The sequence below is a fragment of the Podarcis cretensis genome, assembly GCF_951804945.1.
Source record: "Podarcis cretensis genome assembly, chromosome: 10".
NCBI classification, from domain to species: domain Eukaryota; kingdom Metazoa; phylum Chordata; class Lepidosauria; order Squamata; family Lacertidae; genus Podarcis; species Podarcis cretensis.
The window spans coordinates 45,368,413-45,512,591 of record NC_137179.1 but is presented as its reverse complement, the minus strand read 5'-3'; the positions used below and the strand labels follow the sequence as shown (position 1 = coordinate 45,512,591).

At 41.1% G+C, this 144,179-nt stretch overlaps 2 protein-coding genes across 2 annotated transcripts in view; one reads left to right on the top strand and one right to left on the bottom strand.

Moving 5' to 3' along the window:
* The window catches only part of TSPAN8 (tetraspanin 8), an 18,437-nt gene extending 11,459 nt beyond the window's left edge, over window positions 1-6,978 (bottom strand). Inside the window, exons 1-3 of the mRNA XM_079993831.1 lie at window positions 6,768-6,978; window positions 2,885-2,947; window positions 216-344 (exon numbers count right to left, since the gene is read on the bottom strand). Coding sequence (XP_079849957.1) covers window positions 216-344; window positions 2,885-2,947; window positions 6,768-6,827 — 252 coding nt within the window. The 5' untranslated portion in view covers window positions 6,828-6,978. The remainder of the gene's footprint in view (window positions 1-215; window positions 345-2,884; window positions 2,948-6,767) is intronic.
* A 68,978-nt stretch (window positions 6,979-75,956) lies between these two features.
* Window positions 75,957-143,592, top strand: LGR5 (leucine rich repeat containing G protein-coupled receptor 5). Its single transcript, XM_079993794.1, has 18 exons — window positions 75,957-76,501; window positions 99,261-99,332; window positions 105,576-105,647; window positions 108,044-108,115; window positions 119,106-119,321; window positions 121,584-121,655; window positions 122,391-122,459; window positions 128,644-128,715; window positions 129,622-129,693; window positions 129,794-129,862; window positions 130,223-130,294; window positions 133,626-133,691; window positions 134,506-134,577; window positions 136,160-136,231; window positions 138,102-138,227; window positions 139,626-139,771; window positions 140,751-140,834; window positions 141,546-143,592. Exons 1-18 carry the CDS (start codon window positions 76,275-76,277, stop codon window positions 142,634-142,636), a joined length of 2,742 nt encoding a protein of 913 aa, XP_079849920.1. The 5' UTR covers window positions 75,957-76,274; the 3' UTR covers window positions 142,637-143,592.
* Window positions 143,593-144,179: the final 587 nt, after the last annotated feature.

The window sequence follows — 144,179 nt, the reverse complement described above, 5'->3', positions numbered from 1 at the left end:
TTTTTCTCAAATTTCTCTGTAAACTTGCAGGCCGCCCTTTGCACCTCAGTTTTTGAACATTTTGGAAGTCCAGGACAGATTACGTTCGAAAACCGAGGTTCCACTGTAGAATGCTCCAAATCACAGACAAAGAAAGGAGACAAGAAGTGAGCACATCAGTGTAAACATTGGTGTGGAGAGGCTAGTGTTGAAGTTCCCGTTATTGAATCTCTTACCAGGAGGAGCATGCATTGGCTTTCTTTCATGGCACCACAGCAGCCGAGGAAACCCATCACCATGATGATAGCACCCACAGCAATGAGGAGGTCAATCCCGGCAAACATGCCACTGCCTTTGTTGAATGACTGTGGAGACAGAAGCAAATATGGTAAACTGAGAAAGGACATTCTTCTTCAAAAGCAATGTGAAAGGTAATCAACAACTCTTTCCTCTAGTCTACTGTGGATGGGATCATTGGGAAAAGGCATTTGCACCAGTGCAATTTCATGAGTTGAGCCACAGCATATCTCTTACACCCAAATACCCAAAGGGCACTGCAGTATTGTTGCAATTTAGGGCAGAGCAACTGGTTTAAACCACAGAGCCTAGGACTTGCCGATCAGAAGGTCGGCGGTTTGAATCCCCGTGACGGGGTGAGCTCCCATTGTCCGGTCCCAGCTTCTGCCAACCTAGCAGTTCGAAAGCACATCAAAGTGCAAGTAGATAAATAGGTACCGCTCCAGCGGGAAGGTAAACGGCATTTCCGTGCGCTGCTTTGGTTTGCCAGAAGTGGCTTAGTCATGCTTGCCACGTGACCCAGAAGCTGCCTGTGGACAAACGCTGGCTCCCTTGGCCAATAAAGTGAGATAAGCGCCGCAACCCAGAGTCGGTCCCGACTGGACCTAATGGTCAGGGGTCCCTTTACCTTTTTTAACTGCTACAATGCACTGTTTTGCGTTGCTCAGGTATAAGTGGAGAAGGGGCACAAAGCAGCACAGGGGGCGTGGAAACATTTTGCACAGCCCTATCGGCTTCAAGGGTCTGTTCATATGGCATATCCCTCGATATGTACACATGGCTAATGGGGAATAGGAAGGTGCTTGCTCATTGCATGCCTGACTTCCATACATTCCGTGGCAGGTTGAACAGAACCTATGAATGTACATGTGTGTGTGTGTGTGTGGGATTGTAGACTCTGCCTTTTGCTGGGTCTCCCACTGCACGAAGTATGCCTGGATGCAAATGTGGGGCTTTTCTTGATCTGGAAGCTGAAGTTAGTGAAGATTCCTGCAGCCCAATTGCTGACAGGAGTGAGACCCTGTCAGCATACGACACCCCTGGTCAGAGGCCTGCACTGGTTGCCCATTTGCTACCAGGTCACATTCAAATTATTACTATCAGTTTATAAAATCCTTAACAACTTGGGACCAGTTTACCTGCGAGGTCACCTTGCTCTGTATATGCCCACTTGACAGCTTCAATTCGTGGAATGGGGACTGTTACAGAGACCACATAATACTCGTTCTGCTTTTGTAAGAAAATAATTTTTTAGTGCAGCAGAGCCCACACATTGGAACTCCCTGCCCATTGATATCACTGTATTTTTTCTGGCAGATGCTAAAAACATTTTTATTTAGACAACATATGCCTACCTAGATATCTCAATGTGTGTTTTAATCTATTTTTAGCTCATCGTTGATTTTAATTATTTGGGAATGCTTTTAAAAAAGCTGCTTTCAGTGACAATATTATTGTTTTATTATTCTTTTTGGAAACAGCTTTGAGATTATTATTATTATTTTTTACAATCCAGCAGCATAGAAATGTTCTGATGTAAATAAATATAGGGATAACTGTGCAGATTTGGGGCACCTCCAAATATCCTTTTTTTATTGCACACGGTGATTTGTGCTCATGATGGTGTCACTGTAGTTGCAACTCTACTTCCAGGATTGTCTCTCCAGTCACTTCAGTTAGTGGAGGCACCCAAAGAAAGGTTTCAGATTATGGTGTTGGAGGATGTGCAGGTTTTTAGAGGAGAAGATGACTGCATTGACTCCAGCAGCAGGCCAGTCATAGCCCTGTTTAGGGAAGTTTTTAATGTTTTATGTTTTATCGTGTTTTTTAATATTCTGTTGGGAGCTGCCCAGAGTGGCTGGGGAAACCCAGCCCGATGGGTGGGGTATAAATAATAAATTTATTATTATTATTATTATTATTATTATTATTATTATTATTATTATTATTGGATTTGGCTTAAAATGTATATGTATATTACTTAAAATGTAGCATGCATTCATATACTCATCTACATTCCTTATATTATGTTTAAAGTGGAAATCAGGTGTCTTGTCCTTGATCACATAAATAAAATGTCTTCAGCACACCTCTTTTTCTCTCTCTCTTCAAAAGAGCATTCAAATTAATACAACTCGAGTGCATCTCTGGATTATTCAAGATTTTAAACCTGCAATCCTATGCACAGTTGTTTGAGAGTAAATCCCAATGAACATAGTGGTACTACTTACATCCCTACCTCCCACCCCCAAAAAATCAATTGAATGATGTTTTTCATTATGTTTCTAAGAATGAAATATATTTTTGAAGCAGTGGGTAGCTGAGATAAGGCTCACACTTTAAATGAAGGAGGTTTCTCTTCACAGGAGCCCAACACATGGGACCAAGCTTTCTTCTTTCTCAAATGTGTCTTGAATCAAAAGGAGGTCAAGGCAAATTATGGATTTCTAAAATTATATTTCTAAAATTTAAAAAATGATAATTAAAAAAACCCCATTATTTCTTGGAAAGCACAAGACTGGATGCCCAGACCATTTTGGGATCAACAATGCACAGAGAAATAATATAGAAAAATAAGGATAAATAATATGGTGAAAAACAAACTTACTTCTTGAGCATCTTTGTTCACACGCATGTAAATAGAGGCTGCCAGAATAGCACATCCACACATCTGTTTATGGAAAGACATTGATCAGCAGTGTAAACAGAATTTAAAACAATCACTTTTCAGCAGATGCCTGCTTGCAAATTCAGTACATACAATCACATGGAGTAGATATAATAATATCATGTGTTCCAGCTCTCCAGTCTCTGTTTGCCAGGAACTGTCCCTGGCTGGTGTTTTGCTCCTAATTTTTCTTTAGAGAAGAGGAGGAGGAGGAGGAGGAGGAGTTTGGATTTGATATCCCACTTTATCACTACCCGAAGGAGTCTCAAAGCAGCTAACATTCTCCTTTCCCTTCCTCCCCCACAACAAACACTCTGTGAGGTGAGTAGGGCTGAGAGACTTCAGAGAAGTGTGACTAGCCCAAGGTCACCCAGCAGCTGCATGTGGAGGAGCAGGGAAGCGAACCCGATTCACCAGATTACGAGTCCACCGCTCTTAACCACTACACCACACTGGCTCCTTAGAGGGTGATTTGGTCAAAAATCTGACCACGAGGACCATGAACATACAGAGAGTCAAGTTTCCCAGGTTTCAGTCCTCTCCCAGGTGTCCAGGTAACACCTTCCTCTGGGCTTAGAGCACATGCATAGATGCAACCAGGGTGATGGGGTAGGACCTAATGGGCCCTCTCCCAACAGCAGTGTTACTGTCGCTTACCGTGATGGTCTGGTATGGGGCAGGACACCAGAGAGGTGCAGAACTAGTGCTCCCAAAGTTTGCCCACAGTCCCAAATTTGCACCATCCCAGTAAGTGGCAGCAACACTGCTGTTGGGAGGCCACTGCCACCCAACCACATGGCCACTCCACTGTGCCACCCATCAGCACACTGCTTCTCTTCCATCTCACAGTCACTCCCCACCATTAACTATTTATTTACATGCAGCAGGTGGAGAAAAACACTCAGCTATGTGTGGCATGGGTTCCAGCACTGATCCTTGACATCTCTGTTTAGCACTCAGGACTTCCCCTGAGTACACAGCCCTATCCAGCCCTGATCCATGTTGTCCTCAAGTACTTTCATCTGGCTAGAATAGGATTCTGAAGTGTCCAATGCCTCTTGCATTGTGTGTATATGTGTGGAAACCTCTGGCTTTTGTGTGGCTAGAATGCAGCCTAGAATACACAGGTACAAGTCATAGCTGTTGCTCCACCCACTTTTACAGAGGGGCTGCACAAAATCTTGGTGTGCAGATATGGCTTAAAGACTGCAGGTTGTGTGTGTGTGTGTGTGTGTGTGTGTGTGTGTGTGTGATTGAGTGAGTGAGAGAGTGAGTGAGAGATCATATGGTAGATAAATTCTGTACTTCTAGAGGTATCCTCATGCTTTGACAACTTACAATATGCAGGCAGCTCAAGGGCAGATTTCCACAAGCAGGACTGGATCATTAACTGTGCTTAAGTGCAGACTAACCAGATGCCTCAGTTTGTGCAGTTGTTTGAATGGCTGATCAACAGATACCTTTCATCAGGTTCTATTAAAATTATCTGCAGCTGAGAACACAGTGGCTGTTGCCTTATCACATAGTGGAAAGGATGTGGCTGTCTTTATTTAAAATATTGCTAACCTGCCCATCAGCATAACAGAGTTCAAGATGGATTAGAAGCATAAGGTGTGCATGGACCTCTTGCTGTCTGTCTGTCTGTCTGTCTGTCTGTCTCTCTCTCTCTCTCTCTCTCTCTCTGTGTGTGTGTGTGTGTGTCTATATTAGTCCCTCTGAATGATTCAAAGCTGGCTCCAGATTTTGGTGGGTCCTGGCCAAGTGATCTGTAGTAGGCCCCGTACCCACCACACATACAGGGGCCTAAACACACAACTTGCCTAAGCCTCTGGTTCTTGTGGGCAGCAGAAGCAAGAGGCTAGTGCTGCAGGATGATGGGATGGCATGTATCTAGAAAAAGTGGAACCAACAAAGCTGAACGGAAAATGCAAGCTACATTCTTTTGTCCCCCAGTCAAGCTTTTCTTTTATTTACTATTCATAGAGAAGCTAGGTGCTATGGCTTGAACTTGGGACCTTCTGCATGCAAAGCTACAGTTCTTCTCCACAACCGTAAGTGGGGAAACAATGAGTGTGAAGAAAATAGATATAAGTTTCTGCTGGAAGGCAAGAAGTACGATGAACAAACATTGCATATACTAGAAAGCAGGTCTGTATGACAATCACTAGGGGGGATGCATCCTGTTTCGCCTTGCCCTGCCGCCGCCACATCCCTTGCCTAGGTTGTGTGGTGGCAATATGAAGCAGTGGGGCACCCGTGGGGGTGTTGCCTGAGGCGGCTGGTTCACCCTGCCTCATGGGTGGGACGGCACTGAGAATCAGTAGAGTTCATAGATTTAAAAGGATGAATTTTGGAAATGTTATAGATGGAAAGCCAGTAGGCCATGACTAAAACAGAGATATAAGCAGGCAGAGAGAGAGAGAGAGTAGGAGAAGGATGAAGGATTCTGTGCGTTGAAAGCGAGGGCTTAGGCCAAAATAAAATAAAACATTATAGTTTCAATCTGAGGAGGAAGTTACATGATGAATGTTTTAGACATAGGAATATCTCTAAATGATTTTTGTGACTGGGTACATATTGCAATATGTCTTGCTAAGAATTTGGGAATGGGATTTACTCCCAAAAGTTCATACAAGTAACAGCTGTGACCTGAAGGGTTTCAGTTCACAAAGTCATCCAGGGATATCATGAATAAATGCATTTGCATTCTCTCACTGAAGTAACTTGAAAAGCATGAGGAAGTAATTGATTCTGAGGAAGACATTATGGGTTTTTCCAGTATGCACCAGTCATAGCTGTCAACTTTTCCCTTTTCTTGAGAGGAATTCTATTTGGAATAAGGGGATTTCTCTTAAAAAAGGGAAAATGTTGACAGCTATGGCACCAGTCAATAGACCATGGGCGTTGCCAAAGGGGCAATTGCCCCCTCAATCAATAAAAATACTTAACCACCTGAGGTTCTGCCCTCCCCTAACATAAAGCCTGCCCACCCCCCATATAAATCCTGGCTATGCCCATGCAATAGACATACAAAATACTGAAGTTTCAACTCTGTGCCTTTCCATTCCCAAGCCACTATTACAATTAGTCCTAATTTTGGTCAAGATCTTCAGAAATCTGAGCACTAATCATCTAGAAATATCAGGAGAGATAGAAGTTTCACGCTCCTTTGGGTTGGTGGCAGATGGCTGACTGCATGCAGGTACCCAGTTGGTGGTCAGTGTATTATTAGCAACATTAAAACAATGCCTTTCTTTCCCCAACACCCTTTTAATGTGCTGTCTAACCCATGTGCTTCAGCTATACCAAACTACTGAAATATAAGTCATTTTGACCACATGAATTTAGGGGACATTAGAAAGGCCAGGGTTCTGAGCGTGCCCTTGGAATTTCACCCTACTCCCCACCCAATTGTGGTTTTTTTAAAGTTATGAATTGCCTTTCACGTGTATCTCAAGGTGATTTACAAACATAATTTTTTAAAAACAACAACAACACTCAACTAATTAATGAATTGCCTTTCACATGGGTCTCAATGCAATCTACTAACATACAATAGAAACATACAATAATAGTTTTTAAAGCACTGCCAAAGGATAGATTTAAAAACAATACAAAATGAACATCTCGCTTTACATCTCACTAGAAAATCATGTTGAAATGAAAGAGTCTCCAACTATTTCCAGATAGCAAGCACCTGTTAAAAATCAGCAATAATGCTGTTCTACAAATACCGTACCTCGTTATTGTTTAACTGCTGTTTCAGTATCCCTTGAATTCACTTTGTTTCGCATCACAATCATTTTGAACAATTCAGACTTACCCAGAACAAAAAGTTGAAGATGAACATAGAGTACTTCATGCAGCTGCTGACACCAGCCATTTTTATTTTTTTAAGAAAAATTCAGCAAGCTCAAGGGTGGTTATATAAAAGTAGCACTTCTTAGAAGAGTTCTCCCCGTGAAACTATTTCTGATCCTCACTCTTTGAGTAATCGGCTAGACCACTTCCTTACTTTTTGAAAGCAGAAAAGGAAGTTCTGAGGAGAAAAGAAGTTCAATTAGTCCAGCCGTGCATATCTTGTAGCTAAATATTAACCAGGCAATTTTAAAAAGCACCAGTCAGAGCTATCTCTAACGCCTGTGTGTGTGTGTGTTTTCGGTTTACAGCAGCAACATACATCACAGCTACGTATAGTCTTACTAGTCCAACGCCTGAAAAGTAAATGTACTTATTGAAGCTTGGTGAAGGTGGTGGTGGGAAAATCAGAGTGCAGAACTTTAAAGGGCTAGTGTGTTAAGACCAGTTTTGAAACATAAAAACTTAAAAGAACATGTAACAGTTTTAAGATTTTCCCTTTTACCCTCCTTTTGGCATAGAAGCCATATTTACTATTAGCTCGGTCTTTTAGAAATGGGATACATGAAAGACATCTATATGTAACAAGGGGAGAACTTGGAGGTGTTTGCAGAATACAACCCCCATGCTTTTCATTCCCATTTTATGGTTTCAACTCTCTCAAAGACTTTCTTTTTTCACACAAAGGTAGGAGTTGTTTCTGAATGAACACCAGGTTTTTGCTACGGCTGTTTATTTCCTATACAGTACCTCCAAAATTAACGTCAAATTAAGATGGCCAGGGGTCCTGGAGAAAATCCTTCAACAATGACCCTTTCTTCCAAAAAGGAACACATGAAATAAGGAACCACAAAATAGGGTATCTTACGTATTAAGGCACAAGTTTTGTGGGCTACAAAAAATAATCTGAGCATGTGCAGTTTCACATTTTAAACTCATCACTGTTTTAATTCACATCCTGCCTTGGACCACTCACCAACTCTCAGTCCAACCTTTCTCATGTGGCTGTTGTGAAGATATATAATGAAATATAAAATGGCTACAAAGTTATACTTAGTGCTTGTATCATGGGGATCAAAATTTGGTTCCTTTAACGAGAGCGATACATCTTTGTACCATATAGGGCATGTTTTTCTACCCTCCCCCACCTAATTTAGTACACCTCCAATGCTTCAACCAATCTTAAACTGATCTAACTGTTGCATGTTTTAGATGCCTAAGTCCTGCTTGTGTTCAGCTGAGCTTACTCCCAGGTTAGTGTGCAGAGGGAACCACTTCCTTCAGCCTGTAGTTATTGGGAGTCTGAAGAAAGCAGAAGGAACTGCTTTCATTTTATTTAAATGATTTGTCTCTATTTTACAGGTAAAATAATACATCCCAGTCCAATTCATTAAATCAAGGGGCACAGAAAAGTAGTGTACAGGCTCCCCAACAGGAAATGACACTGCTGAACATGTTCAGGAGTGTCCAAGCCAGTTTTTACAGGTCTCTCCTGTTTTAAGTGATCCCTTCCTGCTCCCAGTTCCACTCCTGTCCATTCTTCACAAGGTCAAGCTTGCTTGAAATGGGAGGACTGGTAGGGAGGGCTGGGGAATGAGTCTGCTTTTGGAAGGAAGGGTGGAAGCAATCTTCCTAGTGCTTGGCTTTTCTCAGCTTTTATGGAGAATGTTGGAAAAGCCTGCTCTCTTTTCTCAATAATTATCTTGGGATAACCTGACAGCATTCCAAGGTGAGCCACAGAGGAACTCACCCATTTACAGGTAGGCTACAACTTTGACTCTTTCAGAGAAAACAAAGCCTCTCAGCTAAATGATTAACCTGAACCTGTTCAACTGTCATACAAAAGACACAGTAACCATTATTATAAGGGACAGAGGGTACCACGCCCTTCAACTCCAAAAAAAATTCCAATCCTCTGCTAGTTTCAGTTGAGTTATTTACTTTCACACCCTATTGTAAAGCCCCATTGTTTTTTTAAAAAAATTAAAGAAAAAACTCGGCATGCCTTTCTGTCCTCAGGAGCTATTCACAAGACGCTTGCTACATAAAAAGCAAAGGTGTTGGTTCGTAAGGGGGGAAAACATCAACATCCAGTTAGGCAATTAAAAAAAAAATAGGGCTAACCAAAATTTCACAAAATTGTGGCAAGCTTTCAAGTTCTCCAGAACTTTTCATCAGGTAAGATGCGTGCAAGGAGAAGAATGAGGAAGAAACAAAGAAAAACAAAAGCAGGCGGAATCTTGTAGCCGCGGGGTCAGCCTGTAGACTCGGTCCCAAAAGGGAGACTGCAGACTGAATAAACTCCTCCCTGGTTGGCGTGGGGGTGCCTTCATCTAATAGTAAGTGATGTGTCAAAGATAAAGGTTCATAGGGCACCTTTCTCGAATGCAGCTGAGAAAACAAAATGTGGTATACTGAATACTCCAAGTGGCTAAAACTAATCAAAGTCACGATCTTGTTTTGTAAGGAAGTTGTGTCTGAATAGAGGTAACGTTCATGTTCAAAGTCTAAGAACTTCCTTGTTCTGGGCTTCCCACCCATATGACTCATATTCCTTTGTCTCTTATAGGTACAGTCAGTCACTAGATAAAGGTGGGAGGCAGCCTGCTAACCTCATAAAGATTTGGTGAGGATTTTTTTTTTTTTTACTTTCCCAAGAAAGGGCTGAGGATGTACTGCCAACCGACTGAAGCTCAATCCAGATAAGACTGAGGCACTGTTAGCGGGTGGTTCCCTAGACCAGATGGGTGGGAGGTTGCCTGCTCTTGATGGGGTTACACTTCCCCTGAAGGAGCAGGTTCGTAGCTTGGGGGTACTCCTGGATCCTTTGCTGTCGCTCGAGGCTCAGGTGGCCTCCGTGGTCCGGAGTACCTTCCATCAGCTTCAGCTGGTGGCCCAGCTATGCTCCTATCTGGACAGGGATAGCCTAGCTACTGTTGTCTATGCTCTGGTAACCTCAAGGTTAGATTACTGCAATGTGTTATACGTAGGGCTGCCTCTGGAGACAGTTCAAAAACTTCGGCAAGTGCAGAATTCAGTGGCCAGGTTGCTCACCAGAGCAAGATGGTTTGAATATATATTACACTGGCTACCAATTAGTTTCCGGGCCCAATTCAAAGTGCTAGTTTTGACCTATAAAGCTTTAAATGGATCAGGACTGCAATACCTCAAGGACTGCCTCTTTCCATATGAACCTACCCGGATCCTGAGATCATCTTCTGAGGCCCTCTGTCATGTGCCCCCTCCTTGAGAGGTTTGGAGGGTGGCAAGACGAGAATGGGCCTTCTCAGCAGTGATCCCTCATGTGTGGAATGCTCTTCCCAGGGAGGTTCACCTGGCGCCTTCATTATACACCTTTAGGCCCCAGGCAAAAATGTTCCTTTTTAACCAGGCCTTTGCTTGATCTGATTTACATCTTATGCCCTTTTAAAATGTGTTTTTTTGGGGTGGGGGTTAATTGGGTTGTTGTTTTGTTTTTATTTTATATTTTGTGGTTTTATATCTTGATTTTATTCTGTGAACCGCCCTGAGACCCCCAGATATAGGGCAGTATATAAATAATAATAATAATAATAATAATAATAATAATAATAATACTGAATAGCCTAATTCTGTCCCATTTCAGTCTCCCTGGCACTCAATCATAGGCCTGTTCTGCCCTGTTTTGTGCTGTTCTTTTTAAAGAATACATGAAAAGTCTGTATTTAAATTGTACACATTTTCCATGCTTTTTTCTTTTTAAAACCATTTTAACTACAATTGCCAAAACAGTAGAGCAACTAGAATTAATTTTTATTGAACCTTTTATTGTAAACAAAACCATAAAGGGAACATTTCCTCCCAATTCCTCCCATGGACACACTCCACACACAAACAGTGCCATCAACTCAGCTATTTCTTTCCCCTCACAAACAGTAGCCAGCCAGGCAGATACCAAGAAAAAATTCAAGTTTTCATCACAAGTAGTAGAAGTAGGACAGCAATAGGAAATGAGCAAAGGAAATAAAATATGCATGTGCTCATCCCTGTTACCCAGAAATATTAAAGCAGCATTAGTCAGTGTGGTGCCCTGGATGTTGCCAGTCTACAGGTCTCATCATCTCTGGCCATTAGCCATTCTGGTTGGGGCTGAAGGAAGTTGTAACTCAACAACACTTAGAGGACACCATGCTGTCTACCCCTGCATTAAAATATAGTGTTGTTAGGGCAGTACGTTTTATGAGAAATGGTTGAAATATATGAGTTTGGCATGAAGAAGAGAAAAATAAGGCATACACGATATCTGTCTTGAAAAATTTGAAGGCCTGTAGCACAGAAGATGGAGCAGATTGTTCTATATTAGTCCTCTAATATTTCCACTGTTAATAGAGATATATAAATAGTCTAATATAGCACAGTGCATGTGAATCAGAAGAGAAGGGGTTTTGTTCAGAATTATGGTGCTGGAGGAGACTCTTGAGAGTCCCATCGACTGCAAGAAGATCAAACCTATCCATTCTTAAGGAAATCAGCCCTGAGTGCTGGAAGGACATATCCTGAAGCTGAGGCTCCAATACTTTGGCCACCTCATGAGAAGAGAAGACTCCCTGGAAAAGACCCTGATGTTGGGAAAGATTGAGGGCACTAGGAGAAGGGGATGACAGAGGATGAGATGGTTGGACAGTGTTCTTGAAGCTACCAGCATGAGTTTGACAGGAGTGCCTGGCGTGCTCTGGTCCATGGGGTCATGAAGAGTCAGACATGACTAAACAGCAACATTGTTTTACTAGTCTGGAGAGCTTGATGAAAGGAAATGCTAGAGGAGGCATAAGGGATATTTAACCACACACAGCCACATCTTAGGAATGTTTGAAAGGAGTGTTAATGAATTTCCTGGGCATAATGAGGACTGTTTCTGGTGCTGCATTTCTGTACATGGAGATTTTGATCAATTGTTGTTTTGCAGAGCCTTTACCAACACTGGTGTTGCATCTTATCTGCAAGCACACCTCAAGAAACTTAATAATGAATGGGTGACCTTCAGTACTTGGTACAGAACTGATAAGGAAATAAGGTTCACTACTGTGACTATCACAGATTCCCAGGAGAGATGAGAAATTAAGTTTTAGCACTTGGAAAGCCAACACCCTGGATACTTGGCTGGCAGCCATAGCAGTGTGCTAGCTACAGGAATACGTAAAGGCAGAGGCACCTTCTCCCTTTCATTGTTGTTTGTGGAAGGAAGTAGGCGAGAGGTTCGGTGGTTTATTGAGGGAGAGATCGGACAGTATTCAGTTGTCAGTTATAATGATCAGGTGTGTAACAACCACAGTTTAAACTATAGCTCAATTTTCAAAGCCCATTTATATGCCTGAAAATAATTCATCTCTTCCCTAATACCCATGGGTGCAGCTTCCTGGTCTGCGTAGAGTGACACTGAGATCCAGCACCGAGGGCCTTCTGGCGGTTCCCTCACTGCGAGAAGTGAGGTTACAGGGAACCAGACAGAGGGCCTTCTCGGTAGTGGCGCCCACCCTGTGGAACGCCCTCCCTTCAGATGTGAAGGAAATAAGCAGCTATCTAATCTTTAAAAGACATCTGAAGGCAGCCCTGTTTAGGGAAGTTTTTAATATTTAATGCTGTGTTGTTTTAAAGCACTTGATTGAAAGCCGCCCATTATTATTCATGGGTACAGAGAAGTCTGCAAAAACTACCGACTGACCCTTGGAGGCTCACACTGGAGGCTCTTTGTAGAAGGCATGCCCACCATGTTCCTTCAGCACTTTGTCCTCCCAAAGGTGCACAATGACATAGTGCTGCTGAGATAACAGCAAGAAACAATAACGAGAAAAATCAGCAGACCAGCCTGATTCAGGAAGCAATGAGTCACTGGATTTAAATCTGGAGCTGCTTAGAGTCCCGTCCCCCCCTAAAAATAGCAGTTACTAATAAATAATCTAGGATCTGGCTCACACCTTAGGGAAACTGGCAGTCTTCTATGTTACATGAAGAGCTGGTTCTTGCACTATGCACCATATATATGAAGTAGTATGTGATGCGAGGGCAGGCATCACAGTAATGGGACATGTGGGTGTACAAGCACACTGCCTGGGCCCCAACTCACAGAATCGTAGAGTTGGAAGGGACCCTGAGGATCATCTAGTCCAACTGCCTGCAATGCAGGCCGACTCTGGGGTTGCTGCGCTCATTCCGCTTTATTGGCCGAGGGAGCCAGCATACAGCTTCCGGGTCATGTGGCCAGCATGACTAAGCCGCTTCTGGCAAACCAGAGCTGTGCATGGAAACGCCGTTTACCTACCTGCCGGAGCGCTACCTATTTCTCTATTTGCACTTTGATGTGCTTTCGAACTGCTAGGTTGGCAGGAGCAGGGACTGAGCAATGGGAGCTCACCCCGTTGCGGGGATTTGAACCTAGGCTCTGTGGTTTAACCCGCAGTACCACCCGCATCCCTTTCGCAGCTGTCCTTTACGGGGATCAAAATGTCAACCTTGGCATTATCAGCATCATACTGAGCTATGTATGTACAGTGATGGCTACGTCCATACTTGACCATGCATGTAAAAATGAGTTTCCCAAAGGACTGAACTGGCCCTAAGTTACTACACAGTGAAATTACTCCATCTTAACTCACTTGTGAATTGCAAGCAGCACGGTCAGGCCTAGGAGCAAAATAGTGGCGAGCACCTTATAAACAGAGGTGGGTGGTGAGTGAAGGAAAAACCTCACAAGTTGCGAATGTTCGAGTAATGGGTAAAGAAATAATTGCCATTCAAAATAAACGTGCATAAATGCCATTCTGTCTAGCCACACACACTTTGTTTAGTCAATGATTGATTACAGGTATTTAGTTTGTCTGGTCTCCATATTTATGACAGGAAGAGCTTTGCCAACTGGAGCTGTTGATTAGGTATGTGCAACAACAAATAAAAATAATACGAAGTCAGCTGGAAAAATGTGTTTCTCACTTAGCTAAACTATTGTGGCCAGAGTAAAAAGCTGAGGCATTTGATGGAAAACTTTTATCGCTATAAAAAATCTCCCATAGATGCACTGCACACACTGTGCAGCCCACATTCCTTCCTCAAGCCTCCAAAAAGTAAACTAATTGGAATTGGAAAGTGCTAATCTTGGGGAATTAAACAAAGAGTTGGCTCTTGCAAGTGGTGAATAAACCTGTGAGAGAGCAAGAACACAGAAATAAAGAAGAATCATCAATCACCTCGGTGTGAGGCAGAGAGAAGCATTTCGAAAGGGGCAGGAGAATCTGGAAAATGTTGTGAGGAAAGTGAATGCAAGTAAAAAGAAAGTGCTCAAAACCAGCACTGGTAATGGCGGAAGGATACAAGCACCCCACGACAAAGTGGGCTCCCTCATGTCACAACCACACATAGTCATCTGTCTATTCACTTCCCCTGGCTTATCTGGAAGCAGCAGCTGTTACAGGGAAATAGGGATGTGCAAATATGTCCAATTTTGGTTTCTCTCAGTTCCATTTCCCCCCCCCAATCCCTTCACATTTCCCCATCAGTTTGCTTTTTCTAAAGTCCTCATGAAAATTAATCAACCTTGTGGTTCTAATATCTCCTCATATATATTTATATTTATGTGCCCTTTTGCCAAATACACAAATTTTCACAAGCAGTCTTCCCATATATAATACCTATTATATTATCCTATTATATTATTTTCAGTAATATATGCATTTATCAGCACACTTCACACACAAACATATGCATTTTTGTACATCTAACTTGGCTGGAAAACTGCATTGCAAAATTCAGAGATGGCAGAATTTCAAAGAATGACCCTGTTTCAGTTTGCGTTTTGTTTCAGAATTAGATAGGTTTGCCTTTAAATGTGAACTGAATTCCTTTCCCATCCCTGCTGGGAAGGTACCCACCATTTTTATTTCCCATAATTCAGTAGTACACAGGGAGATTTAAAATGGCTGGCAGTTTGGCACTGGTTCCATGCCTGACAAGAACAGACAAGAAGAGATGAAGAACTGAACTGTTAATTATTATCAAATATCCTCTCCTGGATGAGGGTGGAGCTCTGAAATTTGTTTTGAATATTTGGCATTAGGCCTGCCATGTAAAGTCACAATAATGAAGAAAATGCCTCTGATCATGTATAGATTTGTAATTTCCCTTTGTGTCAGGCTCCACACAGCTCATCTGAGCTTGGGGGGAAGTAATGTAAGCAAAGGAACCCATGAAGTCTAGAAGTTAACTAATATCAATATGGCACAATTGCAAACATGTGTCAATCATGGACATAGAAAGTTCACAAATGTCACATTTACAATGTATGCAGATGCATCAAGCCTTTCAGGCTTTCATAAGCACTTGTCACAATCGATTTTTAAAAGCATATGTTTTCATAATCATATTGTGAAAGAATGAGAGCTTTTGAGCTTATATGCCAAGGCAGAGCAGGCCTTTTGTCCCTCAGAGAGCTCTGAGGGATGGCAACATTCAGAAGGTGCCTTGCTCCCATTATCCCACACTATGACAGAAGCCCTTAAGCTTTTCCTCAGCTATCTTAAAGGGACAGAAGCCCTGCTGCTCTTAGCATTCAGGCTTCTAGGCTCTGCCAGCCACTCTGAAAGGTTTGAATGTAAGGGCTATAATCATGGGTGAAGTGACTGGATGGCAGTGGAAGTAAACTTTTTTTAAAGTGTTCCAGTCTTAAAAGCCAGATCACAGTACTACTAAGATGCAGTAGATGGCAGAATAAAACACAAAAAGGGTACTAATGGAACAGGTATTTGGTGACTGCGAAGAAGCACGGTAACGAAAAAAGAGAAGTGGAAGCCATTCCACATCTGGTCCTTCAAAGCGACATTCAACAACCTGGGGTCCTCCAATTTTAGCATGAATCCAGAAACTATAATCTCCTAAATTGTAAAGTGCATGTAAAAAAAAGGGGGGTGTAAGTCATATATAGTGTTTATATATATAAAGATTATATCTTATATGGAAGGATGTGTGGATCCAGAATTGGCCTCCACAGTCACTTATGGACTCACTATTAAGAAGTCAATCTTACTTGGCTATGAGTGATCGCCAGAGAGGAGGAAGAAGATATATACATATATGGCACTTTTTGTTATGATTTGTTACACATCCTTTCAGTGGCGTAGCGTGGGTTGTCAGCACCCGGGGCAAGGCAAGTAATTTGCACACCCTAACCCATGGATTTGCACCCCCTAACCCGTGGATTTGCGCCCCCTAACCCTAACCCCCAGATGTTGCGCCCCGTGCGGCCAGCCCCCCCTGCACCCCTCACGCTATGCCACTGCATCCTTTACCCCAAGGTCCCAGGCTGGGTTGCAACAATTAAAACACAATATTAATACTTCAACACTATTTGCTACGATGCCCTTTATATACTGTATATATATATACTATCACCTAGTAAAAAATCCCTTGATTATATCCTTCATTCTCTTTCCAGCCGTCCTCCCCTTGATCAAATCTCTATTCTGCTGGCTGGCAATAATGTATCTATTACTGCACTGGTTGCAAAAGTTGCCTTGGCTGCAGGTAAGTTGAGAGCCAGGCACCAAGACAAGTACCAAAATGGGGAGTATGAGTTGTGTAGTTCTTAACTTACGCAGGTGTGATTTTTGCATTTTTGTGTGTCTGTTCTTCTGTTGTTGCAGTGCAGTTTTAAACCAATTATTTGTATTCTATACATTGTGGCTTGTGTCGATTTGTGATGGCTTATAGCTTTTAGCAATAAATATACTGAAACGCAATATAACATAACATTAATAACAGATTTAAATAACTTAAAATTACAAAATTTAAGGTGGGTCCCTATCCTAAAAATATACACTTCAAGTACCAACAGCCATATACATCTCCAGCATCCAGCAAAAGTGTATAATAAAGGTGCTATGTGTACCTCTGTGTGAATGGGAGTTCTGCAGCTTACAGGCCACCACAGATAATACTCTATCCTGTGCTACCCCTCCCCCGATTTTCAGAGGGTGGCGTAACAACCAAGCAGGCCCCCTCGGCTGATCCTAGCACCCAAGAGGGCCTGTGGGGAAGGAGGCAGTCTTTCAGATATTTGGGGCCTGGTATATTTAAGGTAGGGACGCAGGTGGCGCTGTGGGTTAAACCACACAGCCTAGGACTTGCCAATCAGAAGGTCGGCGGTTCGAATCCTCATGATGGGGAGGGCTCCCGTTGCTCGGACCCTGCTCCTGCCAACCTAGCAGTTCGAAAGTACATCAAAGTGCAAGTAGATAAATAGGTACCGCTCCAGGAGGAAGGTAAACGGCATTTCCGTGCACTGCTCTGTTTCGCCAGAAGCGGCTTAGTCATGCTGGCCACATGACCCAGAGGCTGTACGCTGGCTCCCTCGGCCAATAAAGCAAGATGAGCACCGCAACCCCAGAGTCGGCCACGACTGGACCTAATGGTCAGGGGTCCCTTTACCTTTACTATATTTAAGGTATTTAAATAGTAACTTGAAATGGGCCCAGAAATGAACTGGCACCTGTTTTAAAACAGCTTACATGTTTACATGGGAACCCCAGCTAGCAATCTGGGTGCTGCATTTTGGACCAACTCAGGTTTTTGAGTCATCTTCAAGTGCATTACAATAATCCAATATACACTTCAAGAATCCAGAGCATGGAGTTCAGATGGCCAAGTCATCTTTCTCCAGTAGGAACTGTAGCTGGTGAACCAACCAGAATTGGGGAAAAAGCATTCCTAGCCACTTGAGCCTCCAGTGAAAGGACTGAATCCAGGAGACCTCCAAACTATGGACCTGATCCTTCAAAATGAGACCAATCCCATCCGGAGAAGGCCTTCTCCCTACCTCCTGGACATGAAGACTTGGGACACATAACACCTCTGTCTTTTCCACATCCAGCTTCAGTTTATTGCCCGACATTGTGAAGCTCATACATACCTTCTGGATTCATGCCTCAGTCTGTGGTTCAGGATTCAAGTCGGCTTGTTTTTCCTCATCTGTCTCACTGCAGCATCTTAGGACAGGTCCAGGAGCTGCATGACCTTTCCCAATTCATGTTTTATGGAAAAATAGAGCTGAGTGTCACCGGCAGATAAATGTCGCCTTGCCCCCAAATCCTAAAAACCTATCCCAGCGGCTTGTAAAGAAAACAGGGAAGATCTGTGGCTGAGTCCTGGATTCAGGGCATAAGGGGTGGCAGTATCTTTGCTTGGGGACACATTGTGCCCCACTCATCCCTGACTGAGCAAATAACTTCAGACAACTCTGGCTTCATACGGATATTAAATAGGATTGAAGACAAGATAGTGCCTCTTCATATAAAACTGGCACAATTTTATATGAATGTAAAATGAGAAACTCTATTTATAGTTGTGCAATGACGTATGAGTAGCTCATGTGCTGTCAGACAACTATGCTGGATGTTCATTTTACTTTCAGTTGAAGAGCTCTCAACAGCGGCGTTTTGAAAAGTTTGCTCCTTTAATCAGCTAAGGGGTTGTTCATTTTGCTTCCCTTTGAAAGCCTTTCAGGAGAAAGGGTTTGAAAGAATATGAAGGAAAATGAATAAGGGAAAGTATTTTTAACTTTCCAAAGGAGTATTAAATAGTAGAGATTAAAGAACAGAAGATCTGAAACAACTTGATGGTGTCTTTTCAAGTGAACGTGAGTAGGTTTTACACATTCACATATGCCCTACAGGTGCACTCGTCCACTGAACCCAAACCAAATTACAAAGTGTGTCATTTACTATAAAATGAATTGAACAAGTTCAGTCTCTTGCAATCATAGAGGTACCACAAGGGTCATTTAGTCCAACCCTCTTAATAACGTACAGTACTCATAATACTTGTTGCAATTGTTTTGCCACTGGAGCAAACTGAGATGCAAAATGCTTGATATTTACCACTGGCATTCCTGAAGCAACCATCACCATACATAGCCCAGAACCGTGAAAAATAACTTATAGTTCAATATAAATCCATCTTTTCTTGCTTCTGGGCAGATATTGGCTTGCAGCACTTGAGAGGATGTTGACCAACGAGGAGATAAATAGTAAGAACATAAAATCATAAGGGGGAAATAATTTTGCAGGGAAATGAATGAGGGAACTGTGTTTCTTATGAGTCAAAAGACCAGCACAACAGGTATCCTGGTGTAATTCCCATGCAACAAAAGGTTAAAACACAAATAAAGGATTTTTACCTCTCATTGTGGACTGTTTGTCTGGAATTCATTGTTGCCTCAAACTGCAATAGTCTGAATTGATTATTTATTGATGACTAGTGAAACTGGGCGATTTTTGAAGGTTGTGGGGTTCTTGAAATGTACCAGTAAATGTCCAAATTTCTTTGGGGTACTTGCCAATTTTAATATCATTGTTGACTTCATAGAAATGAGGATGAAGTTTGTACATTAGTTATGCCAAAAATATCTGCTTGGCCTTGACAAATGGAAGATTTTTTTAAAAATCTCTCTCTCTGGCCTAGTAATGACAAGAACTACCAGTAATATCAATATTTGAGTTTCTGACATTTATTGTAACTTATAGTCGAGCACAGTTTAAATCACAGCTGAGAACGTTCAAGAACTTATTATGACAAGACATTTAATTTACTGGCCAGTTTTTTTGAGGGAAAGGTGTGTGTGCCAGAGATCCACATTTAAACTTTGGATTGTTTTGCATTTTCAGTTCAGGTCACAAATACCTCCCACTTCTGTCTCCATTTTGTTCTTTTGTGAGGAACTTGTTAACTTTTATAAAGAGAAAGCTCGCCAGATCATCCTGACCTTTCCAAATCTACCTCTCCCTCCTATTCTTTCTCTCTTTTATTTTTCTTCCCCACTCCCACTACCTTTCTTAGACCTTTGCCTAGCTCGTAAATGCTATCAGAACCTTCTCAAGACTTTTTCAAAGGATGTAAATTACTTCCTTTTCTCACCATTCATCAGTGCTTTGAAATATATTGAAACCACTAACCACTAACCACAACCCCTCACATGTTATCTTCTTCTTCTTTATTTGTCAGTGTGTGCAAAACATGTATCTTGCCAATGACCCACAGGCCTTCCCCCAAACTGCAGGAGAATTAGAGCCCATGGAGTTAACAACAGCAGAGAAGGCAATAGCAGCTACTTTGTCCCCTCAGCAACTCAACTCAAAGTCAGGTCTGGAGAACCTGTGGCCCTCCAGATTTTGCTGGACTCCAGCTTCTATCAGTCCCAGCCAACTTGGTCAATGGTGTGGGATGATGGGAGCTGTGGTCCATCAACAAAGACCACAAGTTCCCCATCGCTGCTGTGGCATAAGTGAAAGCAACTGCAGTGTCCATGAGGTTAGCCTTGCCCTTTGTGGCTAGTCATAAATGAGATCACCATTGACTCATGCGCCAACCTTACTATTACAGAGAATGGGGTAAGAAAATAGTTCAGGATTTTTACATGGTTCAGTGGGTGTCTATTTATAGCAATAATGGTGCAGTGGGCTTTGCCATAAAACATAGCCATACCATATAGATGGATCAGCTGAATCCATGTGGTAGTAAAGTGGGGAAATACCTTTTAAAAGTTGGACTATTGTTTCGGAAAGATATCTAAATCTATGTCAACCTTTTGGCTCTTGAGATATCTGGAAAACTTGCAAAATTAAGTTCTCCCATGAGAAACATAATCCTTCTTTGATTCAGAGAGGCCAATAAAAATACCACAAAGCAGTCTGTTTTGCTTTCTTCTCCTAACTGAAAGTACAAAATGAATTAAAACTTCCAAAGTGTTTAGCTCTTTCTTTTTTTCAACTATCCCAAACTCTACCCATATTAACATTTAGAACTCCATGTTTGATCTAGGCAGCTGACATCATGAGAAGATGATTCCCATTAATGTCAAACACCAGATCATGATATATATCCTCACCAATCTCAATATTTACAATATCAAGCAGGGGGGAAATAGATCACCCTAATCAGAGAGAATATCACCCTAAGCCATTTGCTGGCACCCACAGTCCTTTTATCAATATATGAGTATCAGCACTTTGGTTTGGAAAATATGCATGCACACACACACACACATAGCCAGCCAGAACAAATTCTTGCCATTGGCGCTTTTGGCTGTGGAGTTTCCTCCGTTTCCCTGGGCACATTTGATCTTGGCTGTAATACTGGTCTGAGTTCAGAAAAGTCTGTTGTTCAGCTTTCCCTCGCAGCTCCTGCCATTGTGCCATCTGTTTAGTTTTAAAGCAGAGGTAAAAAATCACAAAGCGAGATCCTTTGTGCATCATTATAGCCAAGTGGCTTGATATCTTGGCAGCCTGGTTAGCCAGACTTTCATCCCACTGTACCCAGGGATCCAGCAACGTGATAGTCTTTTGAATATAGGATTTCCACTTTCCTGTCAGAGAGAAAAAGACAACAGATAAAGGTGGATTGAACCTGATTAAAACCAAAGCTAGGAAGTCAGCGTGTTTCTGTTGAAACGATAATGGATTTTTTTTTCAGAATCAAGAATTTTACTGAATTCTGGATCCCCTAAAATTGTAAAAATATATTATTATTCATACTGATTATTCAGAAGGGAAATTCCTGTCCTGCACAGTGCTGTGACCTGGAACCTTCTGTAAAAAAATGTAATTGTGGTTTGAGAAAACAGTTATAGGTACCAGAAAGCAGGTGTCAAGACCTGTGGAAAGTGAGCCATGCAGCAGAAATACAGGAACTGTACAGGCTGAGGGGAAGCTGTGGCAGCCTAGATGTGGCTAACAGAAGTTAGGTTTCTACCTCTGCTAAAGCCGAGTTTACTGGGACCTATACAGTGTTGATGATAAGAAAAACCCCGAGGTAAGAGACACAACCTTGCCCTACTGTCTCAGAGAAATCATTAGTGTTTCAGGGTCATTATAAAGACATATTAGCTGCAAAGCAACTGTGCTTTGTTGCTGAATTAGACCCAGTACATGTGATCTCAAGACATCCGAAGGGTGGCAACACGAGAACAGGCCTTCTCTGCAGTGGCCCCCCATCTGTGGAATGCTCTCCCCAGAGAGGTTCACCTGGCGCCTTCATGATACAACTTTAGGTGCCAGGCAAAATTTTTCCTTTTTAAACAGGCCTTGGGTTGATTTGATTGACATCCTATGCCCTTTTTAAAATGTAGTTTGGGGAGTCTTTTTGGGGAGGAAGGGGTTGTTGTTTTTATTTTGATTATATATTTTGTGGTTTTATATTTTGATTTTGTTCTGCGAACCACTCTGAGACCCCCAGGTATAGGGTGGTGTCAGGGAACTGCCATTGGAGCCAGAGGTGGAGGGAAGGCTCCAGAGGGATGCCGGAGAGGGTCCCAGTAGGGAGAGAGGCAGCCCATCCGCTGGGGAAGGAAATCAGCGTAGCACCAGTAGGGGAGGGGGGCAGATGGGGGAATCGGAGAGAAGGCTCCAGGACTCCTCGCAGGAGACCAGCAGGGAGAGCACGGGTCCTCCGCTGCCCACACCCTCCCTGCGCAGAAGACTTCCGCGCAGGGAGAGTAGGAGGAGACTGGGCGTCAAAGAACTTCTTTGCTGGAAGAAGTTCAAGAAATGCCCACTGACGGATTCTGCCAGCGATTGAGACAGCCACGGATGGGTGGCTGTCCGGACAGAAAGGGTTCACCCAGGTAACCCAGCCAGGTGTGGCGCCAACTTACGCACGAGCAACCCCCTAGAACCATTACAGGTGGTATATAAATTCAGTAAATAATAATAATAATAATAATAATCTCAAAGCGCTGCTTTGGCACAAAGTGCAGTCCTTGTCAGTGGTACTGAGCTGCAAGCTTTCTTTCTTCTTGACTATCCTGCATTAACAAGCATGCTAAGAAACAGGTGGTTTTTTATTTTCATATGTACAAAACAAAACAAAAGAATAAAACGAAGTCCAGGTGCAAGAAATGTATTTTTTTATAATAAACTGAATTTCTAATAGGCAAAATTTCTAAAACCTGGAGTTCTCCTCCTCATTTTTTTGGCTCTTAGTGGTGCTATCCCAGTTTGGTGGTGGCTTTTTTGTTATGTGGCCATGGATTGCTTGCTTACTGTTGGGGAAAACATTTCATTGTAATTATTAAATAGAACAAGAAAAGGGAATTTACTGGGAGCAGGACAACCTAGCATAGCTGTCTGGATACACCAGCAGAGCCAATCCAGCACCTGCACAATTTCAACCTTAGCCCTGCTCTGCTGTCACCCTGCCCAGGTTAGCGTTAGGGTTACCAATATCAGGAGAGAGGTTCCTGAGCTCTGCCCTGCTACCCAGGCTGCCTCTGCTTCTGCACAGACATGCCTAAGATGGATACGGGAGGATTAACATTCCGCAACATTCCTCTTGTGTTATTTTCTTTTAAAATTGCCACAGATCTCTGGCAATCTCTAGCATGGATCTCATTCAAACATCTCTTACATCTCTGTTCACAATTAGTATTTGTCCTTTTTTTTCTTTTTTCTTTTTTTCTTTTTCCTCATGAGTTTAGTAAGGATGCCAGATTTACAAAGTATCTTGTTTTAAAGAAAGTACCACCTGGACTTCAAGAGTGGAAATATTACCACAACATCACATCTTAAAGGAGGGGGCAACTTCTGAGGGTGCTCTCACCGCTGGTGTTTGAAGCTGAGTATGCACGACATTAGCCACAATCCGTATTTATCCTGTTGTTTCATAAAGAATAGTGCTAATCAGGTCTTTTTTCCACCTGGAACTCACCAGTTCTGGCACTTCTCATGTGGGCTCCACTGTGATTATAAGAGAACAAGGAAGGCATTCATGGTGTGTTCTGTCACCTTTATTTTTCTAGAATAACTGCACTGCTGCTAGTTGATGCATTTTGAAAAAACAAGACACATTCCCTTTGCAGTTAAGCTGAGGTGTGTATAGGGAAATCAAACAGGCAATGCACACCAGGTAAAACTATCCCTACCCCTCTCTGGCATGAACAGCAATATGCAAACCTTACTTGAAACACAGCAGGGGGAAATAACCTCACTGCAATTTAAGCTGATAATGGGTGCATAGCCTGAGTCAGAGATTTGTCACCAATATCTTTTACTTGTTCAGACAGTCTCATTTGTGTGCCAGGGATTATTGTTGCCCGGGGAAGAGGAAAAGATTGACAATTGTGGCAATTTCTTCTTAGCCCAACTCTCATCGCCATTCACCACTGGCCATGCTTGTCCAACCCCAGCTAGAGGACCATCCATGCTTCAGTCCAATAGTTATCTATCATGGATGTAGCACAGGCCTTGAAATCCATCATTTCATCGTCTGGCAAAAGGGTGTGATGTTCTTGACATCCCACACACAGAAAGAGGCTGTTGAAACTGTGCAGCTGCCAGCAAGAATTTTGGAAGGAATCCTGTCCCCACTCAATTGTTTCCACTGACTTCACTGAAGCATGATTTCTTTCATTGTGTTCGCTCCGTGCAACTCTCGCTGAGCCATCCATGGAAGTCTCTGCAAGTCAACCTGGGAAGGGGAGGTGGTCCTGAACATAAAGAGGCTAGTATGAAGTTATTTGTGCAAATCAGTGATTAGAAAGAAACTTCTCCAGTCTCTGAAGTCCCATATGATTCGTCTCTCGCAGCAGCTTTTCATCACCCTGCAATTTTTATATTATTTTTAGAGAGGTTTGGCTTTTAAATCGATGGTTCTGCTAACCGGGTGGAAAGGCAGGCCAGCATCCACAGCTTGCACACACGAGAGCTTTTTTCTGTGTTCAAATCCTAAAGGACGAAAAAATGCTCAAGATGCACATTTTTGCAGCATCTAAACATTCTGTACAACTCCAGCATGAATCAGAAGGATACATGTCTTCAGCCCCACATAGACTCTCTGGCTTTGACAGAGGTGTGTATAAGGTGGGTTTTTCCTTCAAGTTCCTTCCCCAAGTCTTTAGGAAGCAACAGTAGTGTAGTGGTACCAGGCAGAGGGCCTTCTCAGTAGTGGCACCTGCCCTATGGAATGACCGCTCCCCGCTTAAAATGGGGGGCGCCCTGAGCGTGGACGCGTGCAGCCCCTAGATCTGGAGCGGCTCCATCAGCATAGGCTTGGCTTTGCCTTCCCTCAGGTGGGATACTTGGAGGTCTCCGCCTACCTCAGTCAGTTGTCCAATCCCACCTGGGGGAAGCGTTGCCAAGGAGACCAGGCCAGGTAGGGGAGGGATTACCTGCCCACACAATAGAGGGAGGATCTTACCTGGGAATCCTCACTTGGCTCCAGAGCTTCTCCCACCCTACCCACCCTCAGTTAATGTCTTATTTTGCAGGCTAACTTTTCTTCACAGGTATGTGGGCGCTGCTACGTTAAGGTCACTGTTAAAGGGCCGGAACGGAATTTCCCTGCATTGGCAGGTTTCGCCTTTCCCGTAGCAAAACGTCACAACTTTGGCGGTATCAGGCCTTGGGCGGAATCCTTTAGTCCATCTTCCTCTTTGCGGCGGCGATACCAGGGTTCCCCATTAAAGGGGTTTCTGAAGGGAGGCTTTGACCATACGCTGAAAGGTCGTCATTGCTCTCCCCTGCGGTGGCGGCGGCGTAACGGGGGCGGCTATCTCTGCTTGAACATATGTTCTCCAGAGCCGGCCCATCCCCCCCCCACACACACTGGATAACCCTGATGCTCCCTAGGTCCCCGGCTGGGGACTGGGGAGGGAGAACGCCCAATGCCTGAGCCAAGGTCTACCCACATTTGAAATTTAATAAAGTTGTGGCCAATTTAATCCCATAGCACGTTGTCTTGAGTCGTTATTCCACATGACGGGGGGACCGCGCGGGATCTGGGGACTCCGCTTGTCCACGCAACACCCTCCCAACAGATGTCAAGGAAATAAACAACTACCTGACTTTTAGAAAACATCTGAAGGCAGCCTTATTTAAGGAAGTTTTTAATGTTTGATTTTTATCATGTTTTTAATATTCTGTTGGGAGTCGCCCAAATGGGTGGGGTCTAAATATTATTATTATCATCATCATCATCATCTGCAAGAGCTCATCATGACAGCTCCACAGCGCCATCTCCAAGAACAGTTCAAAAGTGCAAGCAGTTGTGTGTGTGTGTGTATGTGTGTGTGTGTGTGTATATATATATATATATATATATATATATCCAAAAATATTGTTGCCTGCAGTTAAAAGTTACCACTGTTGTTTCTTAAAAGATTTATATGTGCACACTTCCTCTGCGCTAAACTGCCACAAACAACAGTAAAACATGAAAGCCTCGTTATCATCTCACATCACTAACAAGGAGGGATCTTCAGGTACAGTGGTACCTTGGGTTACTGATGCTTCAGGTTACAGACGCTGCTAGCCCAGAAATAGTACCTTGGATTAAGAACTTTGCTTCAGGATGAGAGCAGAAATCGCACGGTGGCAGCACAGCGGCAGCGGGAGGCCCCATTAGCTAAAGTGGTACCTCAGGTTAAGAACAGTTTCAGGTTAAGAATGGACCTCCAGAACGAATTAAGTTCTTAACCCAAGGTAGCACTGTACTTTGGTGCTCTGACACAGGAAATCATCGCTTCTGCCCTGAGAAAAGTTCCCAGTGCTGCACTTTTCCACATTCCCCATCCACGACTCCACCAACAAACAACTAAAAACCGTAATATTGAGAGAAGCCCTCAGCAAACTAGGTTTTCTCACCTAGGCTGAAACTTCAATCAGCTGAGGGTGGTCCTAAACATGCCTGTCTCTACTACTTTGCTGTATAGGATGAAGGTGAGGTGAGGATTTGCTGCCCGCAGCCTTTGAATTAGATCAGTAAGGAAACCAGCATTCTGGGACATACCGGTACCTGAATTTCACTGCAAGCACACAGTGGACACTGGTGCAGTCCTATGAATGCAAATTTGCCACACAGTGGCCCTGTCTGGAATGCAGCAGCTTTTAACACCATAATTTAGGGCTAGCCCTTCGAACGTAACAACCAGACTTGTAAGCCCCCAGTGTATCAAGTGCACTCAGATTGTTCTACTTTCAGCCTTTATTGGTTTGGGATTTTCCAAAGCTCTAAGCTGCTTGATCAAGACCACATGAGACTGCCGAAGTGTCAAAGGATATCACTGGCAACATCCCAGTAACAAATTTTTCCTCCTTTCTTGCATGGTCCATTTAATTGAACACCCCTATCAGTGGCAGATGCATTGCAAAACACATTTTTCACTTTTATGTCTCTCTCTCTCATGTCCCTTTTATGAAAGTTGTAAAGTTATATGCTTAAGAGACTTTGGCTAAAATGTTTTATTGTGAAAATTGATAACATTTACTTTGCTGGAGCTGGGGCAAAATGTTCATATTGTGGACAGACTCTCACGTTATGACTTTTTTATTATTAATGTTCCTATTGTTTACAAGCTATAGCCAGATGCTGATTTGAAATTCACTCTTGGAAGATGAAAGGCTTTCTACTGACACATGCATATGCGTTCTGCTCACTTCAGCGCCACATAGCAGGTACCTGTTCAATACTTGGCAAGGCTATTCCATCTATGAAATCAGATGCTCCCCCTCCCCCATTTTACACCAAATATGCTGGATTCCAGCATTTTGATAGGCTTGGTCTGAACCTCCAAAGTTCATTTGGCTATCCTCACTTTCCACAATGTTGGCACCAGTTTGAGAGGACCTCACACTAGGAAAAACACAGGTCTGTGTGTGTACGACAGCAACATTCCCATTGACGTCAATAAGAGTTAGGCGAGGCTATGAAAATTTGGGACTTGGCCCTATGTGCTCCTTTTGAAGGAGCCTCTGCTTACAAAACGTGGGTGGATTTCATGAGATAGAGAAAGCAAACTAGGAATCCCCATCTTTGTTTGGGCTAAAATGTTCCTTTGCAACTTCTGAATCTTTGTGCAAGAATAAGAGTGAGGCTCAAGGTTGGAAGTAAGTCAAAGGCAGAAACACACAATTCCTTTCCATACAATCTACAGCAACATAATGTGTTCAGTCGCAGTTTGGATATTTCCTACCCTGCTGTCATTATTTATTCCGCGGCTCGGTAGTGGAAAGTGGGTGTTGTGGTTTGGGGGGCACTGAGGGTAGGAACTCAAACCCCATCATACTCCTAGTGATGGGAGCATGCATGGGCCAAACAGAGATCCCAAGTGCATTTGGAATAAACCAGGCTATTTTCTGCTTGTTTGAGGGAATTGCTTGATTTGTTCAGCCCAATTCTAAACCAAAATAAATCACTAATCTTATACTAGGAAGCTTGCCTGTTAGAATTACCCAGGCTTTTAAACCTGAGGGTTGAGTGTGGGGAATGGTGGAGTCTTCACAGAAACATGGGGAAATATATAAGCAATCTTTTCCATATGGGGGAATAAAGATAAGTCTGTGAGTAAAACAATCAGAACTCCAGCATCAATCTGCAGTCGCCCAACTGGACTGCATGGTTTTCAGGTTTATTCTCTCTCAATAAATTCCTGGTGTTCTTTTTTTTAAAAAAGATAAAAAGCGCATTCATTTCTATGACTTTTTGCAACACAGGAGAAATCTCTTCTTGCCTTCCACTCCAATAGTATTCAGTTATTCTGTGGATAGGGAATGAATGAATGAAACTTTATTTGCGTCAGCCATCGGCCATAGCAACAAAAGAACATTGCAATATACACAGAACAAAATAAAAAGTTGATTATATAAAGCACAGTTTAGGGTCCTGAATCAGCAGTCAAATAGTGGGCCTTATTCTGATTGCCCCAGCTAGAAACCTTGCAACTTTTGCAGTAATCTGCTCCTCTTGATCTGCCAGGAGAAAAGACACTGTGGCAGTGGTTGGGCAGCCTGGAATGGACAATAAAAGAGTGGTGATAATCTCGTTCCTCAGGTCTTTGTAAAGAGTGCACTTTAAAAGGACATGTACCACTGATTTGGTGCTTTCATCTCTGCAAGGACATAGGCGTTTTTTGTGTGGAATCTGTTGGAATCATCCCTCAAGTACAGCCGAGGGCAATACATTCAGTCTTGCAAGGGTAAAGACACATCTATATTTTGGAATTGCTAGATTGTACAGATAGGGTGCCAGAGAATCAAAGTGGGAGGTTGGGAAATGGTCATACCATGGGCAAAATTTCCTTGTTGTGACCAAGCTTGATATTGTTTAGGCATTGGCAGATTAAACTGTTTGCTTTACCCACGGTGAGTAGCTGTTGTGGAGATAAACCTCAAGAGTGAAGTTTTTGATAGACCATTTTAGACCAGGCACTCTTGTGACAGTCTTGTTGCACTAGGGATATTAGACCGGGAGGATTTGAGTTTAGGCGAAGCCAGAAGTTAAGTGTCCTGTGCCAGATCCGTAACTCTACCGAGGGGAGATTGACTTCTAGGCACAATGATGCGTTTGGGACACAGGGTGGTACAGAAAAAAAGTGCCTTAAGAACTTTGATTGGACAGCTTCCGTAAATCCGTGGTAAGTGCCAGTCCAAATCTGAGCCCCATATAATAGCTGCGCTAGGGGTTTAGGTGTGGATAGGGACTTACATGGCAAGGCCCTGGGCCCCACAGTTCCCTTAGATAATAAGCACACGGACATGAATGTTTAGGTTAATGGGATAAAATAGGCCACAACTTTATTGGCCACACACCCTGGCTATCCCGACTGGTCAGCTGTGGGGCGTGACGCAGCTGGGGGTCCCTATGATGCGGGCGGCATCCCTCCACCCACAGCTAGGTCACTGGGAGGTCCCGGATGCCCTCCTGCAATGCCGCCCCCTTGGGGAAGGGGAATGGACATATTTGTTAATGGGGTGGGACTTCCGGAGGCGGCGTGAACGGCAATGGCGGTCCTCCTTGCGTTGTGAGGAGGAAGCTCCGCGGAAACGGGTCGTTCGCTACGGCGAAGCAGAGACCCGCACCGAAAACCCACAGGCAGCAAGAGCCTGTGGTCGTGGGACTCGGCGGGCACCAGAAGCGTCCCCCGAAACGAAGAAGGGACCCTGTAAAGGGTCTCTGAACGTGGAGGGGGTATCGCGGCGCTGTGAGTCGATCGCTATTCCTGTGGAGTGAAGCCGCATGGCTGCTGCCGGTGAGCGCTGACCTTTTTTCCTGGAAACATCTGATTCGGAAAAGAACAACCCGTGAGTAAGAAAAGATAGTAAGAATTGGAAACTAAACTGCTATAAATTCGGCTAAAAGCGGGAGATGCAAACAGGAAGTCCGTCTTCCGCTTCTGCTTAAGATCTAAAGCAAAAGACTTTGATGTTTGGAGCCTTTGAAGAGGCGTTAAAAATACTATTCTGTGCATCCGTTGAAACTGCCTTTATACAAAATTGGGATTTAACTTCTTTTAAGTGACTTACTTTTCATATGGACTGTGTTTTACTTCTCCTTTTGGAATTACAATCTTACTGAGTAGCCCAGATAATTGGACTGCCTGAATCAACAGAACTGTCAGATTGCAGACTTTGACACTTTGTTACCTGGGCTTGTTACAATCTGAGTGTTTGTGGAACTGCTACATTGAAACATCATTTCTGGCACTTTGCTAGAGACATTGTAGTACTTTTTAAACCAACTCTGCTTATTACAAGAAAAATTGAAGGCTCTTTGGAAATTAATTGGACTCTAACAATTCGGCTTTTTCCCTCAAGACATATTCAAACTCCCTCTAGAGGATTTTGGATGTACATTTGTATGTGATTTTACTTTCTCTTTCCTTTCCTCCTATTGGACTGTTTACTCTCTGGGCTGCTGGATTCCCATGGGAACAATTTAGCTTGACCTTGATTAGTAGACAATACTGGAATGAGTGGCACTGGGAAAACAAGAGCGGCTAAAGCAAAAGCTAAACAAACAACACTGACTTTAACTTCACAGCCGCGTAGATCATCTGTTCCTACTGTTTTGCTGGCAGAGGAAGAAGAAGTTGAGCAACCATTGTTGGAAGATATGGCTGCAGGAGGATCTGGTTCAGTATTAGAGAAAATCTTTGAAAAATTGGAAGTTTTGGATAAAAAGGCGGATGAACAAACAGCTAAGATTGACCAAAACACAGCCAGTGTTAATAAATTAACTGAACAAGTTGCTCTGAATGCACAATCGATTGGAAAGTTATTTGAGGCCACTGCAGAAAACCGCAAATTGGCTGAGGAAGCCAGCCAAAAAGTTGAAGAATTACAACAAGAGGTAAAACCATTGCATAAACAGGTTGGTGAACAGCAGGCGTATTTGTCTATGATAGAATTGCGGAGTCGGGAAAATAATCTGAGATTGAGGTTTATACCAGAACTTGAACAAGGGAATTTAATTGAGTTCCTGACAAAAGAATTTTCCAAGTTTTGGCCTTTGGAGGAAGAAAAGGACTTTAAAATTGTGACTGCTTTTAGACTTGGAAAATCAACAAGGAAAGACAGGCCCAGAGATTGCTTGATCACTTTGAGATCTAAGGAGGAAAGAGACAAAATACTAGGCCTACATTATGGAAAATCACTGGATATTTCGGACAAAAGAGTAGAAATTTATAAAGATATCCCAAAACAACTTTTGGACCTTAGATCCACCTACACTGAGTTAGCAAAACTGCTGAGGAGCAACTCAATTGTTTTCAGGTGGGAATTTCCCCAAGGACTATCTTTTACATTTAGAGGGAAGAAGATTAAAATTAAAACAGCCGAGGATAAAGAAAATTTTTTGAGTGCCTACGGAGAGGATCTTCAGAAAGGGATTGAAAGACCTTTAGGGTCTGGGCCATCACCTGCACCCGCACCTTCGGGACCTGAAGACCCGGAGAAAAAGATACCACCACTAGAGGAATAACAGATTTGTCCAGGATGTCTCTGCAACTTCTGAGTTGGAACATTAATGGCTGCAATTCCCCGGAAAAGAGGAGTTGAGATACAAAATCAGGGAGAAAAGTTTTTGATACTAGGAATCTACGCACCAAATGAGGGGAAATCGGAATTTTATAAGAAGCTGCATGAGATAATGCTGGACTATCTGGACTATGACAACATCATTATGATGGGAGATATGAACGGGGTGGCATCAACCAACATGGACAAGTCTCAAAGCCAAAATGTGACAAAAGATGGCAGACTACCTAAAACCTTTTTTGAACTGACTGATAATATGGACTTGATTGACATTTGGAGGACAAAGAATCCCCTGGGAAGAGAGGGAACATTCTTTTCTGAAGCCCAACTGACATAGACAAGAATCGACCAAATATGGATAACTAGAGGTCTGGCACCTAAGACGAGAAAGGTGGAAATCTGCCCAAAGACCTGCTCCGACCATAACGCTGTAAAGATGGACATGAGACTAATCCCAACCGGTTCCTTTAGATGGAAGATGAATGACAATTTGTTTAGAGACCAGGAGATCATTAAAAAGGCCCAAAAAGTTTTGAAGGACTATTTTGAGATAAATTTGAACACCATGGTGGAAAAAAGAATCATCTGGGATGCAAGTAAGGCGGTTATGAGGGGGTTTCTGATACAACAGAACGCTGCAAAGAAAAGAGCACAAAATGAGAAAAAAGATAAGATTTTGGAGAAAATTAAAGAATATGAGAAGAAGTTAAGATTGAAACCGAAGTCAAAGGAGATTTTGAAAGAAATTAAATTTCACCAAGCACAATACTCCAAATTGATAAATCAGGAAGTGGAGTGGAAAGTCAAGTTAATGAAACAAAGATCATTCGACTCGGCAAATAAATGTGGAAAACTGCTAGCATGGCAGTTGAAAAAGAGACAAAAATTAAACACGATCACTAATCTAGAGATTGAAGGAAGAAATATTCAGAACCCTGTGGAGATTAGGAAGTGCTTCCAGAGATACTTCAAACAACTATATACTCAAGGGCCGCAAAATGAGGTTGAGATAGAACAATTTCTGATAAAGAAAGGATTACCAATGTTGTCTCAAGAAAACAGATCAATCCTGAATTGTAAAATAACTCGACAAGAGATTGAAGTTGCCATGCAGAACATGCAATTGGGCAAATCTCCAGGGCCTGATGGGCTTACCTCCAAATATTATAAGATATTGAAAGACTACTTGATACATCCACTAATGGAGGTTTGCAATGAGATTATGGAGGGGGGGAAAGCACCGGAAACGTGGAAAGAAGCCTTCATCACATTGATACCTAAATCTGAATTGGAAAAGACACAACTTAAGAACTACCGCCCCATTTCCCTTCTAAATGTGGATTACAAAATCTTTGCAGACATTTTAGCAAACAGATTTTAAAAGGTTTTAAGCGAAGTGATCCATAAAGATCAGGCAGGCTTTCTCCCAGGAAGACATTTGTTTGCTAACACAAGGAACATTATTGATATCTTGGAACTTTTGCAAACAAATATTAATACAAGAGCAGTGTTAATATTTATAGATGCGGAGAAGGCCTTTGACAACATTTCTTGGAAGTTTATGAAGAAAAACCTGGAAGGGATGGGAGTGGGACGGGGATTTGAAAATGGGATAGATGCAATCTATTCAGAACAAAAGGCTAAATTGATAGTTAACAATGTGGTGACAGAAGAGTTTAAAATTGAAAAAGGAACACGACAAGGTTGCCCTATTTCCCCTCTGTTATTTATTTCGGTCCTGGAAGTGCTTCTAAATATGATTAGAGAGGACCGGTTGGTGGAAGGAATTCAGGTCGGAGCGAAGCAGTACAAACTTAAGGCTTTTGCAGATGACCTAGTTTTGACCTTACAGGAGCCAGAATCTAGTACGAAAAGGGCTTTACAACTGATTCAAGAGTTTGGTCGGGTGGCGGGATTTAAACTAAATAAACAAAAAACTAAGCTATTGGAAAAAAATTTGACAGCTTCAGAGTCAGAAAGGTTTCAGAAAGAGACAGAGTTAAACGTGGTTAAAAAAGTAAAATATCTAGGGGTGAACATAACAGCAAAGAATCTGAATTTATTTAAGGACAATTATGAAAAGTGTTGGTCAGAAATTAAGAGGGATTTAGAAAGTTGGTCAAGACTGAAACTTTCCTTGTTGGGCCGAATTGCTGCTATAAAAATGAACGTATTGCCAAGGATGTTGTTTCTTTTTCAGACTTTACAGATTGTGGACAAAATGGAGTGTTTCGGGAGGTGGCAAAGAGATACCTCTAAATTTGTCTGGCAGGGCAAAAAGCCCAGAATTAAGTTTAAAATATTAACTGATGCTAAAGAAAGAGGGGGGTTTGCCCTGCCAGACTTAAGGTTGTATTATGAATCAGCAGCTTTTTGCTGGTTGAAAGATTGGCTGCTTCTTGAAAACACTGATGTTTTAGATTTGGAAGGATTTAACAATGCTTTTGGATGGCATGCGTATCTGTGGTATGACAAGGTTAAGATTCACAAGAATTTCAAGAACCATATTGTAAGGAAAGCAGTGTTTAATGTCTGGATAAAATATAAAGACTTATTAGAAAACAAGACCCCAAGGTGGTTATCAACTATGGAAGCTAAGGCTGTGAAAAGACCCAATATGGAGGTCAAATGGCCGAAATATTGGGAAATATTAGAAAGAGATGGAGACAATTGGAGATTGCAGAGTATGGAGAAACTTAAAGATAAAGTGCGAGACTGGTTACATTACGCTCAGATTAAAGAGGCTTTTATTTTATTTTTTTAAATATTTTATTAAATTTTCATAGTACACAATATACATACAAGATCCCTTCACCAAAAAAATAGTACACAAAAAAGCCAGAACAGATACACCAAAAAACCATATAGAAAAAAGGAAATAAAAAATAAAAAAGGAAAAGAAAAAAACCAACCATTCAATACAATTTTTTTATATATAACTAACTGGACTTCCTCACATCTCCTTTACCCTGCATTATTTATATTAAAAATATCAGCAAATTATTACCTTGTTTCATACCTTATTTTGTACTTTCCAAATATTATACTTCTAAATTTAAGATAATTTTTATCATTTACTCATACCTTAAATTTAAACATATTGTTGCCTTAAATTTCGACCTTTTCTTACTTATAACTTAATTTTCTATTTTACAAAATCTATTTGCTGGAACTGAGATTTTCTAAATCGTGCAGATACTTAACATTCATACAACTTATATTGTTTTTGTAAATAGTCCTTAAACTTCTTCCAGTCCTCTTCCGTTATTTCTTCTCCCAAGTCTCGGATTCTGCCAGTCATTTCAGCCATCAATTGCGTCTGCCACTCTTCCAGTGTGGGCAAGTCTTGTGTCTTCCAATACTTTGCAATAAGTATTCTTGCTGCTGTTGTCGCATACATAAAGAAACTTCTGTCCTTCTTTGACACTTTCTGGCCGACAATGCCCAAGAGGAAGGCCTCCGGTTTCTTAACAAAGGTATATTTAAATACCTTTTTTAGTTCATTATAGATCATTTCCCAGAAGACCCTCACTTTTGGGCATGTCCACCAGAGGTGAAAGAATGTCCCCTCAGCCTCTCTACATTTCCAACATTTATTATCAGACAGGTGATATATTTTTGCAAGCTTGACTGGGGTCATGTACCACCTATATATCATTTTCATAATATTCTCCTTCAAGGCATTACATGCCGTGAATTTTATTCCGGTGGTCCATAACCTTTCCCAGTCCTCAAACATAATGTTATACCCAATATCCTGAGCCCATTTTATCATGGCTGATTTAACAGTCTCATCCTGTGTGTTCCATTTAAGCAGCAAGTTATACATTCTCGAAAGTACCTTAGTCTTTGGTTCCAACAGTTCTGTCTCTAATTTTGACTTCTCCACCTGGAATCCTATCTTTTTATCCAATATAAAAACCTCTTGAATTTGAGCGTAGTGTAACCAATCTTGCACCTTATTCTTTAATTTCTCCATGCTCTGCAACCTCCATTTGTCTCCAATTTTTTCTATTATTTCCCAATATTTCGGCCAGCAGGCCTCCATATTGAGTCTTTTCCGGGCCTTAGCCTCCATTGGTGATAGCCATCTCGGGGTCTTACTTTCTAGTAAGTCTTTATATTTTGTCCAGACAATAAATATTGCTTTTCTGACAATATGGTTTTTGAACATTTTATGAATCTTTACCTTGTCGTACCACAAGTATGCATGCCAACCAAAAGCATTGTTAAACCCTTCCAGATCTAGGACATCAGTGTTCTCAAGAAGTAACCAATCTTTCATCCAGCAGAAAGCTGCAGCTTCATAATATAACTTTAAATCTGGCAGGGCAAACCCCCCTCTTTCTTTTGCATCAGTTAATATTTTAAATTTTATTCGGGGCTTTTTGCCCTGCCAGATAAACTTAGAAATATCTTTCTGCCATTTTCCAAAACATTCCACTCTGTCCACAATCTGTAGAGTTTGAAACAAAAACAACATCTTTGGCAATACATTCATCTTTATAGCTGCAATTCGACTCAGCAAGGAAAGTTTCAATCTTGACCAAATTTCTAAATCTTTTTTAATTTCTGACCAACATTTTTCATAATTATCTTTAAATAAATTCAAATTTTTAGCAGTCAAATTAACCCCTAGGTACTGCCAACCTAGCAGTTCGAAAGCACCTCCAGGTGCAAGTAGATAAATAGGGACCGCTTACCAGCGGGAAGGTAAACGGCGTTTCCGTGTGCGGCTCTGGCTCGCCAGAGCAGCGATGTCACGCTGGCCACGTGACCCGGAAGTGTCTCCGGACAGCGCTGGCCCCTGGCCTCTTAAGTGAGATGGGCGCACAACCCCAGAGTCTGTCAAGACTGGCCCGAAAGGGCAGGGGTACCTTTACCTTTACCTTTTACTTCACTTTTATAACCACATTTAACTCTGTCTCATTCTGAAACCTTTCTGCTTCCAAAGATGTCAGATTTTTTACCAAAACCTTAGTTTTTTGCTTATTCAGTTTGAATCCCGCCACCCGACCAAACTCATATATCAGTTCCAAAACTCTTTTCGTACTAGATTCTGGCTCCTGTAATGTTATTACCAAGTCATCTGCAAAAGCTTTCAATTTATACTGTTTCACTCCGACCTGTATTCCTTGCACCAACCGGTCCTCCCTAATCATGTTCAAAAGCACCTCTAGGACTGAAATAAATAACAGAGGGGATAAGGGGCAACCTTGTCGTGTTCCTTTTTCAATTTTAAACTCTTCTGTCACCACATTGTTAACTATCAATTTAGCTTTTTGCTCTGAGTAAATTGCCTCTATTCCATTTTCAAACCCCCGTCCCACTCCCATCCCTTCCAAGTTTTTCTTCATAAACCTCCAAGAAATGTTGTCAAAGGCCTTCTCCGCATCAATAAAAATTAACACTGCTTTTGTGTTAATATTAGTTTGCAAAAGTTCCAAAATGTCTATAATGTTCCTAGTATTATCGAACAAGTGTCTACCTGGAAGAAAGCCTGCCTGATCTTTATGAATTACTTCATTTAGCACTTTTTAAAATCTACTTGCCAAAATATCCGCAAAGATTTTATAATCCACATTTAGGAGTGAGATGGGACGGTAGTTCTTAAGTTGAGTCTTTTCAGATTCCACTTTAGGTATCAATGTGATGAAAGCTTCTTTCCACGATTCTGGTGCCTTCTTCCCCTCCATGATCTGGTTACAGACCTCCATTAGTGGTTGTGTCAAAAAATCTTTCAATGTCTTGTAATACTTGGAGGTAAGACCATCAGGTCCTGTAGATTTGCCTAGTTGCATATTCTGAATGGCACCCTCAATTTCTTGTTGCGTTATTTTATCATTTAGAATTGTTCTCTTTTCCTGGGATAATTTTGGTAGTCCATTAATTTTTAGGAAATGGTCTATCTCAGTCTCTTCCTGCGGCCCTTGCATATAAAGTTGTTTGAAATATCTCTGGAAGCACTTTCTAATTTCCTCTGGTTTCTGGATATTCCTCCCTTCAATCTCTAAATTGATAACCGTGTTCAATTTTTGTCTCTTTTTCAACTGCCATGCAAGCAGTTTCCCACACTTATTCGCTGATTCAAATGATCTTTGTTTCATCTGTTTAATTTTCCACTCAACTTCTTGATTTATCAATTTAGCGTATTGTGCTTGGTAAAATTTAATTTCTCTCAGAACCTCCTGTGATTTAGGTTTTGATCTCAATTTTTTCTCACCATCTCTTATCTTGTCTAAAATCTTATCCTTTTTTTCATTCCAAAGTCTTTACTTGTGTCCCAGATTATTCTTTTTTCCACCGTAGTATTCAAATTTATTTCAAAATAGTCTTTTAAAGTTTTTTGGGCCTTCTTGACAATCTCCTGATCTCTTAATAGGGTGTCATTCATTTTCCATCTGAAGGAACCGGTTGGAATAAGTCTCATTTCCACTTTCATAGCATTATGGTCGGAGCAGGTTTTTGGGCAGATTTCCACTTTTCTAGTCTTAGGTGCCAGTCCTCTAGTTACCCATATTTGGTCGATTCTTGTCCATGACAGGTGGGCTTCAGAAAAGAAAGTTCCTTCTCTGCCTAAGGGGTTCTTTGTCCTCCATATATCAATCAAATCCATATTGTCAGTTAGTTCAAAGAAAGTTTTAGGTAGTCTGCCGTCATTTGTTAAATTTTGATTTTGTGACTTATCCATATTTGTAGAGACCACTCCATTCATATCTCCCATCATAATGATGTTGGTATAGTCCAGATAGTCCAGAATTGTCTCATACAGTTTCCTGTAAAATTCTGATTTGCCCTCATTCGGCGCATAAATTCCTAATATTAAAAACTTTTCTCCTTGGACCTGTATTTCAATTGCCAAAATTCTTCCTTGCTCGTCTTTAAATAAGAGTTTTGGTGACAGGCTCTCCTTTGCATAAATCACCACTCCTCTTTTCTTAACTTTGTCCGATGAAATAAATTCTTGGCCTAGTCTTTTATTAATTAACACTTTTCTATGACGCCTAGTCACATGTGTTTCCTGCAAGCAAATAATGTCCAATTGTTCTTTTTTCAATATATGAAAAATTCTTCTTCTTTTTTCTGGGGAATTTCCGCCATTTATATTCCAACTAAGAAGCTGCAGAGACATCCTGGATCAGTCTGTTAGTCCTGTGGTGGCATCTCTTTCTTTTGGTCCTCTGGTCCCGAGGGTGTAGGTGCAGGTATAGGTATAGGTGGAGGTGGTGGCCAAGATCCTGTTGTTCCTTTCTGTAGGTCCTCTTCGTGGTCGTTCAAAAACTTTTGTTGATCCTCTGCTGTTTTGATTTTAACTTTCTTTCCTTTGAAGTTGAAGGATAGTCCTTGAGGGAACTCCCACCTAAAGGGAATTGAGTTGCTTCTCAGTAGTCTTGTTAATTCTATATAAGTATCTCTAAGGTCCAAAAGTTGTTTCGGGATGTCTTTGTAGATTTCTGCCTTGATGCCTTGAATAACAAGTGATTTTCCAAAATGAAGGCCTAGTATTTTATCTCTCTCTTGCTTAGATCTCAAGATGATCAGACAGTCTCTGGATCTGTCCTTCCTCACCACTCTTCCCAATCTAAAAGCAGTTACAATTTTAAAGTCCTTATCTTCTTCTATACCCCAGAACTTTGTAATTTCTGATGTCAAATAACCAATCAGATCTTCCTGTTCAAGTTCTGGGATAGCTCTCAACCTAAGATTATTTTCCCTATTCTTCAGTTCCGTCATAGCCAGGTAGGCCTGCTGTTCCTTGATCTGTTTGTGCAAGGGCTTTACCTCCACTTTTAATGCGTCAACTTTCTGATTGGCTGCCTCTGCTTTCTGATTGGCTTCCTCAGCCAATTTACGGTTTTCCACAATTGCTTCCTGAATATTCCCAATTGCTTGTGTGTGTTGAGCAACTTGATCAGTCAGTTTGCTAATAGTGGCTGTTGCTTGGTCAATTTTGGACGAATGCTCATCCGCCTTTTTATTTAAAATTGCCAGTTGTTCCAAAATTTGATTTAAAACTGTTTCAGATTCTCCAGATGCCATATCCTTTGGTGCAGTTTGCGCAACTACCTCTTCTTGTACTAGAACAGCTGGGACAGAAGATCTGCGTGGCTGAGAAGTCAAAGTTGTTTGTACTAGTTGTTTAGCTTTCGTTTTAGCCAATCTTGCTTTCCCTGTGCCACTCATTCCAATCCTGACTACGTGCCAAGGTTAAATTGTATACAGTCCCGTGGGAAAGACAGTTCCAAAGAGTAAACAACAAGGCAGCAAAGAGTCAAAACAAAATACAGTTCCCAGAAAATTATAAATCCAAAGTCCTCTAGGGGGAGTACATTTGTACTTCAGCAGAAAGAAAGGACTGTTCCGCCATTAAAATCCCAGCAGTTAAAAACAGATTTAAAGAGAGCCTTCAAATTCCTTTTGGTTTGCAGAGCTTCCTCAATGTTAAAACAAAGTCTTTGAAGATGTGCAAGATACAGTTCCCCAGTTTGTGACTAAACTGTAGCGCTCAAATGTAGCACTTTCAGAATTAAAAACATTTCAGCAATTTGACAGCTCTTTGTTGCCCCGGCAGTCCGTGACTTTGGGCTTCTCAGTTTATAAATCCACAAAGGAGAGGAAAGGTCCAATCAAAAGCCAGCAAAATTAAAGCAAAATTGTCTCTTTTCAATTAATTTATTCAATTATTTTTAAAAACAAAGTTCAATTATTGCGCGAAAATCCACACTTTTTAAAGCCCTTTATGAATGCTTCCAGCTTGTCAAAGTCTTTGCTTTGATCCTTTAAGCACAGTCAGGAGACGGACTTCCTGGTTACGTCTCCCGCTTTTAGCCGAATTTCAATCACTTTAGTCCCAAATTTTTAGGATCCCCTACTCACGGGTTTGTAGTTTGAAGTGTGATGTTCCAGGAAAAAAGGTCGGCGCTCATCGGCAGCAGCCGCACGGCTTCACTCCCGCAGAAAGAGCGATGAACTCACAGCACCGCTCCCCCTTCCACGCTCCGGAGCCCCTTACGGGGTTCCTTCCTCGTTTCTGGGGGGGCTTCTGGTGCCCGCCGAGTCCCACGGCCACAGGCTCACTCTGCCTGTGGTTTTTCTTAGTGGGTCTCTGCTTTGCCGTAGCGGACGACCCTTTTCTGCGGGGCCCCTCTTCACAGCGCGAAGAGGACCGCCATTGCCGTTTCGCGCCGCCTCCGGAAGTCAGATTAAAGAGGCTTTTAAATTGGATAAAAAGTTAGGATTCCAAGTGGAAAAATCGAAATTGGAAACAGAACTGCTAGAACCTAAGACTAAATTACTTTCAAGAATGTATAACTTGCTGCTGAGGTGGAATACACAGGATGAAACGGTTAAATCAGCTATGATAAAATGGGCACAGGACATTGGGTATAATATTATGTTTGCTGACTGGGAAAAGTTATGGACTACCGGTATGAAGTTTACGGCATGCAATGCCTTGAAAGAAAATATTATGAAAATGATATATAGGTGGTACATGACCCCAGTCAAGCCAGCTAAAATATATCACCTGCCAGATTATAAGTGTTGGAAATGTAAGGAAACTGAAGGAACATTCTTTCACCTCTGGTGGACTTGCCCTAGGGTTAAGGCCTTCTGGGAAATGATATATAATGAGCTGAAAAAGGTATTTAAGTATACCTTTCCTAAGAAACCAGAGGCCTTCCTTTTGGGCATTGTTGGCCAGAGGGTGTTAAAGAAGGACCAAACATTATTTATGTATGCAACAACAGCAGCAAGGATACTTGTCGCCAAATATTGGAAAACTCAAGATTTGCCCACGCTGGAAGAATGGCAGATGCAACTGATGGACTACATGGAGTTAGCAGAAATGACCGGCAGAATTCGAGACCTGGGAGAAGAAGCAGTGGAGGAGGATTGGAAGAAATTTAAGGACTATCTTCAAAAACACTGTAAATTATATGAGTGTTAAGAAGGATGAGAGATTTGAAAACAATAGGGCACCATAAAGTTAGCTGAAAAGAATATGAGAATGAGTGAATTTCATGAGAAAGATAAATTTTAAATGAATATCATGTTAAAACTAGGTATTTAGGATTTTGCCAAAAATATTCAAAGTTATGGATAAAATATTGGAATCCTGTACAACAAGAATGAAAATAAGGTGATAAGTTGCTGGCTAAAGTTTTATTAACTTGGAAAGTAGGAGCAAGAGACGCGAGGAAGTCCAAAAGGAAAAAAATGAAGAAAAGATGGTTATTACAAGATGTATAACTTTATGTTTGTTTTATTCTTTGTTTGTTCTTTGTTTATTCTGTCTTTCTTTTCTTTATTGTATTAACAAAATTCTTAATAAAAAATTTATAAAAAAATAATAATATTTGTTAATGGGGTGAACTTTTCAAGATGGATTCACTGCTGGACAGATAACTGGGGACCTATATCATCTTATTGTCTCACTCATTTGTAACATGCAGCACCCAGGACTAATATACGTATGTTGAGATAAGTATCTTGGAAGGAATTTCTTGTACTGTGTGTTAATCCCATCCCCACAGTACACGATGTATCCACAGCCTCCTGCCAAGGAAAATAAAATGCACGACATTCTTAGGCTAAGCTCCATTTCCAAAGCAATTAAACTGGCTGTTGCTAATTAATACAAATGTCCTTAATACATACAAGACCCCTGACATGCATCTTAGCTCAGGAAACAAAGGTGTGGGGGAGGAAAAACCTCATCTCGTGAATGAAGACTCCACAAATACAAAATATTTTCAGAGCATTCTGTCCATTTATCTCATCCTCTCTGGGAGGGGGGAGCTTTTAAAATAAACTCTCTTTGTTTCATCTCCTTCTTTTGGCTTTTAACCTTTAAAGCAGGGACATGGATTGTTGGCTCTCCCAAACCAGAAATGGTGTGGCATGGAAGATCTCCACATTGATGTTGTACCCACCATTTATAAAATATCTCCTTGATGGTTCTAAAAGCAAGCTTATCTCATGCTGTATTTCTGCCAGAATTATACTGGTCAGATGTGAGGGATTCTGGTGGGCAGGGAGACATGTAAGGTACAGATCACTGGAGCTCAGAAATGACTATTGTCACTGAACCTCGAATGTCTGGTAACTTAGTTCCTAATTCTTTGTTAAGGATCCTTGCTACCCACCCCACATAACTGATCACAAGATACTGCACATGCCCATCATTTGAATGGCAATGCCCATCAGCTTTGAGGGTCCCTGACCCCTCAAATATTATAGGGGAGTCGAAAGGACATCGGTCCCCAGGATTTGGCACTATAGTAGATGTGTACCTGAGGCTGAAGAGAAAGGGCATTTGTTTCTATTTTTAACAGACCGGCTGAACATATTCTCTGAATACCAATTCAGTATTGAAAAGGCTCAAAGGGCATTCGGTGTACCACCATAATTAGACTCTGAACTGACAACACTAATTGTCTGCTTTGTACATTGCTCTCTTAAGGAAGAGTAAGTTTAAGCTATGGCATTACTACTCTTGGAACTCACACAATACTGAATTCGTATTTTCCCTGATACAACCCAAGATGTTGTGGATAAAAGAAAGGTTGCTTGTTTTTCTAAAGCCAAAGGTTTTGAGCTGTAGAGAGAAAAGCAGACTTTCTATCAAAAACTAATAATCATGTTGCTTTATGCACTAAATAGATGGGCAGATAGAGCAATTCTCTCAGAAAGCAAACTCTGATTGCTTAAAACTTCTTGGTACTGAAACAGGGGCTCTGACTAGCTTTGGGACACATGTTATTGTTGAACTAACTCTGAGGTTATTCGTTTCCTAAATATTGTTTACATGATCTAGCAGCCTTCATTTTAGACCATGAAATATTTTTGACCATGAAATTGTGCTAGCAACAACAGAGACCACATCAGAAACAGATTTGGAACCTCTGCATCTCGGGCTATTCTTTTTGCTTTCAGTTCCGGTTCCATATATCTATATTCAGTGCAGCCAAGCTGTATTAGTTAACTTTTGCTGAATTCTATCAACTCATCACACAGGTGAATCTGGCACCTTCACTGTACAGCTTTTGTTGAATGCTGAAGACACACCTCTTCAGCCTGACCTTTGACACTTGAGATGTATATTCTTAGGACCCACCCTATTCTTGTGGTTGTAGTTTCCTTTAAAGTCTTCATTAATGTTGCATTTTAAATTGTTGTGACCTGCCTTGGGACCTTGGGGTGAAGGGCAGGTAATAATATAAAAGAATTAGTGTTCCTGTTATTTAAATCTTCAGTGGGATGTTGAAGCTACCTGCCTGCCATTAGCTCTGTCTGCCTTTTACCTTAAGGTTACCAGATGTCCCCATTTTCCGGGGACAGTCTCCGGATTTACAAGTCAGTCCCCTGACAAAATCCATCTATTTAGTAGGAAGTTGAAAAGTGTCCCTGGATTCATTGAAAAATATCTGGTAACCTTATTTTACCTTCAATCTACAGATTACTTGAAGACCATAAAAAATCTTATGTTTTTTTTTTTAAAAAAATAATTTTTATTCATTTTTCAAATAGATAACAAAAGCAATACAAAACAATATAATTTCAATCTCATCATTTCATACCCTTCTTTCTTTTGACTTCCCCGTACCTCCCCATCCCTGCATCCTTGTTTAATAGTTCTTTAGCAACCCTTAGGTCCATTATCTTAATTCCCTTTCATAAAGATTCCTTTAATTTTTTTTGATTACTGCTGCAATTCTTTACCTCTTACCCCCTGACATCTTAATATTCCTCAATTTTACAGTTATTTTTAAGATATATTTTAAATTTCTTCCAGTCCTCTTCCACTGTCTCTTTCCCCTGGTCACGGATTCTGCCCGTCATCTCGGCCAGTCCCATAAAGTCAATCACCTTTGTTTGCCATTCTTCCAGAGTAGGTAGTTCTTGCGTCTTCCAATACTTTGCCAGTAGAATTCTTGCTGCTGTAGTGGCATACATAAAAAAATTCCTGTCCTTCCTTAACACCACTTGGCCAACCATGCCCAAGAGGAAAGCCTCTGGTTTCTTAGGAAAAGTCCACTTAAGGACCTTCTTAATTTCATTATAGATCATTTCCCAGAAAGCTTTAACCTTTGGGCAGGTCCACCAAAGGTGGTAGAAAGTGCCTTCAGTCTCATTACATTTCCAACACTTATTATTAGGCAAGTGGTAAATTTTTGCAAGCTTGACTGGGGTCATGTACCACCGATAGATCATTTTCATAATATTTTCTTTTAAAGCATTACATGCAGTAAATTTGATACCGATGGTCCATAACTGTTCCCAGTCAGCAAACATAATATCATGACCAATATCTTGTGCCCATTTAATCATTGCTGATTTCACCGTTTCATCCTGTGTATTCCATTTCAACAGCAAGTTATACATTTTTGATAAGTTCTTAGTATTGGGTTCCAACAGTTCTGTTTCTAGTTTTGACTTCTCTTTCTGAAATCCTATTTTTCTGTCCTGTTTAAATGTCTCATTTATCTAATGATAATGCAACCAATCTCGAACCTTAGGCTTTAGTTTCTCATAACTCTGAAGTTTCACCCTTTCACCATCATATTCTAAAATTTCATGATATTTTGGCCATTTAGAGTCCATATTAAGCTTTTTTACTTCCCTAGCTTCCATTGGTGACACCCACCTAGGGGTTTTACTTTCCAGCAGATCTTTATATCTAATCCAAACATTATACAATGCTTTCCTCACAATATGGTTTTTAAAACTTTTGTACACCTTTACCTTGTCATACCATAAATATGCATGCCAACCAAAGCTATTGTCGTACCCTTCCAGGTCCAAAATGTCAGTGTTCTCAGGAAGTAGCCAGTGTTTCAACCAGCAGAAAGCTGCCGATTCATAATAAAGTCTTAAGTCCGGCAGGGCAAACCCCCCTCTATCCTTTGCATCAGTTAAAATCTTAAATTTAATTCTGGGCTTTTTGCCCTGCCAGACAAATTTTGATATGTCTTTCTGCCACTTCTTGAAACAATCCATCTTGTCCAAAATCTGCAGCGTCTGGAATAAAAACAGCATTCTAGGCAATACATTCATCTTAATAGTAGCAATTCGGCCTAACAAGGAAAGTTTCAACCTTGACCATATTTCCAGATCTTTCTTTACCTCTGCCCAAGTTTTTTCATAATTATCCTTAAATAAATTCACATTCTTGGATGTTAAGTTTAACCCCAGGTATTTTACCCTTTTTGTTATTTCCAGGCCTGTTTCATTCTGAAAACTCTCTCTTTCTTCCATTGTTAAGTTTTTTTCCAACACTTTCGTTTTCTTTCTTCCTTTAAAGTTAAAGGACAGTCCTTGTGGGAACTCCCATCTGAATGGTATGGTATTTTTCTTCAACAGGTCTGCTAGGCTTTTGTAGTAGGTCCTCACCTCTAAAATATATTTGGGAATGTCCTTAAAAATCTGTATTTGACAGTTTTGGATCACCAGTGCTTTTTGATAATGCAAGTTCAATATTTTATCTCTTTCTTCTTTTGATCTCAGTGTAATTAGACAATCCCTTGGTTTCTTGTCTTGCCTCCTGCCCAGCCGGAAGGCTGTTGTTATCTCAAATTCATCATCTTCCGCCCATTCCTCTTGCCAAAAAGCTATAAAGTTCTCTGTAAGGAATTCCACAAGGTTGTCCCCTTCCCCTTCAGGAACCAGTCTAAGTTTTAAATTCTTCTCTTTCCTCTGAAGTTCCAGTAAAGAGAGGGCTGCATCATGCTCATTCACTTTTTTAATAATAGGCCCAAACTTTTCCCTTGTCTCCTCGGCTGTAGTTTTTGCACTTTCTGCAATCTTTCGTGTTTCAGAGCTCTCCTGGATTAATCTATTTATAGAATCTGTATTAGACTTTACACTGGCTGTATTAACATCTAGTCTTGTTGTCAACTCTGTTAATTTTTTGGAGTTCTCTGTCGATAGCTTTGTCAGTGCTTCCAGGGATTGATTTATTTTAAGGAGTGCCTGTGTCATAGGATCCATAGAAGCTGCTGTTTTTTCCTGTGCAGCTGGTGCAGTTCCTGATATGGAGCCCCTTTTCTTGTGGGATTGTTTTGCTTTAAGCCTTGTTACTATCTCTTCTGTAGGGCCACTCATATCCTCAAGGTCGTTTTCACAGAGTTAGTTTCCAAGTGGAAAATCCCACTGTTACTTTTCCAAATGCAACACTTTCACTTAAAACCCTCTAGAGGGAGCATTCAATTGTATCCAAATGGCAAGGAGAAAAGACAAAGAAGCAAGAAAGTATAACAGTGGCCAGTAATTTCCAGAGTTCAAACCATAAAGTCTCTGTCTTCTATGTAACCAAAATGCAACAGGGTAAATCTAAGGTCCAGTAACTTTGTTACAAACAAGCCCCCACTTTAAAGAGTTTGACAGTTCATATCCCGGTGTCTTGTTTGGGCAGCCCGTCCTGGGGGGGGGTTGACAGTGAAAGGTCTTATTTTCCCAATCGTTTTCCGGCAGATTAACAATGTCCCAATCCCTTCCCCCCTTCTCCTGCCTTTCGGGGGGGGGAGATTTAGTCCGATGTCAGTTTGACAGCTTAAAAAAAAAAGAAAGGTTCCCTTCAAATGCAGCTTGATTTTTCGTTGCTTTGTTTCTCCTGCAGCTCCGGGGAGGCAGACTTCCTTAATTTATGCCTTTCCCGTTTTCAGCCAAATTTCTTATTTTAGAGTCCCGTCAATTTCCAGTCTTACTCACGGGTGTTGTAGTCAATTTCCAGTTACAGGAAGGAATCGGCGCTCTCCGTTCATGGCGACGCGGCTTCACTCCGCTAGCTGGGTGACGACTCTCAGCACCGCGCTTACCCCGATGCCGCTCAGAAGCCTTTAAAAAGGCTCCTTCACAGTGCCGGGGGGCGCAAAAGGTGCTCACCGAATCTCCTTTGTTCACAGGCTCCGCGCCTGTGATTTTAGGGGTCCCCCGCTCGCCGTAGCGGGTAAGACCCGAACTAGCGAAGCAGTCCTGCCTCGGAGCTCGAGGCTCGGACCGCCATTAAACGCTGGCGCCGACCGGAAGTCGAAGACCATAAAAAATCTTATGTTTAAGAATGTTTGACTAATACAACCATAAATTCACTTAAACAGGAATCTGGGACAGGGATAGTGTTATCATTATGTCAACTAGACAGGCATCTAGGGTGCAGACCTCAGAGGTGCACAGTTTTATATAGATTAGCTTTTGTTATATCTTATATATTTTGGATAATATTTTACTTTACTTTTCTTTTTTGAAGAATTTTATCATTTTTGAAGTACCGTAACTTTTCCATGTATAAGACTAGCGCTTTTTTTTTAACTTAAAAAATAATGTTAAAAGGGGGGTAGTCGTATACAAGGGGGCAATCTTCCCCCCATTTTCTTAATTTTGAGTCCCCCAAAATAGGGGACGTCTTATACAGGAGGGTGTGCTATGCATGGAAAAATACGGTAACTCATACATTAGACTTGGTTTTTTATGTGTACATAAAATAGACCAAGTTGACTGGAGGTTATGTAAAATACACTTAATTTTAAATCTTATAGTCACATCTTAATCTTATTTAGAAAATGTATTCATTTTTCTAGTGAGTGATGGCTGATAAAACAACAACAACAGCCCTCTGGAGCCCAGTACCACAAACGAAAGGCAGGAAAAGCTAAGGAGGAAGCAAAGCTAGAGGGGTTCTTCCTGAAAGACTTAGTACACCGAAAGTAACTGAAGACAAGAATATGACTGCACTCTTCTTGAAACTAGCACTGAGGAAGTTGAATGTGGTGCTCCTACTGCAAATGATATAAACTCTAAGATAAAAGATTACTGCAAAGTCAGCAAATAAGATAGTATTGTGTCTGACTTAAATTTCAGTGCCCCTACTAACTGGCCTAACTATGGCAGTGATAACTTGTGACAGATTACAGTGGTACCTCGGGTTAAGTACTTAATTCGTTCCAGAGGTCCGTACTTAACCTGAAACTGTTCTTAACCTGAAGCACCACTTTAGCTAATGGGGCCTCCCGCTGCCGCCGCGGGATTTCTGTTCTCATCCTGAAGCAAAGTTCTTAACCTGAAGCACTATTTCTGGGTTAGCGGAGCCTGTAACCTGAAGCATATGTAACCTGAAGCGTATGTAACCTGAGGTACCACTGTATAATACAACACTGACAACAGCAGATAGCATGATTTTCCCAAAGATTCAAAACCAGAAGATTTTTGTCCTATATGCTACCATAGGAAATTAGCAATCTGGTTGTTTATACATCTGGAGACATTTATCTTTCTCTTGTAGGGAGGTAGTATTATAGGGGTTGGGGTGGCAATTAGGCTGTATCCCTGAGTCCCTCCCAATTCCTGGATCCAACAAGGATTCAATTTCTGGACTAGCCAGACATGTTTCTTGATCATGCCTCCACTCCCCCAGTATGGGTCATTAATGTAACAAAGGAAGTGGCTCTGTACCAGCCAAAAGGATAGGCTTCCCTCCCTAAACCATGAGTTAGTTAGAAAGACAAAGGCCAGAGTCAATGTGTGCGTGAAGTTAAAGTGAGAAGCAAGGCTGCAGGTTGGGCAGCTTGGAGACAGAGCCATGCCTAACCTCTGCTTGAATCCAAGGTTGTGGCTATGGGAGAATGGAAATGTAATGAGACTGAAGGTACATTCTTTCACCTTTGGTGGACGTGCCCAAGGATTAAGACATTCTGGGAGATGATCTGTAATGAAATGAAAAAGGTATTTAAATATACCTTTCTGAAGAAACCAGAGGCCTTTCTCCTGGGCATGGTCGGCCAATTGGTGCCAAAGAAGGACAGAACTTTCTTTATGTATGCAACAACAGCAGCAAGAATACTCATCGCGAAGTATTGGAAGACACAAGATTTACCCACCTGGGAAGAATGGCAAATGAAGTTGATGGACTATATGGAATTGGTGGAAATGACTGGCAGAATCCGAGACCAGGGAGAAGAGTCGGTGGAAGAAGATTGGAAAAAATTTAAAGATTATTTACAGAAATATTGTAAAATTAATGAGCTTTAGAAAAATGGTGGAATGAAGTTATATGGCTTTGGCAGAAATGTTATAAGGAACTAGGTACAGATAGATTGTTAATGTATTAAAGGGGAAAAAACAAGGTTAGAATATGTTAAGATTAATTACAGGACAGAAAACAGAGGAAGATGGAAAGGAATTGCTGAAACAGTTAATTGAAGTGGAATACAAAAAGGGAGGCATGAGGAAGTCAATGAAACAAGTGAATGAAAGCTAAGATTGAAAATATTGGAAGTGTTTTTAATTGTTCTTGTTTTGTCTTGTTAATTCAATGTTTTATGTAGTGTTTTTGTTTTTGTATTATATTGATTTGTTTAATTCTTTTACTTTCTTTTTGTAATCTTTAAACTCTTAATAAATATTATTTTTTTTAAAAAAAGGAAGGGGGTTGCAGTGGGTGCGGGTTGCCCCGGGTGTCATCACTAAGGGGGTGACAAAGTGGCTATGGGCTGTGTGAGGGCATTTTTAACTGTCAGGTTAATTCATAGAAGCAATCAACCCAAAATGAATGCCTAGAAGAACAACAAACTATATTGCTGGGATCAGTCAGGAGCAAAGGCATAGCTAGGGGGTGGGTGACACTGGGTGCCACACCACGGGGGGGCAGCACTTACCGCGGGGCCTGCAGCATGCCCAAGTCACATGTCTCTCCTGGGAGTAATGCTGTGGCTCGGGTACCTGCAGGCCCCACGCTGCCCAAAATGGCAGCATGGGGCTTGCATCTGCCCACCACCTCTCCCTCAGCGACCCTATAGCTGGGGGGGGGGGCGGTGGTGAGGCTCGATGCAGCGCGCCCTGCCCTAGCTCACCCTGCCCAATGGGTGCCTTGCCCCACCCCTGGGCAGAGGGGGCACACAGCGCTCTGGGTGCCTGAACAGCTATCTGCGCCACTGCCTGGCACCTATTGCCATTTCTCTTTCCCCTTTCCGACTGTTCATTTTCCTGCCTGTTGATATACCAAAGACTTTATATAGTCTGTGTTACAGATGTGTGTTTCCCCCCCGGTTATTCATATGAAAAATTCTTCACAGATGCCTAACTACATTGCAACATATAAACAAACACATGGTTGTGAAAGAATATCACAGGATATTATATCGGCCCTTCTTACACTTCTTACACGTGATGGGTTATTTTATTATATAAATTGCACTTCATCAAATCTCAGTTTTTCATTTTCCTTCCTTTATGAAAATGAGTGTAATTTTAGTGCATGCATAAATTTACTGCGTTGTTTTTTTTAAATAATAATATTTACAACTTAGCGCTTGAGCTAGAGCTGGAGTTCATAAAGTTCATTTGGAAAACAAATTTGTCTAGCTCATAATGCCTGGTTGAATTATAAATTGCCATTTTCTCCAGAAATTCTTCCCTAGCTCAGCATATAAGGTTCTGCACATGTGCTGTCAAGCTGGCCGCATTGCTTTGTAGGCAGATGCACAGAACTTCTTTAATGTTAAGCCTTTGCTCTCAAACAGTTATCGGTTGCTGTGAATTACATGACCAGACTAATGTTGGATACGATGCGGTGTCTTCTGAGCGCTCAGCTAGGCTCCAGGAACTAATTTTCAATCTTCCCACCCCCATGCTTTCCCAGTTGACTTAGAAAACTCCCAAAGCCAAACCTCAGCGAGTTTGTACTACAAGAGGTCCTCCTTTGGGTTTTATACTTCAGGTTCCAAACATACGTCCTCTGCAATAATCACTCTTCTATTACTAGGGACAGAATATCATTATGATTTGTTTCATTTATGAATTGCTTACCATGAAGCATCCCAAAGCGACTTACAATATAATAGCATATATGTGTGTGCTATATATGCTGTTACATATATCAAATCCATTTGAACAATTGCATATATAAAACAGAGAGAGAGAGAGAAAGTTTAAAGCAACGACAGCACATACATAAAATTTATTGAAGTCCAATACAGACACTAACTGGGATAAAGAGCTTCGTATAGAAGGCTTGTTGAAAGAGGAATGTCAGTAGCAGATACAAAATGACAATAGGGAAAGAGCCTCTCTGATATATATAATTGGAGGGAGTTCCAAAAGGTAGGTGCTTAAGATTTCATTCTGACCATACAGAATGGACCTCTGGTAGGATGGTATCTGCAGGATGCTGTCTCCTGCAGAATGTGTTGCTCAGTTGGGTACGTAGGGGATAAGATAATATTTTGGGTGTTTTGGTTCCAAGCTCTCCGCTTTTGTATACCAGTATACCTTCTTACATGGGACGCAGGTGGCGCTGTGGGTTAAACCATAGATCCTAGGACTTGCCAATCAGAGGGTCAGCGGTTCGAATCCCCGCAACGGGGTGAGCTCCTGTTGCTCGGTCCCTGCTCCTGCCAACCTAGCAGTTAGAAAGCAAGTCAAAGTGCAAGTAGATAAATCGGTACCACTCCAGTGGGAAGGTAAACAGCATTTCCGTGCGCTGCTCTGGTTCTCCAGAAACGGCTTAGTCATGCTGGCCACATGACCCGGAAGCTGTACGCCGGCTCCTTCAGCCAATAAAGCGAGATGAGTGCAGCAACCCCAGAGTTGGCCACGACTGGACCTAATGGTCAGGGGTCCCTTTACCTTTACCTATACCTTCTTACGGGACATGGGTGGCGTTTCCGTGTGCTGCTCTGGTTCGCCAGAAGCAGCTTAGTCATGCTGGCCACATGACCCAGAAGCTGTACACCGGCTCCCTCAGCCAATAAAGTGAGATGAGCACCACAACCCCAGAGTTGGTCACGACTGGACCTAATGGCCAGGGGCCCCTTTACCTTTTACTATACCTTCTTACACCCTAACCTCTATCCCAGTAGCTAGTTGGCAGCTGGTGCTATTCTTTCAGCAGCAATAGTCCACCCCAGTGGACTATTTTGCATCACATTTTGCACTAGTTGCAGCTTCCAGGTCAGTCTTAAAGGCAGCCCCACCTACAGCACATTTGACTAATCTAATGCAATTGTTGTTTAAATGCTATACAGTCATACCTCGGAAGTCAAACACCTTGCAAATCGAACATTTTGGCTCCCAAATGCTGCAAACCCTGAAGTGAGTGTTCCAGTTTGCGAATGTTCTTTGGAACCCGAATGTCCGTCGTGGCTTCTGTGGCTTCCGATTGGCTGCAGGAGCTTCCGGCAGCCAATCGGAAGCCGCGCCTTGGTTCCCGAATGTTTTGGAAGTTGAAAGGACTTCTGGAACGGATTCCATTTGACTTCTGAGGTACGACTGTATCTGTGCACTGTGTGACCAAACAAGTACCAACAGGTCCTATTGGTTAGCACTTGTAACATCATTAATAATGAGAAAGAAAGTCTTCTTCCACATAAGCCACTCTTTCATTGACCTTTTCTCCTCATAAAAATGTAGGCACTTGATGGCAGTGCATTATGAGCAACATGTAGTATTATTATTTTTTAATCCTCTGGAATGTACCTAAAGGGAAAGAGGTCACAAGCTTTCGTGATCTTAACACAGAAATTATTTGAATAACAGACACCCATTGTCTTCAAAGTGCTGTAGTTTTAATGCCACACTCATTTTTGTTTGCTCAGTTAAGGTGATCTCATTTGTGGTTTGAAAATATTTGTAATAAGAAGCCTAACCGTACTATGTTGAACAGCACAACTGATAAGGCTGTTGATATCCGTTTCCAAGTTTGGTTTAATTATTCTTTCAGATTCTTTGTTTCTGCTGAAACAGGTAAAGAAATTGAGAGAACTGGAAGTCTTGAACCATGACCAATAACATGATCTCCAGAGCGCTGGCATGGAAGGGAATTTTTGCAGATCACAAATCTGCAAGACACATGTTGTTGTTTTCCAAAAATATGTCATTAAATAGCTGGAAGAATCCTTATTTATGTTAAGCATGGTGTACTACAAGGCTGAATTATAAAATGGGCACATTTCAAACAACAGTTTTTTTGTTTAAAGAGAAGTGGTAAGCTTATGAGAATGAGAACCTGCTGTTTGGAGAGTGGGGAGGAAACCTCCTTAAAACAATTAAATTTCAGATAAAACCAGTTGTCATCTTTCTGTCTTTGCTCATCCATTGTCATAGAATGCCATCTCAAATCTTCAGCTGGAAATAGCATTATGAACACTAGCTGCTTTTTCCCAGACATACAATTTTAACTCAATCCCTTGCTATGAATTATCTCATCGTTCTCCACTGCGTATTCCACTTGTGCTTAAATCAGAGCATAATAACATTTGGACATAGCCAAACTTTGCTCACCTAACGCTCTCTGGTGCTTATATGTTAAAGCGAGGGCTGTGCACCTGGTCCGGCTGAAGCCTGAGTCCCAAACTGAATCGAGCCAATTCAGGGGGGGACGACCAGGAATTGCTAGAGTCTGGTTGAAACAGCCCCAGATCACCACAGGATGGGTCAGGCAGCCCAAAGTAATCCAGAGGTTTCTGGGAGTAGCACATTGGTCAGATAGGAGAGGTAGGTGTTGGACAGGAAGAAGGAGAAGCAACAAAAAGCAAAAGAGTAGGAGAAGCTTACCTGACTGGTTGTGTCTTCCCAGGAGAAGGTAGAGATGGGGGGGTTGCCTTTGGATGTGGACAGTAAGATGCTCCTTTTCCAGCTCTTTTCCCACCTGGCCTCTGTTTCCCTCCTCATGCCTTACCACCTGAAGCAGCACCCCAAAGGACTGGATTCTCAGCACAACAGCTGGTATGTGAAGGTTTTTGATCTTGAAGGCTTCTGGGAGGACTTCCCTGCAAGGAAAGTGCTTGCAAAGGAACAGAACCCTGAAGGATTGAACTCTCCTCTGGATCAGGAAGGGGGCAAAGAGCCAGAGCATCTTCTTGTCTCACTCTCTTCCTGACCAACTGTTTAAATGGGGTTTTAAAACTTTTTATCACATTCGTTTCCTATCTAATATTGTTCATTGGCATTGTTTCCATTTGTTTTTGTTTCCCGCCAATTTCAGTGGGAGATTCAGCTCATCTTCTGCTTCCTCGTTGTTTCTATCCTCTTGGCACTTATTCCACTACCCTTCCATAGTATCAGATCCGCCAAAATTAAGTGTATACATTATATAGGCAAATTTAAACATTGGCGGATAGTAGTTCACATTTCTACCTTGCAGTTTTGTAGCGAAAGAGATAAACTATTGTTTTTCAGGCCAGTTTTAAAAACACATAACTGATATTCTCCTTGGAGGATTTTCCCCAACTTAAACATACCATGACTTCTCCACCCTTTAAAAAAGTAAAGAAACTAAACTGAAAACTTCTTTTGTTTTTTGTTAAATAGGTCAGCAGAGTGCAAGCCATTCTAAAGCTTTGTCATTGCAATGGAAAATATTTGTTAATACTGCAACATTCTGGTCAGTGGTTGAAATTCAAGATTCTCTTGAATATTTGGGGGAAATGAAAGATGTGCAAAGATTTTTTTTACCAAGGAAAATGCATCTTTTTAGGGTGGAATTGCAATTTCCTTTTGCTGATGGCAAAGATGCAATGTCTGAAACTGTAACTGATTAGAAGGCAGCACAACAGAGAGCACAGAATTATTTCCTAATAGTTTGGATCACCAGAAAACACTGAAAGCCAATTTAGAGGGGATGGTTTTTAATAAATTAGAGAAAGCATCACTATGAAGGCCATTTCTGTGACACGACTTCTGTTATGAAATAAGTACTATACTTATATAAATGTACTTACAGAAATAACTGGGCTTTTACTTAACTGTTTAAACTGTGAAGTTTTTTCTTACTGGAAATTTTTATTCAGCTGTGGTAAGATCCCCCCCCCCTTTTTTTTTTTTAGTTAGTGTTTAGTTTGAATATGTTGACAATTTGGGAAGATCTGAGTCAAAATTATTTGGATGAACTTTGGTTTGGTGAACCAAAAACCAACTAAAATGTTCACAGACCCAGAGCTGGTTTTCCCTAGATGATCTCAACAACTAGGCAAATTCATATGTGGTCTGGTCCTAGACTTTTTCAAATATATTAATAAGATATTTGAACTCTGTGAGTGGTCACCCTGGAATCTCATGCCTAGATAAGCAATTGAGTACTACATGGTACTTTAAATGTCATTCAGTTTAAATGAATAAATTAAGCAATTTTAAATATACCTGTGCATATATGCTTTTTCACTTTGACTGATTATGTCTGCCCCCAGTGTAGCCTGTAGCCTCTTGCACCATAACATTTCTGGCAATAGGCCTGTCCTAAACATTTTCAGATGTATTTCAAAATCCTCCCCCCCCCCCCAATTTTATTGTCCTGGCTTTTCTTCATTCAAGTTCTTAGGAAATGCAATGTGTCAAAACCTGGTCAAAAAAGCCAAAGATTCTGTATGGTAGCAAAGTCTGAAGTGGCCAGGAAATATATATTTGGATCATAAAGGTAAAGGTAAAGGTACCCCTGCCCGTACGGGCCAGTCTTGACAGACTCTGGGGTTGTGCGCCCATCTCACTTAAGAGGCCAGGGGCCAGCGCTGTCCGGAGACACTTCCGGGTCACGTGGCCAGCGTGACATCGCTGCTCTGGCGAGCCAGAGCTGCACACGGAAACGCCGTTTACCTTCCCGCTGGTAAGCGGTCCCTATTTATCTACTTGCACCCGGAGGTGCTTTCGAACTGCTAGGTTGGCAGGCGCTGGGACCGAGCAGCGGGAGCGCACCTCGTCTTATATTTGGATCATAGTCAATGTCAATACAGGCTGTGGCAGCTATGGAAAGGCAAATTATATGTTAGGGACCATTCGGAAAGGGATTGAAAATAAAGCTTCCAGTATTGTAACGCCATTATACAACCCAATAGTGAAACCACTCAAGCAACTCCTTTCTGGGGAAAGTTTACAACACTTGGGGTGGGGGTTAGTTTGGTAAGAAGTGAATAAGGGGAACATTATAGAAGTGTATAAAATTATATATGGTGTAGAGAAGGTGGGCAAAGAGACTCCCCCCCCCTTCTCCCATAATACTAGGATCTGGGGGGGGGGTGTCATCCAATGAATACTGTTCAGGAGAGATAAAAAGAAATACCTTGGTTGCCGAATGCCTTGGAACCCGTACATTTCGGCTCCCGAACGATCAAAAACCAGAAGTGAGTGTTCCAGTTTTCGAACGGTTTTCAGAAGCCGAACGTCCTGTTTGGCTTCCGCAGCTTCCAATTAGCTGCAGGACGCTCGTGCAACTAATTGGAAGCCATGCTTTGGTTTTAAAACTGTTTCAGGAGTCGGACAGACTCCCAGAACACATTCTGTTCGAGAACCAAGGTATGACTGTACTTCTTCACACAGTACATAGTTAAAAATACAGTGGTACCTGGGGTTAAGAACTTGATTCGTTCTGGAGATCCGTTCTTAACCTGAAACTGTTCTTAACCTGAGGTACCACTTTAGCTAATGGGGCCTTGCGCCGCCGCCATGCGATTACTGTTCTCATCCTGAAGCAAAGTTCTTAACCCGAGGTACTATTTCTGGGTTAGCGGAGTTTGTAACCTGAAGTGTATGTAACCCTAGGTACCACTGTATGGAATTTGGCACCACAGGATGTGGTGATGGTCACCAATTTGGACATCTATGAAAAGGGTTTAGAAAAATTCAGAGAGGATAAGGCTGTCAATAGTTACTACTCACGATGCCTTTGTGCTACTACAAATAGGGGAGGCAGTATGCCTCTTAATACTAGTTGCTGAAAGTGCAACTGGGAAGAGTGCTGTTGTGTTCATGTCCATCTTGTGGGCTTGCCCTGACATCTACTTGGCCACTGTGAGAACAGGATCATGGATTAGATGGACCTTTTATATGATCCACCAGGGCTCGTCTTATGTTCTTCTGAAATGAGGCTGGGCAAGATGGTCTCTGAAGATCATTAGCAAGCAGAGGCCCTTTAGTGCTCAGACCAAAGGAGATCTTGCCTGGAAGTTCTTGTCTTTATCCAAGTAGCACATGACTTTCGGGGACAAAGTAATTCTGGTAGATGTCGCTAGTTATCTTGCAAATCTCAGCATTGACCAAAGCTCAATGGTTGCACACAGGCTGAATTACTGACTGGCATCTTCAAGGTTCAGGCCCTACAGCTGACTTCACCCCAGCAACAAAAGACAAACAATAAGACTAGTTTGATAGCTGCCAACATCTTTAAAGAGTTTGGCAGTACATATGGAGTGAAATGACTTTCCTTTTCTTGATGATTTTCACAGCATGCAAGTATTAGCTTCACTAGCACCTTGGCAATAATCCACAATCATATCTGTGTAATTTTTGTAATAGTCAAGAAGTTGAGCAAGCCTGTTCAGAAAAGATGGATCTTATAAAGTTCAGCATCTCTGGATGGTAACCGGGAAGCAGGAATGGGGGAGAGGTTTAGATTCACATTCAAAGGTGAATCTATCAAATTCACACTTTCTGAAACAAGATGTGAATCAGAACAGTTTTGCACTAATCCAATTTTGTGCTTTTGTACTCCAACTGATGTTTACAAAAATGCATATATTAGAGAAAGTGTGAAAAAAATCTACAAGTGCATTGTATATGGGGGAATTGCCTGGGAAAATGTGTAAATCAGTCAAAACTGCATATAAAATGTGTTTATCGGGAGAATTCTGCACTAAAATCCTGTTTAAATTTCATAGGGATTCTTAAAAAATAATAAAAATTGCAAATTGCTGCAGATATGTGGAGAGCTGAATATAAGATTGGGAAAATGATAGAGAATCAAAATGGACAAATCCTTTCATACCACAGCATTCAGTTTAGAAATCCCTTTACTTCACACACATACACTTTATAAAAAAATGTGTGTGTGTGGCTAATTAAACAATCTATGGCCTTTTTAAATGGTGGATATTGAGTAATATGGATTTTAAAAATTACTTAAAATATGAGCAATAATGTTTATGCATATACAGTGCTGACTTCAATACAGTTGAGAGTATGATGCAATTTTCTGGTGTGGATTAGAAATCTCATATTATTATTATTATTATTATTATTATTATTATTATTATTGAAATTTCCATACCGTCATTCATCCAAGGATCACAGGGTGCTTTACAGTATAAAAACACAAAAATACATACCATAGTAACAAACAAAAACAATAAAGATAATTTACAGTCTTCTAAGGTATACATACATAAAAGAAGTTTGGCTGATATTAATGGAAACCAAGCGACTATAAGCTATGTATTTTACTTTTATTTTAGACATTTTGTGAGCTAGTTCTCATAAAACTATAGATCAAGGAAATAAATTATCAGTGTATTTTGCTCGTGTAACAGCTGCAGTGAGGCTTTTTACAATACATCCTAAATCCAGGACTGAGTCATAAACCACCCATGTAGATTCCATTTTCAGTTCCTACTTTTTCTGAGATGTGTGAAAGTAGGTTATAGATATAGGGAAATGTATGTGCTGTTGTGGCTTTTCCCCAAAAAGAATATTTTCCTAGGCACATACTGTCCTGGATCTCTAAAACGCATGTGTAAGAATAAACATTTCCACTGTATATTCAGAACTATCCTTGAAATCACATAATGCATTTGATCATTAGGGAGAAGGCAATTACTTCAGTAGGAAGAGGAAACAAAAGTACAATGAAGACAAGTTATGAAAGTCAAGCTGGAATATTTTACACTCTGGTTTTCTCAGTATACTTTAAATGATTAAACCTGAGGGAAGCATGAAGTCATTTCATTAAAAAAAGAGAGATGTGGAACTGCTTGCTGATGAATAAATTGAGTTTCAGTCAACTGAAAAAATCTCCCTAATAAATATACAATGTTAACTTATCGTCAGCATGATAAGATGCTTCTTTTTTTCCAAAACATTTGTATTTTACTGTTGCTACTTCATAGGCACTTGTCTTATGATTTTGATACTAACCAAATTTCACTTGGGCATTGTGTAAAAGCTACATAAATTGTTTTTCCTAAGTTGAAGTAGAGAAAACTATTGAATGGGTTTCCTTTTTAATCTATCCATTTTTAGAAGATTTTGTACAAAGCAAATGTAAAGCTTCTTTTTCCTGCAGGGATGATTAATGGTTGAATTAGAAGCATTGCAGGAATGGCAATAGACTTCAGGGAATCGATTAAGCAGTCTCCTAACCTCATGTTTATATCTGATAAGTGCTGAAAGTTATACCATAGGGGCTCTCCCTGTTTACTGCAGTGACAGCTTGTTGCTCAGAATAAAGCCAAATCACACACTAAGTTCCAGGGAATGTACAGAGTTCAAGCTGAACTGAGCTTCTCGGAAACACATCCTAACTCCCAGGACTGGGGAAAGGAGCCAGATAGCACCATTTTCCATGATCATTACAGAAGGCTTATTTAACCAATTCAGCTGTTCTGAGAAAACTACCAGTTTATGGGTTCAAAGCTGAAAGATTAGCCCTTGTCCTCAATTTCATATTCATCATTAAAGTACCTTGCACTTTAATAATTAAATACAACCTCACAGTAATCAACTGTACAAAAAGAAAGAAAGAAAGAAAGAAAGAAAGAAAGAAAGAAAGAAAGAAAGAAAGAAAGAAAGAAAATCAGGTTTTTGGTGAGTGAGAACTTACTGCAAGTTGTGATCCAAACAGTGAGACTGAAAGTGATGTGTGTGGTTGACAAATGTTAGGATTCCCCACTCATGTAAACAGTGGCTCTTGTTCACCTGCACGCATCCAGAAGTAAAGTATACAAGCACATCTGGACAGAATTCAGTAACATTATCTTTAATACTATGGCAAAGAAAACAATTGGAATGCAAAAATGCAATGGAAAAATCTATGGAACATTCCTGTACTACTTTCTCTGCCCTTCCTCCGATCATTAAAAACTATTGTTTCCCATGTATATTATGACAGATATTTCCCTGGCAGGAGGAGTACTTTCATAGCGAGGATGTCTAAACTGAATTGCTCTGACAGTGATAAACTGTTTAATACTTTTCTATTTAACATCAGCAATCATTTCCAGAGTATTTTTGGACAGCAGCTAATAATAAATAAGCCAATTTTTAAGTCAAGTGAATATATTTAATTCCTACAGTACCTGGTGCCAGTCAGCCTATTATTTCTAAGTTACATTTTTTTGCTGTATCTGTTTTTCATTTTAAAAGCAGAGGAAACATTTTCCTGGAAGTGGTTTCTTGGAAAAAGAAAGGGCAAGCATTTGGACCATTAGTTATATTACTGAAAGAGAAAGGCTTACCTAACTTCATATAGTGAATCTCCACAGTGTTCTGCTCAACAAAACCACAGCTGTCTGAACTTGTTACTTACAAATCATGCTATTTCATATGACTGATCAGAGAGAATACTGAAATGAGATCTGTAGTTATTTATTAAACCACAGATGAATGCAGTACTTTGAATATGCATCTACTTAATAGTTTAAAAAATCTTTCCAGTTGATATCTTTGTTTATGCATACAGAAATAGGTTTTCAGGGAACAAAAAAAAAAAAAAAAATCCCAGCAAGTTTGAAAATCTTTGGATCTTGTTACCTTAAGGATTTACCAACTGAATGTTTTGACACATTGTTTAGGTTCCATAAATGAACCCCTGGAGGATATGAGACAGTACTAAAATACTTAGTTCTTCTCTTTCAGAAAAGGGAACTATCTAGAGTAGGTTCCACATCTCATCAGAGACTGATAAATTGTGGGGGATGGGACTCCAAATCCAGCTAGAAACAGATACTTGATTTACCTTTAATGGCATCATAAGCATGCTACTTATTAAAGCAGTAGTGGCTGGTGGGGTCCCTACCAGACGTTGCTGGTCTAAAACTTCCATAGGCGATCCTCATTAGGGATGAATGGAGTTGGAGTTCAAAACATCTGGAGGGTACCACACATGTTGCCACTGTAGCAAAGTATCACTGCTTGCCAGCGATACCTCTATTTTAACTCAATGTTTTAAGATGTTCCCATCCCTCTTTTCTGTATGTTCTGAAATTCATAGGTTTGCTAGCAAGTGTAAGTGGCCATTGCACTGTGTCACTTGGCAAGCTAACAGTCAAGAGGTTTTCTTTGTCAATCCTTTGCCCCCAAATTCACCATGCAACTCACCATGTGAATTGACCCAGTGCTGGATTTACATATAAGCTAAACAAGCTATAGCTTAGGCCCTCCCTCTCTTGGGGGCCCCCAAAAAAAATTAAAGAAAAAAACTGGATGTACATTTCCAAAATATAAGATAAAAACACAAATAAAAGAAAACCTACATACATACAACAACAGTGTTTTGTGTTGTGTAGGCTCCTATGATGTAAATAATGGGCCCCGCCTGCTAGCCTGCTCCCTAAAATACCACCGGTTTGCTCATTTCTATATCAATTACTTTGGTAAAATACATATTTTGTTATGTGCAAATGGCTTTAGATACCTATTAGGTCTATCAATTACCATATGGCATATATTCAACACACAAAAACAGTGGCAATTTGTTGCTGAAAAAGGATAGCTGGACATATAAAGGGCCCCATTACCTTCAGTAGCTTAGAGCCTCATCAAACCTAAATCCGGCCCTGAATTGACCCAGTTCCACTCAGTGTACTGGGGAGACAGAGCCCCTTTTCTGTGACACTGCTGGCTAGGGAAGCAAAGAGTTACAGTGGCCAATGAAGGTGACAGTGTCTTCCTGCATTCCTGGGAGGCATTCTGATCGCCCAGTTCCCGGAAGACTTCCAGGGGACTCCTAGACAACATGAGACTTGAAGAAGGGAATTCTCATGGCAGCTAGCATCCCCCAGATTTCATGACATCTGGGTCCTAACATAAATGGGGAGGCCTATATAAGGTCTTGTCAATTGTGGCTCAAGCTCCTTTGGGGTTGTAGCCAGCCTGTGTAGTGGTAGCCAAGGGCATCTAATTGTCTTTTGTATTCATTTATGAAGGGAAGGCGTTCCTTAGCCTCCAAAGAGTAGCCACAATAGTGTGTTGCATCAAATACAAGTCTTGTGGTATCTAAGGGGAAGAAGATACATGAAGTGGGTAGGTACATGGGCAGGTACAGTATATATCAGAGTACAGAGTACAGTATATATATAGTACAGAGTGGTTTGCTTACAAAATGTATCTGGCATATCAATCAATGCTAGAGATAAACATGGGTGAGCCATAGTACTATGCTGAGCCCGGACAAGCAGGAATTCAGTCAAACACCAGATCTGCCTGGTCAGGTGTAAGTCACTCTTGCCTAGAGAGTGCTGGTGATTAATGGGCATAGCAAGAATAAAAGTGTAAACAGAGAGACAATAACCTCCTTCAGTGAGTTTGGCAGTCCTAGGATTTGTTGAGACCAATGTCGAGGTGTCAAATTTGCTAATGAATTCCGACTCCGTGGGGTTTCATGTTGAAGTCTTTCTCTGGGATCAAACTAGTTATTTAAAATGGCAGTGCTCTGAAAACAATGGGGGAGTGTTTCAATTTCTCAAGACAGTATTACGAAGTAGAGCTTCAAGTCACTATTCACCAAACTCAGTTTTCCAAATACCACTCCTAATGTAGGCTAAATAGCAATACCCAGTGAGGACCAAGCATAGTTCAAGGGCGTTGAATGCTAAAGATTGGGGTGGTGGTAATGGAATGGAGTCAATGTGCGTCAGCTTGGCTTACTGACAGAAACAGATAAAATTGAATAAACAAAGAAGTTGTCCTTAGTTTGTTATTTAGCTTTCTAATTACTAGCACATGCTTCCTGAGCAAGTGGCATAAAGTGCTTACTACTGTGAAGCCTCTAAACTGCCAATCCATTGCTAATGCATCAAGGCTTTCCACATTTCACTAATGCTAGTTACTGTAAGCTATTTCATTCAAAGCCATAAATCTACAACACATCCCTGGATAATTGACAAATAAGATTCATCATTCCTCTGAAACTGTTCTGTTTTCTCTTTGCTTTCCCCTCCTGCCTATAAACAAGTCCAGTGGGATACTCAGCAGAGATAGTTAAATTGTTCTGGGTTCATTTGGTAATTTTGCATGTCCTTCAGTCTACTGCAGATGAGAAGTAGCAGAAGAATTGGAGCTGGAGTAATAAAACATTTTATATAGTCAAGCTGGCATAACTAAAGTGTTTGTGTCAAAGTGAATCATTCAACTGGCCAGGCTGAAACAGGGCTGCCCCTTAACCATTTTCATTTTACTTCTAAGGGCATTTTCTTGTTGTATAACTTTGACCACACATGTTACACTATATCACATTATTGTTTTGCATTGCATTTTATTGTTACATTGTTGGTTTCTGCCTTGGGTGGATTTGGTCCGGGAAAGTGAGTTATAAACATTAAAAATATCAGATTGCTAGCGCAATCCTATCCATATCTACTGAGACGTAAGCCCCAGTGAGTTCCTAACAGGTAAGTAGGTATTCCATTCACCTTCATGTGAAAATTAATCTAATACTGGTGCCCTTTTACCAAATCAGGGCTGGGACATCTGTGGCCCTTTAGTTGCTGTTGGACTACAGTTCCCATCAGCCCTAGCTAGCATGGCCAATGATGAGGGAAAATGGGTGCCTGACAACTTCTGGAGATCTGAACATACCAAAATATCTTCTAAACACAATGTGATGCCCTGCTAAATACAATAATCTTTCTTTTGTTTTGGAAATGAGTAGGAAAAGATCAGATCCTGTTACATTTGTGACCTCTAGAGGCCAACAAGAATTAAATTGATTTTATTTATGCAAGAAAGAATATAAAACTCTCTCTGGAACACCACCATTCTAGATTAGACAAGGCACGCTGAGATACTGCATGCTGCCAAGGTCTTCTGCTATACTAAATGCTGGGGTTGATTAAATTTCCATCTGCTAGCAAGTGGCAAACAGGGATTGACTAGAGAGCAAGTGATTAAATTATGTCTTTTTCTAGTTAACAACAATGGAGTTTAAACTACTGCCAGCATCCTGACACAATTTTCCCCCTATAAGGGTATTCTTAGGCATATTTTTTCCAGCTTGCATTATTCTTTTATAAAAGACACAGGAGTTGTGGGCATAATACTTTGTAGTCCCTATTGTTATAAAAAGTGAAACTGAGTAGCATACAAAATTTGGCTCTATGTAGGATTACAAAGGATTAAAATTTCCTGCTTTCAAAAACTTGGATCTTTATATCCATTCCTATTTCTTATGTGTGGCTGCAAATCCCATTATCTGACATGAAACTTGAAATGCTTTTTTAAAAGAAGAAGTTGGAAAAATTATACCTATGGAGGAAGCTAGGAGAAATTTCTGGTGGTTAAATCTCTTTGAACTTGTAAATAATGAAGTAATTGTATTTCAAACAGCATCTGCTACATCCTTTGACATTTGGACAATCCATTTTGAGAGGTGGAAACAAAACTACTAACAAATCAGGTTGATGTATTTGGTCTTTGAAAATGGAGAAGTAAAGAAAAATTGTGACAACTTAAAGACCAACCAATTTTATTATGGGGTAAGCTCTCATGGACTAGAGCCCACTTCAGATGTATGGAGTGTGGTCCTCAGTTGTCAGGCATATAAAGAGAAAACATATATGTAAAAGGGGAAAACAGGAACAGTAGAATTAAATGGCAATGGAATGTAAAAGAAATGGAAGAAAACAGGGCAGGGAAACCTGTGACTCTCCAGGTCTAGTTGGACTAAAATTCAATTTTTTAAAAACTCAATTGGTCATGCTGCCTGCTTACTCCATTTGCCTGGGAATAAATCCCATTGAATTCAAAAGGACTTACTTCTGAGTAGACATGGCTAGGATTGTACTGTTAAACCATATAATAAGCATATCGCCACAACCCAGTTAAGCATCTTAGCTGACATTATTTCTAGTGAGAGAATTAAGCTCAATCTCTCTCCTGCTGAAATAACTAAGGATGTTTTTAAAATGGCGACAGCAGCAGCAACTTAAATTTGGCTGAATTGTGCCCCAGGGCAGATGCAAAATGAAAATAAATAATTGAGTTGTGTTTCTCTCCTGCCCCATGTCACATGATAAATCCACTTGTTTCCTCTGCTTTCAAAGTTCAGAGGTGAGCATGGATTCTTACGGAGCCACATGGCACTGCACAGAAGGGGCATGTCAGCAGACTGGAGGAAATCCTAATTTTGGCAGTGGTTAAAAGGGGGGGGGCGGAATGAAAATGGGAAAGTACATCTTTAAAAACCTGTCCAGAGAGGACTGATTGTGCACAGAGGTCACAGAATACTGATTATAGGGGAGGGTGGGGAAATCAGTGAGAGGAGGGATGGAATGGAGTATCACAGAGGAGGCATGGTTGACTCACAGGAACAGTGAACAAGAGCACTCCACACTGCAACTTTTTGTTGTTGCTCCTGTTTATATATTGATGTGCAAGCGGAAAGCAGGAAGGACAATGGAATGCACTATACACAGGGCTGCATCTGAATACAGTGGTACCTCGGGTTAAGTATCTAATTCGTTCCGGAGGTCCGTACTTAACCTGAAACTGTTCTTAACCTGAAGCAGCACTTTAGCTAATGGGGCCTCCTGCTGCTGCTGTGCCGCCAGAGCACGATTTCTGTTCTCATCCTGAAGCAAAGTTCTTAACCTGAAGCACTATTTCTGGGTTAGCGGAGTCTGTAACCTGAAGCGTATGTAATCTGAAGCGTATGTAACCCGAGGTACCACTGTACAGCATGAAGAGTGGCTTTTCAGAATGCTCAAGCAAGGTCAAAGCAGTGGCAGACCTCGAGGTCTCAGGTTTCAGTGGTGCCCTGTGTGACACCAAGTCTTCACACCCGCCTGTCGCTTTCCATTCTATATCATAGTTGTGGCACCCCCTGCAGTGACCCCCAAGCTCCGTGCCTAGTGCAAATGAACCAGTTGCTTTCACCTAAATTAGCCTCTGGTAAAATTCAAACAGCCACCCCCAGAATTTCCAGTCTGTCTGACTTCAGAGGAAATACCTTCCAAACCAATTGTGTACTAATTACTAGACCCTAGAGCATGCATGTAGGAATTAAGAGCCAATATCCAAAATATATTTTATAGGATGAAGTTGGGCATTAGCTTCTATAATCGCATTATGGAAAAGAATGGAGGACTGAGGGAAGGCAAGGGGGTGGGAAGCAATGAAATTTATTTTTCCAGTGGTAATTCCCATTTGAGAAGATAAAAACCAACTGGTAATGGAACACACTTAATATCTCTAGCCCACTTACCAACTACAAGGCACACACACAAGTCTAAGTACATCTGGTGGAAGAATGCTAGACCAACTGCACCTTGGAAAGTGATCAGTAATGCTTTTAGACTTCTATATCCGTTTGATACTTTTATCAGATTTGGCAATGCACCTTCACTTTGTTTGAATTGTCAGTAAGTTTAGGAAATGTTTTCCAAGGACCTTAGTGCAACACATGTGTTGGGCTGTGAATGTTATCAAATGCATTTCTTAATACTAATATACCCTTTGTCCAAAAATGAAAGCCCCACATCTGAACAGTACTTGTAATGTCCTTTGCTGAACAGGAGCACATTTTGGATAACACAGATTTTTGTATATTTCCTCTGTGCTCATACTTTTGCTCTGCTTCTTCTTTTCCTTATTTCAACACATATTTTTTTTAAAAATTAACTGTTGCATCTATAAGCAATGTACAGTATGCCTATAGGAAGATCACCTCTACCCTTCACTTTCCCTATTGTTGTATAAGTACAATATTAATTCACTATCTGGAGGTCTGTTGTGAGAAAGCCATTTCCTACTGAGAAAACCTATTTAACACCTGGCTTTAAGTACTTTCCATCACAGTGCTATGAGCCTTCATCCAGGCAGATACAGCAGCTCACAGAATCAAGCTTATGCATTCTAGCATTGGCAGGAGGACATAATACTGTATCTTGGGCTAGCCATGAGAACATGTCTTTCTGAGGGGGGAAACATGCTTAGAGATGCAATGCATAGAAATATAATGGCCTAGAATTGAATGAAAGCTCTGAGAGAAGAGAGATTCCAGATTCAATAACTCAATTTGTTCTCTAGGTAATTCTCTCTGAACATTCAAAAGGCAGAGTAAATTAGATCTTACTCTGCCTTTTAAACATTCAGAGTCAGTTGCCTTGGAAAACAAATTGAGTTATTGAATCTGGAATTTCTGTTCCCATTGAGTTTTCATTCAATTCATCATACTCTAGCTCTCTAGCTCAACATTTACCAGTAAGTCTCATTTTCCAAGTGTGCATGGATGTGAATAAGACATTAAAACTCATTCCTGAATAGTTCATAAGGGAAATGTGTCAATCTGTAGCTTTAGCAGTAAAGTCTATCATAGTTTATCTAATATTTTGAGGCCATAACAATCATTTTTTTAACAAATATCTATGTCTGCTTTATGCAAAAGGTGATGGCAACATGCCCCACAAGCAGTAGATGATATTTTTAAACTTTGTTTGTAAAAAAAATATAACACGCTCTAAGCATTTTCTGCAGGCCTTAATATAGTAGATGGGGTGGGGGGAATTCCTCTAGAAAAAAGAAGTTAAAGCATAAATGTTATGGGCAACATTGTCCAAGTTTGACTAAGTGATGAACCAACCCCATGTATTTTTTTCTTAGTCTTTTCCATAATGAGCATTTGTTTGAAGGTACCACCCCCTAAGGAGGTGTTAGCCCCAGGACAAATCACACTGTGTGGGTGGCCCCTGTGTCCTCATCTGCCCCCTGCCTCTGCTGCCCCTTCTCCTCTTTGTGGTGCTTCATCATGGATTACATCCACAGCAGCAGCACTTTGGGGGCATTGGTGGCCTCTGTCCTCTCTTCCCCTGCCTCCCCAGCTTACTCCCTGTCACTGGTTTAGCATTGGCAGCAAGGACCTCTGCCTCCTCCCTGCCTGCCTTGCTTTACAATGCAATAAATGAAATCATCATCTTCCATTGGTTCGACCATGCTCACAGTAATTTATCCTAAATAGTTAACCAAACCAATCTTACTTGTCCCAGCCTCCCAGTACCCCAACATAAAGAAGTAGGAAGAAGCTGCAAAAGGAGCTAAGAAGCAGCTTGGATGCTTGGATGCTTGTCTGCCATCAAGTTGCCCCCATCTCTCACCCAGCTACCTTCTTATGTGAACAGTTTCTGCAGCGAATTGCTGCCCCATTGGGTGTCACCATGCTTGAAAGACACTGGCTCTATGCCACACTGCATGGAGAAGCTCAAACCACCATGTTGGTGGAACCCACTGTGGTCAACATCCGCACCATACATTTAAAGAACATTTAGCACGTGATTTCCCCCCAAGTTTCCTGGGGGGACTTTAGTTTGCCCTCACAGAGCTGCAATTCCCAGTATGCTTAACATGCTGCTGTCTGCCACTGCTGTCCATGACTTTAAGGCAAAGATGATCAAAGCAAGAGCACACACACACACACACACACAGAGAGAGAGAACTTGAAAATAGGAACTGCGAAGCAACTTTCTGCCTCTCTACCTATATGTTTTGCTTGCATCTGCTGAAATGCAGAGGGTTGAGGCGAGAAACAATTCTCATGGCACTTACAAAGTCGCAGCAACATTTTTTGGCCTCAGGTACCAACAAGGCACAAAAAGTAATATTATTTCATGTTCAGCTCTCTGGGTTTATGTCCATATAGAGGTAATAGCTATGACAACATAACACAAAAACATAAAAATATTTTAGTAGATTTTAGGAGAAAAGGAAAGAAAGCTCAGTTTTCCTCCTCAAAGATTGTGTATGAATCATCTTAAAAGATGCATCTTTTTTCATTTTGCTAGAATCATCTCACACTTGGAACAAACTATGAGGTGGGAATGTTTTGTCTTCTTTTTTTTTTTTTAGTGGAGACTTCTGCAAAGTCTTCTTTCCATGTTAGGGATGAGGAAAATGTAGTTTTTGTGTGAAGATATAGATCTTTATTGGGGTTTTGTTTATTTATTTCAGCACTCTTACACAAAAAATAGCATTTCAGATTTTAAATATCCCCACTAGTAATATGACTGTTATAGGCCTCATTTACAATGACATCAGGAAAAACTGACCAGACTAAACCTATCACCCTCTTTCTCTAAGTCATGTTCTTAATTTTGAGGGCCTACTCCAGAGTAGGCTTTGGAGTAGGCTGATTTCATACTACAATACGTAACTCAGAATTTCTATTTGACCAGCAGAGGGAGCTCATGCTTTCAAGTTTTTTTTTCCTTTTCCTCACATGCAAATTCAAGAATCCCTTTTTTAAAAAAAACCTTTTAAATTATTGTTGTTGTTGTTTTAGAAAAACTGGGCACACATACTTCTTGCATATGTGAAGAAGTTAATATATATAGCTTGTAACTGGTAATATATTGGACTTCTCTAGCTCTGAATTAAAAACTAAACAGCTTAAATATTCAAGTTTTCAGGGTGGCATTTACAGCCTCAGTTTTGTTAGTGGACAGAGAGTACAGAAACACCTATACTAACTGCATAGAAATATAGGTTGAGAAGGAAGCAGAAGAGTGTAAAATCAAGTACTGAGTGTGTCCCAAAGAAGCATCAATGGAGGTCCCAAATCAAAGTTAGGGTACTTTTCTCTAGCTTCTTTAAAAAATCATCATTATGCAATCTGAACGAAATTTGGCAAGCCAGTATTATCATTATTGAACCTTGGTGTGTTTCCTAAGAAAATAATATGCATTCTAGGTAACTAGGAAGAAGACTAGATATAAAAGGCTCCTTGTTCTGTGAAAAATGACTCCCCAATCTGATTGAAATTTCTTCACTTGAGCTAAGGGGTTTCACTTGAGTACAGCGAGAACTCTCACCTAGCTGTTGCAATTTGGAGCACTGTAGCTTACCTGGAGAAATCATCTGAGAACTGGCTTAGGGAAGGAAGGGGAAACCTCAAGCCCTTGCCACAGTTTTGAAAGTTTATTTGCAAATCAGCACTGGTGTTCTATTTCGGTGGTTTCATGTGGATGGGGGAAATGCAACTTTATTGCAGTGGTGACATACTTCTGAATTTGTTAGAATAATAATGTTCTGGTAGATTGGGTGGTGAGACGTATCCAACTATAATGATAGCAAATAACTTGTTGGTTTGTTTTTTTAATTAATTACATGATGTTGGAATGAACCCATCCCATTTCCTTTTCCTTCCACTTCTAGTACTGCAAAGGGCAAGTTGTAATTATTTAAATGTAAAACATTTTAAAATTTAAACTTCAAATGCTTTTCTAAGGTGAATGCTCTGCATTTCAACCAAGGAAATGTACTGGAACAAATACTTGTTTGTGTGTGTGTGTGTGTGTATCAGTGCCCAAATTCTTACAATACAATTCATATTGTATTTGGACATGCCCCTGCCTCATCCCCAGCTTCTTGCTTGAGGAGGAGCTAGTGATATGACCCAGAATGACTCACTGAGTAACCTGATTAAACACACAGTGTTTCAAAGAGCCTGATTCGGATATCAGACGTAGTAGTCTTATAAAAGTAATGCATGTATAGGCTCAAATGTATCGGGCTTTTGGATACCAGTGTATCAAATTCTCAAGGTGTGGCATTTATCGCCCACTGGAATTTGCTGATAGGTTTATATTATTCAGCATTTGAAAAGTGAATTGAGCTTAACTATACATGTGTGTGGTCTGGAGGACTGCAGGTGCATTTTATATGGGGCATCTGGTCTCTCAGAGTGGCAAAACTAAAGGGGGCACCAGTACATTGGCATTTTATTCACAAGGTGCTTACACCACAGCATCCCCCATCCCATTGCGCATCGTGTTGGATTACCTTGTCTTTCTGGCCCTAGTCAGTTAAAGCAATAGTTTTTGGGTGCCTGTTATGAGTGTGTAGTCCTTGTAAGGGCACAGAAGAGACAGACATGGGCAGGAAGGCTTTCCCATTTTGTTGGAAGCTTCCCATTTTGTTAAAACCAAAGTGCGCTTTCACTGGCATACGCATCACTAAAGCTCTCCCTTGCATGCTCTAAGTCATGGGTAGGCAAACTAAGGCCCAGGGGCCAGATATGGCCCAATCGCTTTCTAAATCCAGCCCACGGATGGTCTGGGAATCAGCATGTTTTTACATGAGTAGAATGTGTCCTTTTATTTAAAATGCATCTCTGGGTCATTTGTGGGACATAGAAATTCATTTATTTTATTTTTTAAATATAGTTCGTCCCCCCACAAGGTCTGAGGGACAGTGGACCGGCCCCCTGCTGAAAAAGTTTGCTGACCCCTGCTCTAAGTTCTATAGACATGAGAACAGGTGAAGAAAGATCATGCAACAATCCTGGATATAAGAGATCAGGATTCCTCGAGTGGGTCATGTATACTCCTGAGACTGGCTGTAACAGAATCCTATTCGCCGTTGTGACTGGAGAAGGGAGGAGAATGCGGAGGAAGGCAATCCACTGATTTCTATAGTAATGTTTTGATACCTGTTTTCAGGCATATGTTACACCACTGGAGTGAGTGGGAACTCTTGCACTCTCCTGAACTTGCATTTCTCTCTTGCTATGCTCCTGCTGCCGCACCATCATGGTAGTACTCTGCCCATGCCATGATGTAGCTGGTGATAGAATCCTACCAGTGCAAAGGTATCCCTAAGATGGTGGTTATTTGTTCTGTGGTACTGCGCTTCACCACTGTAGGGTAACTCTACTCAGCTGCCCATCAGGTTTCACTCAGGAATAATTACTATTTCCCCTTAACACAAGGTGATGGGAATCATCAGACCAAATGCACTCATGTGAAAGGAAAACCCTCTGTTTGGTAAACAACAACCTCCCTGCTCTGTTCTCATTATATTGTATTTTAGGGAAGGGGTTGTTGTATTCTACACTGCATGGTTGATTTTAATTGTTGTTAGTCACCCTGAGTGGTGCACAGGCACCAGAAGGGCAGGGTGTGCATTTCTTATATTAATAAATAAAGTTTAACTTGATATATTTATTGACCATTTCCCCTGACCATTGCATTACAAAGAATCACACAGGATGGAAAGCATATCCTCTGGGCATCAATATGTCAATTTTCACAGGAAATGTTATAGGAAATGTTAAATAAAAACAGGAATCAAAATGAACTGCTAACAAAGCAATCATACAGTATTTTCCTGGGCAAGCCAAATTCCTTAGGTTTGTAGAAAGTTCATTGGCTAGAGATACACTTGCATATTACATCCCAGTCATATGATCCATTTGTATCTCTAGCCCAACCATATAATAATACTCTTCTGTATTGATTCTTGATTAACTGGCTACCCCTCTTCCCAAAGCCAACCAAAAGTGGCTTAAAATTCAAAATAGTTTTAACAATAACGATAAATCAGTAAGTAAAAACCCCAACAGTAACAGCAAAAGCAGAGTTAGAATCAACATATCTAATTGTTCTGGGAAAATGTAAAAGGACTTAAAGGTAAAGGTAAAGGTACCCCTGCCCGTACGGGCCAGTCTTGACAGACTCTGGGGTTGTGCGCCCATCTCACTTAAGAGGCCAGGGGCCAGCGCTGTCCGGAGACACTTCCGGGTCACGTGGCCAGCGTGACATCGCTGCTCTGGCCAGAGCCAGAGCCGCACACGGAAACGCCGTTTACCTTCCCGCTGGTAAGCGGTCCCTATTTATCTACTTGCACCCGGAGGTGCTTTCGAACTGCTAGGTTGGCAGGCGCTGGGACCGAGCAGCGGGAGCACACCCCGCCGCAGGGATTCGAACCGCCGACCTTTCGATCGGCAAGCCCTAGGCGCTGAGGCTTTAACCCACAGCGCCACCTGCGTCCCTCGTAAAAGGACTTACCCGGCACCAAAAAGACAACAGACTCAATACCAAGCAAACTTTCTTGGGTGGCAGTTGCAAAGGTTTAGCATTACCAAAGGGGAACCTTTATCCCCAGTGTCCTCTCCCCTCACCTCCGATAGTGTAATAACCCACAAATGGGTTTCCATGGCTGGCTTAGTCGGAGGGAAGCAATCTATGTAATATGTCTTCCATATGCATAAAAAGTCTACTCCAGAAAGATTAGTAAATCACACTACTAGCAACCCCAAGAGAGCGTCCCCGACATATAATGTCTTATAAGAGAGTGGAAATAGTGTCATTTCATACATGTGGAATTGTGGAGAGGGGGGTCTTACATAAATAGAACTTCAAACGATGCATATGGTCTGGTTATAGTACAAATATTTGGCATGCAGCGCAAAATAAAGAATTCCAATCCAATCACATCCTGCTTCCAATAAGGACAAAAAAACCCTACCCCAACACTAGACTTATTCAAAGGTTAATATTTGTATTAGCAGCAACTAAATAAAGATATGTTAATATTGCACACTGGCCTATTAGATAATCAGACATATGCATAAAAAATAAATAATGTCCAAGCAAAATAGCATTTTTCCCCTCCCTCTCAATTATTAATCAAACTGCATTTATCAAAAGGAAGTAGAGATATCAAGCCTAAAGCATTATTTCTTCAGCATGAAAAGAGCAAGGTAAACAGTGGACATTATACTCTTTTGGAACAAATTAAATATGCCTATAACAACCCAGCAAAGAATGCAAATAGTGTTTAATCATATGTTTGAAAAATATTTGCTTATCAGTTGACTAAAACTATGCAGGCGTGGTATTCTTTGGTAAAGTACATAGATGACTGTTGGAACACACAATGAATGGGGCTGCCATCTTGCCTAAGACGAACTGCAGTTATTCAGGCAACTGCCATTTTAGAAATTAATGGAACTACATGTGTCCTGTTTACTCCAAGTTATTGAGGATTTTTCAGAAATTCCCCGTTTGATGAGAAATGTTTGCATTCTGTACAAGCACCACTGAATACCTGAAAACTACTTTGCAGCGGTGCATATTCCTTCTGAAGGTCATTTGGTTTATATGTGCTTGTGATAACTGGGACATCTGAGTCCCTCAGATGTCATTTGCCATTTCTCTGTGGTTGATAAGTGTGTCTATCTCGGATTACAAATCCCCACCAAGTCATGAAACTCTCTTGGTGACCTTTGGCCCGTTGCTTTTTCTCAGCCTAACCTACCACACAGGGTTGTTGTGAGGATAAAACTGGTGTAGGAGACAGGGGCTGTGTATGCCATCCTGAGGAAAAGGAAGATATATATTCAATATAAATATATAATCTGGTACAGAATATGATATTCCTCCTCCTCCTCCTCCTTCTTTGCTTGATTACTTCCCCTCAAATTCCTGCATTCCTATCTAAGATCTATACCGGACCCACAAAAATGCACAGCATTATTTGTTTATAGTTGGGGAGGAGGTCGAATCCTCCTATTTAGCCAAGAAATAGGCTTCATCCAGTGCCAAACAATTGAAATGAATCAGGATTTGCAGGCTCAAATCGTCCTGAAATTGATGCACAACTTGCCCATCAGGGATAGAACTGAACTGCTATTTGAACGTTATATATTTTTTTTAAAACTTGATAATTAACAAGTAGACTTTGTTCTACTGTGGTTGGTTTTTTTTCCCACCCAACTCTTGGGGAAGAGTAGACGTGGGAGACAAACTATAGTCCTGCTTCTACAGTAAGGACATAATGTTGTCGATCTGGTCGCCATCACAGTGGGCACAGCTGTCAACGTTTTCCTTTTTTTAAGGGAAATTCCCTTATTCCGAATAGGATTCCTCGCAAGAAAAGGGAAAAGTTGACAGCTATGCAATGGGATAAATATCTGAAACCGCTCCGTGATACCTCAGTGAGATTAGTAACCCTACCCACTGCCCCCCTCTGGCTAGGACTGCCACCAGACAGATCCAGGCTGCTTAAAGAAAACGCTCTCTTGGGAACGGGGACTGAAGAGACGCTTCACACGTGTCTGACCTCCTGTTTCTTTAACAGCTGCAGGGTGGTCAGAAAAGCAGCACCTGCTGAATCCCCGCCACCATGGAGCGGTTGAAGGTGAAATGTTTTTTTTTGGGGGGGCGGGAATGGTGACTTCCCGTAAGAACCAAGTTCCCGCTGACATTTGACGTGAGGGGCTTCGGTTGCGCGGGGTTTGTGTACGTCGAGGGGAAAACTACGGCCGTCCCGGGCTTTAGTTGCGTCAAGGACTATCGCCTCGCAGCTCTGAGGCGCTGCCAAGCTGGCCTTTTCCCGCTTGGCACACCAAACAGCAGCAAGGAGAAGGGGCGGGAAGGGAGCGAAGCGCGCCTAAACTCCCACTCGGCCTTGGCCAGCTTCTGTTCCCGCCGGGCTCTGGCAAGAGAGCGCACAAGCCCCACCCCCCTCGCGAGCTTTCTGTCGCTCACGCCTTCTCCGGCGCTGGCAGGAGCAGGGAGCGCGGCGGCGAGGCGACGTCGGGGCGACGTCAGCGGGCGCGCGCGGTTCAGACTCCAGCTCTTTAAAAACAGCGTGTAAACTGAGATGCTCCTACAAAGAGCGGCTGGGGCTTACGGGAGCAGCAGCAGCCACCACCGCAGTCCCTCCAACTGCACTTTCATGAGCTGCCAGCTATTCTAAGCGTCCCCTCTCTCGCCGAGTTTGAGGCTATATATTCACAGAAGAGCGAGAGTCGCCTTCCCACCTCAAAAAGCCGAGCGCGCGCCTCCGAGCAGCGGCAAGCCCCCGCGCCGTACAGCTGAGGGGGGAATGTCAGCGGCTCCCTCGGCTTCTCAGGAAAGGAGCTCCGCCGTTTTCGCCGCTCGCCCCCTCAGCGCTGCCTTGGCACCATGGACACCTCCTCTGCCGCCGCCCGCGCGCTGCTCCTTGCCAGCTTGCTGGGGTTCCTCGGCGCGGCGGTGCCGCTTGCCGGCGGAGGCAGCCCGTTCGGAAGGCGCCCGAGGAGCTGCCCGGCCGCTTGCCACTGCGAGGAAGACGGGATGCTCGTGAGAGTGGACTGCTCGGACCTGGGCCTGGCCGGCGTGCCCGCCAACCTCAGCGTCTTCACCTCTTACCTGTAAGCAGTGGCGTAGCGTGGCGGGTGCAGGGGGGCCGGCCGCACCGGGCGCAACATCTGGGGGTTAGGGGTAGGGGTAGGGTTAGGGGGCGCAAATCCACGGGTTAGGGGGCGCAAATTACTTGCCTTGCCCCGGGTGCTGACAAGCCACGCTACGCCACTGCCTGTAAGTGGCTTTGGCGCGCGGGGCAGGCGCCCTTTTTTTGCAGCTGTGGGAACGAAGAGGAGCGGGGCAGGGCAATGAGAAAGCCGCTACCTTAGTCGTCGGCGAGGCTAGGGATAGGGGGTGATGCTATGATTACGCCATCGGCGTGCTTTACGAAGAACAGGTAAGACAGGTCCTACCTCGAGGGTTTACAATTTGAGACCCACTGAAACGACGGAGGAAGGGGGGGCGGGATGAAGACATGCGAGGAGGGCTCTGTGATTCTATTTCAATTGCGCAGAATAAGGTCTAAGAACTAGGGGAAGGATAAAGGATCTCGTCGATCTCAGTCCTTTGCGCGATGGTCGCCGGTGCCAGAGCAAGACCATGTTCTGCTGAGGACGTGATGTCCTGGATTAAGCAGGGGACAGCGGTATCCGAAATAAGCCATGCTGCTTAAAGCAATGGGTATCTAGTAACCTAAGCAAAACCCTGTGGTGTGTCTACTGGTTTAGGTTTGTCCCTCTCAAAGGGAACTTCGTGAAAATGGTTGTTTTTTCCTGTGATCCTGTTCCACGGTTATGGTTACTTTTTTAAAAAAATGCAGATGAGCTGTTCCGAGAGACTGTTGCGTGAGCGCTAAAAACAATTAAGCACATTGTGGAGTTTGAGTTTGTTCTTTAGGAGCAGTGGAGTTTCACAAGCAAGAAGGTGTCCGTCTCAATAGGTTTGTTACCCTATGGGTGTTATGGGATCAGCACTCCTCACATATGCAATTCCTTCACAGCACCCTCAGGATGTCAATGCCATAAAAATGCCAGCCTATGCATTTAACTGGGATTTAACCTTTCCATGGAAAACCCAATAGATTTTACTGTTGCCAACAACACATTTGCATTTTGTGGAAGGCATCCTAACATGACATGGAATCAGAGGCAGTTCTTTAAAAGTGGGGCTATCTGACAGTCTTGTGTCTGTCCACCACTCTGACTACATCAGATATAACTGAGGTGGGCAGCACTGTGTAATTCCCAAGCTTGAGGCACTCCAGTTTTAGACAGATGTGCCTGTTTTCCACCACCAATGGGCAACAAAAATCCAAATGCACCATGGAGCCTGACAGAGTCTTGGGAACCATCCTCAAGAGCTAAAAAATCTGATTCAGCATTGCAACCAGCATCAGGAGCTATGATATAAATATTATTCTAAAAATACTTACGTTAGGATTGAGCATGATCCATGTCACTTTCAAATCTGTAGGCTGCAATCATGCATTCTATTACATTCAGCGGGGCTACTGCAAACTAAGTGAGCCATGGTACTTGTTACAGCTCTCCAATACTTGGTACTCTTTGTTTGTATATTCTGAGCTGGAAGGTACCAGGGGATGGAGATGGTAGAGTTCTGAAATATGTTTAAGGCTGTAGTCCTGTAGAAACATGCCTGGTAGTATGTATGGTTGAACTCAGTGGGTTACTTCTTAGCAGAGACAGTCAGGATTTACAGTGTCACATAAGGTAATGGTAAAGGACCCCTGGATGGTTATGTCCAGTCAAAGGCAACTATGGGGTGCGGTGCTCATGTTGCTTTTCAGGCTGAGGGAGCCAGCGCTTGTCCACAGAAAACTTTCTGGGTCATGTGGCCAACATGACTAAACTGCTTCTGGTGCAACAGAACACTGTGATGAGTGCCAGGTGCACAGAAATGCTGTTTACCTTCCCGCTGCAGCATTACCTATATATCTACTTTCACTGGTGTGCTTTCAAACTGCTAGGTTGGCAGAAGCTAGGACAGAGCAATGGGAACTCACCTCGTCGCATGGATTCGTATTGCCCACCTTCTGATCGGCAAGCCCAAGAGGCTCAGTGCCGTGTGTGTGTGTGCTGTATGTTTATATTAGTATCTTGCTGTGCTGTCAAAGTACATGCCAGATTTTTATTTCTTTTTGTTTGGTACAAAGTGGTAAAACATGTATGTGTTGATTGTGGATTTATGGAGCCTGAGTAGAAAAAAAGTATGGTTGAGAATACGCTTTCAGATTATCAAAATTTATACATGAAAAGTATTTTTATATAGGAATTAAGCTACAGCCACAGCCTGCATGCTTTGTTTTATTGTTGTACATTCACTGAGAAGCTGCTGTCTAGGCTAGGGCACTGCAATACAGGTGTACTGGATGATCTCACCTCACTCTACTGTACCTTGAGGTGGCACAGAGACACCACTTCAAAGCCAAATACATGGACACTTAGGGGATGTATTTAGAACCATACTACAAGGGGCAACCTAGAAAAACAATCAATTTCTTGCCAAAACACCTGTGTAGATGTTGCTTTATAGTGCAATGCTAATGAGTTCAATGGGGCTTACTCCCAGATAAGAGGTTATATAGGATTACGGCCTTAAACATCTGTTTATTAGAAAACAGGATGTAAGCCATTTAGATACATTTTTTTGTCCATTCAAAATAGGTGCAAGGTACATATACTAGTATATTGTATGATTTGATGGGCCACTGGTCTGATCCACCAGACTCAACAACTTTTGGGGTGTCTTGGTTTTTACTCTTTGAAATATGGCAGCCCTATCTTACGTTCTTTTGGGTACTTATACCAATCCACTATATAATTATGATGCATTGTTTACAGAGTAGTTAAAAATGAAGCAAGAGCATAAACTTGGTTAGCACTGCTGGATGCTATCTTTACCTTCGCTTCCCAAGGCATGGCTTTGAAGTGCAGTATTTTATTTAATCTTTAACTGATCTCTGCCTAAGACCAGAGCAGGTGCCCAGGAAGGCAGATCAATCTTCCCTTTGGATTTACTACTCAGTCTAGCCAAGGAAATTGTAGTCTCCATATCAGAGATAAGGAAGATTTGACTTGAGGGGAGGATGTGGCCATTCAGGCATCTCTGTCTGGCTCTTGGGATGCTTTCCAAGCTGTGCCCTGCCCTGCCCAGGCCACACTGCTCTCTGGCTCTGCTCAGATCCTTCTTGAGTGCCTCTGCCTGGCTGTAATATATCCTTCAACTGCTTGCTGGGATGGAGAGATGTGTTTGTGTGAAGAAATCTCTGACTTCTGCATGTGGGCAGCAACGTAGCCTTCTGCATTCAGTGTTCCACCCACTATAGGCATGTGACCTCCATAAGGTTTCCTATGAAGGAATGTGGACCTCAAGCTGGAAATGGTCCCCCACCTCTGTCTATATGCCGCTTATCAAACCTGGTGATAAACTAGAGTGATTTTACTTGATCTGACATTGGATACCCACCCCTAATCTTCTCTGGTGTAGCTACTGGGTAGAAGGCCAAAGGCATTTGAACATTATGGATATCTTTGTTTTCCCTCAAGACAAACAGATTTGGACACAGTAGAGTATGAGACTTTTATACTGGAGGCCTCCTTGATATGTGAAAACTGTTCTTCCAAACCAGGAGGTGATGCTGTCTTGTGGATTTTAGGTCACATTTATATCCACCCAGTTTAATGCTTGAAAAATGTGCAAGCTCCATTTGTGTAGGTTTTAGCATAATACAGTGGGCTAAAGGTTTATTGCTGCACTTTTAAAATAATTGTATGACTTCGAGAAAAGTGCTACTTTTCATGAAAGTGAATAGACGAAACATCAATTTGTTGCTATTATCATAACATCAAGATTGTTTAATTGGGTGAAACTTTGTGATTACCACCCTTTTTTTTTTTCCTTTCTCAACTTCAACCATTGTTTAGAACATTGCTTTGCGTTATCGGTCATCGTAGTAATTCTTGGTAGTGAAATTTCTCCATTTAAAGCCAGTATCTTTTTACTTTACTATTGAGGTCAACTTCATTATTCATAGAGCAAATAATGCTATTTCAAACCATTATGACAAATCTCCTTGCAGCCTTGCCTGAAGCAGTGGTGGTGAATAACCTTTGCAGCCCTTTAGGGAAGGGGAAGCTGCAAGAGTCCTAACACATGTTAATGCTAAAGGAGATGGCGAGGCTAAGGTTGGACTATTTAAGCCTCTCCTGCAGCCTCTTCCATTCCTTGGCACACACCCCTTATTCTTTGTTCAGTATAGGCATTGCTAGTTGTCTTCTGGGACCAAGTAGGAATTTTTTGGCTTTGCTGACTGACTTTTTTGCCTACACTGTGCTGATTTGGTGGCTGGTGCTCTTAGCAGGTGGCAGCCATTGAATAGGTTAATTGGCCACATAGGCCAAAATAATTAAGGTTTGCTGAGCCTCCTTAGGCACCTTTAAGAGTAACAGATGTAGTCCTGAGATTTGTCTTTGAGGCTGTGGGTAGGGAACACCTTTGGGGCCAACCTATGAAGCAGCAAGGCCTCTCGACTCAACTGGAAGATGGAGCATAAGGAAAGGGGTAGATGAAATGCTGCTCCTCATTCTTAGTAGGGCTGGCTTGACCACAGTTTGCCATATGCAGTTAATATCCCACACCATTTCCCCCCACCACTGGTCCATTTTAAAGGAATAAACGTGGCCTATTTCACACAAACTTGTGTCTCGCCTCCTTATTTTCCACTGTTGGTGCAAATTGCTATTCCTAGCTGAATGTTTTGTTTGTTGTTAACCAAATAAAGCTATTGACTAATAACTTCATTCTATGTAACAATTCCTCACTGGAAACAAGAGTGGCAAAATATATAAACCAGAATAAATTTGTTAGTTATTAAGTTGCCACCAGACTGATTGTTTTGCTGAAACCAACAAGCACAACTGCTCCTCTGGAAATTTTTGATGCTGTGCACCACAGGGTCAGGCAGAAGGACACACTCAAAATGTGACATAGCAGCCAAGAGGCCTTACTGAAAGTTGAGGATTCAGGTGCAGTGGTACCTTGGTTCCTGAACAGCTTAGTTGTCAAACAAATTGGCTCCTGAATGCTGCAAACCCGGAAGTAAGTGTTCTAGTTTGTAAACGTTTTCCAGAAGCCGAACATCCGACGTGGCTTCCGTGGCTTCTGCAGCTTCTTATTGAGTGCAGGAAGCTCCTGCAGCCAATCAGAAGCCATGCCTTGGTTTTTGACAGTTTCGGGAGTTGAATGGACTCCCAGAATGGATTAAGTTCGAGAACCAAGGTACCACTGTATTGCCTCAGACATCTGTCGTCAGCCTATCCAGCCTGCAGATGAGACTTGATGGACAATGTATATAAAACACTGCTTTCTTTCATGTGCTGTAGAACATGGCAAAACACATTTATTGTAAAGTATTTCATCTGTGCTGTTTGGAATCAAGGATAGTGAATGTATAGGTTGGAACTATGCATATTTAGTCAGAAGTAAATTAAAATAGGATCAACCTATAGCTACCCCGGGGACCAGTTGTTTGAAGAACGGTGTGCATATACATTAAGCATATAATGTAGGTCTTGCTAAGTTCAATAGGGTTTACACCCAACTAAGTGTGATAGGATTTTGGCATTAGTAACATAAAACTTGTAGGCCAGGACTGAACTGTTAAAAACCAGAGGGTTGGGAAAGCTGGAGTTATGAACTGTGTCACTTACTTTTCAAAAGTAGCTTTCTAGTAATTAGCTATATTAAAGCATAGCTGATTCCAAAGTGTGCGTTTTTTCTTTTGAAGAGTTGAAAAAATTGAGGTAGGAAATGCCCTGCAAGAAAGGTTGTCTGCATTATTTCAGTCATCCTGCACAATGCTTAAAAGCAGGATCCAGTGACATAACCCTTTGCTATTTGCATCAAGTTGTGATTAAACTGAAGTTTGCCTAATTATGCAGTGGCATAGCTCTAACCCATTTGCCAACTCTCATTGATGACTAAAAGACACAAGATAGGATTAGAAAACTCCAGAACGTCTTGTTGCTCAAGCATTTAAAAATGTGATGCTGGTACCTTTAGAATACTAAAATATTGTGCTCACAGTCACTCATATCCCCATAGTATTTTGGATTGCTTTGTTTGCTATCTGGTCTCAAGTGTTTCAGATAACATTAAGCATCAGTAGTGCGGCTTAATTCAGACTACATGCCAAATCACAGTTAAAGAAGGTTTCCATCATGGTTTTGTGGCTAACTGTGTTTTGTGATCCTAGTTCTAGCAACCCAGAATAGTTTAGGGCTACTCTCATTTTGACTCAAGAGAATCACCATTTTATAGTTCAAATTGGGAAAAATAAATACAGTAAATGGACAAAAGTACAAAGATTCACTCCACCCACCCCACCACCACCCCACCACCACCACTCCCCACCCACCCACCACCACCCACCACCACACCACACCACCACCAACCACCACAAACCACCACCACCACCCACCAAAAAAAAAAAAGTACAAAGATTCACAAAATGTTTAGGGGTATGCGTACCACTGCACCCCCCCCAAACAAAACTGGATATATATAACAAAAGTGTGTTTTTGCTGTTGCCAATTTGCAGACTAATTTGAGCTATATGTATATCAAGGGCAGTGGAAAAGGGAGACCAAGGTTTGTAATCAACTAAGTCCTATTCAGAGTAGACCCACGGAAACAAATGAAACTAAGGACTCAGCTACATTTGTTAAAAAACCAATGTTTTTAATGTGTTATAAACCTGCAACACCAGATGGCACAGGAGGGGGGGGGGAATGTGCAATGTTTACATGGTGTTTTTTTCCTGTGTGTAGATCTACCCTGTCAGCCATAGCCATTAACTTCAGTTTGTCTGCTCAGAGCTGAATACCACGCAAACCATATAATTAAATATATACTGTATTTAATTATATATTGCTTATAGAAAGAACCATTCCAAAATATTTTTTTATGGTTAAACTGAACTTTTCTGAGGTGAATTTAAGTGCTGTCCTTAGGGTGATAATATATATCCTTCTGGGTTGGAGGAAACCCATATCCATACACTTTTCAGTCCTAAGCATAGCTGAAAGAAGCAAGTGTGATGGGAGATTTTACTTCTTCTCATTTTCTTTTAAACATTTATTCTTCTCTAAAAACTTTTTTAAGTACAGTTAAAAAGTAGATTGTTATATGGGCCATTGGAAAAAATATATAAAAAGTCGGTGAAAGAATAATGTTGTATAATCTAAGGAAAATTCTGGCTGAGTGAAAAAATATCAAAAAGGTGCAGTAAAGTGAGGAGTTTCTACATCTGATTAACACCTCTATACATTCACTGTTTTGGCTAGTTTACAATTAATAAATCATGATAGATCAGATTTGTTTATTTGTATCTAGTCATCAGACCACCACACAACAAAAGTTTAATAGTATAAGGTAAGTAAATAAATTCACCATATGTCATAAAGGTTTATGATAAACTTACCATACAGGGCCATTCTAATTAATAAGAATATCTAGATCACGGTGGCTAAGCTCAAGGATGCTAGCATTACAGAAATACATTTTAGTCAATTCTGTTTTCCTTGACACGTATAAATTGGCAAACTATGCTGCTTTTAAATACTGGGCCATCTTGTACTTAAATAAAGCACAACTAAACTAACGTGTTGCATTCCCTGTTTGCTAAATCTATATGCATTGTCAGGGTTGTGTGACTTTAAGGGGAGAGACTGAAAAAGTCATTGCATAGCATACACCCGGTATTCCTTTTTTTTGTGGTGACTGCTCTGTGGAAATGATATGTAAACTGACAGGGTGGTGTGATGGGGGAAGGAAACTCCCTTTAAACTAGTAAAATGCGAGGGTCTGGCAGAGTGAAGGCACCTTCAGTTTGGCTTAGTATCTGGAGTGCAGAGGACAATTGGCCTGACAGAGGGAGCCCGACTCCAGCTGTGAACGCGTGCATGAAGCTGACCTTCCCAGTCAACATGCCAGCTGAGATTAGACTTCCTTCAAGTGTTCCCTTGTTAACTTGGCCTTTTTCCCCCAGTGGAGTTTGTCTTTCAAATGCTTACCATTAAAATTGCTTACCCAGATCTGGAGCAACTTGGAAAGCTTTCTTTTTATACTCTCGGCAGCCTCTGCCCGTTATTGTTTAAAGACTGCAATTGTAATCCTTTCCACCAAAATCCGTGGGATTTGTATCCAAGTGAATAGGATGGGGGGGATGTTAATTGTTTGCAGGCATTTAAAAATGCCATTTATGTTTCCTTGTTGTTATTAATTTAAGGAATAGTGTTATCGTGATTGCTGAGGTCTTGAGGCGAGTTCCATTTTGCCAAACAGAGCAGAATTCTTTGGGTTTGGGATTATGGTAACTGAGAAAGCTTGAGTTTGTACTACTGATCATGAAACAGATAAGGTCTGGGTGATTAACCCCCTTCAGTAACAATGCAGTGAACTTAAGTGGTAGAGGGTCTGGACCACAACTCAGCTGGTCAGGTCAGATCTGTGGGGTGCTACGCAAATGTCCCCAATATGCATGTGTGCATACAGAAATTTCTCTTCATCTAGGTAAGCATGAGGCTTTATAATATTTAAAGGATACTTTCAAAATGGGCCAAAGTACTTTTAGACAGTGCAGAGCAGCGTCCTGGAAGTATGGATTGTGGAGGGGTACATGGCCTGGGTACGGATCAGAGGGCTGGACAGACAAGCCTGCAGGGTCTCATCCATCCCTGGGCCTGAGATTCCCTCACCCTAATTTATAGCAACCCTGGCTGTTCATGGCATGGTAGTTGAAGTCTGCAGGTATGCCTGCAGTTCACTGGGGATAAGCATTCTGTGTTGACTTAGGGCAGGCCATTTTGTTGATTATACCCAGGGGTGAATAATTGCCGTGTTCCTCTGCTGAAAAGGACAAGACAAAGCTTTATGAGCTCTGTGTAAAACAAAGGAAAAATCAAATATTGTACTTAATTATTCATTCATTTATTGTTTTCAAAGCCCAGCTATTAGCCATCACCATATAAACAGTAATTTGTGTTGCCACAGCAACTGAAACATAAATGCTGTGGTTTTTATGTGTTTGGATCTGTGTAGTTCAGTATATGTGGAACTGCAATTGAAAACGGTCCAGAAACCTCAGTTAGTTCAGGACACAGGGCATCAAGATTGTTAACCAGGACCAGACAAGTTGAGAGCTTTACCCCTGGTGGTCTTTTTCAAGCTCAGTTCAGAGTTATTTCACAACTTTTTAAAATAGGGTTATAAGACCTATATTTTAAAGACAGACTTTCAAAGCTGATGGAAATTAAAGTGTGAAGATACTGCAGTGAAATTATCTGGTCGTAATGTTTTATAATTGTCTTTATTGTGTTTTATTATCATAAGGTGCCTCAAATGCAGGAGAGACAAGATAGAATTATTTTAAATAAATAAATATGAATAGTTTGGGGCTCCATTACTAGAACATACTTTGATTTCTTTTTAGTTATTTAACAACATTTATATGCAGCTTGATTGTAAACATAACCTCTAAGTAGTCTACAAAAATAAAGCAAACATTAAAATCAATAGAAGGCAAAGTTTAAAAATTCATAATATAATTAAAATCAACAGTAAAGCTAAAAACAGGCTATTGGTTATTTATTTATTAAATGTCTATACCCCTCTTAATCTGATGATCACAGGGTGGTTTACACTATAAAAACACAAAAATAGATAGCATAGTAACAAACAATAGTATCCCACCACACACACATGGTCCATAGATGGTTTAATTAGCCAAAGGCTTGGGAGAAGAATAATGTTTTTGCTTGGTGCCTAAAGATATGTAACAAAGTTGCCACGTGTCAGCTTCTACATGTCTGCATAGGCTTATCTGAATGAAAAGGGAGTTACAAAGGGTAGGTACAGTCGTACCTCCACTTACATATCCCTCCGGTTACATAAATGTCAGGATATGTAAGTGGCAAACCCAGAAGTATATTTCTGGGTTTTTGCCACAAGCACATGCGCAGAAGCGGTCCTCTCTAGTTGCGAAAACCTCAGGATCTGGCCGGACCTCCAGAACAGATCCTGTCCGCAACTCGAGGTACCACTGTACTTATATGCTAAAATGTTCATATCTTTGGGAACTCAGCTACATTTACTAAAGAAAAAGTGTTTTATATGCATTATAACACTGTGACACCAGGTGTTGCTTTGGAGTTCTGTCTTTCGCCAACATGGTTTCCCACTTTGAGGTTTACAACGCGTTTTCCTGAAATGCTTTTTTTGATGTGTCTAGATCCAGCCTAGGGACACGGGTGGCGCTGTGGGTTAAACCACAGAGCCTAGGACTTGCCGATCAGAAGGTCGGCGGTTCGAATCCCCACGACGGGGTGAGTTCCCATTACTCAGTCCCTGCTCCTGCCCACCTAGCAGTTCGGAAGCACATCAAAGTGCAAGTAGATAATAGGTACCGCTCCAGCGGGAAGGTAAACGGCGTTTCCATGAGCTGCTCTGGTTCGCCAGAAGCGGCTTAGTCATGCTGGCCACATGACCCGGAAGCATCTGAAGCTTATTTTCTCTCATCCATCCCACCAACTGCATCCAGGCTGCAGTTCAGAGCCCATACAGCATCCCCTGATTCAGATGTTATGGAGAAACATAGCTGAGTTTCATCGGTGCATTTGTAGCACCTTGCTCCCAAACGCCTAAAGACTTCCAGAGGCTTCATATACATAGATATTTTAAAAAGCATTGGGGATAAAATACTATCCTGCAGCACCCCATATCAGAATTGCCAGGAGGTCAAAAAGCACTCTACCAATGTTATTGTCTGGATTCAGCCCTGTAGGTAGTACTGGAACCATAGGAGACCATTCCCAAGGAAATATTTGAGGGGCCCCCCTCACTTAATAGGCATTGCCATTCAGATGGTGTGTGTGTGGCACATCATGTGATCAATCATGCAGCCAGGGCTTACCTGCCCCCCCCCCCATATTTTATTCACGTTGGCACCCCTAGCTGTAACAGAGTGCCTCCAGTTGCCATCCACAGGGTCTGTCCAGGAAGATACTATGGTCTGTGGCATCAAAAGCCACAGGGAGATCCAGAAGAAAGAACAAGGACACACTCACTTTGTGCTAATCTCTTTAAAGATCATCCATCAGGTGACCGAGGATGACAGAGTCCCATGGACCAGTCCAGTTTGGAATGAGTCTTTTTAATCCCTGCCATCAAAAAATGCTTAAAGCTGCCTCTCCGTAACTCTCTTAACCACCTCCCCCCCCAAAAAGGGGAGTATTTGCAACTAATTGATAGTTTTTTGCTATTCACAATTGAATCATAGATACACGAAGATTGAGATGCTCAAGACCCAAGTAACACATAGCAGGCTGCTTGCTTGTTTCCTAAAGGGATTCATCACTTGCTGACTAACTATAAGAATCCACCATCACAAATTGTGACTCAGAATAATGACCTCCAGCCTATTTTATGGTTATGGTGGCACACTGAGGCTAAGATTCTATATCTGCTTACCTGGTCTCATTGAACTCGGTCATGTAACTATTTAAACATAGTCTCTCTCTTAGGCAAAAAAGTGGCAGACCTAGATTTGGTTTATGACATAGAACTTGTGATACTCTTTTCACAAACATTTCCTTTCTTATTTCCAAAGTGATCCCCCTGCAAAAGTGTGCAGCTGAATGGGAACTCCTATCTGGCTCATAACAATTAGGCAAGTGAAATACAGGAAATGTTAGTTGAAGCAGTTCTCAAGTTTTGTTTGCTTTAGAGAGGAAGTGTTTATGATTTTTTCTTCTTTTCTTTTTAAAGAAATTCAGTTGGTTGAACTTCTTGGTTTGAAGCATTTGCATGTGGTCCCTTTGCTAGCAGCAATTCCCAAGATCATGGTACATGAGTAGCTTGGTTTTCTACTCTTAACACATTCAGCCAAATATGTCCTTGCTACTTCTTAAACTGATGAAGATTAAAGACTTAGAGCTCCAAAGTTCTCATTGGGTTAGCTCTGAAGTAATTGAATATATTCATTAAAAAATAAGAATGGAGGGGGGGGGGTGGACAGACGGATGACTATATGTATATAGATCAGGGGTGATGAACCCCCCAAACCATGCCACCTACCCCACATCTGACATCTGATGTCAGGAGTGGGTTAAGTATAGAGAAAGCTTCCAATGCACAATCAAGACCCTTAAAGTGCAAAGGATTTATATCACCAGCTATCAGAGGATAGGTGGTGACTTCAAGCCTGCTAGAACAGCTTCACTACCTAAGGTCCTGCAGCCGCCCCTGCAGGAAACAGAGCTTTGAGTCTCACCGTCTACCAGTTTGTGGGTGGCAACTTCACGCCCCAGTTTTCCCTCTGTAAAGTATTAGATTATTTATCCTATCCGTCAATAGCTTTGAAAGGTAGGCAAACTTGTGCTGTGGAGAAACTGAGGCTGAGAGATAGCAACTTGCCCAGGGTCCCCCATGAGCTTGTGGTAGAGTATACAGTTTGAACCCAGTTCTGCCATATGCAAATCCAGTAACTTACCTGGGGGACAACACTGAATTAGGATCTTATCACTCTGCCTTTTGAAGCCATGGCAGCTGTGGTTTCTGTCCATGTTTCCTTCTCTATGTTGACATAGGCTGCACCACCATGGAGTGAGTGTATTGTTGTTGTTGTTTTGCACGTCAATCCAAAAACTGAATCCAGCTGTTTCATGATCAGATCAACTTCTGGTTGCACAACTGGAAGATGACATGCCCTTGCTGAACTACATATCTGTCACAGACCCAAAGTGTTTTAAAAGTTGACCCTTGTTTCTGGACCAGCCTAATGGCTTGCTTCATTTTTCATTTTGTCACATTTTGTCTTCATTTTGTTTACTTTTCCCCATGTCTCTTAGAAGTATCCTTGCTTCTTTGTCATCTCACCTTACTAGATATAGCCACAGGATTTGCAATCAACCTGTTCAAATGATGTACCAGTCAACATGTTTCATAAAAGATTGTCAATTTTTAATTCCCAAAGCTACACTATGAATTTGTTTTTAACATTTCAAATATAAATTAAATTAAATTGCTTTGTTTGCTTTATAGTTTAGACAACTCAGTAGGCTGCCTTGGAAGTCCATTCAATCCATTAACATTAAATCAACAACTTGAGCTTCCTTCTGTCTTCCTCTAGCAGGATTAATGGATTTTGGCATGATTGGGACATCTAACAGTAAAAGCTCTTGCTGGGAGAGCTAGGAAGCTTGACTAATTCCCAGCAGTGCTGACTTCATAAAGTTTTATTTCAAGGTTTTAAGTTTGATGGAAGATTGAAGGTAATGACTTCATGCTGATATCTTTGAGTGTGGAATACATGAACACCATTATCAAATCTGTAGTGCAAAAGCTGCCTTTCTAACTGGAATATGAACAAGGAAGTTTTACATATTACTCTACCGCATAAGACTTTTTGTTTGAAGCGAAACTCTTGTCATCTGTTAAGCAGTATCTTTTCCAAATTTTTGAGTCATACCTGATAGGTAATGCCAGACAGCCTGAGACTTAGTTTCAATACCCAGCAGATAGAGTACTATGTTTCGTTAAAAACACTTCATGTTTTAATAGAAGAACAGAAGAGCTGTTGATAATGTTCTTGTAACAAGACCATCAATTTTCACCAGCAAATCAAACTCCTATTAAAGCTTCTTCTCTCCCACCCAGACATTTCAGACTCGAGAATGAGTATTCAGGAAAGACAACAAAAAATTGGAGGGAGGTGGAAAAATATTTTCAGCCTGTCTGACAAGACTGCATAAAAAGCTTGTGATCAAAACATATTAAGTACATGTTACTGGTGTGACAAACAACATTTTTGTCCCTTTATTAGATTTATTTTTCTCTTCTGAAAACTGCAGTGACCAGTATATAGATTGTGAAAGAAGGCTGGCAGGGTAGTATTCTTTGATTCCTAATTAACACCTTCGGTCTCAAAAGAGAACTAACAGAAATACCATAAAATGTTACAGCTGCATTGTTATTCCGCTTGGTTGGTTTGTTAAAAGTCGGCTGGGCACTGGCAGCTGCAATAAAGGGAAAGCTCAATGGATGTTTTGTATTGTGCCCACTGAAGTGAAAGAAGGCAACCATTTTATTTTCAAATGGGCAGCTGCATAGTGAAGTTTAAATGGATCTAAATACAAGATCTACTGTTAACATATAGTAATTGACAATAAATAAAGGAATAGCACAGGCAACTTCCATCTGTTTTGTCTGTGGCACACAAATTTTAGGAAAGCTTTTCACAAAGAAACAAACACATTTGCAGAATTTTGTGAACAGAAAAAAAGAGAGAGTGCAACACATTAACAGTGTGGAAATTTAGAGTTACTTTTAGAGTTACATTTAGCAGAACTTTTGAAGCATTTTAGAAAGCCGCTATTTCAAATAACACATTTATGGGATACACAATATCAGGACTCCCGTCACCCACTTTTATTTATTTTTAAATCATTTCCCCTCCTCAAGTGTATAAATTGAGACATCATTATCATTCCAGTCCTTCACATTCTTATTTTGCCATAGCAGTGAAATAAAGAAAACATTTAAACTCTGGTCAGATAAGATGCACACACATTTTAGAAAATGCAATTAGGGAAATATGGAAATCTAGATGTTTCATCAAATGCTTGCTAAGGAGTTCTGTTCTTTTTGTGCACAATGACTGAACTAAAGAACTTCAGTCGCTGTGTAAGAACCATTGTTCCAGCCACAGCACTTATTAGAAACAGAGTCCAGACTGGCGTGGGAAATACCTATGTATTTGACATCACCCCTGTTTTGGAGAGAAATGGAGTGGAATAGAAAGTATAAGGAGATTTTACTGTTGCATTCTAATCAGCCATGATCTGTCTAATTTGTTTTGCTTCAGAAGATAAAACTAATTCTTCTGGATAAAAGTAATTAACAAGCCAATAGTATCATGTTGAATATGGAATGGAACAGCAGACACTGTAAGTTTTGGGAGCATAGTACTGTACTGTATAACTTTTCAAATCATCAGAGAATACTTTATTTCATACTACGATGCTGACATAGGATAGGTTTTAACTAATGGTTCTGTTTCAAATTGGGAAGAATAAGATTATGTAACTAAAACAAGTCTTCAGTCGAGCTATTATCATCTGTATCACTGAATACAGGTTCTGCTATCTGTATTTAAATATTAAAAGTGTCTTGGTTGGAATATAACATTGTATTTTCCTAAGTTCTGTAAATTTATTACCAGTGATTGGAATATGGATAGTGTGCTACTAGTCAGCCATAGTTAGTATTTTATTTAACAAATGCATTTGTTAATTTGTACCATTTACTTATAGTAATCGTATTTAATTTTTTTTATTTATACACGCACATGGAAATATGCTTAGTTTTTATTGCCTTATACAAATTGACTCAGTCTTTCTTTATGGTTCTTTCCTTCTGAAGTCGTGTATCAAACTAAATAGTTCTAGGTTGTCAAGTACTTTGGGGACTTAATGACTGGACCCACCTGGATTAGTTGCATGCAGAGGTTTATGTACTGTAGTTTGTTTTATAGTTAGACACCTGACATGGAAAAAAAAATGTGAAATTTATAAATATGGAAATGGAATAAGATACTTGTTCTTCTTCAGCCCATTAGCGTCCTCTTCTTTATTTCCCTGCTTCCCCTTTCTCTGTGATTCTGTTAACCTCCATTTACCAAGTCTCTGCTTTCCTCTGCCTCATTTCAACTTTCCCATTTTGTGTTTTCCCCTATCCTTACCCCCATTTGCTTTGGGGGCCCTGCTCCATTTTCTTCCTGTTGTCTCCTGTGGAATGATAATGAGGCAGGTGCCAAACTTGGGTTTTCTACAACTTTATTAATCACAATCCTAGAATCACGAAATGATTTGATAGGTGGTGGTGGCGGGGATCTCTCTCTTTCTCTGCTCAGCTTCATCTGAGGAACTGGGCTGGCTCTCCAGCAGCAGTTGTCCCTCAGGTGTTATGGCTTAAACTGTACAATTATTAAGGCAGATTAAAAAGACATTATTAAATTTTGAACAGTCCAAAATGTTACTAAAACCAGCATGAACTAGCATGGCCATGCCAGAAATCTAAACACAGACTCAGTCTAGCCTTTAAAAGCAGCAATAAAAAGGTCTTTAAAGTCCACTTAAAGATCTTGAGCAGTGGAACCTTCACATGGAACTGTGCGGCTAACTCTAAGGACGTCTCAAATAGTGCCGCAAATTTTTTAATCTTGAAATATTTTCAGTTTATGTGATTTGGAGAGCAGGAAGAAGGTGCTTCCAGCTATTTAAAAATGTCTTAATCTTTTGCCTTTTGCATCCTTTTATGAAAGGAACAAAATGAATAAACAATGGAAGTCTATAAAACAAGGAAAAGACAAAACATACTAAAACAATTTTTGCAAAGGTCTTTTTAATTGCATCAAATGCAACATCTAAGATATTGGAACTCATCTGGGAACAATAAAAAAAATGTAAGTCAAACCACCCTATTTGTCCTTTATCAGCATCATTGCTGAATTGTACCTTTCATTTTTAAAATAGCAACATAATTGAACAATTGTCAGTTTAAAGTTCCTGGATTCAAACTGATTATACATAATAAAAATAACAAGGCATGACAAATAGGCAAATAGATTTCGATAATTCACTAAAGAATGTCTCTACCAAGCCTTTGTGGCGTATGTCTTGTTTGCAAGACAAATGCAGAGTTGAAATAACAACCCATGAATACCACTGGTGAAATGGCTATGTACACAAGGTGAATGCTAAAGCTTTTCCTTCTGAATGGACCTTTTAATCTAGGCATTATCTAAACTCTGAAAAAGCCTTCAGTGGCCTTACATACAGATTAATGGGAAAAGCTGAGACCTGGAGTTGGGCTATTTGCAGAAAAAGTTTTAAAGATTTACTGATGGTTGACAAATGCCATTTAAGTTTCAAAGCCATCAATAACGTATTGAAAAAGATTTAAAGGGAAACCCTCCCACTATAGAAAGAGACCTGACTCTGAAATATCTCAGCAGAAGCGCCTTCTCTTCCCCCCACCCCAAGCTTTCCCTACATACCCTCCACTGACTTTCTTTGCTATTTGGAACCCTTGAAACAAGTGACCTTGGAAAATAGGAGGTAAGGCCCCTTTTAGAGACATTTGTATATAACTGATTGTGCCAAACTGCTATTGTGCAGGCATGAGAATTAAACAGAACTGTTTCCAGAAAAGTCTCTGGGATCATGGACAGCCTTTCAATAGCCTTTCTGCTAATAGTTTTTTAATGTGGGAGATGGGAGTGGCGGAATAAATTTTGTCAAGAATTTTGTCGAATCTGAAACCTTGTCCAAAACCTTTATCTTAACCTGTGTGAGGGTTGAGAAGCTTGTTTTTCTTTCAACTTTCTTAACAGCTAGTCAAAGTCCAATTTATATGTATGTGTTATATGCCCTTTACAGATGCGTTTCTGCAAATATAACCCATACAAACAAGTTGTTAACATTTTGATGCAGAAAAGAGGAAGAAAAGCACTTACAAGTCATTCATAAATTCATTTTTAAAAAAACAAAAAAACTTTTGCTCTTGTGAGTTGTATGGAGAATAAAAAATATAATTAATTTAATAATACCAGGGGATACTGAGACAAGTATTAATTCATGTTTCTGATTATCTTTATTACAGTATGGCTACGTTTCAGCATTGAAATAGCCTTGGTTGCTTTTATGGATGTGTTATGCGCAACCCAAGTCGCTAAGTAGTGAGAGGCTTCAGAGGTTCCTATATTGATTCAGGGTACTGTGGTCAAAAGGGACGTGGGTGGTGCTGTGGGTTAAACCACAGAGCCTAGGACTTGCCAGTCAGAAGGTTGGCGGCTCGAATCCCCGCAACGGGGTGAGCTGCCGTTACTCGGTCCCTGCTCCTGCCAACCTAGCAGTTTGAAAGCACGTCAAACTGCAAGTAGATAAATAGGTACCGCTCCGGCAGGAAGGTAAACGGTGTTTCTGTGCGCTGCTTTGATCGCCAGAAGTGCCTTAGTCATGCTGGCCACATGACCCAGAAGCTGTACGCCGGCTCCCTCGGCCAATAAAGTGAGATGAGCGCCGCAACCCCAGAGTCGGCCACGACTGGACCTAATGGTCAGGGGTCCCTTTACCTTTACTGTGGTCAGAGATACTGTGGTATCTTTAGGATATATAGCTTTAGTTGCACACAGACACATATATATATATAACCTGAGCAAAGGATGGCTGACTCTGGGGTTGCAGCGCTCATCTCGCTTTATTGGCTGAGGGAACCAGCTTACAGCTTCCGGGTCATGTGGCCAGCATGACTAAGCTGCTTCTGGCAAACCAGAGCAGCGCACGGAAATGCCGTTTACCTTCCTACTTGCACTTTGACGTGCTTTCGAACTGCTAGGTTGGCAGGAGCAGGGACCGAGCAATGGGAGCTCACCCCGTTGTGGGGATTCAAACCTCCAACCTTCTGATCGGCAAGTCCTAGGCTCTGTGGTTTAACCCACAGCGCCACCCGCGTCCCTAGTATGTGGATTAGGCACTCACAAAAGAAGACATACATTTGCATAAAAATTACATATACTTTGTCATATGCAAATTTGTGCCCTCTTTTGCAGAGGAACCAAAGGCACATTGGGACCCACATACAAGTAATAAGATGTCTAACAGAATGTAAACATATGAAGCATTCCCCATAATCATTTTTCAGTACTAGAAAGGGTTTACTCTGTTAAATTTCTGCCTACCCCACAGCTGCTAAAGGCACAAGACCACATTGCATTTGTACTAGTGCAAACCAATCAATAAGAGATTCTTAATCTCAGGGTCATGGATTTGAGGCAAAAGATTCCTGCATTGAAGCGGGATTGGACTAGATATCTCCTGGGATCCCTTCCACCCCTGCAATCCTATAGTTAACATAAATCATGGTTTGCAAACCAATTTCAGCTACAAGGTTTCGACCTATCATTACAACCACAATTAGGGCAGCCTTTGCAGATATAGCACTGTACCATATTCAATGCTGAAAGAGGGAGGGAAGATTTCATGCAGGATAGAAACAAAGAATTCAGAACACTGAGACCCTTTCTTTGATTTCTTAACTATGGCTAAGAGAAGTGTTACATCTGCACCAGGTTAATGTGGGTAAAATGCTATGAGAACAGCAGAAATGAACATACAACACTAGTCAGGCACCTGCGAAGGTGCCCACAGCATCAGGACCCTGGAGAGTACACAATAAACCAGACAAAGTTAAAGCTAGCAAGTGAGGCTAAGAGCAAAACTACATGTTATAACAACAATCCTTTAAAAAAAGAAAGTATACATAAACTATGTTTTATTTTGAAGAAAAAACATGCTTGGAGCCCTGATCTGGAGTATGTTTCCCTGCTGAAAGCTATTTGTCCCCCAAAGGTGTTAACAAAACATTTAGGGCAAATTGGAGTGGGGAACCAGACTGGGGACATGTTCTGGACTGACACCCAAAATCTGCTTGTTATTCACAGTAAAAGTCGCTAGTTTAAGTAAACTTAGCAAAAAGAAGAAGAAGAAGAAAAAGCTTTGTCATCATGTAGCTCAGCCCTTGAGTAGCTCAGAGTGTTGCTGCACTGGTCAGAAACCTGCTGAATGCTGATATCAGGTGTGAGTACTTGGGACCCAGCTTCCTAATGGAGGTTACCTCCCAGTCAAGGAGGGTAGCACTGGGTTTCTGAGGGCTGCGCTACAGCAGTGCTGGAAAGTCTCCTGATGTCCACCACTTCTAGGACTGGTATGTTGGTGAAGGCCAGATGCCAGAAGTTGAGGGAGCTTCCAAAGAAGAAGAATCTTCTCTGAGAATGACAACTGGTGATGGGAGAAAGTCTGGTCCTGAGGGAAAGATGGGATGGGCTTAAGTAGTGCAGCATCCAACCATAGAAGGATGCAAGTGCATGCATGAGGCCAGATGCCAGGACTTCGCCTTCCCAAATTGGTTCCAAAGGCCACCCACAGCCAACTTGGGGCACAGCAGCAGTGAGATTGTGACAGTTGTTCCCAGGTGTGATTTTTGCAGCTGTTTTTTTGTTTTTTGTTTACCTTAGCCCAATCTGATTTTTATATAAAAATCTGCAAACTGGACACTAATTCCTTAGGTACGTATCAATATTGGTCATAGTACAAATTTGTAGGGTCTTTGTTTTTGCAGAAATTGGCCCTATTCAGAACATTTCCCTTCAAATGTGTAGTACAGTGGTACCTCAGGTTACATACGCTTCAGGTTACATATGCTTCAGGTTAAAAACTCCACTAACCCAGAAATAGTGCTTCAGGTTAAGAACTTTGCTTCAGGATGAGAACAGAAATCGGGCTCCGGCGGCGCGGCAGCAGCAGAAGGCCCCATTAGCTAAAGTGGTGCTTCAGGTTAAGAACAGTTTCAGGTTAAGTACAGACCTCCGGAACGAATTAAGTACTTAACCCGAGGTACCACTGTATTCATTTTAAAAAGCACTGTTGCTGGTATATGTACAAAATACGTCATCACCCGAAGGCTTTATCTTATTGTCCATTAAAATATAATTAATTTGACTGGGATTTCATTTGCTGTACTTTTGTTCCTTTGCCAAAGAAAATCTTTTGTTCCTTTGCCAAAACAAAGGGGGTAGTAGCCAACTACTGAAGAGAAAGAAAGGCATGATTAAATATTACAACAAAAGAGGGAATTTAATAACTACTCTGGTGTTGTTTAATAAATTAGCTTTTGAAGTGACTGCTAAACAACACATTGAGTTGAAAATGGGTAATTGTTAATATTTCTTAACAATAAAACTGTCATTTATTTCCAGGTTTGCCCTGTGTAACTGTATGCTGTCAAATGAATAGCTGTAAACTAGTAAAAATGTATTTCTGCATTACAATGTTGGCTAAAAACAGTGTTAGCCTCTGGTGTGAATAATCAGCATGATGAGAACTTAAAATGCACACCCAGAACACCTGCTTAAAATAACATTTCCCACAAAATGAAAGATGTTCTGTACTAAGTATCATTTGCTGCCAGGTCTACAACCTGAGTCAGCTGAAGCAAGATGTTCTAAGTCTGAGGCTGACTTCCTCCAATACAATCAGTGGCTCAAACTTGTGTTCCCCTGCAGCTGGATTACGGTGCACACTGTTAGTGTATCAGGACAATTGTCACTTTCTTAAAAATAAAAGTGGAGATTAGAGCAATTGTTTGTATTTTATATATGCTGATTTTGGTTGTAGCAATACTTATGCTACTAGTTAATGATTTTACACTTCTTAATTTGGTCTTTTTTTAAAAAAAATAGTGTTGGTGTTTGCAATGTTTTTATTCTTTATCGTTCATTTAACCGTTTTTTATTGGTTTTGATCTGTTGCGTGCAGTCTTGGTGGTTTGCAGAAAGGTGATTCAGAAATATAATAAAATAAGTGAGGTATACAAGTGGGGCCTGCAAAACATGGTGCTGAGTAGAGTGCTGCTGTTCAGGGTTCAAGTCAGTCAGCCATGCATTGTTCTATAATACTCTGTTCCATTCTCCCCTTCATTTGAGTATTTTCTGTCCCCCCCCCAACCCCACTTCAAGCAATCAGTCAGCATTCTGCGGCCACTGAGGATGCTCAGTCTTCACTGGACTGCTAGCTGGAGGGGGGTCTCCCTTCACTTCTCCCCCCACCCATGAAAGATTTCTCTCTCTCTCTCTCTCTCTCTCTCTCTCTCTCTCTCTGTGTGTATGTGTGTGTGTGTGTGTGTATTACTGTTGATGTTTCAAATTGCTTCAGGATGCTTTATGGGAAGTGATTCATTAAAAAAATAAATAACGTGTGCACAGGTCCATTTGCTTGGATAGCTCCCATTCATATGGGGCTTGTGCAGGAAAGCCCCACAGTGGGCACAAACCTTTTTAATGTCTTGTATAGCTCCCATGTATTTTAGTAGAGCCTTCCCAGTGAAGCCACGGTAATTACACTGTACTAGCATGAGGAGGAAACAGGCTTTTTTAAAGTATAATTAAGTGGAATACTGAATAAAAGTGAGGTTGATGTGACTTAAGAAAACCTGTTGGTTTCCTGTGCCAGGAACTACTGTGGAACCCCACCAGGAAGTGTGCTACAAGCAGGATCAGATTGCACCCTTGTTTTGTGGTTCATTTCACTTATTTAATGCAACTTGAGAATCTGCAAAGGGAGCCCATTAAAAAGAGAAATGTAGGGGGTGCTTGGGTTTTCTGTGAGTCAAAATATTTGCTATTATAGTATTACGGCAATAATATAGGGCAAATTCCTTTGTTTTGCAATCTACAACTAACAAGAGTGAAATACAGGTTACTACATTGTTTTAAAGTACATTTAAATATTGTTTTATCATGTTGCAGTTTATCTACCATAGGAATAAATTTTCTTGTAAGAAAGCAAGAAGCAACCTGATTGTGCCAACTATTTTAATTTCTTACTGTGGGGTATTGAAATCGGTAGCTTAATAATAAGAAAAGGCAACCAAAAATATGTGGTAGTAGTTTTAAAAATTGTATTTAATAAACCACATCTGCTGTTTTAAAACCATTTGCTTCAAAGCAGTTCTACAGAAATTTGTGGGATCATCTGGAATAAATGGCTTAAATACTTCTGGTTAGTTCATCTGACTTTGAAAGGGACCTATTTTTGTTTGTTGTTTTGTTAATGTGCTACTTTAAAATGTACGAACATCTGTATACTGCAGTTATGTATCCTGTATTAAGACTCTGTCCCTTTCCTTCCTCAGCGATCTCAGTATGAACAACATCACTAGACTGTCCTCAAACTCGCTGCACAATCTCCGCTTCTTGGAAGAGCTGTATGTATCTTTGTATCCTTGACTGACATAGTTGAGAGAACATTCTTAGGCACTTCTCTGGGAACCAGATAACACAGCACAGAAAAAGCTGTGAGCTCTGACACGTTTGGCACATGCGGAAACACTTAGCTGGGGGGAGGGGACACCAATTGCTTGTGATTCTAGAAATAAACTTACCCAAAAAAAACCAACAACCCTAAACGAGTTACCACGAGGCTACAACTTTTCTAAGCAGAGACAGGGCTGTAGAAATTAATTTTTTTAAGGGTTGTTTAAAAGAGCCGGATTGCTATTTGGAAATAGTTAAGCAGCAGGATATTAAAAGTTTGAATACCAGCTCATGTTTATTAAAATAGTAAGTGAAGTTATAATCAAAACCAAAACCTGCTGTCTGGTTCTGCCTGTGTCAAGGACACTTGCATTCACATTTCATGGTACTAAGTCGTCTTGTTGTAATCACTTTTAATTACTGTTTCCTTACTCTTTAGCTTTTAGCATCCCTCAAGGCTGGCTATGAAACACAGAACCCTGCATAGCTTAATTTGTTCTATTTGGTGTTTTCTGTTGTGTTTTTTTAAAGAAAAAACACTATGCTATAAAAACTAGTTAATCAAACACAGGATCACAAGTGGAATGTTGATTAGCAATGATGATCGCCAGCCAGAAGAGGAAACCACTCTATGCACATAAGACTATATGTAACAAAGTGACCACAAAACTAAGAATTTGAAAATGCTTTGGATTTTCATTCTTCACATCAACAGTAACTCAAGGCACAGGTATCCTGGCGAGGTTCACTAAAAGCAAAGTGTTTGTACCTCTGCTTCTTCCCTCTGCTACTCACTTGTGGCATCTAATTAGTGGCAAGCCACAAAAACCCACATATCATGGACAGCTGCAGCTTTGTTTATGCAAATCAATGTATCACTTCCTCTTCCTGAATACCCAGAGTTTACCTGACTTAGTAGTGTCATGCAATATGAGCTACTGTCTATAATCATTGGGGCAAGGGGGATTGTATCTAGGGATCTTGCTCCAAATGTGAGACCTGATCAGTTGATACTGGGATGGCCTCATTATAACACACTTTCTGTCTAGAAAAGGGTCCAGACTTGCACTGGGATGCATAATGCCGCTTCGTGTGAGGACGTCCTGATGGGAATCCTAAGCTATTGACTGCAGCATCAGTGCTCTGAATGCCCAGTGCATTGTTCTGTTTTACAGTCTCGCCATCCAGTCTCCTACAACTGCCTATGACTGAGTGAATTACACAAACTATGTAGAACCTGCAGCCACTTGATTGCTTTTACATCTCTAAAGGAGAAAGCCAGAAGGCTGCTGGGGCTAGTTACAGCATCATTGAATAAGACATATCTAGTTTCCTTTCTAAGACTGAAAAATTGGGCTTTGCAAACAAAAGCAGTGTGGGCAAAGCTCCAAGCAGTTTTTAGTACACTGCTCAACAACTTTACAGCAGGTGCCCTTAGCAGAATAATGCACAGATAAGTTCACTTGGGTTGTCTGTTTTGTTCCCCCTCTCCCTTTCAACAGAATGATTTGAGAATTAGTTTCAGGTGACAACCATTTTGCCAACCAAGTGACAAAGCTGCCTTAAAAGTTAGCTCTGTCTCAGTCACAGGTACAAACCAACAAACTAAGCCTCGTGCCTTTTTTTTAATGACGAATATGTGTGACTCCTGTGTGATTTCAGTTTTGTTAATCTATTGGTGGGGGGGGGGCGCATTAGTGAGAACAATCTTTCCAGGACTATTCGGTAATTCCATAATGAAGTACAAAGTCACAGCACAAGTGTTAAAGAATGCAATTACAATTTTCAGAACAAAAAATGCTAGCTTTTTAACAGTAGAGATTGAACAATTACACTGTGCCTGAAGCAGTAGCATCAGATGGCATTTGCAGCCACTTAGGGAGGGCATTCAGCCTCTTGTGTGCCCGTGCACACAGCACTGCAAAACTTCTGCAGTTTTGCAGTTCCTTTCCACCTTTTATCCAGTATGGACATTAGCTGGTTCTTTTTCAGGGGGGCAAGTAGAAATCTTTTGCATGTCAGCTGGTTGGCTTTGCTGGCTGGTTTATTTCACCTGTTCTGTATTGGGTTTCTGGCAGATGTCCTTATCGGATGGTTGCTTTTAAATAGGTTAATTGGCAACATTGGCAGGTAGGTTCCGGAAGTTAACAGGCAGTTAAGGTTCAGTGACCACTCTTGGGTACCTTTAAAGGTGAAGGGAGTGCCTGAGTAACTGTGTAGTGCAGTGATGTAAATAAACTTTGGAAAACAGGCAACATCACAAGGATTGACTTCTCTGACCACACCCTCCAGAGCAGAATTGGGGTATGTGTAGAGGGTTTCAGGGAGGAGGGGAAAGAAGGGGAAGTCCTATCTCACCAGCTGAAGTCATTCTGCTGGTGTGCAGATACCACTGGAAGTTGCCCAGTTCATATTATAATCCTGTATAGAAAGGGACATGCAAAGTAAAGATTATAATAGTTGTATTCAAAGTACAGTATAGTAGCTTGTATGATCAGACATGCATGCCTCCAGGTTGGCAAACAGCCAGTGACACATAATAAATTCCACCGTCACAAGACAGGATTGGTATGAAGTAAGAACTCCACAATATTAGTTAAAATAGAAAAGCCCTGCTCAGCAGAACTCAGCATTTTAAAATTGATGTATTTTCTCATATAACTATTTGGGTTAATAGCCAAAAAGGTTTTTTTTTTCTTACTTTCGTGCATGCGCTTTTTCTGACAGAAGATTATTCCAGCAACAATAACTATTATAAAAGCTAACTATTTTCAAAGCAATAATAAACTGGGTATCCAAATGCATTTGAATTCTCATGCATACGGTTGTTCAGACAGCTGTAAAGTCTGACTCAGCCTCTTCAGTGGCCTGTCCTTTAGTTAATTTAACTAAGGTTCCTGTTTACAGTCCATTTGCTCCTCCGTTGTCTTACATGAGATGCAGCCAAACAAATAAAATGCAGGTTATGGTTTAGATTTCTGTCATGTTGCCTATTTAAAAATGGAAGCATTGCTTCAGTTTGGACATGCTGAAGCATTCATAGCAATAGTTTTCCGCTGCTGCTGGTATAGCACTTTGGGGAACAATGTTGCCACTACCCAACCGTTAAAAATCAATAGAATTTATTATATTTTCAACTTGTAGAAGTTGTGTTAGTCAGAGTGGCTATCTTGATTATACAAAAACTGAGGCAACTTGGGAATTTGCATGGTTTTGAAATTGCGTATATTGTTTGTTTCATAAAATTTATACACCGCTTGATTAAAAAAATTAGTGTGGTTTACAAAAAGGTAAAACAATTTAAAAATAAAAAATACAACCCTACTTTTAAACACACAGAAGTTAAAATACTAAAACGTATTAAAATTCACTCAACTTCCTAAGCATTTGGGTAGCTTGTTGAAAACAATAATCTTTTTAGCATGTGCAAAAAAGAATACAGTGAAGACACCTGCTTGATCTCAATGGGCAGTGAGTTCCAACATTCAGGTGCTGTCACAATAAACGACTGAGTTCTTACAAAGGTGGAACTGGTATTATGTGGCACCTATAGTGGTGCCAGTTACACTGATCGATGCAGTCAAGTGAGCGCATGCGGGGTAAAGCGATCTCATAGGTAAACTGGTCCCAAGTTGTTAAGGGCTTTATATGCCAATAGTAACACCTTGAGCTTGGCCCGGTAGCAAATCTGTGCAGATCTTTGAGCACAAGTGTTATATGCTTGCAAGGGCTCACTTCCACTAGCAATTGTTCTGCAGCATACATTTATAATGGTTGTATGTGTTTGGGTTGGTTTGTTTTAAATAAATCTGCAAAAAACCCTGTACCCTGAAAGGTATGTTAGAAATGGGTTTGTCTACTTATAGAGTATAAGAAAAAACTGTTCCTTTTCCCTTATGGGGTACCCAAGAGCCCATATAAAATCCTTATGTAGGTTCTCTATTGGTTAGGAGAAAATAACAGAGGCCAACCAGAGAATACTGAGAAGCAAAGCTGCTAGTAAGCCTGATTTTTATTAAAGTGTTGCAACAGGGTGCTCACCCCACCATGCAGGAGGGAGGAGGAACCCAGAACAAAGGTGTGCAAGCCCTTATATAGATTTTTGAAATTGCCACCCTATAGCTCAAGGCCACCCCACAATACATCATACATACATCACAGAAGGGGCGGTCTACAGCAGAATCCTGTCTGGGCAGGAAACCTGTTAATGGGTTTACCTGGACAGCCTGGCCATTCTTTTGTGATGATAAATACTTAATTCCTGGGTCCAGGTCACAGGCTCACCCTATTCATACCCAATTGTGCACATAATGCAGGATTTGTGAGCACAGAGGCAATGGGGAGGCTTTTCCCATTTCCATCCAGACTGCAGAGGAATATTTGAGGTCACTGAATAGTCAAAATGGCTTTAGGACTGTTTTCCTGTACTGTTTCAGACACATGGGTTATATATTTATGTATGTATTTGCCTGGTATATTTATGAACATTTATTTTATATCTTAGACCTTGTAATTCTCATAGCAGTGGGAACTTGCTTCTGAGTAAATATGCTTTGATTTTATTGAAAATTGATTGATCATGAGATTCAAAACCTAAGGCATTGAGAAGTACAGGCAATCCTGGCTGTTCCAAGGAGAACCTCAACTGCAGCCCGAACCATGAATGAGTTCAATGGCAGTCTTTCATTCATTTCTTCACTATACCAGATGGGTAGCAGTGATTTAAAATAAAATAATGACCACATAAAACCAGACCAACCCATGGTTGAAACTTCCCCCCCCCTCCCATTGACACAAATTATACTAAAGTGAATAATGCATGGAATAACATTGGTGTTAACTTTTCTGGACTACCGTAGACCAAAATTCTCTGGACATTCACAAAAATCAATAAAACACACAGATGTGGTTCGATAGTTATAAATACAGATGTCATAAAAACACAGAATCTGGAATACAAAGTATCCTACACCCCTCCCCCAAACCAGATCAGCCTTTGCTATATTTGTTTGTTTGTTTGTTTGCTATATTTGTTTGTTTGTTTGTTTTTAAGGGAAACCAATTTGGATGCACATTTAAATGCACCAAAGCAAATAATTCAAATTAAAAGGGCTGGCTGAATTAAAAGGTCTTTACCTGGTGGAAAAAAATGGCCATAATGGGGGTGCACCACATTGCATCAGCTAGTGGGGGTGGGGGGTGCTTAGTGCTGAAGGCTGTCTTCAGGTGCTTAAGGTGCTTTTCAAAACTACTGTTTGAAACAGCCCATGCTTCTCCTTTAAGAGCGCAGGTGGCCAGTGCCTCTTCCTTGCTATCCCACTACTGTCAGTGATGTACCATGGTACCTCGTGTTACATACGCTTCAGGTTACATACGCTTCCAGTTACAGACTCCATTAACCCAGAAATAGTACCTTGGGTTAAGAACTTTGCTTCAGGATGAGAACAGAAAGGGTGCAACGGCAGCGCAATGGCAGCAGGAGGCCCCATTAGCTAAAGTGGTGCTTCAGGTTAAGAACAGTTTCAGGTTAAGAACGGACCTCCAGAACGAATTAAGTTCTTAACCCGAGGTACCACTGTATTTGAAATGAAAGTTGACATAACATTTATCAAATTCCTCTGATACTCTGCTCAGGTTGACATCAGCAGTTACCGTAACATTATTTTAAGAAGCACATGTGTAACACAGAAAGGCAAATGATCATCAGCTCATTTCCACATGTAATTTCTATCCATTCACGACCAGTCGGCTTTTTAAAGCACAACACTGTGAAGGAACGTGCACCATTTTTGTAACCATGTGCTCTCTTGTAGCTAATGAAGCTTGGTAATTTATCTGCGTGCTTTCTATGTCTGCTGGGGAAAATTCATGTCTACTGGGGCAAATATAAAGTTATGAAAATAGTAGCCAATCTGCATTCTGTAATTTTGCATTGTTTGCTACTGAAGCAGAACAGGTTGGACAATTAGGCGTGCACTGTAAGCCAGGTTTACTGAAGCAAACACATTTGCACAGCTGACGGTAAATGGACTGTGTAGTTACGAAATGTTTCACACGGAATGTTAATGATGACAAAACTGGGATCTTCAACAACTCCTTCTAGCTTCCAATATAACTGTCTTGTGTATTTTAACATCCAAATTAATTCCATATAAAATAAAATCTATTTATCTTTTTTCGTTCTAACCCTGCAGACGTCTGGCAGGAAATGGCTTGACACACATCCCCAAAGGAGCATTTTCTGGGCTTTTCAGCCTTAAAGTACTGTAAGTAAACCAACATTTCTTTGTGGTTTGTTTAAAAGATCTCAGGGCCTAATACTAAAGCAACACTTTAAGTGAATTGTTCATTTTGATCAGAGTATGACCAGGAAAAGATGGTTGATGCTTTTAGAAAAATAAGGCATTTGCTTCATTGTATTAAACCTTGAAACTTTGAAAGATGGGTGATGTCCCAAAATGCGTTCACTCATAAAGTTAATGTCTCTGTATAGTATCAAATAAAGATCTAATTTTGTAATTGTTTCTTTAACTTCCTACAGAAGGGCAGGTTTTAGTTCTCAAAGTTCAGAGACATTTATAATGAGGATGGAAAAAAGGAGGTCACTTTTATTTCTATTTATATGGGTGGGAAGATGGACAAAATGAGTAGATTAATTATTTCAAACATCATAGTATTTAAGAAACGTTACGCCCATATCTTATGTTATTTCTTGGTAGATGTAGTCAGTTAAGGATAAACCTAACTGTTAACAAACTTAACTTTGTTAAACTGTGAAGTACATTCCAAGCAGGTCTTTATGAAACCAAGCAGATTTCAGCTTTTTGCTGAAAAACATTCCTTTTGAGAAGTGGAGTACCTTATCCATGATTTTACCCATTGTGTGGTATCATCTTCCTTCTGAAGTTAAGCAGCACTGCCTTTGACTATATTCTTACACCTCCTTGAAACATACTTATTTAGCAAGGCCTCTGCAGATGTGTAGTTCCAGTTTTCGTTCTTATTTTTCTAGATTGTTTTTTTTCTAAGCTGCATTTTATTCTCTGTGTTGTTATGTTTTTGTTAAGTATTTAATATTTATTAGATTTCTATACCGCCCTTCATCTGAGGATCACAGGGCAGTTTACAATATAAAAACACAAAAATACATGCTATAGTAACAAACAAAAACAATAACCCTACACACATAACACAGTTCAAAGGCCATATATTGTTTAGTTAGCCAAAGGCCTGGGAGTGTTTTCACCTGGTGCCTAAATATATGTAATGTAGATGGCACAGGGCTTCAGATGATGATCACAGTGTTCAAGTAAGTTGATATGGGGGGAGGTGATCCTTAAGGTATTGTGGTCCTGAGCCATTTAAGGCTTTATAGGTCAAGACCAGCTCTTTGAATTGGATCGAGAAACTAATTGGCAGCCAGTCCGTTAAAGCCAGGATTGGCATTAAATGCTCAAACCATCTTACTCTGGTGATGAAAGTGGCCACTGAATTGTGCACTGTCTTCAAGGGCAGCACCATGTATAATGCATTGCAATGATTTAACCTAGAGATTATCAGAGCATAGACAACAAAAGTTAGGCTATTCCTCTTCAGGTAGGGGTGCTGCTGGGCCACTAGCCAAAACTTATGGAAGGCACTCTGCACCACTAAGGCCTCAAGTGACAGCAGAGGATCTAAAAGTAACTCCCAAGCTGCATACCTGCTCCATCAGAGGGAAGGTAACCCCATCAAGAGCCTCAGTCTTATCCAGATTAAGCTTCAGTTTGTTGGCTTTCATCCAGTCCATTTCAGAGACAAGACAAGTGCCTCACCTGCGGATGTAAAGGAGAAGTAGAGCTGGGTGTCATCAGCATATGGCTGACAATCTACTCCAAAATTCCAGGTGACCCCACTCAGTGGTTTCATGTAAAAAGATAAAGGTAAAGGGACCCCTGACCATTAGGTCCAGTCGTGACTCTGGGGTTGTGGTGCTCATCTCGCTTTATTGGCCGAGGGAGCCGTAGTACAGTTTCCGGGTCATGTGGCCAGCATGACGTAAGTCGCTTCTGGTGAACCAGAGCAGCGCACAGAAATGACGTGTTTTCGAACTGCTAGGTTGGCAGGAGCAGGGACCGAGCAATGGGAGCTCACCCGTCGTGGGGATTCAAACCGCCGACCTTCTGATCTGCAAGTCCTAGGCTCTGTGGTTTAACCCACAGCGCCACCCGCATGCCTTAGTGGTTTCATGTAGCATAGGGAATAAAGCTGAACTATGAGGAACCCCACATTGAAGATTCCACAGGGCAGAAGAACACTCCTCAAGCATCACTTTCTGAAAACAACCATCCAAGTGGGTCTGGAACCACTCATCCACAATATGGACAGTTCTTTAAATGATGAGAAGAGGCACACACTTACATTTTATTAATTTATCTCATTAATATCCTACCTTCCTCCATGTATTTCCCTCTCCTACCCATTTTATCCTAACAACAACCCTGTGAGATAATTTAGGCTAAGAGACCAGATTGTTTTGGAGACCAGATCTCACACCCATGTTACTAATCATTTTCCTTCTGGGGGGGGGGGGGGTTATACCAGTGTAAGATACTAAACACTGGCCTCTGGTTTGTAGGCTAAAATTGTTTCTCTCTCTCTCTCTCTCTCTCTCCAAACACAGGATGCTTCAGAATAATTTGCTAAAGCAAGTTCCTGCTGAAGCACTCCAGAACCTGCACTCTCTCCAGTCTCTGTAAGTATATGCATATACCCTATAATACACTACATGGTTGTTAATGCCAAAGTATGTCATTGCATAACCTCTGCTCCCATTAATTATAAAAAATAACATAATCTGAAGTACAAAGTGACACTACATGGCAGAAATAATAGTGTACAAATGAAGCACAAGATCACAACTTTTTTTTCAAAGTATAATTCTTACTGCTTAAACAAAAAAATACTTGAATAAGGAATTGCTTCCTTGAGCGTTCTGGTCTCTCTTTCAGATAGAACAGATTCCAATGTACTAAAGCCCTCTATTGAGAGTGTCCCATTTAATATATATTAAAATAATAAATGCACAATTAGTATTTTATGCCACAAAGGCATAATATCTCTTCCTCTTGTGTTTCAAAGGCTGCAGAACAAGGGTTGTGCAATGAATTGCACCTGTGTGTCAACTTAGAATTCTGTCTGATCCAATAAAAGGTAAAGGTAAAGGTACCCCTGCCCATACGGGCCAGTCTTGACAGGCTCTGGGGTTGTGTGCCCATCTCACTTAAGAGGCCAGGGGCCAGCGCTGTCCGGAGACACTTCCGGGTCACGTGGCCAGCGTGACATCGCTGCTCTGGCCAGAGCCAGAGCCAGAGCCGCACACGGAAACGCCGTTTACCTTCCCACTAGTAAGCGGTCCCTATTTATCTACTTGCACCCGGAGGTGCTTTCGAACTGCTAGGTTGGCAGGCGCTGGGACCGAGCAGCGGGAGCGCACCCCGCCGCAGGGATTCGAACCGCGACCTTTCGATCGGCAAGCCCTAGGCGCTGAGGCTTTAACCCACAGCGCCACCTGCGTCTGATCCAATATTTTACTTTAAATGAAAGTAAGCCTACAGTCCACATGATTGCTGAAATAAATCTGACAAAAGAGACCCAATGAATACTACAGCAGAAATGCATTTCAAAAAGAAACTTTCATTTCAATTTTAGTGATTTTTAAGTCTGTGCATCAGGCTAACCTGTGTTGCTTCCTCCAACAACCTAAATAGTGTTTATATATATGATAAGCCATATAAACAAAGGGTTCTTTGTGGTGTTGAAAGAGAGTTGAATTTTCAACAGAGTTTCTAAATAAACTACTGTATCTCGCTATCTCTCGTTCTTTGTTGCAAATGCCTTTCTAGAAGATAGAAAAGAGGAGGCAAAGGAGAAAGAAGGAGAGAAAACTGAGAGGTTGTGTTGACTGTGTAAGGGTGTTTGGTGACAAAATTAAAATAAAAAGAGAATGAGAGTGGTCAGTAGGAACTTTAAACAGCTGTGGAGCAGACAGCAGATAGGAATGATAAGTACCGTACATGTACAGAGCAGGCTGCTATCAGTTGAAAGAGGATCATTGGCAAATGTGACCTCTTTGAGGAAAAGAAAACCAGGATTATTTTGTTTCTTGCAAATGAGTTAGTGCCCGTCTGATAAAGGTGTGCATGGATTTAGTTTCTCGTTTCATACAACCTAGTAATTTTCTATCCATAAGGTGATTTGCGTCTTGGTTTCCGATTTACAATGAGGATTCTTTTGAAACTATTCAAAACCGGGAAACCTTTTTTTAAAAAAAAGGAGTTGAAGGCTTTAAAAGCCAACTAAGAGCTTCTACAAAATGGGAGCTTTCTTTTGAGGTATGACATGGTTTAGAAGTAAGTTCATTTGAAGGTGTTTTATTTGAATTCTGAAGGCTTTGTCACATTTTGCTCATGTGCCCATCTTATTGCTTGTCTACAGGTTACCCAGAATTGTACAGCTATGCCTATTCTTCCATCTAGCACAAATAGAGCCATCCCCGCCCTGAAAAGACACATTCTATTCCCAAATGCAGAATTAATTTACTAGATCACCATGGGGCAAACAGGTTTTCTTCCCATCCCTACAAATCCTTTTACCAGTGTCTGAGAGGATGATGGGCATTTTGGACTAAGATGAGTAGCATAAGTAGCCTATTCTTTTAAACCACCAGGCATTTATGACCTATATATTAATGGGCAGTGCTTATTTAGATCAGGGGTAGGGAACGTTTCCTGGCTGGCAGGTCTCATCCTGCGTTCCCTGCCCCCAGTGGGCCACTTTGACAGGTGGATAAAGCCTATAAAACAGAATTTGCATGAAGGTACTGATTTTTTAAATATCTCTTGGGAACATGGGAAGCTACCTTATACCACGTCTGACCACGTCTGACCATCTAATTTAGTAGTGTCTGCACTGTCTGGCAGCATCTCTCCAGGGCTTCATGTTGGTTTCCCTTGCAACCATCCCTGGGCAGGCGTGGAACTGAACTTGAGGACTTCTGAATGCAAAGCAAATGGTCTACCCTATGGACCTTCCCCATAATGAACATAGATCTTAAACAAACCATTTTAATGTTTAACATTGCATTTCATTTTGCATAGAAATTCATTCTGTAGCCTCTGCTCCAGCCACGGGCTGCAATGAGATTCTAAATGAGGCAAGGTGGGTCGAGTTGTCAAGTTCTGTTCCTCCTTCACTTGAAAGCCCTCTACTAACTGCATCCTTATTCTGATTTGTATATATCTTCCTCTGCAAGTGCTGAAATGCTGGGACTGCCTGCCCCACAACATTTAGGAACACTGGGTTCCCAAATGTGACACTGGCTTCCCATGGGTGCAAGCCCATCTCTTCATTGCCCATCCTGACTTTGCTTGTACCAGCCATGAGAATCTGTTGACCTGTATAGATGGTATATTACACCGGTGAAGCTAGCCAAACTCTATAAGGTAGATAATAAATGCTGGAAATGTAAGGGAAAAGAAGGTACCTGTTGTCATATGTGGTGGGATTGTAAGAAAGTGAAATGCTTCTGAGATATGATATATAATGAAATTAAGAAAATGTTGAAATATACATATACTAAAAAACTGGACACAGGGACACAGGTGGCGCTGTGGGTTAAACCGCAGAGCCTAGGACTTGCCAATCAGAAGGTCGGCAGTTCGAATCCCTGTGACGGGGTGAGCTCCCGTTGCTCGGTCCTTGCTCCTGCCAACCTAGCAGTTCGAAAGCACGTCATGTGCAAGTAGATAAATAGGGACCGCTCCAGCAAGAAGGTAAACGGCGTTTCCGTGTGCTGCTCTGGTTTGCCAGAAGCGGCTTAGTCATACTGGCCACATGACCCGGAAGCTGTCTGTGGACAAACGCTGGCTCCCTCGGCCTATAGAGCGAGATGAGCACGCAACCCCAGAGTCGGTCACGACTGGACCTAATGGTCAGGGTTCCCTTTAGCTTTACCTAAAAAACTGGAAGCTTTTCTGCTGGGAATTGTAGGTACAGACATTAACAGACAAGATACTAAGCTTTTCCTATATTCAACAACTGCAGCAAGAATTTTATTAGCACAGAAGGGTTAATAAATAGGGCTGGCCTCTTAGTTCATGAGCTTCTTGAAGTTGCATCCTGCTAAAAAGGAGCACTGTGCATTAGGGATGTTTGATTCCCCATGTGCCAGAGAGGAAACAGCTGGGATCCTGAAATTGTGTCTGGAAGCAGCTGCAGAAGCGGGTTTCTGACCCACAACCAGGGGATAGACCCAGAAGAAATATGAGAGCCCCAGAAAGACTCAACCTGTGAATTAATCGAAATGGACTGGAAACTGTGTAAAAAAAATCCCAAGGCTCAGGAACTGGGCTGTTTGATTTACTCAAGAGGAAGAATTCTGAGGAAACTTCTAAGAAGTCTGTGGACTCAGCTACACAGCTGCAAATAAAATGTTTTAAGTGCATTGTAAAGTGCATTATACAAATGCGACACTAGATCGTGATGGTGAGCTATGGCAAATTCAATATATTTTTCAAGAAGCATTTTCAGAACATTTTTTATATATGTCTAGATTCCACTTGTGTGTTTGGAGGCAGACTGGGGGTCATGCTCTTTGGACTGTGGGGTAATTACAAAAAGACTCTTCCTGCAAGCTCAACAATGATTTTGAAATGAGTTCCATATTTGTGAATTCTGATGCAACATATGCCTATGTATTTAGCTGTCCACATGGAACTTTTACTCACAGGTAACAACAGTGTTATTCAATCAGGAATGTGAGAGACATCCAGAATTATGTGTACAGTGGTACCTTGGTTCCCGAACTTAATCTGTTCTGGGAGTCCATTCAACTCTCGAAACTGTTCAAAAACCAAGGCGTGGCTTCTGATTGGCTGCAGGAGCTTCCTGCAGCCAAGCAGAAGCTGCGTCAGACATTCAGCTTCTGAAAAACGTTCGCAAACCGGGACACTTACTTCTGGGTTTGCAGCATTCAAGAGCTGATTTGTTTGGAAGCCAAGCCATTCGAGAACCAAGGTACCACTGTATCATGGAAAACACTGCTTTTAGTTCTGCCACTTTATCTACTCCTCTGGTTCTTAGTGCGTGCCCAAACAAAACTATATTCGACTTCATTGAGCAGACTATTGCACATGAAAGTTCAACACCATAGAGAATTTGATTTATCCTCAAACTGCAAGGGACTAATAAGGCTATTTCCTGGAGTATTTTCCATGTGATTCGTGGTGGAATTTTTTTCTAGTGTCAGATGCACATGTGCAGATTTTGTATAGCATCTCTTTAAAAATTCACAAATAATATGAAAGGTTTTTTAAAAACCACCTATGAAGGTGATTGTGAGGAAATCCTGCCTATACATCTCTTTGGAATGCCCCAAACTGACATCTAGGCCTTAGATGAAAGCTAAGATTAGCCTCTGAGCATCTATAGTTCTCATTCATTACTTCCTCCTTCAATGGCCTTTATGGCTTCTCAGATCCTGTATTTGTATTTTCTCTGAGGTGAAGGTACTTCATGGCTGTGTCCCAGAAAGTGCACTGTAGTAGCATAAGGAATCAGTATTTTATTCCTAGATATAACGAGAATAAATGAGAAAGACTGATTGTCATAACTCTTAAAGTATAATATTTTCTACATAAGCTGCAGAGCATATGGCCAGAGCACGCACAATTTGTTATTAAAAGCGACACTAGGTTGCATTCCTTATGCTTCGTGAATTCTCCTTGAAAGATTTCGACATTTTAAGTGAGTTCATGATCAATTTCATGTTATATTCTTCCTTATATGCTATCTATAGTAGGAAATAATAAAAAAGTATCCCTAAATTGGCCCTCTTTTGAGCACAATAGCTGCTTTTAAACTTTCCACATGTTAGCCATATATTTTAAATTATAAATAAGGTACAGTTTATGAGCTAATGGATTTAGCTTTGAAAGTGCCAAAACTTTGATCAGCACAACTAAAACAACTGAATGAAAACGTTAAGGTTTTCATTGCATGTTTTATAGATCAGCATGCATTATTTACATTATGACAGGAAGCACAATCACTAATGAAAAGTTTTATTATCTGTAACTAGAAAAAATGGTACTTAGGAATAAAAGAAAAGATTAGATAACAAAGGAACATTTGTGGCGGTAGGTTTTAAGACTGCTTTGTGAACTCTTTAACTGGGTTGCATTTTCTGTAGTAGTACATGCTACAGTAGCTTCTTAGCGTGGCATGTTAAAAATTAACTTTGCTGGATTTGAATGGGAAATTAGTATAGTTACTTCTGTATAGAGGTGTACTGCATGCTTGCCATAAGCTTAGGTATATATCCTGTAACATTTAAAGGTTAAAGGTTAATGCACAGAACTAAACTTTTTAAAAAAGATGTATGACTCCAAAGGGCAGGCAGTGTGCCCACCCTCCAAAAAACAGTGGGATGCTCTCTCTAGGGAGACCTGCCTGTTGTCAACATTGATATATTTTCAGTACCAGGTCAAAATGTACTTCCATGCCCAGGCATTTAGCTGTTAATTTTTATTTTGTGAAGTTTGATGGCTTTGTTAGTGGCTCTTTAATAGTGCTTATACTAATGTTTGCGGTGGCAGTTGGGTGTTTTATTTGTCTTGAATTTATATAGGATCACTTTTAGTCGGAGATTCTTTTTGATCCTACCTACTTTTATTTTTATTATGTTTTCTGTTCCAATATATAAATCACCTTGAAACTTTATGGTAGAAGTGATTCCTGCAATGCTATGTTGATGCACAGTCTGGATAACACAGTCGGTTAGTGTGGGGAGCCAATAATGCCAAGGTTGCAGGTTTGATCACCATATGGGACAGCTGCATATTCCTGCATTGCAGAGGGTTGTACTAGATGTTCCTCAGGGGGTCCCTTTCAACTCTCTACTGATTCTGTTATTCACTGTGGGAAATATAAATGTAAAATGGCTTGTAGCTGCTTACAACCAGTTGCTGTGCTGACCACGGGTGCTCTTACCAATGATACCTCCACCACCAATAGAACAATTTAGGGCACAATCCAAAGTCGCTGCTGCCAAGACCCTTTGGGGCAGCAGAGCCGCTGCCACATCTGTAGCCCTACCGTTCATGACAGCAGAAAGTGGGGAGAGGGCAATTGGGCCCAGCCCCTGCAACAGCTCTAGGCAGGCACAGCTGTTGGGTCAAGATTGGCTCAATGGCATCGCCTGACAGAAGAGAGACCAGCTCAGGCATTTACCCTCACTAGAGTCAACATGCTGCCATCTGCCTTATTGCAGGGCAGATTCGATGGTAAACCATACGTGGAACAAGTCTGCCCCTGCAGTTTGATGGAGGTAGAAACTGTCTCTCATGCCTTGTTACACTGCCGTTTCTACGGGGATATATGCTCGGTATTTATTACCCCTGCTATGCAAAAATCTCCAAATGAATCCAAACTTCAATGTCTAAAATTCCTTGTAGAGGACAGGGATCCTGAGATCACCCTAAGGGTAGCCAGATTCTGTGTGATTGCCATAAAACTTAGGGAACAAGCTGTGCTATCATAATGATTAAGGCCTTAAATGATAATTTAAGGTTATATGTTAGTGACTAAGTTTTAATTTATATATTTTAACTGTTGCTATATCTGTATTGTCCCTGTTATACCTAATTGCAAATTCAAATGTACCCCATCATGTTTTATGACCTCCTTGACCAGCTAAGGATCCAGTGAATCTCTGAATAACTCAGCCCTGCCTCTGCCCCTTCCTCAGAATGTTCCATTTGCGATGGACTCTGCTGGTGCTGATACTCCAACATGTGGACGGAGGAGATCAGCACCCATGGAGCATCACTTGGGTCACTTCCTGTCAGAGCTTGGGTCACTTCCTGTCAGAGGCTAACAGGAAGCTGGCTCAGCTGGTAGAGCTTAGCCAAAAGGTGCCGCCACTCAATCCAACACCCGCCTGCCCCCCAACAAGTCTGGTGTAAGAAGGGTTTGGATTGCTCTGCAAGTCATTACTTTGAATATTTCAGTGGAAATGGTGGACAGGTCTGTGCACATTTAGGAGCAGTCAGTGAGGAGGGACTGCATCACACACCTGGCCTCCCAGCAGCAGGCTCTGATGCTTACCAGGAGAGAAAGGGGTGCTGTGATGGATGTTGTGTAGGCACATGGATGCACTCACACAGCACTGACCACCTCACCTTCTCCTAGCAAGTGGCAGAGACATCGCTGCCAGAAGGTCAGGTGTGCGGTGGTGCCTTCTCTCACCCATCACTCCTGGGCACATCAAGTATCATTCCATTCAGCAAGATGACACTTGATGACACTGCAGATGATGCTAGAGCTGGCCCTGAAGTAAATTACTGTAAAATGCAGACAGCCCATCATTTATTGTTTAAGAGGGTTAAATCTTGATTTTATTGGTGCCTTGGTACAGAGTATGCCCGCTGCTCAGGCATATCATGCAGACTTATGCCTAAAGTCCTACAATCCCAACTAATATAAGCAGCAGTGCTAGAAGAAAGAGCTATAAGATCTAGGTCATATATAAGGCAGGATGTTAGCCCTGCTGGAGAAAAACACACACGTGCGAATTGATTAAAGAAAAGGTTTTTAAAAAGAAGCTTTAATCAGTGTAACTGTCAAGCTGGTGAACTCTAAAGTCCTTGGCTTAGACTGAAACGTCACACAGACGAGAAATGCCTTTCTGACTAAATGCAAAGAAACTTTGTATTTCCATTCAAAGTATATCTCACTTGGAAACATAGCACAAAATATTCTTGTTGCCCTTGCAGAGTGGGTATTTCTAAACATTTCCAGCTTTACCCATTTGTTGACAGACCTTGGGAGCTGTTTTGGAAGCTGTGTCCCTACAGCCTGCCATGTCAGTTTTCATATTGAAAATTTAATTGTAAAAGGGCTTTGACACTGAACTTTTATAAATTTGTTCCAACTGACCTTGTCTCAGTTATTTGCCAGCCTGGCATAAAGCCACAGAAATTGTTATTTGTTCTCGTGCAGTAGGTAGAAATACTGTGAACAAGTAGATAGAAAGGACCTGACATTTTACATGAGCGAAAACGAAGAAGCAGCTTTAAATAAAGAGATTAACAGGCCTGCCATAAAGCCCAGTTTCTTCCAAATGAGCTAGCTTTGCCTTGTACAAGATTACTTGGTCTGCTTGCATTTTTGTTTTGTTCAGTGAAAAAAGAAAACATTTAAGCATATTTTTACTTCATCTTTTCTTTTCTTTTTTTGTATAATTTATCTGGACACAACCTATTTAGCCCACAAAATATTTCCTAAACAAGGGAGCTGGTTTGGGCTTCACTGTAAACCATACTTGAGAAGAGAGTTGGTTTGGATATCACTGTAAACCATGGTTGAGATGGGAATGACTCAGAATAGCCTTGGGCTTGTGCATCAACAACCTACCTCCGACCAAAAGCTTTTGCTTTCATTATTTTATTAACTGCAGCTTGCCATTTTTTTCTGAAGCAGATGATGTGTGGTTAATCTCGACTAAGCCTTGTTTGACAAAAGGCAACTTCAGGCCATGGGCTTGAACCACAGTGTAAAGTTGGAATGTAACACTAAACTGCTGTTGATCAAAAATGGAAGCAAAACTTGCAGCTGCTCCCAGAAATACCCCACCTCCTAGTGCTGCTTTTCCCTCTTTCGCTGTCTAGTTTGTTTATTATTCCTTTACTTTCTGAGGAACTCAAAGTTGCTAGCATGTAAAAGTACTGAAACAATATTTCAATTATAATCCCCAAATTAAATCCAATCTCAAAACCACAAAAAAATTCAGTAATAATTCCTACGCAACCAAGTACCAGATAAAAAAAATATTCAGCTCTGGGTTCCTTCATCCTTGCCCAGGAAGGCTTCAATTCTATGAAGCTCAGAAGGTAACTAACTCACTGTTCTGTGACTCTTTTAGTTGATTCATTGAAGGTATTTCATTCCTACTGGGCTTATCCGTTTCTTGTGGTTCATTTCCAAGAACGCTAATCTAAAGAACAAAGCCCCCAATGGTGCAATAGGTCAGTGTATCCAGCTGTTAATCGGAAGGTTGGTGGTTCGAACCCACCCAGGGATCGCTGTGGGGTCCCTTCTAACACTACAATTCCATGACTCTATGAAAGAAAACTACTACATACTTTTAAAGGAGCAGTTACTTCCAGCTGTAATGTTGCATCAAATATTCTTCCTAATGCATTTTGGTTTGGGGTCCTTGGGTTGTGCTATAACGCATTTCTCTCTCTCCAAGCAATCTAATCCAATACATCTATGAAATCCAGTAAAATTAATATTGATGCGGATACAGGATAGACTATGGATTTTTTTTTAAAAAAGTTCTGTATTCCTTTAAAGAGGGATATGACCTCTGACCCTCCAGATGCTGTTGGACTCCCATCAGGCCCAGACAGCACGGCTGATGGGGCTATAGACCACCAACAACTAGAGTGCCACAGGTTCCCTATGCTAGGTTTAAATAGATTACCCCTGGATTTGTGTCCCTTTTCTTCTTTTTCCATCCCTGCAAGTGCAGGAAAGCGAAAGACTGTTAAAGGTTTGGATGCAAAAGCAATGGAACTAGGAGCAAGTGAGGTAACAGGATCTGCTGGTCACACTGTGCTGGAACCTTTGTTTCAAAATCACCAAAGAATCTATCTTAGCTGCTAAATAGTGCTGAGAAATTACATCTGCTGTGCTGACTGCCTTATGCAGTAACAAATAGACTGTGTGCATTGAGGACTTTTGTGGTTTTGCTATAACCCTGCATTGTTTGTTGAAGGAAACTGGTGACACCTGCACTGTGGCATTGTGGAATAAACCCTGCTGCTTTTCTTCAGGACTCTACAATTATATTAGTTAAGTGGTCCCAGCACTGGATTTAGGGGGGGTGCAGGTGGTTCCCCCACACAGGGCGGCAAGCTGAGGGGGCACAAAACTCAGTGCACTTGAGAGAATGTGCAAAACAGAAGGTGAGAGGAGGGAGGGTGCCAAAAATGTTTCCTTGCTCAGGGTACCCTGGTGGTCTCCTATTGCTGGCTCTGCAACAACCAGAGCCAGCAATTAGGAGTTCTTTTGTGCCTTTAGATTCACCTCAGGAAGAACATTGAGTTAAGGTAAAATAAAGAATTTGCTAACTGAAAAGGGACCTTTATTTGCAGCTTGGATTTGGAAAACATATGAGGAAGGATGATTCAGTGCCCTTCCAGAACCATTCTGTCACACATTTAAGTTTCTGTTACCACTGGTAGAGCTGCCCAGTACCACACATGGAGAATGGGCCATCACCTTTATATTTAAAACATTGATTCAGTGAGTGCTAAGAATGGCAAGTCTTTCTTTTTTTTGTAGCCCTTTCTCGCTTACAAAATGGTTTATGATTCTTAACCCATGTGCTTTCAAGCTAGAAATGGCCCACAAAGCTGAATCTGGTCCATGAATCTGGTCTCTTCCATATCTGGCCCACAGCAGACCTTAATCAAAGTGTGATAAAATGCTTACAGTTGTTTGCAGCATACAAAAGGGAAGATAAAAGAAAGTATTGAAAAACTGGGATATTATTATTCTCAAAAGCAGAAACTTGCTACTTGCTCCCTGTTAGATTCATTTATTAGCAGATTTTCTCCTGCAAAATAATAATAATAATAATAATAATAATAATAATGACGTTTCTGCATTTTTTTTAGACGCCTTGATGCTAACCATATCAGCCTCGTGCCCCCCAACTGCTTCAGTGGCTTGGTTTCACTGAGACACCTGTGGTTAGATGACAACTCTCTGACAGAAATTCCGGTGCAAGCTTTCAGAAGTTTGCCAGCACTTCAGGCAATGACACTGGCTCTGAACAAAATATACCACATTCCAGATTACGCTTTTGGAAACCTCTCCAGTTTAGTGGTTCTGTAAGTTTTCATTGCATTTCAAAGTGTAACATTTGAACCTTGTTATTTGCATCTTGAAGTAGTTGGTTTAATATAATATGAATAAGAGAGAAAGAATGTGCTTTCAGTAGATGCGAGCAGCAAAAATGTGACATGATTGATAGAGCCAAAAATTGGTTAACAATTGGTTAATGTGGCTAGTTGAATGAAATAGAGGTTGAGATTGTAAATACTACATTCTTCCCTTTATTCCTGAATCCTAACACACACATACACCCATCTGAATAATATGGCTTATTTTGCCCATGTACAAAGATACAAAATTCGAATTCATTGCCATTTGCAGTACTGAAACAAATTGCTGGCGAATAAGCTTTGATTACACTTGCTGTTTCAGTAGAGGAGAGAGACACTTGGGATCCAGTCTCTGTCACTTGACTGGATCACTTTAAAAACAATTTAATATGGGTTACAAAAAGATCTCTCCCATCACCTATAGAAGCACAAAATGGAATGATACAAATTATTATCCATATGTAAATATTTGAGTCTGCATCCGGTGACAAGATCCGGACTGAGCTTTTCGAGTCTGGTCTTCCCTGGTGTACCTGTCCCATCTCCCAATAACTGCATGCAGGCCTCTAAGGAATTGTGACAGTCCATCATGTGTAGGCCCAGATGTGCAGCCTTGATACTACAGTGTTATAGTGCAGCAAAACATTTAGCCGCAGCCTACATGTGTTGGACTCCATGTACATAGGCTGCTATATAAATGTGCTAATTCAAGATGCAGTCTTGGGGGCAGGCACACCAGGGGGTGATGGAAAAGCATGATTCTGATGCTCTCGTTGTTCAAAGATTCAAGCCCAAGGCATTTGGGCATCTGAGGCAAAACACCCTCTGCCCCTCCGGCAATGGAGGGGAGGGGCGTGAGGCTCTGCAAAGTACTGGTTACCCCCCTTTCTCTCTCCAAAATACAGAATGGGCATGGCCAACATGCAAAATTCATGGGCTGTGATTATGCTAATAGCTAATTTTTAAAAAAAATGAATATATTGTTCTTTTTGTGTCATATACCCAAATACTATGCATGTTTTTGGCACTCTCCTTTTGAATGTATAATTCACATATAGTCCCTCCCCCCCTCCCCCCCAGTCTGAAAGAGCTGTTGCTGAATTCCCCCTTGCCCTGTTACTTTGCAGTTTAAGCCTGCGTAATTCAGCAAGTTATGTAAAACTTCAGGTCAATGTGAAATCTGATACCATCTTCAATGGGAGAAAAACTGGGCCTACTGTCAATAAAAATGTAAATGTAATAGTAGCTTTTGGCAATGCTGTTTTGGGGAGAGAATATGTTTAATATGGGAGGCAGGCCTATTTTCCATCAAGGTTGTGGTGGGTGTGGTTTGTTAGGTTTCAGTAGTTTTACTTGGGTTTACATTTTTCTGCAAATTTTGTGCGGTACATCTTCCCATGGAATTTGTAGTAACAAAAAACACAATTGCCTATTATAGTTATAGAAAAGCAAAATGTGCTCACTTCAGCAGCACATATGCTAAAATGGGAATGATAACAGAGAAGATCTTGAAAAGCAAAACTTCTGCCGTCACCCCACTTTCAGCTAGGAGAAGGGGGGGCGGACAAACAAAACTTGGGTATGGCTGGCTTGGCTCAAGATAGCTTGAGTGTGTAGTTGCAGTTCCAGTTCAACAGCAAACAGAGAAACCTCCCAGATACAAAGACATTGTATACCATGGAACCTAACTTGGCATAAATTAAACTGTGGTAAACTGCACTGTGTACAAACAAATAGCTGATTAATTTATCCAAGCATTCTTGCAGGTCTTATTCCTTGTGTCAAATATGCTTATTTTTTTTTTTAAAAAAAAATTCTTCTCTCCCAACCTAAACATTATTATAGATACGTGTGCTCTAGAAGTTTGTTTTCACTTACAAACATAACCTGCCTAGTTGCAGTATACATAAACAGACACTTAAATATTGGTTTTGCAACTACTGCAACTATAACCAATTGAGTCTGTAATTTTTAAATCAGCTTTTAAAGCCAAAGGCCAAGTGAAAGCTAGTGGAAAGGTAAGAGGTAGAAAGCATTCCCTCTCATTTTCTACCTTTGGGAGAACAGGACTTGCATATAAATCATGCCAGCCTTTTTTCAAAAAAACAACAACACTTCTTTTACAACTTTAAGCATCAAAATGTTTTCTTTTATGTCTACTGCATATAGCTTGTTTTTCTGACTTGTGTCCTTAATGTTCTAATGCAGGCATCTCCATAACAATAGAATCTACTCCCTGGGAAAGAAATGCTTTGATGGTCTCCACAACCTAGAGACTTTGTGAGTTGACCTTTTATTTGTTGTGCTTTGTTTTCAGTGTTTTCACTGACATTATGCAGAAATAAAAAATAAAAGGCAAACATTATTTTGGGATTACTACAGGTTCAGGATGAACATTTGTGATGAAACTGTAAAAGTACACTTTGATGTCTAATTTTTTAAATGGTTTTTTCCAATTAGTAGGCAATGGAACATAACAGTGACATTGGAACTTACTTATCGATCTTTGCATATTCTTAAATTGTCTATTTTGGTAGATTTTTACCCAGATTAAACTTTTCACTTGGTTTATATTTGCTATTGCAGATTTAAATACACACAATTCTAATTTGCAACAACTGGCAATGCCTACAACAGTGTTCTTGGTTTGGTTTTGCATTTTTTAAAAAGGTCTGTGTGTGTGTGTGTGTGTGTGTGTGTGTTTTCCAGTAAGAGTAAGTTAGGAAGCTGACATGTTTTATAAAGCTCAGCTGTCACTCTGGCATGCTCAGTTGGGGAAGTGGACCTAAGATTATTTCTTGGGAATAGATTAACTAAACACGACGTAATCAAAACTATGGATGGAGTGTTTACAAATGCTCATAAACATTTCCTATTCATCTCCTACTCTTGAAGTTCTATAAAGTAATAGACCTATAAATGCAATGCAGATAAAATATTTCATTGCAAAAAACTGTATTATTCATTCATATATCTAATATAGCTATTATGATTTGATTTTTTTTTAACATCCAGGGATTTAAATTACAATAATCTGGATGAATTCCCCGTCTCTGTCAGGGCACTCAGAAACCTGAAAGAACTGTAAGTACTGAATGCAAAGTTTCTTAGAATCCCCTTTTCCTTCTGTAGATTGCTTTGTTTCAAATGCTAATTGCTTGTTAGCATAACTGTATATCCATGTTTGCTAGAAGTGCCAGGACTAGCAACACATCCTTCATACCTAGGAGGGGGGAAATCATTCTGGCTTTCCAGCTTCAAGTGCACCTTTTGTCACCTAAGCTGGTAGCATTACAGAAGCTCTACAGAAGCTTCTTCTTCTCATGGCCAGGACTCGGAGCCTCACTTGGCTTGACTTGACCACCATCAGAGAGAAAGAAAGGTGAAAGATGGAATCCTAAATACTTCTGCATTATTCCTTGGCCCTCCTCTGCATACTTCTGAAGATGAAACTGGGGCAGCTATGTAACCAAGGGTCAGTACGAACTGACTAGTCTACTCTGGGAGATTGCAAAATGGCCATTCCATGAGTCATAGCAGCCAAACAGACCTGAACTTTGGTATATTGATTGAGTTGTGTTCAGCATTAACTCCACTCAAAGTAGACTCACTGAAATGAATGAATGACCATTAATGGGTCTACTGTTGAGTAGAGCTTGGGGCAAGACTGAATTGATTGTATATAGAATATAGGCAATATGTAAATAATGAATACGACATTATTCATACCCAGTGGAGACGTTCTACTTTCTAGTATACTTCTAAGGTACTTTCTGACATTATTATTTTATTGATCCTCATAGTTATGAGGATTTTCTGGAACTAACATGCAGGTTTTGTTTCTGTTGTATATGGGGAGATGAGTGGGGAATATGATTCTTTACATTGTGATGGCATGGCACTACTATTGGTCCCATCAAAAAGCAGATACAATAGGCAAGATATGCTTTCAAGGCACTCTGTATTGTGTTCTGGTTTCTGGAGGTGCCAATACACTTCCCAAAAGTTTGTGTAAAATGTACTCAAGCAAATCCAAGAAGAATCATTTCTTGATAAGTTGTCTTTATTGACCACGTTTGGTTTATTCGCCTTCTTGATATCAACTTGGAGTATAGGAAAGATAAATGTGGCTTGCTGGTACAACCAATAATAAATGGTGCCAACCTATTAAGAGAGGGCAAGTATTTGGGGGGGGACCCCAATTACCTCTGTAGTGTTCACACACAGCTTTTTCACTTAAAAGTGAGGGTCATCTTGCCTGTACAGTGGTGCCTCACAAGACGTAAAGAATCCGTTCCGCAAGTCTCTTCGTCTAGCGGTTTTTTCGTCTTGCGAAGCAAGCCCATTGACGGCTTAGCGGATTAGCGCTATTAGCGGTTTAGCGGCTTTTAGCGGCTTATTGGCTTATCGGATCAGCTGATAAGCGGCTTAGCGGCTTAGAAAAAGGGGGGGAGGAAAAAAACCCGCAGGAACTCGCAAGACATTTTCGTCTTGCGAAGCAAGCCCATAGGAAATTCGTTTTGCGAAGCACCCCAAAAACAGAAAACTCTTTCGTCTAGCGAGTTTTCCGTCTTGCGAGGCATTCGTCTTGCGGGGCACCACTGTACTTCCAACTTAGGAAGACCTATATTTCTTGGTTGGGTCTGTGGTCCAGATGCTTTAGGAATTCAGGTAGGGAAACCCTGGGAGTGGTGGTAGTCTTTCTTGTATCTGCTGCAAAAATAGCTACAACCTGAGTAGATTTCTGTGGCGATCAAGTTTATTTTGGTATGGGGTGGGGGGGAATGATCTTCAGCTCTTGCACAGCAGTTTATTTTATTTAAAAGGTTGTCAAGTGTTTCAGCCTTATTCAGCCAAGCCACTATATTAAATAAATTGCATTATTCCGGTGAGGTGTCTGCAGTTTTAGCCTTGAAACATCATCCATCAGACTTATAAATTACCCACAGAATTTCTTCCAGATCTGGAGGTCAATTGGAACCATATCACAAGGCCTATATTGATAATGAAAATATTTTGCTATTTTCACTGGCTATTTTAAAAAAAGAATTGACCATTTTTGTGGTTTAACGAGGATTCTTGATTCCCTTGTTTATAATGCCATTGAAAGAACTTCAGTGAAAACAGCACTGTAACATCCTAAATTCTGGGAATTCATAATGTAAGGTGAAAAGGGGCCTGGAATGAGACTGATTCACCTCGTTTCCTTGTGGCAAAATACACAGAACAATTAAATGGCTATAGGGGTATTTTCCAAGTCATCATGTCTAACCTTTTGAACTTGTGGGATGGGTTTTAACGGGTAGGAGAGGATTTATTTATTGCACTTTACCCCTCCAGGCACCCTCTTGAATTGAACAGGGTTTCAAAATACCATCATGGGCAGCAAAATTAAAAGCATAGGAGTTAGGCTATAAAAGCTTGTTTTGAGCAAGTCCAGGTATGAAGTAAGCTGGCTTCTCCCCGCTTAAGAATTTAGCACTATTGAAAGAAACAGAATTGAATGGTCACAACTATTTTTAGTTCTGTTGATTTCAGTGGGAAGAAGTCAAGGCTAACTTTTGCCCGGTTGTATACATGGTGTTTTGCTATACCATCGCAGCACAATCTTATTCATTTACTCAGAAGTAATTTCCCCTTATTTAATAGAGTTTACTCCTTACTCCTTAGCATGTATGTTTCACATTGCTGACTGAGGCAACGATTCTAACCCCACTTACCTCGTAAACTCCACTGAATTCAATAGGACTTATTTCTAAGTAGACATAATTAGGATTGCACTGTATGTTCCTGCATTTGGTTGAAAGCCATATCAAAGCATTCCAGAGTCAGAAGGCAGCCATTGGCATCAAAGCTTTCCTGCAGTTCTTTCCCTGGTTGGTTGTTTGACTGACTGCTGCCTTGACTCCACAAAGGCACATCCCACATGCAGATTTCCAGTACTGATTCCCCCACCCCCATTATATGTACCTCCATGAACATTATGGGTGTCATTTAGCATATGGGAACATTTTCCATATTAAAAATTATTTGGACCAAAATTCATCTGAATTTTGCCCATTACTGCCACAAGAAGTATGTATTTCCAGATGCTACCAGAATGCCCACAAGTGCATCTTGTAGACATCAAAAAGAAATCATTATAATCAAGATGAATGATATTTTCACTTGTAACAGACCTTATCAATCCCAAGGCCTTTGAACATAAATTGTGATATCATCTGGAAGGGCTTCCAATGAGGTTAGGGCCGCTTCACACACACAACATTTCCCCCTGTTCAGCAAGCAGCTCTCAGATCCCAAAATCCAGGCAACACACACACAGCTATAATCCAAAAATCCTTAGCAATGACTTCATTTATTTACATGGTGATTCTTAAGTAATAGCCAAAGAAAAGAGAGAGTAGGTTCTTTCAAGAGTGGCATGTCTCTAGTATGACAATTGCTAGCAATTGAAAATGTTGCCAAAGCTTTGCAAACACCATTTGAACTATCACAGTATTTTAAATACATTCCAGAAGGTTACTAATCCACAACAATAAATAAAAAATACTCACCTGGTTGGGAGAGTTCTGGCCTTCCCACAGCACCCAACTATATTTCTGCTCTCTGCCCATCTTCTGTCAGTCCACTCACTTGCCTACATGCAGTTCCTTGTAGCCTCTGGCTACCAGGCTAATGCTTAAACCAGGGCTGGGTCACTAGCAACCCTCCAGATGTTGCTGAAGTCCAGATTCTGCAAGACCTGGGCACTGACCATGTTGACTGGAGCTGATGGGAGTTGGAAGCTAACAACATTTGGAGGACCACACGTTAGCCACACCTAGCTTAAACAAAGAGCTCGAGTTTCCTCTACAGATTAAATATAAATCTATAACACAAATTGTACAAAATGATGCCAGCAAAGCCTTTTCTTCTCATCCTTTCCCTCCATGGCATCTCCCCAGCCAAACTCATTTTTGCTCTTAGGATACCTTTTGTTTCATTTCTCCTCTTAAGTCCATATACTGAACTCTGTGATGCTCTGCCTGAGATTTAAAAACTTCCATCTTTGACTTTTAAAGTTCTCCTTTCATCTTTCCCCTTTGACTAAGAACTCCCAACTGTTCAAGCTGTGTGCAATATCTGTTTTTAGTAGCATGCTTTTGTGTGCCATATACATTAGGCTTGAAATCATCATAACCTTTTGCCACTCCTATATCTGGTGTGTTTGTTTGCATGCACTCTCAGGGGAGTGGAACCTCTGTAAACATTAGTTGCCACCACCACCTCCCATTTTGCACCCCTGCTCATAAGCCAGGAGGTTGTTGAGATCTACAGAGTTTTTTTTTAAGAATAGCGTATCAATGCTTCTCGGACCTGTTGGTCACTGCCAGCCAGACTCACTTTGGATATTCCCACGTTCCCCTCTTTAGTTAATCTATAGCATAAATTAAACTTGTGGGTAAGGCAGGTCCTAAGTCAGTCAATGCCAGGTTTATGGTTGAAAGCATTTTTATTAAAGTCTTTGGATCAGGGAATACATGAAATGGAGGTTGCCCTGAAAATAAAAGATAACAGTAATACTGATTCTAAATGGCTGGCGCCTCTAGGATAGATTCAGTAATTTTAATGTGATCAAGGCAAAACACCGTGTTCAAAATGATACATTTTTATGTTCTGTCCCCAAGAGATGGGGAGGCTGACATAGAGGAAGCCAGCATCTAACCAAATAAGAATCTGACTTTCTCAGATTTAGTATGCTCACAGGATGAGATACTCAGCCACTGCGCTGGGAAAAGCACTGTGCTATGAGTTGACTTCCTTTGGGAATCATGGACAACAATAACTTTCCTCACCAAGAGATTTATAAGGGAGTAAGGGGTATGTGCTTTTACTCTGTTACAGCATGGAATAGCTGCAACCCTTTTCTTAAGCTATTCCCCCCACCTGCTTAAGGTTGAAATACGCAATCAGGAGGCTGACTCAATGCTTCTACATCTGGTCTGTACCATTCCATCCTGCACATAGGGAAATCAGAAAAAAGTTCCATTTGCTAAAAAGGGTCTGTTCTACACAACTTAAATATGCAAGAGGACGCCTGTTCTTTTTTCACTTGGCCATGCAACTGCACATTCAAAATTGTCATGGTAGGCAGAAAGTTAGTGTAAGGTTGTTACTGTATGTTGAAACAACATTAATGAACAAATAGCTAACTTCTACAATAGGCATGCTCACTGCCTGAATCTTGAAAAACTCGCCTTTACATTCCCCCCAATGATATGATGTTGCAGATGATAAAGCACTGTGGAAATGTCTGGGTTTTTATATGTAGCTTAGAAATCTTTTTAAAAAAATAATAATTAGTGTTGTGCTCTGCCTCAACTTTAATTGTTCAGGGTTCTGCTCTAGAGATAATTTTCTTGTGCAGCCAGTATTCTGAGCCAACCTACTAATAGCAGCAGCTGATGGTCTTGCCCAAGCCATGCTTCAGTTTAAATCTGGGAAGCTTTGTTCATACCTGATTGAACAAATGAACATTTCCCACACAAATCATTACTGTTCCTGCTGAACACTTCATTGCTGCCTTTGTTTCTGACAATAGATTATTACTCATGTGAATAAAATGCCGTAATTAATTTGGAGACAATTTGCTTCCTTCTTAAATGGCAGCAATTACATTGTTTAGCTTGTCCTTTTTCGCTTGTTCATCTAAAATACTTTTCATAAAGAAACTGTGAAAGCCTAAAATGTACAGGATGCCCTGGGATTTTATGTATGTTTGCATTCATTAGCACCCTGATCTGAAACACATTTTCTTGGAAGCTGGTCCTATTTATTTTAGTTAACTTTGTCCAGTAAGATATTTAGAAGAGTGGCATGCTTGCATGAGGACAGGTTCAGTGGGACCTACCTCCAAAATAAACATGTATGCGAGCTCTGGCTGCAAATCTTATTAACAAAAAACGTCGCTCAGCATAAACTGTTCATGTATCACAGAAACATTTCTTCATGTTGCTACTAGAGGGAATGGGCAAGTTCACTCCCTGCAGCTTTTAGGAATAAAAAGAAAGACTTGAGAAAATTGCTGTTGTTGTTGCAAAATTCCACCCCTCCCTGCCTGATTGTCCATCCATCCATCCCCATTTACTGCCGTAAAGTCTAGAAAACAGAAGACCTCCATTATTACACCTGCTAGCATTCTACAGATCTGAAATTTTTTATCCCAAGAGACTGTGCCTTTCACATATTGTGTGTATGCGTATCATGCTCTCTGTTTCCTTTCCAGGGGGTTTCATAGTAATAATATCAAGTCAATACCTGGACAGGCATTTGTGGGCAATCCATCCCTTATAGCAATGTAAGTAGTATCAGTTCACCTTTAATAGAAAATGTGAAATTAATTACTAAATTTCGTTGTGTATCTTGCTTCTCTGCTTTCTGTGAGCAGGCCATTGCTTCTCAAACTTTATGAAATCTCGCCCCCCCCCCCTTTTGTACACATTAAAATCAAGGTTGGGAAATCCAAATTTTGAGCTCCAGCTCCCAACAGACACATACATGATACAATGGCATTTGGAAGGCGAAAAAGTGAATAAAATGCCATTTTATAAAGAGTTACTTGTGTAAAAAGCCTTACATAGTTTCTCTTTATATCCAAACCAGGAAACTGTTTACCAGGTTGACGTTGGTTTCAGATCCTGTTTTTCCCCGTAACCTGATAACCCTAGTTTCCACATTTGGAAAACAGAGCATGCTGGCACAAGTCTTGTGCATATCTCTGCTTAATAAACTGAGATATGTTAGTGCGGAAACAAGATGGGAGAGTTTCGCTAGGCTAGTATGAACACTATCTTCCTATTCATTTCTTACTCTGAATGTGTGAGGTGTGTTCAATTCCATCCCTGCCTTTATTTATTTATTTATTTATTTATTTGTTCATTAATTTATTTCCTGCCCTTCACTCTGATGTCCCTAGGCCACACATTTTGTCAGTAATGCACACTGAAGTATAATCACACAGTTGGTCTAAATCAAAATAAGCATATAATTGTAATCTGGGGAGCAAATTCAAAAAGCAAGGGAGAAAGGTGTGGCACATTAAAAGAAGTAACTCCAGAGGAGAAGGGGTAAAGAATAGATTGCAAGCTAGCTCTTCAAAGTTTTAATAAGAAATGTCCTGCCCCGCCCCCCGCCGGTTTATTGCAAAAGTATTTAAAAATATAAAACTTGAGTGTTAAATGTGTCCTCCTCTTCTTCCTCACAGCCATTTTTATGACAACCCTATTCAGATTGTGGAAAAGTCTGCTTTTCAGCACTTACCTGAACTCAGAACCTTGTATGTATCCATAAGTTCACCACTAAAACAACAACTCCTTTGCTCTTTCTATATATATATATATATAATCCCACTAATTACATTGTGTTTGTAACTTTAGGACCCTAAATGGTGCTTCACAGATAACAGAGTTTCCCGATCTGACTGGGACAACAAGTCTGGAAAGCCTGTAAGTATCAGACAGAGAGTTCATGTTACTGCTGAAAGCAGATGACATTAATTATTGCCGATGCTGACTCGGTTTAAAGAAGCTGTCCTTCAACCAATCATGTTCAACCCAGTCTGCAACCGTGATCAATTCAAATTTCTTGGATTTGAGCTAGTTTGATCCCATTGACACTACGATCTGATTCATGGTCTTACTCCTTGCATGGTGGAGAAACAACTGAACACCCCTCCCCATGCTTCATACTCCTTTCAGAAGCCCATTCTCACATAAGCCCGATTCACAGGATCTTCTCTCAGTCCCTCCTCCCTGGTGGGCATTGGCATGAATCACTCTAAGGAGATATGCCTAATTTTTTAACAGGACCCTTACAGGAGCTCGGATCACATACCTTCCTGAAACAATCTGTGATCAGCTACCCAACCTCCAAGTACTGTAAGTATAAAATACATATTTACATTAAATCCTAGGAACTTTCAAGATACAGCATTCTCAGAAATGTGTTATATCATCACCATGGAAATTCACTTATTTAGCTCTTGTAATTCAAGAGCATAAACAGATGCATAACAAAGAGCCTAGCAACAATATTCCAGCGTCATGTAAAGACTTAGTACTAGCACTAGATTGAGTATGGTGAGTGCTTAGTGTGTTGGTCCAGGGCTGGTGAGACTGAGCTTAAGTCCCCACTGAGCCACAAAGCTCGTTAGGTGACCCAGGACCTGTTGCTGTCTCATAGTCTAACCCCTCTCTCAAGGCTCTTCGGCAGGTGGGATAAGAACTGTATGCCGTGTTAAGTTCCTTGCAGAAAAAGCAGGATAAAATAAAATGAATCCAGCACTGATCCAGAGCTAATGGTGTATTAAGCAGAGTAAAGGTAAAGGGTAAAGGAACCCCTGACCATTAGGTCCAGTCATGGCCGACTCTGGGGTTGCGATGCTCATCTCACTTTATTGGCCGAGGGAGCCGGTGTACAGCTTCTGGGTCATGTGGCCAGCATGACTAAGCCGCTTCTGGCGAACCAGAGCAGCGCACAGAAACACCGTTTAACTTCCCGCCGGAACAGTACCTATTTATCCACTTGCACTTTGACGTGCTTTCGAACTGCTAGGTTGGCAGGGGCAGGGACCGAGCAACGGGAGCTCACCCCCTCGCGGGAATTCGAACTGCTGACCTTCTGATCGGCAAGTCCTAGGCTCTGTGGTTTAACCCACAGCGCCACCCGTGTCCCATTAAGCAGAGTACAGAACATAAATGATGCATGGCCCCTAGTTGCAGTGCCTACAGTCTGTACTTGATACACAGGACTGTGGTGGAGAGACAATGTCTTTATAATGCAAGAAAAGTAAAACATGGTGGGACGGCCTGGCAAAATGAGATGAGCAAGCAATATCACGAGTCAGAGTATGCTCAGTTAACTGATTGCAGTGACCATAAGAGAGAGAAAATTGAGAATGTATAGGATTTATAGAATGTATGGATTTAAGCAAGCTTCCTCCTGCTTTTCAAATAATTTTTAAAAGTCACCTGTGTCCAGAAAGCATACATAAGGCTCCAGGGAAGCCCAGTTTCCATTCTGTTAAAGGTTTTTTTTTCCTGATAATCACTGAAATGGGGACAGACTCCATCCTCACTTATACCTTAATGTTCCATACCTTTATTTTCTCTCCAAGGCATATTTATTCAATTGGATTTTTGAACACTATACCCAAGATGTATGGGAGACCTGTTTCCCTATAATGATTAACCAATACATTATTGTAGCTTACAAGAATGCTGCAGTGTTAGTTTAATCACTATCAAAAGTAATCATTCTGTCTACTTCTTTGTGAATGGGCCAACTGCACTTTCCTTTAATGATTACATCATGATGAATGTATCTGGCATTAGTTTGCTTAGCCAACGTTCTAATAACACTAGCTAAAAACATACAGTCATAGTGCCAAAGTAGCTCTTGTGGGCACTTCTTAGAAAGTTGGGTACTAATTCTATCACAGCAACATTAAATATTGCTGCTTATGAGCTACCTTTGCTCCTCTGACTTTGGGAGCAAAATAAAGTATCTTTTCCTGCAAAGCATAGAATAGGACCAAACTCAGTAAAGGTGTTTCAACTGACAGCATTGTTACCATCACAGATCAACTGTATATGTATAGAATTATCTGATTTAAATTCACATTTGTGGGGTTGTTGTTTTTTAAAAAAGGGGGGCGGGGAAGCATTGACAATTTTATTTTAAATGCAGAAAAGGCCTACGTATAAACAAAATCATTCAGAAATGTTGGCTCAACTTATGGAATATTTTTCTTTGTCCAGATTGCAAGTTTCTCATTTGTTTCTATTTCGGCATTCCTCTCATGCAATTAACCATCACGCAAGCGGAGAGAATAGCTGCCTGCCTGCTGGTTCCAGCCCTGGCACTGTGTCCCCTCCACTCCTGCTTCTACTGCCCACCTGTTGTCGTGTGTTTTTTTGGGGGGGTGGGGGAGAGAGAGAGAATGCCTATAGACAGGAGTTTCCTTGCAGGCTCTCCTTGTAGTGTAGAACCATATCTGAGTAGGGAGGATAATTGTCTACAGACTTAAAATGTGCAGTGTGTGCCCTGGGCCATATGCTTCCATGAGAATCTTTTCTCAATATCTGAAGCAACCAATCCTTAAGACCAGGGAACCTGATGTGCAAAGATTACCATTCCTAATCCACAGGGTGGCCTGACAGTTCTTTCCTCCAATGTTTCTGCTTTTTGTGGTTTTGTTGTTTTGACCATTTTTACAGTTACTTTACGTTACCCTTGGGATAGAATTTCCACTCTAACACACATGTGCGCGCGCACACACACACACACACACACACACTGGTAGCCAAAATGACCTACTATAACTTTACCATTTTTGTGCCTCTGCAACTTACACCTGATGAGGTTACAAGTGCACCTCTTGTGTTTTACTTCCTGCTAAATGAGCATGCCCTTTAACTTTGGCATTGATACCCTTCTCCCATTGAGTGGAGATGGATCTTACGAGAAGTAAATGCTCTTTAGGCGGGGAGCTTTCCCATCGCACCCATACAAGGAGAACTTTAAGGTTAACTTCATAAGTTAATTTTAAAGAATATTAGCCCAGGGACAAAACCTTACCATCTAAGGTTAGAAAACAGAACCAAGGGACAAGTCCCTGTGTCCACTCTCATTTCTTTCTTTACAGAGGCAAAAGTCATATTAAGCCTGATGGGAGTTTCCCCTGCACAAAGGAGTACAGGATGCAAATCTATTTCCCTTTTTTCTTTCTTCTTTTTACAATTTCTGCAAATTACCGTGGCTTGTTTTTGATTAGCTATATTATACTATAAATGAGTCCAGATGTTTCAGTTATTCTGCAATTTGTTGAGTTTTGGCTCAAATCATTTGAAGGGCTTTCTCTCCCCCCCCACCCCCACCCCATAGTGATTGATTTCAAAGTTAGTTCTAGTTCCTCAAACCACTTTCCTCAGTTAAAGATATGGCAGTTCTAAAGGTCAGAGGCAAGATTATTTAATTTAAAGTGTAGTCTGGGAAGCTAATTAAATTTCACTGTGATTGTAGTTCGAAAGATCAGATCCACCTAGAAAAATGGTTTAAAACCAAGTATCTAGTAGATTATTTTAAGCAATTAAAAGAAGAGTTGTGTTTTGAAGGAAAACTGAATCCAGAATGAAATAATAACCCTAAATATATTTTTACTATTTAACAGAATTAGCCACCTTATATTTTTCTGTATTTGTATTTCAGAGACCTCTCATATAACCAGCTGGGTGACTTGCCTCATTTTACTGCTTGTGAAAATCTTCAGAAAGTGTAAGGTTACAATAAATAAAAAATAAAAATTTATGTATGTGCACATGAGGAAGGTTTTACCATCCCCTCCAATGCAGGGAGTAGACCTATATATATGAGTCAGAAGTTTTGTTTGTATTTTAAATTCATAGTTTTGGGTTAGGGGGAGAAGCATTTGGTGAGGTCTGGTGCATCATGTATCCCATCATATCACACATTTCTTTTTCAGGTTTAATGTGGAAGAATAATAAAAAATATAACTATAAGGGGCTTTTGATGGTGGGGAGGATTGATGATTCAATTTTTTAGATGACTCTGTCCGTGGAGTTTTCAGGGGAGCGGATAAGCTCTAAACTTTGATCCAGGATATGATGCTCTTCCCATCTAGCTTGCTTCTTATGACGCCTTCGCAGCTCCTTAAGCCTTGCTCTCTTCCTTTTGGATAAAGAGACAGGATGAATAGGATACATATTTCTGGAGTGCAAGTTCTTTCTTATGCATGAGAAGACTGGAAATTCTGTTTTTCATGTAACATATAGCTCTAAAAGAAATCTAAACAATGGCCAAAGGGTATGGCCAATGGTACAAAGGGGGCTTTGTACCTATGCTTCCTGATAACCAGCCCCAAGTACCGTAAACCTAGCAACTTTTGCATCTGAGAGATCAGTTTGTGATGTGGTACAGGGACTGGAAGTTTTGGGGCAGGAGGAGGCAGTCGAAGTCCCACTAGATATGCTCAAACTCTTGAGACATCTGAAGTAGTTCTGGGATCCTGGGCAGCATTTGAAGTTCTCTAGAAGTTGTTTTCTCTAAAGCCATTTTTTTGCCATTACAGTGATTTACACCACAATGAAATATATGAAATCAAAGTGGGCACGTTTCAGCAGCTGGTTGCCCTACGTTCGCTGTGAGTATAGCCATAAAAGAGCTATTTACCTTGGTACTGAGAAACATGGAAGCTCACATTCCTTTCCTCTGCCTGCTCCTACATATTCTGCTTTCCATTTTCCCCCCTTTGATCATTCAGCTTGCCAGGTTAGATTTGCCAAAGCAAAACAAACATTCTGACGTTGAAAATTTCCAGCAATGAATTCACACAGCCGTGAACAACAACAAAAAACCCCAACCCTGAAATAGCTTCCGCTTGCAGACTTCTGTGAAGAAATAGGAAGTTTGATTTAACTCATATAGAAGCCTCTTATGGGTACACTTCAAAATCCACTGCTGAATGGAAAAGCTGAGTGAATTGTATACAGATGGCAGTACGAAAGAGCAAGGAGCAGAGTGTGTAAATGTACAAAAATTGATGGCCACACTTCATGTAATGGGAGTAATTATTGATCCATTTCTATAATATTCAGTGTTGTATTATCCTATGTTGGGTTTTCCACAGGCAGCAGACTCTTCTTATTTATATTCTTATTATGATGAAGCATTGGCACAAAAAACAACATGCATCCTGAAGGAGATATGAAAGGGAAAATGTGGGAGAAAGATTGGAAAGACAGAGAAATTGGCATATGAGAGAAGTAGCAGATGTGAAAGAGGAAGAAGATCTACTGAGAAGCTAGTAGATAACAGAGAAAGGTTCAGTTCAGGTTTAACACTTCCACAAACCATGGTTTGTTAGAGCAGTCTCCCTCCCTTTCTGCCATCTTTTCACATGCCTAGTTTGAGGAGACACTTTCTGATTTATAAAATCAGTTTCCTGTAACATCTGAACTAGATAGCTATGGTTTAAATATAGTCTATGAACCAGGATTACAAATCAGGGTTTGATGCTGATTGTAAACTTAAAACTGCCTACATTTCCTGGTTCAGCTGTCATGGTGATTTAGTAGTTGGGTCTCAATCTCAGTGTAACTGAGGAGTGAAGGGAGTGAGAGGAGAACCCAACACTCCCCCCCCCCAATAAACCATAGTTTGTTCAAACAGCAGTAGTTTATCTGAACCAGACCAGAGATCATCCCATAATTTGCTTATTAGTTAGCTAGATCCTGGATCAAGGGGAAGAGATGTGTGCATTCAAATTTGCAACCCAAAACATTTGTATGTTTCAGTAAGCCATAAAATGTGCTCCTGCTGTGCTCCCTTTCTTGAGCCAAGAGCAAAAAACTATGACCCTTGTTAGTGTGATGTGTGAACCAGTTGCTTATGGTTTGTTTCTTCCAAACAAACCATAGTAGGTAAGCCAAGAACAAACCTTGGAGGCAGACAAACTGTGAGCACTGGTTCACACAGCACACTAAGCCTAGACTAGTGGTTTGTTGGACCCAGGTCAACAAAGGGAGAAGCAATCTGGCTGTGTGCAGTAGCATGCTCCTCATTCACAGTAAGCCATGACTTGTGGCTTATCATAATGTCCAAACACAGGTCTAAAATTAGCCTACTGGAAGTGATTTCATGCAGTTAATTGTTGTTTAATTTAAAAGATTCAGAGTAAATCTCCATGCATTTTTAAGCATATATAATTTTCTTCCTTTCTGCAGGGATTTAGCTTGGAACAAAATATCAGTCATTCATGCCAATGCATTCTCCTCTTTATTGTCTCTGATTAAACTGTAAGTATTCTGCTTTTTTTAATTTCTGATGCTGTCCTATTATGATCATTCAAATACCCAGTGGCAAAAAAGCTCTATTCAGTGCAGGGTAAAATGGAATGACAATTTAATGAACAACAAAATGCAAAACAAAGTAGCTTTGGCCTTTGTTTGGCCAGCCATAGTGGTCTTGCATTTCTGCATTGTTTTGTGGTATCAATTAGTGATGGAGAGAATGCAGAACAGGAGAGCTTGGGCAGCAGATGCCTAATGTCTAGCACCACATGATTAAATTTGGATGAGACCCAGATCACTCTGGAGCCTGGCTCTAAATCTAATTAGATTCAGTCAGCTCCTGCCTACCACAGTATTTAACTAGAGCCCTCCATGTTGTCCCACATTTTCCCTAGTTTACTAAAATGGCAAGGAGGACTTGCATGGCCTGTGGCATGAGGCCTTCACGTGACTATAGGCACTGCACAGGTGCTTGGAACCATAGCATCCCATCAGTAGGTGCCACTGTGCATGTTCTTGGCATCGCACGATGCAAGTTTCTCTCTCTCGCTTTATGCTCTGGCTTTTGACACAACCCTGGTTTGCACAATACAATAAGCCAAAGCTAAGAGCAAACCTTTGAGGGACGCGGGTGGCGCTGTGGGTAAAACCTCAGTGCCTAGGACTTGCCGATCGTATGGTCGGCGGTTCGAATCCCCACGGCAGGGTGAGCTCCCGTCTTTCGGTCCCAGCTCCTGCCCACCTAGCAGTTCGAAAGCACCCCTAAAGTGCAAGTAGATAAATAGGTACCGCTTTATAGCGGGAAGGTAAACGGCGTTTCCGTGTGCTGCGCTGGTGCTGGCTTGCCAGAGCAGCTTTGTCACGCTGGCCACGTAACCCGGAAGTGTCTGCGGACAGCGCTGGCCCCTGGCCTCTTAAGTGAGATGGGCGCACAACCCTAGAGTCGGACACGACTGGCCCGTACGGGCAGCGGTACCTTTACCTTTACCTTTAAGAGCAAACCTTGGCTACAACTTTTGGTTAGTGAGGAGAGAGTTTAACCACAAGAGTCAGTTTTGATGAGCCCAGGTTCAACACAGCACAGGGGTAAAAAAATAATTTAAAGAAAGACCAGGGAGAAGCAAAGGTTCTGTGAGCATGTCTCCAGGAGCCTGCACATTCACATTCTCCTGGTAAGCCATAGTTTGGCTTAGTGTGGCATGCGAACCAGGTCAACGATGATTACATACAAATAACATACCATGGAAAAATTTGCTTGCTCTTTAAAAACTGTGAGCTGTATCCAACTATGTTTTACTCAGAGTAAAATTAATGGCCCTAAGTTAGTCGAGTCCCTTAATTCCAATAGATCTGCTCTAGGACTGCTGTAGAGTATTAAAGGAGGACTAAAGTTGGACACAACCCTGTGCTAGAAGGCATCAGTATAAGTAACAATGGCTGGTTTTTTAATTCTGTGGTTGCTGTTGCTAAGATCCCAGATGCTGACCAATTTTGCAGAACCCAAGCAAGACAATCTAGTTAGGTTGCAAGCACACCGACATGCAAGTACACATAACTTCAGTAAAGGCCCTTTATGCATCAAAGAGTTGCCAACAATAAATACGGAGGGAAGAATCCAGTAACATGTTATTGCAGTCCTGTTCCTTTCCATGTGGCTTGTACAAGAGACTTTCCAAGTGGATTGGGCTCTGAGGTGAATCAGCAAATTTACCAGTGACCCAAGGTGCATCTTTTGTCAGCTGAATCGTCTTTATGTTTTATCGTTTGCAAAATTTAATACTCTGCGACAATAACAAATACCCTCAGGCAAAATAAAAAATAAAAAATCCCACCCTTCTGGAATAGTAAACTAGTTTTCCCCCCTTTAATTTTGCAGGGATCTGTCATCCAACCTTTTGTCCTCTTTTCCTGTAACTGGCCTATATGGTTTAACTCATCTAAAATTAACAGGAAATCATGCACTACAAAGTTTGATATCATCTGAAAACTTTCCAGAACTCAAGTGAGTACCTCATTAAAACTAATAAAGCACACTTGTGCTCATGTGCAATGGGAGTGGTGTCACTGTATAATGTGAGTTACTTCCTATTCAGAGGCTTTGAACCACAGCACTGAAACAAAGATTTACATGGTAAAATTATAGACTTAATACATTCTTTGTATCTCAAGAAAATATGATTGATTTTGGACACCCTGGTAGCTGCTCACTTTGAAACACATCTGCTTCTCAGCAATATCCTCCCTAAATAAACAGCCCCTGTTAAAATTTGTCTAATTTGTGTTTTATAGTGGCTAGCTCCCTTCATTTGACCATTGCTTTATTTTAGCATTTGTGCTGCCAAAACGAGCACTGGACCATTGCTTTATAAATTACCCCCATTTTGAAAAATGTAGGGAATATATAGCTGCAAACAAAAAGAACTGAACTGAATCAAGTAGGTGGTTTGAGGGTGGCAGTAAAATACTTGGCCATATTGACTTAATGCAAAAATACTGTAACCAGAACATCTGAGGAAGAGCTATTGGTGGTCTGTTCTTTTGAGAGGTGGAGCTGGCATGTAAAAAGATACCAGTCAGGCTCAACCAATGCCAAACAGGAACAGCATCACAATTTGATGCAATGCACCAGTATCCTGGTCCAGCCCAGGGTGTTGGTTGCCATCATGGAACTGCAGCCTGGAGGCAGCACAAAAAGTCAATATGTCAGCATAAGCCATTCTGAGCTTCTGTATCTACATAAGTCTACAAGATCAAAAGTGTGATGTTCAAATAAGCAATGTGATTGAGCTAAGGGTTATGCAAGGTCTTTAAAAAAACCAACAACCTATAGTTTGGCATCACATTTGAAATATCCAAGTTATGTTTCCTGTTCAGGTCATATAAATCATTATTATGTTCATAGCCACTCCACTCCAATCTGACTCCCCACTGGTTTTCTGATTCTCACCCCCTGCAGACATTATTCCATAGTTATTGAATAGTCCTCATGTGGATATTTTTCAGTTTCCTTTCCATTTAGAGTTTTTCTGGTTTTTTTAAATGTAATTCTGCAAACCTTGGGATTTACACACACATCTGCTGATAATTCCTTCTTGTTCATCAGCAGTGTTGTGTAGCTACATAAGCAACAGTGCTCACAGCCTGAACATTGAAAACAGAAGGAATTATGGCATGTGTGCAATGTTCCGAAATGTACAGGGATGTGGGAAGAATATGCTTTCCCTTAATTTTTTAATATTTGTTTAATGAGTCAGAGCCCTGCCTCTCTATTGCTTCAGTTTGATGCTAATGCCATTTGCGTTGACTTTGCAAAGGATGTAGGTTGAGTACACTGATGTTCACTGATGTTCAGAGTACACTGATGTTTTGATGTTCATAATCTTGTCTGTTAATTCTAAAGGGTGATTGAAATGCCTTATGCTTATCAGTGCTGTGCATTTGGAGCTTGCGATGGCCACTACAAAATCCAAAACCAGTGGAACAAGGATGAGAACAGCAGTGCTGAGGAATTTCAAAGGAAAGATGTTGGCGTTTTCCATACACATGGTAAATAATAAGAATCGGTTTTAAAAGAGGCCACTTACTGTTACTGGAATGTGGCTACCAATAATCAAATGAATGTATGCCTTTCTGATTTCAGCCTTTAAAATAAAATGCCAGTACAAATGAGTCTCCACTAAGATGCCTATTTTACCCTTGTAAAGTAATGCTTTCGAATTTTACCTCCTCTTGGGTTCTTTCTCCCCAGCTTTGTGTGGGCAGACATTGGTGGCAAGGAGCTGTAGGATTCAAGTTTTTTTGTGGTGAAGGATTGGGATCCAGGGCTTGGTGAGTTGGGGATCTAGACTTCCTCTTGATTCCCACTCCCAACTCCAGCAAGGCTTCTCCACTCCAAGGGGCAGGGGTGTGGAATGGGGGGGACACATCTGCAAGAGAGCGAGGGCAGCAATGCAGTCTTTTGCCTTCTGTGACAAAATTTGTAGCTCCAGCTCTGCCTTAGAGTCTAACGGTTGCTACTGTTGTTAAAATCAATTTCCTGAATGTAACACAAAATGCCTTACTGATTTTTTTAAAATCTAGCATTGCCTCTGTTCTTTACAGACTACAGGAGGACAAATGTCTGCCCAATAAGTGTATTATCTAAAATTCAACCCAGACGAAAGGGAGGGAAGTAGGTGTAAACTGGGATAGAATTTGTTCTTTATTTGAGTTAGGTGTCCTTAGAGTTAGTTACAGGCTAAGTTACTGTAAGGCATCTTCTGGAAATACTGAATTAATGGATAAGCTGTCACCCTTTCTCTGAATGCTTAAGAGATTAATGATATATGACTTAGGCCCAGGCTATTTGAAGGACCATATACTTGCTTTGAGATCTTCAGGGAAAATGAATCTTGGTAGCGCCACCCTTAGAGGCATCTTTAGTGGGGATGAGGGAGAGGGCCTTCTCAGTGGCTGCCCCCAGGCTATGGAACTGCTTTCCAAGTGAGACAAGACTGGCACCCACCTTCCTCTCAACTTTTTACAGATGACCGCGACTTTGAGGATTTTCTTCTTGACTTTGATGAAGATTTGAAAGCTCATCATTCGGTGCAATGCTCTCCCTCTCCAGGTATTGATCTAGCTACATCCAGTCTGTTGGTTGGTTGGTTTCAAAACTCCTTCACTTCCTCTCTTGGCAGACTCCGCACTATATTCTAGAAAAAGGAGCTATGAAAAAGCGCAGTGCTCCATGGTGACTGCAACTCAGTGCGTGCTTTGTACGCAAAAGATCCCAGATACAATCCCTGGCTTTTCTAGGTAGGGCTATGCAAGACTCTTGGCGGAAGCCCTAGAGAGCCACTGCCCAACCTTTAGGGGCCTGGGGGCACATTTGTAAATCTAAACAGCTGTTGTGAGCACCACAAAAAAAACCATTATTCAGAGCAAAAAAAGGCAATGCTCAAACCGCCACCTCTCTGAAACAGCAGACAAAATGCATGTAACCCAGGGCTGTGCTTTATGGAGCCTCTGCCAATGCCCTGCTGCTAGAAACTCCTGCGCTGCGTTCTTCTTTTAGTGGCACCAGCATCACCACAATCCCTTTTCCTTCTTCAATAATAATAATAATAATAATAATAATAATAATAATAATAATACTGTTACAATAGCAGCAGCAACACTGGCAGTTTCTTCACCACCTCTCCTGGGCTCTGCGAAAGGGCTGGCAGAGGAAAGGATGTCTTCTTAGGGCTCAGGCACTCTGGGCAAAGTGGCCAAGAGAAGGCCTGTGTTGTTGCCACGGCAGCTAAAAGCACTCATCTTTCCTGTCTCGCCTTTGCAGGACCCTTCAAGCCTTGTGACTACCTCTTTGGGAGCTGGCTAATCCGAATTAGCGTCTGGACCATCGTGGTTTTGGCCTTTGTTTGCAATGCATTGGTGGTTGCGACGATCTTCAGATTCCCGCTCTTCATTTCCTCCATAAAGCTGTTGATTGGACTAATAGCCATTGTGAACATACTCATGGGTGTGTCCAGCAGCGTGCTTGCCAGCATGGATGCATTAACTTTTGGAGTCTTTGCTCAGTACGGAGCTTGGTGGGAAGGTGGACTTGGTTGCCACTTCGTTGGACTTCTCTCTATCTTTGCTTCAGAGGCTTCCGTTTTCTTGCTGACGCTAGCAGCTCTTGAGCGCGGCTTTTCCGTGAAACACGCCACAAAGTTTGAGACCAGTGCCACTCTTGCTAGCATGAGGGTAGCCATCTTGTTTTGCTTTGTCTTGGCCTTAATCATTGCAGTGATTCCAGTACTTGGGGGAAGTGAGTATGGGGTTTCCCCTCTGTGCATACCTTTGCCTTTTGGGAAGCCAACTGCTGTGGGTTACATGGTGGCACTGGTCTTGCTGAACTCTCTCTGTTTTCTTATAATGACAATAGCTTATACAAAACTCTACTGTAGTTTGGATAAGAGAGAATTGGATAATGTTTGGGACTGCTCCATGGTCAAGCATATTGCCTTGCTACTTTTTACTAACTGCATTCTTTATTGTCCTGTGGCTATCTTATCATTTTCTTCCTTGTTAAATCTTACTTTTATTAGCCCAGAAGTAATTAAACCAATACTTTTAGTAATTGTCCCCCTACCTGCATGTCTAAACCCACTTCTCTATATACTTTTCAACCCACACTTCAAGGAAGACCTGGGAAGTCTTCGAAAGCAGAGGTTTTCATGGAAAGCATCCAAGCATGCCAGCCTGGTTTCTGTTAATTCAGAGGATGCAGAAAAACAGTCATGTGATTCAACTCAGGCTCTCGTAACCTTTGCAAGCACCAGAATATCATATGATATTCCCGCCAACAATTCACTAGTGCCATCATCGTATCGAATGAGTGAAAGCTGTAACCTGTCTTCAGTAACATTTGTTCCATGTCATTAGCTTCATCTCAGAGTCACCTGTGTTTAAAAATTATCAATCACACGTTTATTAAATGGGTGCAGTAAGAGGAAAATAATTGTCTACTACTATTGGGTGGCAAAGGCTTGGTGACAATGAAAATTGGCATCCTAAAGCCTAACATATACCATCTCAGTCTGGTTTAGAGACAACCACTCTTGAATCAGCTGAGGTTCAGACTCAAGAAAAAATCCAAAAGCCATTGATGTTTACAGCACTGGCTCTGGTGATTCAAAATAGATCAACATTTCTCACTGTCCGTTCATGAATCTTTTAATGGTCACAATGAAACTTCCACTAAGCTGATTTTTTTTTTTTAATGGGACTTCAAATATTAAGAAAATGAGATTATCTTGGAAGTATTTATGGAAAATGTACCACTCCTAGTTGCACAATACATATTTACACATGAACTGGCCTCAATGTTCTAAGCATGAAAGTGAAGAGCCGCTCTTAACTGGTTAAAGAGTTTGAACATAGCACAGCTTATAGGCATTTGAGTTAGAATTTTACATTAAGAAGTCCCATTAGCAACAGCAGACCTGCTTTGGAAGAACCACATTGAATACTATAGGTTGGGAGACCTGAATTGTTTTCAGATTTATCCAGCATCACTTTTCTAAGCTGACACATGCATCCTTGGGAAAGAAAATGAACAAATGCGGAAAGTATGCACCCGAACGCCGGCTGCACGGTTATCATATTCCTTTGTCTCCTTGGATTTTGAAGCAATGCAGCGTGCAACTGGAGCTCTGTTCTTAAAACTACTTTGGATTAAACAAGAGATCATCTGACCATGGCACAATACATACTACAATGTTTATTTAGCTTTACTTTTACTGTGGTTCGGTTATGGAGTGCTGCTTAATGTCAGTGAAATTGTTCCTCACGTGAATATATATTCTTTTGTATACAAGAAGTAAAAGAATAAGTCTGAAGACTGGCTCAATAAAGATTCTTTTATATTAAAAATTGAACTTCAGAACAAAAACAGGCCACTATGCATACTATTTTCATAAGCAAGTTTGAAAGCTATAATTGAGATATTTTAATGGGAAAATAATAAAATTCATTTGAGAAGCTTTTTTTTAAAAAAAGATTTGTAAATATAGAACTGTATTTATTATTACAGTAAAATCATACTAAAAAATGAGAATAAGCCATGTACAGTTTTGTACTGATATATTTCCTAGATTTCTATTTTCTTCTCATATATTTGACTAAATTCACTATCTGTACATAATATATGTAAATGTGTAGTGATTGTAAATAGAGGATGTGCTTTCTTTTCTACTGGTGTTTCAAATATATGGAATTTGTAATAAAACCTGCAGCTAAGCAGAAAGAGTGCCTCGGTATCTTACACTCGCAGAAGATAGGCAGCAGTTCCAAATATTTCCAGAACATTTTTACCACCTCATGATAATAGAACTTGCAAGTAACTGTGAAAAAGAGGGCAAAAACAAAAACCTAAAATACTTTCTCTCATAACATTTACAATTTACCTAATCTAATGTTTCTCACA

What these genes read in the sequence shown, in the direction of transcription:
- LGR5 (XM_079993794.1), top strand. Translation starts at nt 76,275, where the DNA reads ATGGACACCTCCTCTGCCGCCGCCCGCGCGCTGCTCCTTGCCAGCTTG. An exon ending in CTGCACTCTCTCCAGTCTCT is followed by an intron (nt 108,116 to 119,105) that starts GTAAGTATATGC and finishes CATTTTTTTTAG; the next exon opens with ACGCCTTGATGCTAACCATA. An exon ending in ACAACAAGTCTGGAAAGCCT is followed by an intron (nt 129,863 to 130,222) that starts GTAAGTATCAGA and finishes ATTTTTTAACAG; the next exon opens with GACCCTTACAGGAGCTCGGA.